Source organism: Gavia stellata, unplaced genomic scaffold (genome assembly GCF_030936135.1).
Source record: "Gavia stellata isolate bGavSte3 unplaced genomic scaffold, bGavSte3.hap2 HAP2_SCAFFOLD_174, whole genome shotgun sequence".
Lineage (NCBI taxonomy): Eukaryota > Metazoa > Chordata > Aves > Gaviiformes > Gaviidae > Gavia > Gavia stellata.
Genome location: NW_026776780.1, coordinates 1 through 126,893, shown reverse-complemented (window position 1 = coordinate 126,893; position 126,893 = coordinate 1). Strand labels below are relative to the sequence as shown.

At 66.6% G+C, this 126,893-nt stretch overlaps 13 protein-coding genes and 1 pseudogene across 15 annotated transcripts; 8 read left to right on the top strand and 6 right to left on the bottom strand.

Annotated features, from left to right (window-relative positions):
* Positions 1–2,666: 2,666 nt before the first annotated feature.
* HSD17B8 (hydroxysteroid 17-beta dehydrogenase 8) lies at positions 2,667–10,161 on the bottom strand. Its single transcript, XM_059834807.1, has 9 exons — positions 10,116–10,161; positions 8,934–9,163; positions 8,722–8,838; positions 7,204–7,299; positions 4,962–5,047; positions 4,757–4,841; positions 4,610–4,652; positions 4,419–4,493; positions 2,667–2,697 (listed from the first exon to the last, which is right to left on the bottom strand). Exons 1-9 carry the CDS (start codon positions 10,159–10,161, stop codon positions 2,681–2,683), a joined length of 795 nt encoding a protein of 264 aa, XP_059690790.1. The 3' UTR covers positions 2,667–2,680.
* A 570-nt stretch (positions 10,162–10,731) lies between these two features.
* On the bottom strand, positions 10,732–16,450 carry SLC39A7 (solute carrier family 39 member 7). Its single transcript, XM_059834801.1, has 8 exons — positions 16,192–16,450; positions 15,299–15,705; positions 15,036–15,204; positions 14,868–14,939; positions 14,654–14,788; positions 14,446–14,574; positions 13,393–13,589; positions 10,732–11,003 (listed from the first exon to the last, which is right to left on the bottom strand). Exons 1-8 carry the CDS (start codon positions 16,448–16,450, stop codon positions 10,752–10,754), a joined length of 1,620 nt encoding a protein of 539 aa, XP_059690784.1. The 3' UTR covers positions 10,732–10,751.
* A 1,966-nt stretch (positions 16,451–18,416) lies between these two features.
* RXRB (retinoid X receptor beta) lies at positions 18,417–25,260 on the top strand. The gene is given in 11 exon segments (XM_059834794.1): positions 18,417–18,595; positions 18,756–18,786; positions 18,789–18,908; positions 22,172–22,351; positions 22,430–22,516; positions 22,519–22,592; positions 22,721–22,850; positions 24,513–24,645; positions 24,736–24,827; positions 24,934–25,039; positions 25,113–25,260. Coding segments are annotated over 11 exon segments (1,245 nt in total). The 5' UTR covers positions 18,417–18,451.
* Positions 25,261–28,608: 3,348 nt separating this feature from the next.
* On the top strand, positions 28,609–51,988 carry COL11A2 (collagen type XI alpha 2 chain). Its single transcript, XM_059834800.1, has 67 exons — positions 28,609–28,693; positions 34,815–34,976; positions 35,073–35,283; positions 35,352–35,514; positions 35,613–35,747; positions 35,971–36,060; positions 36,970–37,086; positions 37,283–37,360; positions 38,024–38,083; positions 38,229–38,270; positions 38,390–38,452; positions 38,542–38,616; positions 38,727–38,813; positions 39,046–39,102; positions 39,255–39,308; positions 39,426–39,479; positions 39,563–39,616; positions 40,025–40,078; positions 40,516–40,569; positions 40,678–40,722; positions 40,925–40,978; positions 41,069–41,113; positions 41,315–41,368; positions 41,506–41,550; positions 41,685–41,738; positions 42,044–42,088; positions 42,267–42,320; positions 42,463–42,507; positions 42,633–42,686; positions 42,784–42,891; positions 43,014–43,067; positions 43,148–43,201; positions 43,317–43,361; positions 43,559–43,612; positions 43,775–43,819; positions 44,129–44,182; positions 44,262–44,315; positions 44,534–44,587; positions 44,681–44,788; positions 44,915–45,004; positions 45,097–45,150; positions 45,260–45,367; positions 45,478–45,585; positions 45,669–45,722; positions 45,828–45,881; positions 46,061–46,168; positions 46,494–46,547; positions 46,642–46,695; positions 46,793–46,846; positions 47,037–47,090; positions 47,174–47,281; positions 47,418–47,471; positions 47,581–47,634; positions 47,928–47,981; positions 48,078–48,131; positions 48,260–48,367; positions 48,603–48,656; positions 48,748–48,801; positions 49,027–49,134; positions 49,361–49,414; positions 49,603–49,638; positions 49,723–49,776; positions 49,991–50,270; positions 50,363–50,475; positions 50,612–50,680; positions 51,170–51,403; positions 51,842–51,988. Exons 1-67 carry the CDS (start codon positions 28,609–28,611, stop codon positions 51,986–51,988), a joined length of 5,247 nt encoding a protein of 1,748 aa, XP_059690783.1.
* A 12,092-nt stretch (positions 51,989–64,080) lies between these two features.
* LOC132321298 (HLA class II histocompatibility antigen, DR alpha chain-like) lies at positions 64,081–66,577 on the bottom strand. Its single transcript, XM_059834806.1, has 4 exons — positions 66,473–66,577; positions 65,448–65,705; positions 64,895–65,176; positions 64,081–64,788 (listed from the first exon to the last, which is right to left on the bottom strand). The coding sequence occupies exons 1-4, from the start codon at positions 66,543–66,545 to the stop codon at positions 64,634–64,636; spliced, it is 768 nt and encodes a 255-aa protein (XP_059690789.1). The 5' UTR covers positions 66,546–66,577; the 3' UTR covers positions 64,081–64,633.
* Positions 66,578–67,064: 487 nt separating this feature from the next.
* On the top strand, positions 67,065–69,219 carry LOC132321297 (class II histocompatibility antigen, B-L beta chain-like). The gene is made up of 6 exons (XM_059834805.1): positions 67,065–67,202; positions 67,794–68,063; positions 68,281–68,562; positions 68,675–68,781; positions 68,906–68,929; positions 69,101–69,219. Exons 1-6 carry the CDS (start codon positions 67,112–67,114, stop codon positions 69,107–69,109), a joined length of 783 nt encoding a protein of 260 aa, XP_059690788.1. The 5' UTR covers positions 67,065–67,111; the 3' UTR covers positions 69,110–69,219.
* A 1,047-nt stretch (positions 69,220–70,266) lies between these two features.
* LOC132321299 (HLA class II histocompatibility antigen, DP alpha 1 chain-like) lies at positions 70,267–72,062 on the bottom strand (annotated as a pseudogene).
* Positions 72,063–72,595: 533 nt separating this feature from the next.
* LOC104259360 (class II histocompatibility antigen, B-L beta chain-like) lies at positions 72,596–74,086 on the top strand. Its single transcript, XM_059834798.1, is given in 6 exon segments — positions 72,596–72,677; positions 72,944–73,071; positions 73,073–73,220; positions 73,422–73,703; positions 73,811–73,888; positions 74,073–74,086. Coding segments are annotated over 6 exon segments (732 nt in total).
* Positions 74,087–75,241: 1,155 nt separating this feature from the next.
* Positions 75,242–81,088, bottom strand: BRD2 (bromodomain containing 2). 3 transcript variants are annotated; one of them, XM_059834802.1, is made up of 12 exons: positions 81,039–81,088; positions 79,307–79,607; positions 78,127–78,264; positions 77,893–78,034; positions 77,558–77,766; positions 77,079–77,450; positions 76,847–76,975; positions 76,504–76,758; positions 76,217–76,425; positions 75,696–76,006; positions 75,462–75,584; positions 75,242–75,372 (listed from the first exon to the last, which is right to left on the bottom strand). In XM_059834802.1, the coding sequence occupies exons 1-12, from the start codon at positions 81,065–81,067 to the stop codon at positions 75,242–75,244; spliced, it is 2,349 nt and encodes a 782-aa protein (XP_059690785.1). In that variant the 5' UTR covers positions 81,068–81,088. The 3 variants fall into 3 exon arrangements, with proteins under 3 accessions (XP_059690785.1, XP_059690786.1, XP_059690787.1); XM_059834803.1 differs by having other exon boundaries at positions 75,702–76,006; XM_059834804.1 differs by having other exon boundaries at positions 76,217–76,386.
* A 6,558-nt stretch (positions 81,089–87,646) lies between these two features.
* On the top strand, positions 87,647–97,027 carry LOC132321293 (class II histocompatibility antigen, M alpha chain). Its single transcript, XM_059834797.1, has 5 exons — positions 87,647–87,722; positions 93,806–94,066; positions 96,437–96,718; positions 96,796–96,921; positions 97,023–97,027. Exons 1-5 carry the CDS (start codon positions 87,647–87,649, stop codon positions 97,025–97,027), a joined length of 750 nt encoding a protein of 249 aa, XP_059690780.1.
* Positions 97,028–99,179: 2,152 nt separating this feature from the next.
* LOC132321292 (HLA class II histocompatibility antigen, DM beta chain-like) lies at positions 99,180–101,428 on the top strand. Its single transcript, XM_059834796.1, has 5 exons — positions 99,180–99,222; positions 99,332–99,679; positions 100,568–100,846; positions 100,925–101,038; positions 101,340–101,428. The coding sequence occupies exons 1-5, from the start codon at positions 99,180–99,182 to the stop codon at positions 101,426–101,428; spliced, it is 873 nt and encodes a 290-aa protein (XP_059690779.1).
* Positions 101,429–102,122: 694 nt separating this feature from the next.
* On the top strand, positions 102,123–107,914 carry LOC132321291 (HLA class II histocompatibility antigen, DM beta chain). The gene is made up of 6 exons (XM_059834795.1): positions 102,123–102,165; positions 105,510–105,791; positions 107,088–107,372; positions 107,457–107,576; positions 107,683–107,718; positions 107,801–107,914. The coding sequence occupies exons 1-6, from the start codon at positions 102,123–102,125 to the stop codon at positions 107,809–107,811; spliced, it is 777 nt and encodes a 258-aa protein (XP_059690778.1). The 3' UTR covers positions 107,812–107,914.
* Positions 107,915–111,962: 4,048 nt separating this feature from the next.
* Positions 111,963–116,540, top strand: LOC132321301 (class I histocompatibility antigen, F10 alpha chain). Its single transcript, XM_059834808.1, has 7 exons — positions 111,963–112,038; positions 113,789–114,052; positions 114,797–115,072; positions 115,150–115,422; positions 115,505–115,603; positions 115,759–115,794; positions 116,057–116,540. Exons 1-7 carry the CDS (start codon positions 111,972–111,974, stop codon positions 116,068–116,070), a joined length of 1,029 nt encoding a protein of 342 aa, XP_059690791.1. The 5' UTR covers positions 111,963–111,971; the 3' UTR covers positions 116,071–116,540.
* Positions 116,541–116,739: 199 nt separating this feature from the next.
* Positions 116,740–125,089, bottom strand: TAP2 (transporter 2, ATP binding cassette subfamily B member). The gene is made up of 12 exons (XM_059834809.1): positions 124,590–125,089; positions 124,386–124,494; positions 124,161–124,291; positions 123,880–124,085; positions 121,497–121,694; positions 121,293–121,421; positions 121,022–121,210; positions 120,757–120,930; positions 120,521–120,680; positions 120,309–120,445; positions 119,962–120,226; positions 116,740–117,395 (listed from the first exon to the last, which is right to left on the bottom strand). Exons 1-12 carry the CDS (start codon positions 125,062–125,064, stop codon positions 116,740–116,742), a joined length of 2,829 nt encoding a protein of 942 aa, XP_059690792.1. The 5' UTR covers positions 125,065–125,089.
* Positions 125,090–126,893: the final 1,804 nt, after the last annotated feature.

The window sequence follows — 126,893 nt, the reverse complement described above, 5'->3', positions numbered from 1 at the left end:
TGGTGGGCGGGGCCGGGGCCGGGTGGGCGGGGCCGGGGCGGGGCCTCAGCGCCACCTGCCGCGGGGGGGGACAGCGGGGCTGTGCCCGGGGCCGGTGGAGCCCCCGGGGCCGTCCCCGCCGGGACCGGGGCTCGAGGGGAGCGCCGGGGGCCGATTTGCCGGTACGGGGGGTCGGGGGAGAGCCCCGGCCCGGTGCTGCGTCCCGGTGCCGTCCCGGTGTCGGTGGGAGCTCCGTCCCGGTGCCGTCCCGGTGCCCCCCGGTACCTGTGCCGGCGGGGAGCTCCGTCCCGGTGCCCCCCGGTGTCGGTGGGAGCCCCGTCCCGGTGCCCCCCGGTGCCCCCCGGTGCCCTGTGCCGGCGGGAGCTCCGTCCCGGTGCCCCCCGGTGCCGGTGGGAGCCCCATCCCGGTGTCCCCCGGTGCCCCCCGGTGCCCCCCGGTGCCCGGTGCCGGTGGGAGCCCCATCCCGGTGCCCCCCGGTGCCCTGTGCCGGCGGGAGCTCCGTCCCGGTGCCCCCGGTGTCGGTGGGAGCCCCGTCCCGGTGCCCCCTGGTGCCCCCCGGTGCCCCCTGGTGCCCGGTGCCGGTGGGAGCCCCATCCCGTTGCCCCCCGGTGCCCGGTGTCGGTGGGGAGCCCCGTCCCGGTGCCCCCCGGTGCCCGGTGCCGGTGGGAGCCCCGTCCCGGTACCCCCCTCCCAGTGCCCCCCGGTGCCCGGTGTCGGTCGGAGCCCCGTCCCGGTGCCGTCCCGGTGCCCCCCGGTGCCCGGTGTCGGTGGGAGCCCCGTCCCGGTGCCCCCCGGTGCCCCCCGGTGCCCCCCGGTGCCCGGTTGCCGGTGGGAGCCCCATCCCGGTGCCCCCCTCCCAGTGCCCCCCGGTGCCCGGTGTCTGTCAGAGCCCCGTCCCGGTGCCCCCCGGTGCCCCCCGGTGCCCGGTGCCGGTGGGAGCCCCATCCCGGTGCCCCCCGGTGCCCCCCGGTGCCCCCCGGTGCCCGGTGTCTGTCAGAGCCCCGTCCCGGTGCCCCCCGGTGCCCCCCGGTGCCCGGTGCCGGTGGGAGCCCCATCCCGGTGCCCCCCTCCCAGTGCCCCCCGGTGCCCGGTGTCTGTCAGAGCCCCGTCCCGGTGCCCCCCGGTGCCCCCCGGTGCCCCCCGGTGCCCGGTGCCGGTGGGGAGCACCGGCTCACGACGTCCACACCCAACTCTCGGCGCCCACACAAGAATTGCGTTTTGGACAATCACGAGCCGGTGCTCGGGGGGGGGGACGGGACCCACCGGGACCCACCGGGACCCACCGGGCCCGGGGCCGTCCCGTGCAACCGGAGCCCGAACCGTGGCGGGGCGGTCCCACCGGGATCGCTCCTTCCCCCTCGTGGCCGCCGGTGAGACACGCGTGGGGTGGTCCCGGGAGGTGCTCGGTACCGTCGGGGGTCCCCGGGGGGAGCAGCCGGTGGCGGCGGGGGCGGGGACGGACCGTGGGGGCGTCGGGGTCTACCGGGGACCGGGTCGGGATCTACCGGGAGTGCTCCGGGTCCACCGGGGACCGGGTCGGGATGTACCGGGAGTGCTCCGGGTCCACCGGGGACCGGGTCGGGATGTACCGGGAGTGTCCCGGGACCGTCGGGGGAGCGGCTCCGGGTCCACCGGGGACCGGGTCGGATCTACCGGGAGTGCTCCGGGTCCACCGGGGACCGGGTCGGGATCTACCGGGAGTGTCCCGGGACCGTCGGGGAGCGGCTCCGGGTCCACGGGGGACCGGGTCGGGATCTACCGGGAGTGCTCCGGGTCCACCGGGGACCGGGTCGGGATGTACCGGAGTGTCCCGGGACCGTCGGGGAGCGGCTCCGGGTCCACCGGGACCGGGGTCGGGATTGTACCGGGAGTGTCCCGGGACCGTCGGGGAGTGGGTTGGGGCATCCCGGGGGGGACCGGGGACCCCCGGGGGTTCCGGGTTTCACCGGATCCCGGTGCCGGGATCCGTCGGGACCGGCTCGGGGCACCCCGGGGACCACCGGGGACCACCGGGGAGTGGGTCACGGAATCCCGGGGGGGGGGTCCGGTATCCGTCGGGTGGTCGGAGGGTCCCGGGGGGTGTCGGGCTCCACCGGGAACCGGTGCCGGGATCCGTTAGGGACCGGACGGGATCCACCGGGAGCATCACCCCCGTCTCCACCCTCCCCCCGCGAACACCCGTGGGGTCCCCCCGCCCCCCCCCCCGGGGCCCGGTTCGCCCCTCTAACCCCGCTGTCCGCTGCGGTCCCTCCCGGTCCCGCCGTTCCCTCTCGCCCGGTGGCCGGTAATGGCGGGGGAGGGGCGGGGGAGGGTGAGGCCACCCCCCCCCCCACCCCCCCCCCTGGGTGGGGGCCACCCACCGCGGGGACCCCCCCCCCGCCCCCCCCCCCCCCCGCCGAGCCCCGGTTGCCCCGAGTGACGGGGACCTGAATGGGCGGCATCTCCCCGCCCCCACCGGGCACCGCCTTCAAACGGGGCCGCCGCCCCCTCCCCCCCCTCCGCCCCTCCCCCCCCCTCCGCCCCTCCCCGTCCCCGGGTCCCCCACCCCCCACCCGGGTCCCCACGCGGGACAGAGGACCCAGAGGCAGTTGGGGGAGGGGCTGCACCCCGTTTATTTGGGGGGGGGGGGAGGGGGGAGGGGTGACACGGGGGTGGGGGGGGAGGGGCAGGGCCGGATCCGTCACATGAAGAGACCCCCTGGAAGGAGAGAGAGATCGTGGGGACGGGGACATGGGGGGGACATGGGGGGACACATGGGGGGACACGGGGGGACAGGGACATGGGGGGACACAGGGACATGGGGGGACACATGGGGGACATGAGGACACGGGGGGACACATGAGGACGGGGACACAGGGACATGGGGGGACACATGGGGACCACGGGGGGACGGGGACACGGGGGACATGGGGGACACATGGGGGGACACGGGGGGGACAGGGACATGGGGGGACACAGGGACATGGGGGGACACACGGGGGACATGGGGGACAGGGACATGGGGGACACAGGGGGACATGAGGACACGGGGGGACACATGAGGACGGGGACACAGGGACATGGGGGGGACATGGGGACACACGGGGGGACGGGGACACGGGGGGACGGGACATGGGGGGACACAGGGACATGGGGCGACATGGGAACATGGGGGGACAGGGACATGGGGGGACATGGGGACACACGGGGGGACAGGGGGACATGGGGGGGACACAGGGACATGGGGGGACATGGGGGAACAGGGACATGGGGGGGACACAGGGACATGGGGGGACATGGGGACATGGGGGGGACAGGGACACAGGGGGACACAGGGGGGACACGAGGACACAGGGACACATGAGGACAGGGGGGACAGGGACATGGGACACATGGGGACACACGTGGGGACAGGGACACGGGGGGACACGGGGGGACACAGGAGGACGGGGGGACAGGGACACGGGGGGACATGGGGGACATGGGGGGTCAGGGACATGGGGGGGACATGGGGACACGGGGGGACATGGGGGGACACGGGGGGACAGGGACACGGGGGGACACAGGGACATGGGGGGGACATGCGGGGGACATGGGGGGACAGGGACATGGGGGGACACATGGGGACACACGGGGGGACAGGGACATGGGGGGACATGGGGGGACAGGAACATGGGGGGGACATGGGGAGGGACACAGGGACACGAGGGGACATGGGGACATGGGGGGACAGGGACACAGGGGGACACAGGAGGGACACAGGGACACGGAGGGGACACATGAGGATGGGGGGACAGGGACACGGAGGGACGTGGGGGGACATGGGGGGACATAAACACGGGGGGGGACACGGGGATGGGACATGGGGGGACACTGGGGGGGACATAGAGGGGATACAGGGACACTGGAGGGGGACACAAGGACATGGGGACAAGGACATGGGGGACACGGGGGGAGGCATGGGGGGACAGGGACACGGGGGGACATGGGGACACATGGGGGGGACATGGGGGGACAGGGACACAGGGGACACAGGGGGGACATGAGGACACGGGGGGACACATGAGGACAGGGGGGGACAGGGACACGGGGGGGACATGGGGGGACACGCGGGGACAGGGAGATGGGGACACAGGGGGACATGGGGACACAGGGGGGACAGGGACATGGGGGGGACACAGGGACACAGGAGGGACACAAGGACACGGGGGGACACATGAGGACACGGGGGGGACACAGGGACACCGGAGGGGGACACGAGGACACAGGGGACAGGGACAGAGGGGAGACATGGGTGGGGACATGAAGATACGGGGGGACACAAACATGGGGGGACACGGGGACATTGGGGGACACGAGGGGGACAGGGACACAGGGGGGTGACAGGGACACGGGGGGGGTGACAGGGACACGGGGGGGGGGTGACATCATGTCCCCACCTGTCACCTCCAGGCTGGCCCCGGTGACATAGCTGCTCTCCTCCGAGGCCAAGAAGGCGCAGACGTCCGCCACGTCTGGGGGGGGACACACGGTGACACGCGGGGGACCGTCCTGTCCCCTCGTGTCCCCTGTGTCCCCCCCCCCGTGTCCCCTCGTGTCCCCTCTGTCCCCCCCCGTGTCCCCCACTCACCCTGCGGGTCCCCGAGGCGGCCCAGCGGCACCATCCCTGCGAACTTGAACCGGGACAGCGTCACCCCACGGGTGTCCCCGAGTGCCACCCCACGAGTGTCCCCAAGTGCCACCTCCTGTGTCCCCACATGTCCCCCCCCCCCTTTACCTTCTCCAGCACTTTGGGGGGCACTTTGTCCGTCATGGGGGTGACAATAAAACCCGGCAGCACCGCGTTGCACCGGATCCCGTACCTGGGGGGGGGACACACGACACCCGTGGGGCTCAGGGGGACCCCCACTCGTGTCACACGCCCCACTCGTGTCCCCCCCCACTCGTGTCCCCCCCCCGTGTCCCCTCCCCGTGTCCCCTACCTGGCCAGCTCCTTGGCGCAGGCGCGGGTCAGCCCCTCCACCCCGGCCTTGGCCGCTGCGTAGTTGGCCTGGCCCAGGTTGCCCACCTGTGGGGGGGGGACACGAGTGGGGGGGACACGAGTGGGTGGGGGGGACACGAGTGGGGGGGTGACACGAGTGGGGGGGTGACATGAGTGGGGGATGTGACATGGATGGGGGTTGTGATGCGAGTAGGGGGTGTGACATGAGTTGGGGGTGTGTAAAATGAGGGGTGTGTGACACGAGTGGGGTGTGTGTGACACGAGTGGGGTGTGTGTGACACGAGTGGGGGGTGACACGAGTGGGGGGTGTGACACGAGTGGGGGATGTGACATGAATGGGGGTTGTGATGCGAGTAGGGGGTGTGACATGAGTTGGGGGTGTGTAAAATGAGGGGTGTGTGATACGAGTGGGGTGTGTGTGACACGAGTGGGGGGTGACACGCGTGGGGGGTGTGACACGAGTGGGGGATGTGACATGGATGGGGGTTCTGATGCGAGTAGGGGGTGTGACATGACGTGGAGGTGTGCAAAATGAGGGGTGGGGGACACGAGTGGGAGTGTGACACGAGTGGGTGGGGTGGGACACGAGTGGGGGGTGACACGAGTGGGGGGTGTGACATCAATGGGGGTTGTGATGCGAGTAGGGGGTGTGACATGAGTTGGGGGTGTGTAAAATGAGAGGTGGGGGGACACGAGTGGGGGTGTGACACGAGTGGGGGTTGTGTGACACGAGTGGGGGGTGTGACACGAGTGGGGGGTGACACGAGTGGGGGATGTGACATGAATGGGGGTTGTGATGCGAGTAGGGGGGTGTGACATGAGTTGGGGGTGTGTAAAATGAGAGGTGGGGGGACACGAGTGGGAGTGTGACACGAGTGGGTGGGGTGTGACACGAGTGGGGGTGTGACACGAGTGGGGGTGTGACACAAATGGGGGTTGTGATGCGAGTAGGGGGTGTGACATGAGTTGGGGGTGTGTAAAATGAGGGGTGGGGGGACACGAGTGGGGGTGTGACACGAGTGGGGGTTGTGTGACACGAGTGGGGGGTGTGACACGAGTGGGGGGGTGACACGAGTGGGGGATGTGACATGAATGGGGGTTGTGATGTGAGTAGGGGGTGTGACATGAGTTGGGGGTGTGTAAAATGAGAGGTGGGGGGACACGAGTGGGAGTGTGACACGAGTGGGTGGGGTGTGACACGAGTGGGGTGTGTGTGACACGAGTGGGGAGTGTGTGACACGAGTGCGGGGTGTGACATGAATGGGGGATGTGACACAAATGGGGGCGTGTGACGCGAGTCGGGGGGTGGGACATGACTTGGGGGTGTGTAAAATGAGGGGTGGGGGGACACGAGTGGGAGTGTGACACGAGTGGGTGGGGTGGGACACGAGTGGGGGGGTGACAAGAGTCGGGGGGTGACACAAATGGGGGCGTGTGACGCGAGTAGGGGGGTGTGACATGATTTGGGGGTGTGTAAAATGAGGGGTGGGGGGACACGAGTGGTGGGGACACGAGTGGGGGTGTGACACGAGTGGGGGGTGTGACACGAGTGGGGGGTGTGACATGAAGGGGGGTTGTGATGCGAGTAGGGGGTGTGACATGAGTTGGGGGTGTGCAAAATGAGGGGTGGGGGGACACGAGTGGGGGTGTGACACGAGTGGGTGGGGTGGGACACGAGTGGGGGGTGACACGAGTGGGGGTGTGTGACACGAGTGGGTGTGGGACACGAGTGGGGGTGTGTGACACGAGTGGAGAGTGCGTGACAAGAGTGGGGTTTGTGACAGGAGTGGGGGTGCGACACGAGTGGGAGTGACACGAGTGGGTGCGTGTGACACGAGTGGGGGTGTGTGTGACACGAGTGGGGGGTGACACAAGCGGTGTGTTCGTGACACGAGTGCGTGTGACCCGAGCGGAGGGTGTGTGACACGAGGGGGGGTGACACAAGTGTGTCTGTGTGGCAGGATCGGGGTGCGTGACACGAGTGGGAGGTGACACGAGTGGGTGTGACACGAGTGGGGGGTGACACAAGCGGTGTGTTCGTGACACGAGTGCGTGTGACCCGAGCGGAGGGTGTGTGACACGAGGGGGGGTGACACGAGTGTGTCTGTGTGGCAGGATCGGGGTGTGTGACACGAGTGGGAGGTGACACGAGTGGGGGGGTGACACGAGTGGGGGGTGACACGAGTGGGGGGTGGCACCCTGGTCCCCGTGGCACCGCCCACCTTGCCCACGATGCTGCCCACGTGGATGATGGAGCCGCCGGGAGCCCCCGCGGCCACCAGCGCCCGGGCCACCGCCTGCGTCACCAGGAAGGTCCCCTGGGGGGGACACGGGGCCGGGGGGGGGGTGGCACGTCCTTCCCCACGGCCCTCGAGGTCCCCATGGCCTGCCACGCCCCGTGTCCCCATGTCCCCCATCCCTCCATGTCCCCCCATGTCCCCATGTCCCCCCATGACCCCACGTCCCCTCGTGTCTCCCCATGTCCCATGTCCCCATGTCCCACTGTGTCCCCCATGTCCCCGCATCCCCTCGTGTCCCCCACGTCCTCATATCCCCCCATGTCCCCCCCGTGTTCCCCATGTCCCAGCGTGTCCCCCCATGACCCCACATCCCCCCGTCCCCAGCGTCATGTCCCCCCACGTCCCCATGTCCCCCCACGTCCCCATGTCCCCCCATGTCCCCCACGTCCCCATGTGTCCCCCACGTCCCCATGTCCCCCATGTCCCCCCGTGTATCCCCATGACCCCATGTCCCCCCATGTCCATGTCCCCATGTCCCCCCACGTCCCCATGTCCCGTGACCCCCATGTCCCCCCATGTCCCCCCATGTCCCCATCTCCCATGTCCCCCCCACATCCCCATATCCTGTGACCCCCATGTCCCCACGTCCCCCCATGTCCCCCCATGTCCCCCACGTCCCCATATCCCCCCGTGTCCCCATGTTCCTCCACGTCCCCCCATGTGCCCCCATGACCCCATGTCCCCCCATGTCCCCAAGTCCCCCCACATCCCCCCATCCCCATATCCCATGTCCCCCCCACGTCCCCATATCCTGTGACCCCCATGTCCCCACATCCCCCCATGTCCCCACGTCCCCATGTCCCCATATCCCATGTCCCCCCCCATGTCCCCATGTCCCGTGACCCCCACGCTCCCCCACGTCCCCCCATGTCCCCCCATGTCCCCATCTCCCATCTCCCCCCCACGTCCCCATATCCTGTGACCCCCATGTCCCCACGTCCCCATATCCCCCCGTGTCCCCACGTCCCCCCATGTCCCCCACGTCCCCCCATGTGACCCCATGTCCCCCCGTGTTCATGTCCCCACGTCCCCCCCACGTCCCCGTGTCCCCCCATGTCCCGCCATGTCCCCATGTCCCCCCATGTCCCCATATCCCACGTCCCCCTCACGTCCCCATGTCCCGTGACCCCCATGTCCCCATGTCCCCACATCCCATGTCCCCCCCACGTCCCATGACCTCCATGTCCCTCCATGTCCCCACGTCCCCCCATGTCCCCCCATGTCCCCCATGTCCCCATATCCCATGTCCCCCCACGTCCCCATGTCCCCACGTCCCCCCCATGTCCCCCCACGTCCCCATGTCCCCACGTCCCCCCCATGTCCCCCCATGTCCCCCATGTCCCCATATCCCATGTCCTCCCCATGTCCCCACGTCCCCCATGTCCCATATCCCCCCCACGTCCCCCATGTCCCCACATCCCCCCACGTCCCCCCCCATACCGTCAGGTTGACCCCCAGCACCTCCCGGAAGGCCCCCTCCCCCAGCCGCAGCAGGAACTCGTCACGGGTGACACCCGCGCACCCCACGCAGATACTGGGGGGGACCCCAAAATGCTCCTGTAAGGGGGGGGGGGGAGGGGCGTGGGCATGTGGGGGAGGGGCGTGGGGGTGGGGCCACCCCGTGTCCCCACTCGGGAGAAGGGAGCGGATACCTGGACGCGGGCCAGGAGCCGGGTGACGCTGGGGACCGAAGCCACGTCCACCCCGAAAGCGGCGTGGGGTTGGGGGGGTCCCCCACTTCCCGCGTGGGGGGTGTCCCCCCCCGAGTGGAGCCCCCCCACAGTGTCTCCCGCTCCCACTTCATCCCGGTCGGCCACCGCCAGGCGGGCGCCTTCCCGCGCCAAGCGGGCGCAGACGGCTCGGCCGATGCCGCTGGCACCTCCTGCGGGGTGGGGGGGGTGTCACGCGTGGGGGGGTCACGCGTGGGGGGTCACGCGTGGGGGGGTCCCCCCGTGGTATGTGTCACTCAACCCCATGTGGTGCAGGAGATTGTGTCGCCCATCCGAGTGTCACCCGGGGGGTGTGTCACCCCCCCAAAGTGCCACCCGTGGGGTCTGTCACACCCAAAGTGTCACCCGTGGGGTGTGTCACCCCCCCCAAAGTGCCACCTGTGGGGTCTGTCACCCCCCCAGTGTCACCTGTGGGTCCATCACCTCCCCCCAAAGTGTCACCCGTGGGGTCTGTCACACCCAAAGTGTCACCCGTGGGGTGTGTCACCCCCCCCCCCCAAAGTGTCACCCGTGGGGTCTGTCACCCCCCTCCAAAGTGTCACCCGTGGGGTCTGTCACACCCCCCCCAAAGTGTCACCCGTGGGGTGTGTCACCCCCCCAGTGTCACCCGTGGGGTGTGTCACCCCCCCCAAAGTGCCACCTGTGGGCTCTGTCACCCCCCCCAAGTGTCACCCGTGGGCTCTGTCACCCCCCCCAAAGTGTCACCCGTGGGCTCTGTCACCCCCCCAAAGTGTCACCCGTGGGCTCTGTCACCCCCCCAGTGTCACCCGTGGGCTCTGTCACCCCCCCTCAAAGTGCCACCCGTGGGGTCTGTCACCCCCCCAAAGTGCCACCCGTGGGCTCTGTCACCCCCCCCCAAAGTGCCACCCGTGGGCTCTGTCACCCCCCCCAAAGTGTCACCCATGGGGTCTGTCACCCCCCCCCAGTGCCACCCGTGGGCTCTGTCACCCCCCCAGTGCCACCCGTGGGCCCATCCCCCCCCCCCCCCGCGGGACCCCCTCCCCGCACATGTCCCGTCCCCCCCCCTCCCCCCCCCGTCACGCGAGACCCCGCCCCACGCGGGGGGCGTGTCCCCGCCCCCACGCGGGACCACGTCACGCTCACCTGTGACCAATGCCAACGCCCCACCGAGGCGCCCCGCCGACCCCATGGCGGCACCGGAAGTGCCCTCCGCGGGGGCGTTACCGGAAGTAACCACCGAGGGGGCGTTACCGGAAGTAACCAGCGAGAGGGCGGCGTGGAGGGCACCACGTGCGGCCGCTCTAGCGCCCCCCCGCGCCCCGCTCTATGGTAAGTCCTCCAAGCACCCTCTTCCCCCCCATTCCGGGGGTTTGGGTGCCACGCGCACCCCTGGGTCCCCCGTGGGAGCGAGATTCCTGCGTCCCCCGTGGGCTCGTGCCCACGCGAGTCCCCTCAAGGCCCGACCGGTTCATTTCAACCTTTACTTTTTAATTAATCAAAGCCACAATTCGCTCCGGTCATTAAAAAACCCCCCGAAATCCGCCCGGCAACAGAGCACCCACGTCTGGGTCCCACCCCACGTCACCCCTTTTGGTCCCCCACCAGGGATCCCCCCCCCACCCCACATCAGGGAGCCGTGGGACCCCCTCCCCGCTTCGCTCCGGCGCACGGCGGAGCCGTTGGGGGAGTCGGCGTCAAAGCGGTTCCCCATCCCCGAAGGGCCCAACCCCCCAAAAACGGGGCGCGGGAACCCCCCAAAACCCCCCTCTCCGCTGTCCCTCACTCGTAACGGGCGATGACCACCATCATGGCGACGCCGGCCAGCAATCCCAGGACCTGGAGGAAGGACTGGAGGGGTCCGGCGTCCCGCAGCAGCTCGGGGATGACGGAGACGGTGCCGACGTAGATGAAGCCGCCGGCGGTGAAGGGCAGGACCCCCAGCGTGGCCGCCTCGCCCGCTCCCTCCGCCAGCAGCGAACAGGCGGCTCCCGCCACCGCTCCCAGCGCCGTCACCAGCTGCAGACGCATGGCCTGGGGAGCGGGAGGGGGTCGGGGACGGTGGCACTCCCGGGAGAGCGCCGGGAAGGGACGCGGTTCCCTAGGGACACCGGGCACTGGGGGGACTGGGGGGACTGGGGGCACTGAGATGCCACCAGAAGAGACAGAAGGCCCTACAGACACTGGGCACGGAAGGTACTGGGAGTAATGGGGGCACTGGGAGCACTTGGGGCACTGGGATGCCACTGGAAGAGATGAAACTCCCTACAGACACTGGGCACTGGGTGTACTGGTGGTACTGGGGGGACTTGGGGCACTGGGATGCCACTGGAAGAGAGAGAACTCCCTACAGACACTGGGCACTGGGTGTACTGGGGGCACTGGGACCCCACTGGGCACAGACGGGGCTCCCTACGGACACTGGGTACTGGGGGTACTGGAGGTACTGGGATGCCACCGCTCCCAGCGCCGTCACCAGCTGCAGACGCATGGCCTGGGGAGCGGGAGGGGGTCGGGGACGGTGGCACTCCCGGGAGAGCGCCGGGAAGGGACGCGGTTCCCTAGGGACACCGGGCACTGGGGGGACTGGGGGCACTGGGGGCACTGGGATGCCACTGGAAGAGACGGAACTCCCTACAGACACTGGGCACTGGGGGTACTGGGGGCACCTGGGGCACTGGGATGCCACTGGAAGAGACGGAACTCCCTACAGACATTGGGCATGGAAGGTACTGGGGGCACTGGGGGCACTGGGACCCCACTGGGCAGAGACGGGGCTCCCTACAGACACTGGGCACCGGGGGTACTGGGGGTACTGGGATGCCCCCAGAAGAGATGGAACTCCCTACAGACACTGGGCATGGAAAGTACTGGGGGTACTGGGTGCACTGGGACCCCACTGGGCAGAAACAAGGCTCCCTATGGACACCGAGCACCAGGGGTACTGGGGGTACTGGGGGCACTGGGATGCCCCCAGAAGAGACAGAACTCCCTATAGACACTGGGCACGGAATGTACTGGGGGTACTGGGGGCACTGGGACTCCACTGGGCAGAGACAAGGCTCCCTGCGGACACTGGGCAGCAGGGGCACTGGGGGTACTGGGGACATCGGGGACACTGGGGGCACTGTGGACACCATGGTCACTCGGGGCACTGGAGACACTGGGGGTACCACAGACACCGGGGACACCTTGGTCACTGGGGTCACTGGGGAGTACTGGGGACACTGTGGTCACCGGGGGCACTGGAGGATACCGGGGACACCGTGGTCACCGTGGCCACTGGGGGTACTGGGGACACTGCGCTCACCAGGGACACTGGGGGTACTGGGGTCACCGTGGTCACCCGGGGCACTGGAAACAGTGGGGGCAGTGAGGACACTGTAGTCACCACGGGCGTTGGGGACATTGTAGTCACCACAGGCACTGGGGACACTGGGGGTACTGGGGACACCGTGGCCACTGGGGCCACTGTGGTCACCCGGGGCACTGAAAACACTGGGGGTACTGGGGACACTGTAGTCACCATGGGCGTTGGGGACACCGTAGTCACCGTGGGCACTGGGGACACGGCGGTCACCAGGGGCACTGGGGACACCGTGGTCACTGGGGGCACCAGGAGGCACTGGGGACACCATAGTCACCGTGGCCACTGGGGGCACTGGGACACCGTAGTCGCTGTGGCCACTGGGGGTACTGGGGACAACGTGGTCACCGGGGGCACTGGGGGTACTGGGGACACCGTGGTCACCACGGGCATTGGGGACACCGTAGTCACCATGGCCACTGGGGGTACTGCAACACCGTAGTCACTGTGGCCACTGGGGGTACTGGCGACACCATGGTCACCGAGGGCACTGGGGACACCGTGGTCACCAGGGACACTGGGGACACCGTGGTCACTGGGGACACCGTAGTCACCACGGGCACTGGGGCCATTGGGTGTACTGGGACACCGTGGTCACTGGGGGCACTGGGGGTACTGGCGACACCGTGGTCACCACGGGCATAGGGGACACCATAGTCACCGCAGCCACTGACACCATTGGGGGTACTGGCAACACCGTGGTCACCGGGGGCACTGGGGACACCGTGGTCACTGGGGACACTGTAGTCACCACAGGCACTGGGGACACCATAGTCACTACAGCCACTGGGGCCATTGGGTGTACTGGGGCACCGTGGTCACTGGGGGCACTGGGGACACCATGGTCACCATGGGCATTGGGGACACCATAGTCGCCGTGGCCACTGGGGGCACTGGGGACACCGTGGTCACCACGGGCACTGGGGACACCATAGTCACCGCAGCCACTGGCACCATTGGGTGTACCAGGACACCGTAGTCACCGGGGGCACTGGGGACACTGCGGTCACCGGGGGGGGTCCGGGGGCCGGCGGTGGCCCGGGGCCCGCTCCTCACCTTGCGCTTGCTGCAGCCGGACTGGACGAGGATGGCGAAGTCCCCCACCTCGTGGGGCAGCTCGTGCAGCAGCACCGTCACCGCCGTCACCGTCCCCAAGCCCGGCCCCGCCAGGAAGGAGGCGCCGATGGCCAACCCGTCCGTGAAGTTGTGCGCCACGTCCGCCGCCAGGTTCAGGTACCCCGACACCTCCATGGCTGCGGGGACGGCGGAGGCGGGGGGGGGCACGTCAGCGCCCCACCACGGTCCCCGCCATCCCCCTGATGTCCCTGTCCCCACGGGGTCCCAGTGTCCCCCCCTTGTCCTTGCCCCACGGGGTCCCTGTCCCCTATCAGTGTCTCAGTCCGCCCCCCCGCAGTGCCCCTGCGCCTGTGGGGGTCCCCATGTCCCCTCTGAGGTACCTGTCACCCCCCCAGTGCCCCTGTCCCCGTTGGGGTCCCCCCCCAGTCCTTGTCACCCCCCCTCAGGTCCCTGTCCCCACTGGGGGTCCCCCCAGTCCTTCTCACCCCCCCACAGCATCCCTGTCCCCACTGGTGTCCCCCACAGATCCCTGTCCCCACTGGGGTCCCCCCCAGTACTTGTCACCCCCCCCACAGCATCCCTGTCCCCACCGGGGTCCCCCTCAGGTCCCTGTCCCCACTGGGGTCCCCCCCAGTGTCCTTGTCCCCATTGGGGTCCCTGTGTCCCCCCCGAGTCCCCTCCAGCCCCTGTCCCCACTGGGGTCCCCCCCAGTACTTGTCACCCCTTCCTCAGGTCCCTGTCCCCATAGGGGTCCCCCCAGTCCCTGTCGCCCCCCCCCCCGTCAGCATCCCTGTCCCCATTGGGGTCCCTGTGTCACCCCCCTGAGTCCCCTCCAGCCCCTGTCCCCACTGGGGTCCCCCCCAGTACTTGTCACCCCCCCCACAGCATCCCTGTCCCCACCGGTGTCCCCCTCAGGTCCCTGTCCCCACTGGGGTCCCCCCCAGTGTCCTTGTCCCCACTGGGGTCCCTCTCCGGTCCTCCTCACCCTCCCACCAGTGTCCCCATGTCCCCCCCCCCCCCCCCTCCCCGTACCCGACTCCTCCGCCACCGTCTCCGCCGGCCGGTTCTTCCCGCGGTGGCCCTTGGTGGCCGTCCTCTCCCGCCGTCCCGCCGCCCCCGGCTCCTCCTCACCTTCGCTGGAGCTGCTCTTGGCCTTGACCCCTGGGGAGGGGGACAACGCCGGGGGGCTCAGTGTCCCCCCCAAACCCTCCCGTCACCCCCCCACGGGGACGTGACCTACCATGGCCGTGGCTGTGACCGTGACCGTGACCGTGGCCGCCCTTGGCGTGCCGGACGAAGGTCTCCACCACCAGGAAGGCCACGATGCCGGCCAGCACCCACATCCCCACCGTCAGCATGCGGGCGTGCTCCTGACCTAGCCGAGGGGGACACCGTCAGCGGTGACGCTGTCCCCAAAGCGTCCCCGTGGTCACCCCGCGGTGACAATATCCTACCGTGGTGCGAGTGGCCGTGGCCGACCGGTTCGGCGTGCGCGTGGCCTCCCTCGCCGTGGTGTGCGTGAGGCGCTGCGGGGAGGACAAGAAGAGAGAGCGGTGAGCGCCGTGACGTCCCCGTGATGTCCCCAAGGAGGGGACGGGGCGGAGGGGGGACACGACACTCACCGAGGGCGTGGGGGATGAGGTGGAGGAAGGCGTCCCCCAGCAGCCCCCCCGCCGCGAAGCTGAGGAGCAGCTTGAGCAGCGCCTGGTGCCGGGGGGCGTTGGACTCCACCGGGATGAGGAAGAGGACGAGGTACGGAGCGGCGCTGATCACCAGGGTGGCCGCCATCGTCTGCGGGGTGGGGGGGTGACACACGGCGTCACGGGGTGCCCCTCCCCTCCCCCGCTAACGTTCCCAGGGGGGCCTTGGGGGAGGGGACACTCACGTGCATCCACAGAGTCGCCGTGTCCGGCCGTGACGCCCGTTTGGAGGGATCCGGAGGGAAACGCTCGTGCGAGGGGCCGTGGTGCAGGTCCTCGTGCGAGGGGCCATGGCGTAGGTCCTCGTGCGAGGGGCTGTGCCCATGGTACATGCCCTCGTGCGAGTGGCCGTGGTGCAGGTCATCGTGCGAGTGAGCATGGCCATGGTGTAGGTCCTCGTGCGAGTGACCGTGCCCATGGTACATGCCCTCGTGTGAGTGGCCATGACCATGGTGTAGGTCGTTGTGCGAGTGGCCGTGGTACAAGTCTTCGTGCGAGTGGCCGTGGCCGTGGCCATGGTTTAGGTCCTCGTGCAAGTGGCCATGGCCATGGTGTAGGTCTTCGTGTGAGTGGCCATGGCCATGGCCATGGTCTAGGTTGTCGTGTGAGTGGCCATGGCCATGGTGTAGGTCTTCATGTGAGTGGCCATGGCCATGGTGTAGGTCTTCATGTGAGTGGCCATGGCCATGGCCATGGTCTAGGTTGTCATGCGAGTGGCCATGCCCATGGTTTAGGTCTTCGTGTGAGCGGCCGTGGCCATGGCCATGGTCTAGGTTGTCATGTGAGTGGCCATGCCTATGGTTTAGGTCTTCGTGCGAGTGGCCGTGGTCACGGCCATGGTCTAGGTTGTCGTGTGAGTGGCCACGGCCATGGTGTAGGTCTTCGTGTGAGTGACCATGGCCATGGCCATGGTGTAGGTCTTCATGCAAGTGACCATGGCCATGGTCTAGGTTGTCATGTGAGTGGCCAGGGCCATGGCCATGGTATAGGTCTTCGTGCGAGTGGCCATGGCCATGGTTTAGGTCTTCGTGTGAGTGGCCGTGGCCATGGCCATGGTCTAGGTCTTCGTGCGAGTGGCCATGCCCATGGTGTAGGTCTTCGTGTGAGTGGCCGTGGCCATGGCCATGGTGTAGGTCTTCGTGTGAGTGGCCATGGCCATGGTTTAGGTCTTCGTGCAAGAGGCCGTGGCCATGGTCTAGGTTGCCATGCGAGTGGCCATGCCCATGGTGTACGTCCTCATGCGAGCGACCACGGCCATGGCGCAGCCCCTCCTGCGCCCGGCCGCCCTCCTGCGCGGCGGCGGGCCCCGGCAGCAGGCCGCAGCCCGCCGTCGCCATGGGCCTCCTGCCGAGGGGAGGAGGCCTCAAAGCGCAGCTCCTACCACAGAGACGAAGGGGATGAGAGCGACCGCAGAGCGGCGCGCCCCCGGGGCACCATAGAGACGGGGAAGGGGCGGCCTGAGCGGTCCCACCGCCTCTCGGTGCTCCGGTTTAAGGGGGGGGGGGGGGGGTCGGTCTCACCGTCCGCGCGCTCCGTTACCTCCGGCTCCGGCCCGACGTGGCACCGCGGCCCCGCCCCTTTCCCGCGTGATCTCGCGAGATCCTGAAGGGCGGGACGGCCCGGATTGGGTGGGGAAGGCCCGGGGGGGCGGGGGAAGAGCGGGCGGAAGTCCCCTGAAGGCGCCGCCGCCATCTTAGCGACGGGCGCTTCCCAAAAGGAAGGCGGGCGCGCGGGGGTTGCTGGGAGAGGCGCGGGGCATTGTGGGGATAGGGGGGGGGGGACCGCAGGCGGCGGCGCCCGGAGTAGGCCGAGCCCGGGGGGGGGGGGGCCGAGGCCGGAGCCCCCCCCGGCACCGCGGGATGGGCGACAGCGACCGCGGTCAGCGGCACCGGGGGGGCCGGGGGGGTCCCTCTGGGGGGAGGGGGGGGGCTCACGGGGTTGGGGGGGGGGCGGTGGAGAGGCCCTGAGGTGGGGGGGGGCCATGCAAAGGGGGGCTGGGGGGGGGGAGGGGTGCAGGGGGGGGCGTGGGGGGGGCTTATGGGGTGGGGGGGGCTCTGGGGTGATGTTGGGGGGCTGCAGGTGCACAATGAGGTGGGGGGGGTGCTTATGGGTTTGGGGGGGCTCTGAGGTGTAAAGGGGGGGGCTGTGGGGGGTGCTTGTGGGTTTGGGGGCCCTGAGGTGTAAAGGGGGGGGCTGTGGGGGGTGCTTGTGGGTTTGGGGGGGTCCTGGGGTGTAAAGGGGGGGCTGTGGGGGGGGTGCTTGTGGGTCTGGGGGGGTCCTGAGGTGTAAAGGGGGGGGCTGTGGGGGGTGCTTGTGGGTCTGGGGGGGTCCTGAGGTGTAAAGGGGGGGCTGTGGGGGGTGCTTGTGGGTCTGGGGTGGGTCCTGAGGTGTAAAGGGGGGGCTGTGGTGGGTGCTTGTGGGTTTTGGGGGGTCCTGAGGTGTAAAGGGGGGCTGTGGGGGGGTGCTTGTGGGTCTGGGGGGGTCCTGGGGTGATGTTGGGGGGCTGCAGGTACAAAATGAGGCGGGGGGGCGGCTTATGGGTTTGGGGGGGCCCTGAGGTGTAAAGAGGGGGGGCAGTGGGGGGTGCTTGTGAGTCTGGGGGGGCTCTGGGGTGATGTTGGGGGGCTGCAGGTGCAGAGGGGGGGTGTGGGGGGGGAGCTCAGGGGGTTGGAGAGGCCCTGAGGGGATGTTGGGGGGCTGTGGGGGGGGTGCTTATGGATTGGGGGGGGGGGGCTGAGGTGAGGGGGGGTTGTAGGTGCAAAGCGACGTTCTGGGGGGGGCCTTGGTCTGATGTTGGGGGTCTACAAATGCAAAGGGGGGCTGGGGGGGGCAGCTTATTGATTTGGGGGGGCCCTGAGGTGCAAAGTGGGGTTCGGGAGAGCACTTATGGGTCTGGGGGGGCCTTGAGGGGATGTTTTGGGGGTGCAAAGGGGGGGGCTGGGATGATTTTGGGGGGCTGCTGGTGTAAAATAAGGCTGAGGGGGGGCAATTTATGGATCTGGGCTGATGTTGGGGGGGCTGTAGGTACAAAGTGGGGCTGTGGGGAGAAGCCCATGGACTTGGGGGGCCCGGAGATGGGGCGGGGGGGGGGGGGGGGGAGCAGAGAACACCATGTGGGGTCGAGGTTTGGGGGGACACACACGGGGGTGTCCCTTCGAGACCTCCCCAGCGCACACGAGGGGAGCAAGGAGCTATCGGGGATGGCGTTGGGGGGGGTCCCCTCACCCCCCTCCCCATGCCCCCCACCCCCCCCCCAGACTGCCGGAGCCCCGACAGCTCATCCCTGAGCGCCTCCCCCCCCCCCTCCGGAGCCGTCGGCCCCCCTCCACCACCCCTCCATGATCGGCTCGGCCATGACCTCCTCCCTCAACTCCCCCGTCGCCAGTCTGGGCTCCCCCTTCCCCGTCATCAGCTCCTCCATGGGCTCCCCGGGGCTCCCCGCCACCCCCGCCATCGCTTACGGCCCCGTCAGCAGCCCCCAGGTAAGGGGGGCAGCCCCCCAAAAAAACATTATCGCTTACGGCCCCGTCAGCAGCCCCAGGTAAGGGGGCAGCCCCCCAAAAAAACATTTCGGGTGTGGGGAGAAAGCTATGGGGCAGGCTCCTGCCGGCTCTGCCCGCCTCCCCCTCTTTTTTTCCGCAGATCAACTCCACCGTCAACCTCTCGGGGTTGCACCCGTCAGCAGTTCGGACGACGTCAAACCGCCTTTGGGGATCCGGGCCGTCCCTTGTCACCCCCACGGCCCCGGCGTCGCCGGCAAACGCCTCTGCGCCATCTGCGGTGACCGCTCCTCAGGTACCCCGTCAGCCCCGGGGGCCTCCCGGGGGTCCCTGTGGGGCACCCAGGGCCTCCCCGGGGGTCCCTGTGGGGCACCCAGGGCCTCCCCGGGGGTCCCTGTGGGGCACCCAGGGCCTCCCCGGGGGTCCCTGTGGGGCGCCGGGGTCCTCCCTGGGGGTCCCTGTGGGGCGCCAGGACACCCGGGTCCTCCCTGGGGGTCCCTGTAGGGTGCTGGGATCCTCCCCGGGGGTCCCCGTGGGGCGCCAGGACACCCAGGTCCTTCCCGGGGGTCCCTATAGGGTGCCGGGGTCCTCCCTGGGGGTCCCTGTGGGGCGCCAGGACACCCAGGTCCTCCCCAGGGGTCCCCATAGGGTGTCGGGGTCCTCCCCGGGGGTCCCTGTGGGGCGCCGGGACACCCAGGTCCTCCCCGGGGGTCCCTATAGGGTGTCGGGGTCCTCCCCGGGGGTCCCCGTGGGGTGCCAGGACACCCAGGTCCTCCCCGGGGGTCCCTGTGGGGCGCCGGGGTCCTCCTGGGGGTCCCTGTGGGGCGCCAGGACACCCAGGTCCTCCCCGGGGGTCCCTATAGGGTGCTGGGGTCCTCCCCGGGGGTCCCCGTGGGGCGCCAGGACACCCAGGTCCTCCCCGGGGGTCCCCGTGGGGTGCCGGGGTCCTCCCTGGGGGTCCCGTGGGGCGCCGGGACACCCAGGTCCTCCCCGGAGGTCCCCATAGGGTGTCAGGGTCCTCCCTGGGGGTCCCTGTGGGGCACCGGGACGGTTGGGTCCTTGTGGGGTCCCTATGGGGCACCGGGACACATGGGAGCTTTGTGGGGTCTCTGTGGGGATGTGTAGATCTTCTGTGGGGTTCCTGTGGGGCACGAGGACATGGGGGTCCCTATGGGGCACCGTGGCGCCTCAGTTCCTCCCCATAGTTTCTATAGGGCGCACCTGGGTGCTTTATGGGGCCCCAGAATGCCTGAGTCGTCCCCAGGGCACCCTATGGGGCACCAGGACGCCTGGGTGCTCTGTGGGGTCCCTGTGGGGACACCCGGGTCCTCTGTGGGGTTCCTGTGGGGCACAGCAATGCCTGAGGTCTCCCTGGGGGACCCTATGGGGCACTGGGACACCCGGGTCCTTTGTAGGGTCCCTTGGGTGACACCCGGGTCCTTTGTGGGGTCTCTTGGGGGACGCCTGGGTGCTCTGTGGGGTCCCTGTGGGGACATCCGGGTCCTCTGTGGGGTTCCTGTGGGGCACAGCAATGCCTGAGGTCTCCCTGGGGGACCCTATGGGGCACTGGGACACCCGGGTCCTTTGTAGGGTCCCTTGGGTGACACCCGGGTCCGTTGTGGGGTCTCTTGGGGGACGCCTGGGTGCTCTGTGGGGTCCCTGTGGGGACATCCGGGTCCTCTGTGGGGTTCCTGTGGGGCACAGCAATGCCTGAGGTCTCCCTGGGGGACCCTATGGGGCACTGGGACACCCGGGTCCTTTGTAGGGTCCCTTGGGTGACACCCGGGTCCTTTGTAGGGTCCCTTGGGTGACACCCGGGTCCTTTGTAGGGTCCCTTGGGTGACACCCGGGTCCGTTGTTGGGTCTCTTGGGGGACGCCTGGGTGCTCTGTGGGGTCCCTGTGGGGACACCCGGGTCCTCTGTGGGGTTCCTGTGGGGCACTGCAACGCCTGAGTCCTCCCTGGGGGACCCTATGGGGTCCGTTGGGTGACACCCGGGTCCTCTGTGGGGTCCCTGTGGGGCACTGTGATGCCTGAGTCCTCCCTGGGGGTCCCTTGGGGGACACCCGGGTCCTCTGTGGGGTCCCTTGGGGGACACCCGGGTCCTCTGTGGGGTCCCTTGGGGGACCCCTGGGTGCTTTGTGGGGTTCCTATGGGGCACGAGGACACGTGGGTCCTCCCTGGGCTCCCTGTGGGGACACTTTGTGACATCCCTACGGGCCACCGGGGTTCTTTGCGGGGTCCCTGCGGGGACCCCCAGGTCTTTCGCGGGGTCCCCGTGTGACACCGGGACGTCTGGGTCCTCCCTGGGGTTCCTTTGGGGGACGTCTGGGTCCTCGGGGGGGGTCCCTGCGTGGCACCGGGGTTGTCCCTGGGGGGGGACGCGGGGGACGGGGACGTCGTGGTCCTCCCTGGGGTGGGATGTGTGAGATGGGGACACCTCGGGATGGGGCATGGGGACACCCGGGTCCCCCCTGGGGTGAGATATGGGGTACGGGGACATCTCGGTCCCCTCCCCGTGGTGGGACACAGGGGATGGGGACATCTTGGTCACCTCTGGGGTGGGATATGGGGACACGTGGGTCCCCCTGGGGTGGGATATGGGGTACGGGGACATCTCGGTCCCCTCCCCGTGGTGGGACACATTGGATGGGGACACCTTGGTCACCTCTGGGGTGGGATATGGGGACACCTGGTCCCCCTGGGGTGAGATACGGGGTACGGGGACATCTCGGTCCCCTTCCTGTGGTGGGACACAGGGGACGGTGACACATCGGTCATCTCTGGGGTGGGATATGGGGACACCCGGGTCCTTCTGGGGTGGGATACGGGGTATGGGGATGTCTTGATCCTCCTTGGGATGGGGTATGGGGACACCTGGGTCCCCCTGGGGTGGGATATGGGGTACGGGGACATCTCGGTCCCCTCCCTGTGGTGGGACATGGGGACGGTGACACCTCGGTCATCTCTGGGTGGGATATGGGGACACGTGGGTCCCCCTGGGGTGAGATATGGGGTACGGGGACATCTCGGTCCCCTCCCCGTGGTGGGACACAGGGGATGGGGACATCTTGGTCACCTCTGGGGTGGGATATGGGGACACGTGGGTCCCCCTGGGGTGGGATATGGGGTACGGGGACATCTCGGTCCCCTCCCTGTGGTGGGACATGGGGACGGTGACACATCGGTCATCTCTGGGGTGGGATATGGGGACACCCGGGTCCTTCTGGGGTGGGATATGGGGTACGGGGACATCTTGATCCTCCTTGGGATGGGGTATGGGGACATCTGGGTCCCCTGTGGGGTGGGACATGGGGTACGGGGCCACCTCGGTCCCCTCCCCATGGTGGGACATGGGGACGGGGACACCTCGGTCACCTCTGGGGTGGGATGTGGGGACATTTGGGTTCTCCTGAGGTGGGATATGGGGTACGGGGCCACCTCACTCCTCCCCAAGATGTCCCAAAGTGAACGATTCCCCCCCCCACTTCCTTTCCCCGCCGTGGGGCACCGTGTGGGGAGAAGTTGGGGGTCCCACCGCCGCCCCCCTTTTCCTTAGGAAAGCATTATGGGGTGTACAGCTGCGAAGGCTGCAAAGGTTTCTTCAAACGTACCATCCGCAAAGACCTGACCTACACCTGCCGCGACAACAAGGACTGCGTGGTGGACAAACGCCAACGCAACCGGTGCCAGTACTGCCGTTACCAGAAGTGCCTGGCCACCGGCATGAAACGGGAAGGTAACCGGGAACGCCGGGATGGGAACCCCCTTGCTTCCATCCCCTCCCTTCCCTCACCCTCGCGTCCCCCGTCCTCAGCCGTGCAGGAGGAACGCCAACGGGGGAAGGAGAAGGAAGGCGACGGCGATTTGGGCGCCAACGCCAACGAGGAGATGCCGGTGGAGAAAATTTGGAAGCCGAATTGGCGGTGGAGCAAAAATCGGACCAAAATGTGGACGGCGCCGGTACCGGGGGTAGTTCGGTGAGTTAAAAAAGAAGGGGATGAGGCACAAGGAGTTCTCAGGGTTTGGGGGGGTGGTGGTGGGGGGACTCCGGGCCACCCCGCTGACCCCTTTACGTGTGTCCCCCCCCACCCACCCTACTCATCAGCCCAATGACCCGGTGACCAACATCTGCCAGGCCGCCGACAAGCAGCTCTTCACGCTGGTGGAGTGGGCCAAGAGGATCCCCCATTTTTCCGAGCTGCCCCTGGACGACCAAGTCATCCTGCTGCGGGCGGGTGAGGATAGGAGACAGGGGGGCTGCCCCACGGCGAAGGTTGGAGGAGGAAAAAGGGGAATGTTTCGGGGTCTTCTGCCCCACGGCGGGGATATCCGGGGTCTCTTGGAGGCGGGGGGGTGGATGCCCTGTGGGTCTGCCCCGCGGAGAGGGGTTTTTTGGGGTGTCTCGGGGGGGGATGTGTCCTGCAGAGGGGGTGTCTGCCCCACGGAAGGGGTCTTCTGGGGGCTGCGGGAGCTCTGCCCCATGGAGGGGGTGTCTAGGGGTCTGTAGTAAGGGATCTGCCCCCCGAGGGGAATATTCGCCCCATGGAGGGGGTTTTTCGGGGTCTACAGGAGGGGGATCTGCCCCACGGGGCGGAGTATTTGCCCCATGGAGGGAGTTTCTTGAGGGCTGCAGGAGGGCGTCTGCCCCACGGAAGGCCTATCTGGGGGTCTCTGCCCCACGGAGGGGCCTTTTGGGGGGCTTCAGGAAGGCATTTGCCCCACGGAAGGGGCTTCTAGGGGGTTGCAGAAAAGGATCTGCCCCATGGAGGGGGTGTCCAGGGAGTGTCTGCCCCATGGAGGGGCCTTTTGGGGGTCTGCAGGAGGGGATCTGCCCCACGGGGGGAACATTTGCCCCATGGAGGGGACTTTTGGGGGTCCACAGGAGGGGATCTGCCCCATGGGGGAACATTTGCCCCATGGAGGAGACTTTTGGGGTCAACAGGAGGGGATCTGCCCCACGGAGAGAGCATTTGCCCCATGGAGGGAGCTTCTGGGGGGGCCACAGAGGGTGATTTGCCCCACAGAGGGGGCACTGGGGGGCTGCAGGAAAGGATCTGCCCCATGGAGGGGGTGTCCAGGGGGTATCTGCCCCACGGAGGGATTTTTTTGGGGGTCCACAGGAGAGGATCTGCCCCACAGCGGGAGCATTTGCCCCACGGAAGGGGCTTCTGGAGGCTGCAGGAAGGGGTCTGCCCATGGAGTGGGGTTTTGGGGAGCCTCAGGGGGATGTGTCCTGTGGAGGGGCTGTCTGCCCCACGGAGAGGGTTTTTGGGGGTCCGCAGGAGAAGATCTGCCCCACGGGGGGACTCTTTGCCCCATGGAGGGGGCTTCTGGGGGGCTGCAGGACATCCGCCCCATAGAGGGGGTTTTTGAGGAGCCTCAGGGAGATATGTCCTTTGGAGGGGGCGTCTGCCCCATGGAGGGGATTTTTGGGGGTCCAGGAGGTGATTTGCCCCACTCAGGGGGGGTCTTGGGGGTGCCTGGGGGGCTGCAGGGGGGCACCTGCCCCACGGAAGGGACACTGGGAGCTTAGATGGGGCAGCAGAGATGGGAAGGGGGGGGGGGGGGTGTCTGCCCCATGGGGTGCTGGAGAGGGTCCGGAAAGGTGCCGTTGGGGTCTGGGGTGGGGGGATCTGCCCATGGGGGGTGTTGGGGTCCCTGAGGGTATTTGGGGGACACCCCCCCGTGGGTGGGGACACGGGGACGTTTGGGTTTGGGACGGGACATCCGCAGCCCGGGATGGGGGGAAGCGGCGTGCGTCAGCCCCACGGCGCAACGGGTGGGGGGGAGAACGTGTGGGGCTGAGGGTGGGGGGCTCAGGGCCCACCCACCCCCCCCCGGGGATTATTTTTTTTGGGGGGGGGGTGTGTCTGATGCCGCATCCCCTCCCGCCGCAGGCTGGAACGAGCTGCTCATCGCCTCCTTCTCCCACCGCTCCATCTCGGTCAAGGACGGGATCCTGTTGGCCACCGGCCTCCACGTCCACCGCAACAGCGCCCACAGCGCCGGCGTGGGGGCCATCTTCGATAGGTGGGGGGCGTTTGTGTTTTGGGGGGGTCCCCCTCCCCAAATCGCGCTCACGCACCCCTCTTTTTCCCCCCCCCCACCCCCCCCCCGCAGGGTGCTGACCGAGCTGGTCTCCAAGATGCGGGATATGCGTATGGATAAGACGGAGCTGGGCTGTCTCCGCGCCATCATCCTCTTCAACCCGGGTACGGCGCCGCCGCATTGGGGGTTATGGGGGGGTCCCCCAATATTGGGGACCTCCCCCCTTCACCCCGTTTTGTCTCTGGGTCCCCCCCACACACCCCTCTCCAGATGCCAAAGGGCTTTCCAACCCCGGCGAGGTGGAGCTGCTCCGGGAGAAGGTCTACGCCTCCCTCGAGTCCTACTGCAAGCAGAAGTACCCGGAGCAACAGGGCAGGTAGAGAAAGGGTTTTAGGGGGGTTTTGGGGGGGCTCGTGGCCCCCCCACACCCCTAAACCGCCCCCCCCCAGGTTCGCCAAGCTGCTCCTTCGCCTCCCGGCTCTACGTTCCATCGGCCTCAAATGCCTCGAGCACCTCTTCTTCTTCAAGCTCATCGGGGACACCCCCATCGACACCTTCCTCATGGAGATGCTCGAAGCCCCCCACCAGCTCTCCTGAGCCCCCCCACCCCCCAAAATTGAGGCGGGGGGGGCACAGCAGGGGTTCCCCCCCCCCTGCCGCCGAGGGTTTTTTGGGGGTCCCTTGTGCCCCACACACCCCTCTCGGGCCCTTGTAAAATAAACCCCCCGTCCCGGGGCGCCGGTGCCCCCGGGGCGGCCCCCCCGGGGGTGGGTGGGTGTGTGTGGGGGGGGCAGCCCCCCGATACCCCCCTAACAGTGTCCTGGGGCTGGGGGGGGTCCCCGTTTTCCCCCCGTGACCCCCCCCCCCCCTCACCACTCAGGCACCCGATAGCACTTTGAATCGCCTCCCACCCCCCCGACTATGCAGCAGGTACCCGGGGGGGGGGGGTGGGGGGGATCCCCGGGGCCGCTGTGTGTGTGGGGGGGGGGCAGGGGGGGCTTTGTTTTTATTGTAGGTCCTACAGCCCCCCCCACCCCGCCCCTCCCCGTGGTTTTATTCAGCTTTGGCATTTCCAACCCCCCCCCCCAAAACCCGCCCCTGATTAAAGTTGCTGCTTCTCAGGTCAGCGTGAGGGGGGGAGGGTTTTGGGGGCTTTTTTTGGGGGGGGGGGGCACCCCAGGACCCCCCCGTCCCCCCACACCCCGCGGGGGGGTCCCTTATGCCCCCTCCCTCCCCCCCCCACCCCAGCTATTTTTGGGTCAAATCTCCGACTCCCAAAAATAGCCGCCGGGGCGGAGGTGGGGGACACACACACACATACGGACCTGGAAAGGGGGGGGGCCCCCCCCTTGTCCTGTCCCCCCCCCCCGGTGTGGCGGTGGCCGCCGGCGCACAGTGGCGGCTCTGTGCCGGCGGTGAAGGGCCGAGTGTCTGTGCCTGGGCCGGGGGCCAGCGCTGCACCGCAGCGGGGAGGGGGGGGGCACCCGCTGCCACGTCCTGCCGGGACCCCCCCGAATCCCTTCTCCTGCCTTGTCCCGGCCTCCTGCCCGGGGGGGGGGGGGGGGGGGGGGACAGGAGGGGAGGGGGGACAGGGGACAAGGGAGGGGGACAGGGACAGGGGACAAGGGAGGGGGACAGGGGACAAGGGAGGGGGACAGGGATTGGGGACAGGGATTGGGGACAGGGAAGGGGATGGGGGACAGGGAGTGGGGACAAGAGAGGGGGATGGGACAACAGAGGGGGGACAGGGGACAATGGAGAGGGGACAGGGATTGGGGACAAGGGATGGGGACAGGGGACAAGGGAGGGGGACAGGGGAGGGGAGGGGGGACAGGGATTGGGGACAAGGGATGGGGACAGGGGACAAGGGAGGGGGACAGGGGAGGGGATGGGGGACAGGGCTTGGGGACGAGGGAGGGGGACATGGGACAAGGGAGGGGGGACAAGGGACAAGGGAGGGGGGACAGGGATTGGGGACAAGGGATGGGGACAAGGGACAAGGGATGGGGACAGGGAAGAGGGGTTGGGACCAGGCTTTGGGCTGGGGACAGGACGGGGGTGGCTGTGCTGGGGACACGGGGGGGGGGACAAGGTTGTGGGGTGGGGACGGGACTGGGGCCACTGCGATGGGGACAGGGTTGTGGGGTGGGGACACGAGATGGGGACAGGGACACAGGATAGGGACAGGGATGGGGACAGGGGATGGGGGACATGGACCCAGAATGGGGACACAGGATGGGGATGTGGGACAGGGACACAGGATGGGGACAGGGATGGGGACATGGGGTGGGGACATGGGACATGGGTTAGGAGACAGGGCATGGGAATGGGGACAGGGACGTGGGATGGGGACAGGGACATGGGGACAGGGACACGGGGACAGGGATGTGGGGTAGGGGACATGGGATGGGGACGTGGGTTGGGGACAGGGACGTGGGATGGGGACAGGGATGGGGACACGGGATGGAGACGGGGACACGGGATGGGGACAGGGACATGGGATGGGGACACGGGACAGGGATGGGGACATGGGATGGGGACAGGGACGGGGACACGGGACAGGGATGGGGACACAGGATGGGGATGGGGACATGGACAGGTTTGGGGACACGGGATGGGAACGGGGACATGGGACAGGGATGGGGACACGGGATGGAGACAGGGACGAGGACATGGGACAGGGATGGGGACATAGGGCAGGGACATGGACAGGGGCAGGGACACGGGATGGGGACACGGGACAGGGATGGGGACATGGGATGGAGATGGGGACAGGGATGGGGACACGGGATAGGGACAGGGATGGGGACATGGGATGGGGACAGGGATGGAGACACGGGATGGGGACAGGGACAGGGATGGGGACACGGACAGGGACAGGGATGGGGACAGGGACAGGGATGGGGACATGGACATGGGACGGGGACATGGGACAGGGACAGGGATGGAGACACGGGATGGGGACAGGGACAGGGATGGGGACACGGGACAGGGACGGGGACAGGGATGGGGACATGGACATGGGACAGGGACATGGGACAGGGACAGGGATGGAGACACGGGATGGGGACACAGGGACACGGGATGGGGACACGGGACGGAGACGGGGACACGGGACAGGGATGGGGACACGGGATGGGGACAGGGACAGGGGTGGGGACACGGGAGGGGACAGGGACATGGGACGGAGACAGGGACATGGGACAGGGACAGGGGTGGGGACACGGGATGGGGACAGGGACAGGGATGGGGACACAGGGACATGGGATGGGGACATGGGACAGGGATGGGGACACGGGAAGGAGACGGGGACACGGGACAGGGATGGAGACACGGGATGGGGACAGGGACAGGGATGGGGACACAGGGACACGGGATGGGGACAGGGACAGGGATGGGGACAGGGATGGGGACACGGACAGGGATGGGGACACGGACAGGGATGGAGACACGGGATGGGGACAGGGACAGGGATGGGGACACAGGGACACGGGATGGGGACAGGGACAGGGACGGGGACAGGGATGGGGACACGGACAGGGATGGGGACACGGGACGGAGACGGGGACACGGGACAGGGGTGGGGACAGGGACAGGGATGGGGACACGGGATGGGGACACGGGACGGAGACGGGGACACGGGACAGGGATGGGGACACGGGAGGGGACAGGGACAGGGACGGGGACAGGCCCGGGCCCCGAGCTGGGCTCTGGGGGGGGCGGAGAAGGGGGGCCCGGGGGGGGGTGTGTGTGGGGGGGGGGCCCCGGGGGGCGGACCGGGGCGGGGGCCGGGGCGGGGGGGGGGGGGGGGGCGGACCGGGGCTGGAGCGGGGCGGGCGGCGGGGCCGGAGGCACTCGGGACGGGACCCGACCGGCCCGGAGCAGCCCCGGAGCCGCCCCCACCCCGCGCCGCCACCGCCCCGACGCCCCGACCCCGACCCCGCCATGGCCCGGCGCTGCCCGGTGCTGCCCCTCGCCCTGCTGGGGCTCGGCATCGCCCTGGCCCGGCCCGCGGCGGCGGCGGCCCCAGGTGGGAGCGGGACTGGGAGCACTGGGAGGGACTGGAGGGACTGGAGCACTGGGGGGATGAGGCTCGGAGCAGCCGGATGATACTGGGAGCACTGGGAGGGACTGGGAGGGACTGGGAGCACTGGGGGGATGAGGCTCGGAGCAGCCGGGATGATACTGGGAGCACTGGGAGGGACTGGGAGGGACTGGAGCACTGGGGGGATGAGGCTCGGAGCAGCCGGGATGATACTGGGAGCACTGGAGGGACTGGGAGGGACTGGAGCACTGGGGGGATGAGGCTCGGAGCAGCCGGGATGATACTGGGAGCACTGGGAGGGACTGGGAGGGACTGGGAGCACTGGGGGGATGAGGCTCGGAGCAGCCGGGATGATACTGGGAGCACTGGGAGGGACTGGGAGGGACTGGGAGCACTGGGGGATGAGGCTCGGAGCAGCCGGGATGATACTGGGAGCACTGGAGGACTGGGAGGGACTGGAGCACTGGGGGGATGAGGCTCGGAGCAGCCGGGATGATACTGGGAGCACTGGGAGGGACTGGGAGGGACTGGGAGCACTGGGGGATGAGGCTCGGAGCAGCCGGGATGATACTGGGAGCGGGGACTGGGAGCACTGGGAGGGACTGGGAGGGATCGAGGAGGAGCGGCTCGCAGCGCCCCGGGGTGCTGCTGGGCTCCAACTGGGAGCGGGGACTGGGAGCACTGGGAGGGACTGGGAGCACTGGGGGGACTGGGAAGGAGCAGCTCGCAGCGCCCCGGGATGCTGCTGGGCTCCAACTGGGAGCGGGGACTGGGAGCACTGGGAGGGACTGGGGAGATGCAGAACAGAGCGCCGGGGGATGCTACTGGGAACTGGTACTGGGAGCACTGGGAGGATGAGGCTCGGAGCGCCCCGGGGATGCTACTGGGAGCTGGGACTGGGAGCACTGGGAGGGACTGGGGAGGAGCGGCTCGGAGCACCCTGGGATGCTGCCGGGCGCTGGTACTGGGAGCACTGGGAGGACTGGGAGCACTGGGAGGGAGTGGGGAGATGCAGTGCGGAGCATTGGGGAATGCTACTGGGAGCACTGGGGGGACTGGGAAGATGCGGCTTGGATGCACCCGGGGGTGCTGCCGGGAGCTGATACTGGGAGCTGGTACTGGGAGCACTGGGAGAACTGGGGAGATGCAGTGCAGAGTGCCAGGAGATGCTGCCGGGCTCTAACTGGGAGCCAGTACTGGGAGCACTGGGGGGGGACTGGGGAGATGCAGTACCGGAGCACCAGGGGATGCTGCCGGGCTCTGACTGGGAGGCACCGCAGAGCCCATACTGGGAGCACTGGGGGATCCCAGTGGTGGTAACTGGGAGGTGCAGCGGGGACGATACCTGGGAGCTGCAACTGGGAGAACTGGAAGGTCCTGGGAGATGCGAACTGGGAACTGCGTGAAGGTTTTAAGTGGGAGATACTGGGAGATACTGGGAGGTACTGTGGGACTGTAACTGGGAGACGCAGGGAGGTGGTAACTGGGGCAACTGGGAGATGGAAACTGCGCAGGTACTGTAACTGGGATTTGCTGGGAATTGGTGACTGGCAGCACTGGGGATGCTGGAACTGGGAACCGTGTGGAGGCTGGAACTGGGAGATACTGGGAGATACTGTGGGGCTGGAACTGGGAGATACTGGGAGATACCGTGGGGCTGGAACTGGGAGATACTGGGGGATACCGTGGGGCTGGAACTGGGAGATACTGGGAGATATTGTGCGGCTGGAACTGGGAGACACTGGGGGATACCGTGCGGCTGGAACTGGGAGATACTGGGAGATACCGTGGGGCTGGAACTGGGAGATACTGGGAGATACCGTGGGGCTGGAACTGGGAGATACTGGGGGATACCGTGGGGCTGGAACTGGGAGATACTGGGAGATACTGTGCGGCTGGAACTGGGAGACACTGGGGGATACCATGGGGCTGGAACTGGGAGATACTGGGAGATACCGTGGGGCTGGAACTGGGAGATACTGGGAGATACCATGGGACTGGAACTGGGAGACACTGGGAGATACTGTGGGGCTGGAACTGGGAGATACTGGGAGATACTGTGCGGCTGGAACTGGGAGACACTGGGAGATACCGTGCGGCTGGAACTGGGAGATACTGGGAGAAGCCCTGGGACTGTAACTGGGGGCTACTGGGGGCTGTGACTGGGCGATCCGACAGGACTGGCACTGGGACTGGGGGGGATGCAGCACCGGGAGCTGCTGGGCCCCCCTAACTGGCTGTACTGGGTGTAACTGGGTGTACTGGGCCATACTGGGCCAACCCTGGCACACCCCAGCCGCCACGCTCCCACCCGGCTTATTTTTAGCCCCGTGGCCACCGCGGGCGGCTCCGGGGCTATTTATAGCCCGGGGGGGGGACGGACGGATGGGGGACAGTGACAGTGCCAGCGGTGCCACCCGTCCCCGAGGGGTCCGGGGTGGGGTTGGGGGGTGTCCCCTCGCTCCCCCCACCCCGAGCACCCACCTCCTCAGGGTGACGGGGTGTCCGTCCATCCGCTCCCGCTGCCTCCCCCAGCCCCACCGCAATGGGGGGACCCCCTTTGTGTCCCCCCCCTTTGTCCCCCCCCACTTTGTCCCCCCCACCCGCCGATGGCTTTGCCAGCCGGTGCCGCGATCCCGGCCAGATTCCGGCTCTTTTTCCACTCGCTCCCGGCCTGGCAGCAGCCGCTGGAAATTCCTTGGGCCGGGATCAGTCGGAGACGGCTGCCCCCACCCCCCAACACCCCCCCACATCCCCCCCCCACAGCACCCCCCAACCCCCTGCACCCCATAGCCGAGCCTCACTTGCCCCCCCCCCCCCAAAAAAAAATCCCTGGGGGTCTGGAAGGGGACCCCGGAATCCGGAGGTCTTGGGGGAGCACCCAGAGGGTCTGGGGAGCACCCAGGAGGGTCTCAGGGGAGCACCCAAAAATTTGGGGAGCACCCAGGAATTTGGGGAGCGCCCGGGGGGCTCTGGGGAGCACCCAGGAATTTGGGGAGCATCCAGGGGGGCTCTGGGGAGCATCCAGGGGGTCTCAGGGGAGCACCCACGAATTTGGGGAGCACCCAGGGGGTCTCTGGGGAGCACCCAGGAGTCTGGGGAGCACCCAGGAATTTGGGGAGCAGCCGGGGATCTCTGGGGAGGACCTGGAAGTTTGGGGAGCACCCAGAAATTTGGGGAGCACGTAGGGGTCTCTGGGGAGGACCTGGAAATTTGGGGAGCACCCAGAGGGTCTGGGGAGCACCCAGGGGGTCTCAGGGGAGCACCCAAAAATTTGGGGAGCACCCGGAGGGCTCTGGGGCAGACCTGGAAATTTGGGGAGCACCCAGAGGGTCTGGAGAGCACCCAGGGGGTCTCAGGGGAGCACCCAAAAATTTGGGGAGCACCCAGGGGGTCTCTGGGGAGCACCCAGGAGTCTGGGGAGCACCCAGAAATTTGGGGAGCACGTAGGGGTCTCTGGGGAGGACCTGGAAATTTGGGGAGCACCCAGAGGGTCTGGGGAGCACCCAGAAATTTGGGGAGCACCCAGGGGGTCTCTGGGGAGCACCCAAGGGTCTCCAGGGAGGACCCAGGAGTCCAGGGAGGAGCTGGGGGGGGGTCTCGGGGGAGGACCCAGGAATTCGGGGAGCACCCAAGAGTTCGGGAAGCACTTGGGGGGGGTCTCAGGGACCCAAAAATTTGGGGAGAACATGGGGGGGTGTCACGGGAGAGGACCCAGGATTCTGAGAGACCCCCCCTGGGAGACGGCAGCACCCAACCCCGGGGTGCCGGGACCCCATCCTGGGGGAAAACAGGCAGCACCCCCCAACCTGCCCCCCCCTCCCCGGGGTGGGGGCCCATGACTGGGGCCGACGGCCTCGACGCCACCGTACGGGTGACATGGGGTGGGGGTACGCGGGATGGAAGAAAGTGGGGGGGGGGGCCCCCCCCATTCCGGCCCCCCGGGAGTTGAGCTATGCGCCCGTAATGGCTTTTCCTCTCGCCCGGCGTCGCCGGCAGAAGAAAGGTGCCTCTGTGCCGGCCGGGCTGGGTGGGGGCCAGCACCGCGGGCGGCGAGGAAGAGGAGGGGACGCGGCGTCGGCTGCTCCCCCCGTTTCCCGCCTTGAGCATCTCTCGAGGCCGGAGAATTGGGGGGGTGCGCGGGGGGCGTTATTTTGGGGGGGTGGGGAACATGGCACCGCGACCTTCCCCCTGCCGGAGCACCCCGATACGGCCCAACCGTCCCGGCCGAGGGCGGTGGGGTGAGGGTGGGGGGACGCGAGCCGCGTGCCACGGCGATGGGGCTGATGAGAAACGCAGGCCGGGGATGGGGGGAGGCGAAGGGGGCTGGGAGACGGACGGATGGACGGACGGACGGACGGAGGCACATGGTGTGGGCCCCACGGCCACGCGCCCCACCAGGAATGGGGGTGGTGGTGGTGGTGGTGGGGTGGGGGGAGCGCCAGCGCTCGCCAAGGTTGTGCTGGTTGGCTTCGCCCGGTTGCGCCGGCATGGCGGCAGCGCCGTCTGTCCGTCTGTCCGTCCTCCCCGCTGGGCCCCGGCGCTTGGCCGCTACCGCTGATGGGTTCTGCAGATGCTGGGGCTGCCGTGGGGAAACTGGGGCGGCCGGGCCAGGGTGGGGGGGGACAAGGCGGGGGGACACGTGCGCCATTTGGGGGTCCGGCGGTGGAGGGGGACACACACACCGGTGTCGGTGAGAGCTGTCCCCCCCCAGCCCCGGCCGCCGTCCCGGTGCCGCCGGCGGCCGAACAAAGCCGCCCTTCATGGGCGTCCCGAGAGGGAGATCGGAATTCGGATAGCGGTGGGAAGGGGTGGGACGGGCACGGCTGCGGTGCCCCACGGTGCCCCACGGCGCCCCACGGCACCTGGCAGTGCCCAGGGCAGCCCGTGGCACCCCACGGCACCCAGTAGCGCTCAGGGTAGCCCGTGGTGCCCCATAGCACCCCGTGGCACCCCATGGCATCCAGCAATGCCTGGGGCAGCCCATGGCACCCCACAGCACCCTGTGGCACCCCATGGCATCCCATGGCACCCTATGGCACCCAGCAATGGCTGGGGCAGCCTGCGATGCCCCATAGCATCCCATGGTACCCTATGGCACCCTGCAGTGCCTGGGGCACCCCAAGGTGCTCCATGGCAGCCCACAGCACCCTAGGGCACCCTGCAGCACCTGGGACACCCCACAGCACCCCGGGGCACCCCATAGCATCCCACGGTCCCCTATGGCACCCTATAATGCTCAGGGCATCCCATAGCATCCCATGGCCTGGGGCACCCCGTGGCACCCTACAGCACCCTGTAGTGCCCAGGGCAACCCACAGTACCCCATGGCACCCTATGGCACCCAGCAGTGCCCAGGGCATCCCACAGCACCCCACGGCACCCTGGGGCACCCCATAGCATCCCATGGCACCCTATGGCACCCTATGGTACCGAGTAGTGCCCGGGGCATCCCATAGCACCCCATGGCAGTTTGCAGTGCCTGGGGCACCCTACGGCACCCTGGGGCACCCTATGGCACCCTGCCGTACCCAGAGCAGCCCACAGCACCCCATGGCACCCTGTTGCACCCAAGGCATTGCATGGCACCCTATGGCACCCTGCAGTGCCCAGGGCATCCCATAGCACCCTATGGCACTTTGCAGTGCCTGGGGCACCCTACAGCACCCTGGGGCACCCTATGGCACCCTGCCGTACCCGGAGCAGCCCACAGCACCCCATGGCACCCTGTTGCACCCAAGGCATCGCATGGCACCCTATGGCACCCTGCAGTGCCCAGGGCATCCCATAGCACCCTATGGCACTTTGCAGTGCCTGGGGCACCCTACGGCACCCTGGGGCACCCTATGGCACCCTGCCGTACCCGGAGCAGCCCACAGCACCCCATGGCACCCTGTTGCACCCCAAGGCATCCCACAGCACCCTATGGCACCCTGCAGTGCCCAGGGCATCCCATAGCACCCTATGGCACCTCACAGAGCCCCACGGCACCCAACAGCACCCTCGGCACCGCTCCCAGCACCGGTGGCGGTGCCGGGAGCATGGCGGGCAGCGGCGGGTCCACCAAGGGGACCCTGCACCCTACCGTGTCCCCTCCCGTCCCCAGGAGAGCCCGTGGATGTGCTGAAGATCCTCCAGCTCCAGTCCCTGCCCGAAGGCGTCAAGAAGGTGCCGGGTTTCTGCTCCCAACGCGGCGCCGGCTCCGACGTCGCCTACCGGATAACGCGGCAGGCGCAGCTCAGCGCGCCCACCCGGCAGCTCTTCACCGGTAAGCGGGCGAAGCCGATGATGGGTGGTGGGGGGACACCCAAGGACCACCCTAACCCCCTCCCGCTGGGCTCAACTGCCTCTTGCCCACTCCCAGGTAAATTCCCGGAGGATTTCTCCATCATGGCGTTGGTGAAAGCCAAACCCGGCGTCCAGGCGTTCCTCCTCTCCATCTACAACCAGGACGGCGTCCAGCAGCTGGGCGTGGAGCTCGGCCGCTCGCCCGTCTTCCTCTACGAGGACCAACACGGCCGCCCGCCCCCCGAGGATTATCCCCTTTTCCGGGGCATCGATTTGGCCGACGGCAAGTGGGTACCCGCCAGCCGGCATCCTCCGACGCCGACGGTCCCGTACCCACCTCCCCGTCTCCCCGCAGGTGGCACCGGGTGGCCCTGAGCGTCAACCGACGGTCGGTGACGCTGTTGGTGGATTGTCGGCAGCGGGAGACGCGACCCCTTCCCCGCAGCGCCCGACCCCTCCTCGACACCCGCGGCATCACCGTGTTCGGCACCCGTATCCTCGACGAGGAGGTTTTTCAGGTGCGGCGGTGGCGGTGGTGGGAGTTTGGAGGGTGCGGAGGGTCTTGGGTGGGGGGGGGGGTGTCACCCCATCTCACCCCTCCAACGTGTCCCCATAGGGTGACATCCAGCAGCTGCTCATCGCCGCTGACCCGCAAGCGGCGTACGACTACTGCGAGCACTACGGGCCCGGCTGCGTCGCGGCGGCGGCCGGTGGCCCCCAGGCGCAGGAACCCCCCCGGCAGCGGCAGGAGGTGTGTGTGTGGGGGGACGACACCCCCTTTTCCCTGGGGGGGGGTGGTGTGTTTGCTCCAGGGTGGGTCTACCCCCCCCATAGGCGATGGGTTGGAGGGGGGGGGATGCGTCCCCGGTGTGTGTCCCCCCCCCATGGCTGCGTTTCGGTGACATTTGCTTCTTCTCACCCCCCCCCATCATCATGTCCCCCCCCCCCGTCCATCCGTCCGTCCCCCCCCCAAGTACTCCGAGGAGGCTGTGGAGTACTACGAGTACCCCTACTACTACACTAATAGCGAGGACGGGCCCCCCCCGGGGGGGGTCCCCGAAAAGGTAACGGCGGGCAGGATCCCGTCTGTCCGTCCGTCTGTCCGTCCGTCCGCTTGTCTGTCCGTCCCGGTTGTGTCGCAGCGCCCCCCCCCCCCCCCCAAACAGGGCCATGGAAGGCAATGGGGAATGGGGGGGGGGTGGTGTTTGATGGGGATGCTGCACCCCAGGGGGGGGACCTGGGGTCCCCCCACCCCCTGGGGACCTCACGCTGGGTGCTTTGTGTTTTGTCTCCCCTCCCCCCCCCCAAATTCTGCCCCCCACCCCCCCCCCCCCCGGGGTGGGTTTGTGCGTGCGTGTGTGTCGCTGCTGCCGCCTCTTCATCGCCGCCGCTGCCATCCTCTTCCTCGCCCCCACCCCAAGGGCCCCCCCAGGGCCGGCACCCCGAAAAAACAGCGGATGATGAACACGGCACCCGCCTACGGGAAATCCCCCGGGAATGGGAAATCCCTCGGGAAGCATCCCGGGAAGGGGGGGCTCCCCGAAAACAGCAAGATGGGGCTGAGCCCCCCCCCCGGGAACGGGGCCAGGAGCCAAGGCAACAGCTACCAGCAGGTAGAGAACGATCCCGGGCCGGGATCCCGAGTCCGTCTGTCCGTCCATCCGTCCATCCGTCCCGCCACGGTCATCCGGCGACGCAGATAAAGCGGGGGGAGCGCTGGAAAGATGGGGGGGGAGCCCCTTTCCAGCGAGTCGCCTCCCGTCTTTATGTCTCTCCCCGCCCCCCCAGTTTCACCCACCGCCCCCCGTGAGCGCTTTGTCCCCCCCAAACGATCCGGGTGCGTTTTTGGGGAGCCACCAACTAACCCCCCTGCTCTGGCTGTGTGTCTCCATCATCCATCGCTTCGCTTGTCCGTCTGTCCGTCCCTCTCGCCCGCTCTCCCGTGACCTCTCCCCCTCCCCGCCCCACCCCAGGATGGGGGGCTACACCCCACGGAGGAGCCCTGGGGGGCCACCCCCTACCCGGATTACGCCCCGGGACCCCCCCAGGACCCCGACGGTGCCTCCTGGGAGGAGACGGGGCCGACGCAGGTAACACCCGGGGTGGGGGGGACACCCACCCCACCCTGGACCCTGGGGTCCCCTCCCCGCTACGGGACGGGGTGGGGGGGTGTAGTGGGTGAGATGGGGGGGGTGGGTAGCCCAGCACCCCCCACCCCGTCCTGCCGTGCACCCGTTAACGCCGTCTCTCCTTGGGGTGCCCGTCACCCCGCCGTCGGGGCGGCAGGAGGAGGAGGAGGAGGAGGATGGGGGGCCCGGCCGGGCGTATGAGTATGTCTATACGGACCACCCCGAGGAGCTGGGCGTAAGTTGGAGGGGGGGGTGTATGTGTTGGGGGGGTCCTGAGTGTCCGTCCGTCCAATCTCCACGTCCGTCCGTCCTGTCTCCTCGGCCGTCTGTCCGTCCGTCCCGTCTCCTCGGCCGTCCGTCTCGTCCCATCGCCTCCGTTGGCTTCGCGCGACCCCCTCTGCGTGTGTGCGTGTGCCCCCCCCGCCCCAATTTGCCGTGTCCCCGCAGCATGTCCTCACCCTTGCCTAGGGCGTGATGTCACTTGGGCCGCGCGTGACATCATCACCCCCCTCTTCTTCCCTGTCTGCTCCCCCCACCCCCAATTAATGGCTGCGCTGGCGTTAATTACCGCTGCGGGACGCGGTAATTCCCACCCCACGCTGCCATCTCGGGGCGGGGGGGGCTGTGATTTGAACTGGGGGTCCATCACCCCCCCCAGTACCAAATTCCACCCCCGACCCTCCCTTTGGGGGTGTGTGTGTGTATTTTTTTTTTGGGGGGGTTAACCTCAGCCCTTACGCTCAGCCCTGATTAAGGCTGCGTTAACGGGGATGTCGGTGGGACCCCCGCCCCATGGCGGGGTGGGCTGTGGGGTGGGGGACACCCACACGCGGGGTCCCCGGGGTGCCCTGCACTGACGGGTCCCTCTTGGGGGGGGTTACATGTCTGCCACCCCCAGGCTGTGCGCGGCGTCAGGGGCTACAAGGGCGAGAAGGGCGAACCCGCCGTCCTCGAACCGGTATGTGTGTCACCTCCCTGTCCCCCCCCCCCCCAAATTTGTGGGGCCACCGCTGTGTCGTGTCCCCCCCCACCCACCCTGGCCGGTGACGGCACCCCAGGGCCGGACGCTGCCCCCCCATAACACCCCCCATCTCCTCCCACAGGGCATGTTGGTGGAGGGTCCCCCCGGCCCCGAGGGACCTGCGGTAAGACCCCCCCCGTTGGGTGCTGGTATGGGTGTGGGGGGGTAGCACCCCGTTGTCACCCCCCCACCCACGCCAATGCCACCGTCACCCCATGTCTCTGCTCTCCCCCCCCCACCCAGGGCATGTCGGGACCACCGGGCACCCAGGGACCCCCGGGAGCCCCGGGAGAGCCCGGCGAGAGGGTGAGTATGGGTTCGGGGTGGGGGGGGGGGTGGGGGGTCTCTCCATCATGGTGTTGACCCCCCCACACTTGTGCCATTGTCCCCATCAGGGCCCCCCCGGCCGTGCCGGCCTCCCCGGCTCCGACGGGACCCCCGGACCCCCCGGCACCTCCATGATGCTGCCGGTGAGTGAAGTGAGGGGTGATGGGGTGCTCCCCTCCAAAATAAAGTGTGTGTCCCCCCATTTTTTTTTTTGGGGGGGGGGGCACCCATCCCCACCCTCTCCTGTCCCCAGTTCCGCTTCGGGAGCGGCGGCGGTGACAAGGGTCCGGTGGTGGCGGCACAGGAGGCGCAGGCTCAGGCCATCCTGCAGCAAGCCCGGGTGAGTCGGGGGGGGGCATCATCTTTGGGGGGGGGCCTCATGAGGACCCCCCCCCCACCACCAAGACCCTCCAATGGGTTCCCCAAAGCTGCTCGCACCCCGTGGGTGCCAGACCTGGCAGTGCTGGGGAAGGGGTCGCATCCTGCACCCGGTGCCCCCCTGGTTTTGCCCCTGTACCCCCCCCCCCCCATGAGGAATAACCCCCCCTCTCTGCTTCTCCCCCCCACCCCAGCTGGCCCTGCGGGGCCCCCCCGGACCCATGGGGTACACCGGCCGCCCCGGACCCATGGTGGGTATCGGCGTCTCGGTGGAGTTTGGGGTTTGGGGTGGGCACCAGATTGTGGGGTTGGGGAGGGGGTGAGGGCTATGGCATGGGGGGGTTTGGGGGGGTATGTTGGAGGGGGACCCCCTGCAATTGCCCCCCCCGACTCTCGCTCACAGGGGCAGCCCGGCAGCACCGGTATGAAGGGGGAATCCGGAGACTTCGGCCCCCAGGTGAGCCCCAAGGATGGGGGGGGGGCAAGTGGACCCCATTAACCCCCCCCCTCCGATGCCGCCTCGTGCACCTCATTATCCGGGACCTCGTTAACGCTCTGCGCTCCCTCTCTCCAGGGTCCCCGAGGTCCTCAGGGCCTGACCGGACCCCCGGGAAAGCCTGGCCGGAGGGTGAGTTGGGGGGGCCGGGAGCGGGTGGTATTGGGTGGGGGGCGGTGTCTGCACCCCGACCTCACCCATACTGTGTCCGACAGGGCCGACCGGGAGCTGACGGTGCACGGGGAATGCCCGGCGATCCCGGGGTTAAGGTAATGGTTGGGATGCTCCAGAGCCAGCGTTGGGGTATCCCTTCGGATCGCGCTCCCCCCAACGCAGTCACCGGGACCCGGAGCACCCTTGGGTGCCCACCCGTGTCCCGGGAGAGCTCTGCCATGGACCACCACGCTGGGCTGGCAGCCAGTGGCCCCACGGCGGACTGGGATGCAGGAATCCCGTGGGATCAGAGCACGGATCCTGGATTGAACAAATCGATTCCTTGGGGTGGGGAGGGATGGGGTGGGGGGGGGGGGCAGTGCCAGACCCCCGGCTGCTCCGGGGGTCCCTTTGCAGGGCTGATCCCGGGGAGCATCCCGGAGATCCCCGTGCTCCGAAGGGTGTCCTCGGTGGCACCTCGGTGACATCTCCGTGTTGTCTGTCCCCCCCACCCACCCACCCAGGGTGACCGCGGCTTCGACGGGCTGCCAGGGCTGCCGGGTGACAAAGGCCACCGGGTGAGTCGCCGCGGTCGGGGTGACGGCACCCCCAGAGCCCCCCCACCGCCTCTTCCCTGCGCACCCCACTGCCTTCACCCCCGGCGTGCTTGGCTTGGGGGTACCCACATCCCACCCCCCCCGCCTTCTTCCCCGGGACCCCGCCGCCGGCTGCACCCATAAACCGCGGCCTGAGCAAACACCGGCGCCCGCCGTCACCGCCAGCCGCCTTCCCACCCCTCCGGCCGGCACAGAGCCCCCATTCACGGCCGGCTGCCCGCGCACACTGAACGCATTCAGGTCGCCCCGCCATCGCTCAACGCCCCCTTTACCTGCTGCCCCCCGCGCCCCCCTGCCGCCCCGAACCCCCCCCCTCACCGCCACCACCTCACACCCCGCCTTGGCACCCTCGCGGTGTGGCCGTACCCGCCGGCTGACCCGGATTTTTTGCCCCGTAGGGTGAAACTGGTTCGCAGGGGATGCCGGGACCCCCCGGCGAGGATGGCGAGAGGGTGAGTGGCTCTGGGTTGGGGGGGGACACCCACCGGGGTGGGACAGCCTGGACCCCCCCCTCCACTGCACCCAGTCCCCGCTCACCGCCCCCCTTTATCCCTCCGCAGGGTGACGACGGAGAGGTGGGACCCCGAGGACTCCCCGGAGAAGCGGTAATGGGGTCTTGTGCCTACGGAGGGGGGGGTCTGGCGCCGGTCGAGGGTGGGGGGGACATGAAGCAGCCCCTGCCACGTCCCGGCAGGGGTGGCACCGTGATACTGGGGACACACACACACACACATCACCCTCCTACCACCTTTGGGAGCAAAGCCCCCCCCCGGGTGCCCCCCCTTAACACCCCGTCTGCCCTCGCAGGGACCCAGAGGTCTGCTCGGCCCCAAAGGCCCCCCAGGAATCCCCGGCCCCCCGGTAAGTGCCGTGGTAAGACCCCCATCCCAATTCCCCCCCCCCAAACCTGCTGTGCCCCCCTCCCCTCCTCAGCACCCATCTCCTCCGCAGGGCGTGCGTGGCATGGACGGTCCCGTCGGTCCCAAGGGGAACCTGGTGAGTGGAAGGTGGGGGACACCCAGTCCGTCCCCCCCTGGGTGCTGCGAGCTTCCCCGCAGCGGTGTCCCTCGGCACTGTCCCTCCATGGGGTGTCCGCCCCCCCCACCCCACTGGGGACAGGCGATGCCCCACTGGAGGCACCCGGTGTGTCCCCAGTGGGGTCCTCGAGCGCTGACCCACCGTCTCTGACCCTCACAGGGGCCCCAAGGGGAGCCCGGACCCCCCGGTCAACAGGGGACCCCAGGAACCCAGGTGAGCCCCCCAATTCCAGTGGGGAGCTGGACCCCCCCCCAACCTCCCCCTTACCCCCGGAGCAAGGTGGGGGACCCATAGCTGGGAGCTGGGGGGGCACAAGGACATAACTCCCCCCACCCATGTCTGCGTTTTAGGGTCTCCCGGGACCACAAGGCGCCACGGGACCTCCTGGAGAGAAGGTGGGTGCCGGGTCCCGAACCTGGGGGGGTGCGTGGGGGTGCGTGGGGAATTGGGGTGTGTGTGGGGGGCACACACGAGGCTGCTCCCCTCCCTCCCTCGCTGCCGGCACTCACCCCGGCTCCTCTCTCCGCAGGGTCCCCAAGGGAAACCCGGCTTACCCGGCATGCCCGGCTCCGATGGACCCCCCGTGAGTACCCCCCCATCACCCCTGGGCAGTGTCACCCCACTCCCAGGCACTGTCCCCCCCCCTCCAGCCCCCTGCCATGGGGCAGGGAGGCATCCAGCATCCGAAAGACGCTCCGGCCACGCGCCAGCCCCGTCTGACCCCGCTGTCCCCGTGGCCCCCACTGTCCCCGTGGCCCCCCCAGGCTGGGACAGAGCCACTGAGGGGGGCTGGTTGTGGGTCTGGGGAAGGGGGGGGGGGGGATGTGTGTCCGCGTGCCCCATCTCAAGGTCTCTCCTGGTCCCCGTCGTCCCCTCTTCTGTCCCCAGGGCCACCCCGGGAAGGAGGGACCCCCCGGCACCAAGGGCAACCAGGTAAAGCACCACGTCACCGGACGCGTCCCCCTCCCCGGGCTCTGCCCCTCTTTTGTGGCCCCCCCCCCCCGGGGGGGGGTCAACGGGCAGCCCCAGCCCCACATCTGGGGGGGTGTCCCATGGTGGCCACCCCGAATGTCCCCTGGCACCCGGTGCTAACGTCCCCCTCCCTCCGCAGGGCCCCTCGGGTCCCCAGGGACCCATCGGCTACCCAGGCCCACGCGGTGTCAAGGTCAGTGCCGGATTTTTTTTTGGGGGGGGTGGGAGGCAGCGGGTATCGGCCGACGCCTCCTTTTTTTGGGGGGGAACCCAGGAGAAACCGGGAGCAGTGACGTTTCCTCACGCCGTGGGTCACCCCACTCCTCTCTCCCTAGGGAGTGGACGGCATCCGGGGGCTGAAAGGTCACAAGGGTGAGAAGGTGGGTGTCTGTCCCCGTGCCCCCCCACCCCGCCGGAGGTGTGGGGGTCCCCGGCCGGCAGCCGGGCTGCGTCACCCTCTCCTGCGCCTCGACGCCAGCACCTCCATCCTCATCCTCTTCCGTAGGGCGAGGAAGGCTTCCCCGGCTTCAAGGGGGACATGGGTGTGAAAGGAGACCGGGTAGGTGCTGGGGGGGGTCCCTGATGTCCCCCCGGGGACGCTGCCCCAGCCGGACCGCCCTGACGCCCCCCCCACCCCACCCCGGTGTCTCCCACAGGGCGAAGTCGGCGTTCCGGGCTCCCGGGGTGAAGACGGACCCGAAGGTCCCAAGGGGCGGACGGGACCCACCGGTGACCCCGGACCCATCGGGCTGGTCGGAGAGAAGGTGAGGGGACACAGCCATTGGGCGGTGTGAGGGGGTGCAGCGTGGCGGTGCCATGGGGCCAGCGAAGACCCCCGTGAGCACCCCATGACGTGTCCCCCCACCATGACATCTCTCTCCCACAGGGGAAGCTGGGAGTGCCAGGCCTGCCCGGCTACCCGGGACGTCAGGGTCCCAAGGTGAGCGTGGCGGCCGTGGGGCTGCCCCACATACCCCCCCCTCCTCAGCACCGCTCACCCTAACTCCTCTCCATCCCCAGGGATCGCAGGGTTTCCCCGGATTCCCGGGCAGCAACGGCGAGAAGGGCGCGCGGGTGAGTGACCCCCGCCCCCAGCTCGTGTCCCCCCTCGGGGACCAGCCACGAAGCACCGGGGGTCCCCCCCTGCCCTGTCCCCCCCCACATGTCTCTGAAGAACTCTCTCTTATAGGGTCTGTCCGGCAAATCGGGGCCCAGGGGCGAGCGTGGCCCCACGGTGAGTATGGGGCAGGGTTAATTGTGGGGTTGGGGGGGGGTTGTGCTCTCCCCCCTCCCCACACCCCTCTCCTGGGGTGCCCTACACCCAGCCAGGCTGGGAATGGGGGGCTGGTGCCCCCCCAATCTGTGGGGTGGGGGGCTCCCTGGGTGGGTGGGTGGGCTTACGGACCATCCGTCACCCCCCTTCTCCCGCAGGGTCCCAGGGGCCAGCGGGGACCACGAGGAGCCACCGGAAAATCAGGGGCGAAGGTCAGTCTTGGGGGGCTGGGGAGGGTGGGTGGGGGGGTGGGGGGGCTCACCCCCACCCTCACGCGTGTGCGATTGCACACACACGTGGCAGCTCCGGTACCGACATGCGCCGGAGCTGGTCACGCACTGGGCACCCAAAACCTTCCTTGCCCCCCCACCCAGGGCACATCTGGCAGCGACGGTCCCCACGGCCCCCCAGGCGAACGGGTAAGTGGGGGTCCCAGCCTGGATTTGGGGCTGGGGTGGGGTGTCCCAGCTTGTGTCCCCTCGTGCCGTCACCACCGCTCACCCACCCTGTGGCCACCGCGCCTGTGGCGGGCTCTGTCACCCCCACCCAGTGCCCCGCCATCACCCAGACCCCCAGCTCAGCCCCCCCGCCGGCGCACACAGCTCAGCCCTGGCGCTGGGTGGGGGGGGGGGACGCGGAAGGTTTGGTGATGCTCTGCTAACGAGCTCTGTGTTAATTAGCACCGGCCCCGGCGTGTGCCGTAACCACCCCGCTCTTCTCCCTCCTAGGGCCTGCCAGGACCGCAGGGACCCAACGGCTTCCCAGGACCCAAAGGACCCCCCGTAAGTAACGGGGTCCCCCCACCCGCCACGCACGTCAGGTGCCCCCGGCGCCGCTCACCCCCTGCTCCTCTCCCCGCAGGGCCCCCCCGGCAAGGACGGGCTCCCTGGGCACCCCGGACAACGAGGAGAAGTCGTAAGTGTGCCCTGTGTCCCCCTCCGTCCTGCTGACACCCATGCTGCCCCTCCAGCCGCTCTCTTGTCCCCGCTACTCATCCCAAACCCCCCCCCGGCCTCTCCTCGCCCCCCCCACTGTCCCTCCTCAGGGACACGCTGCTACTCCCAGGTTACTCTTGGCTTACTCAGGAGTTACTCCTGGTGCTGAACCCACTCCCCTTCTCCTCTCTCCCCCAGGGCTTCCAAGGCAAGACCGGCCCCCCCGGCCCCCCAGGGGTGGTGGGACCTCAGGTGAGCTCACGGGGGGGTTTGTGTAGGTGGGTAGGGGGGTCCCCAATTCCCCCCGGAGCTGCACTGACTCTTGCTCCCCCCACCACGTGCCAGGGAGCTGCTGGCGAGTCCGGCCCCATGGGGGAGAGAGGCCACCCGGGCCCCCCCGGCCCCCCGGGAGAACAAGGGCTACCGGGACCATCCGGCAAAGAGGGCACCAAGGTGAGACGGTGGGTGGGCGGTGGGTCGGGGTGGGAAGGTGCTGTGGGCACGGCGATGGTCCCCAAGGAGTGGGATGGGGTACCGGGGCGTGGAGCCCCCCCCATCTCACCCCCCTCCTCACCCTAGGGAGACCCCGGCCCCATTGGCTCCCCTGGGAAGGACGGTCCCGCCGGCTTGCGGGGTTTCCCCGGTGAGCGGGGTCTGCCCGGCACCCCGGTGAGTAAATCCCTTCCTCGGCTCAGCCGGGAGACCCCCCCCAGCCCACCCCCTCCCAGCAGCATCGCACTGACCCCCCCCTCATCTCGCAGGGTGGCCCAGGGCTGAAGGGCAACGAGGGACCGGCGGGACCCCCAGGACCCGCAGTGAGTGTGTCCCCCCACCACCACCACCACGAGCCCTGGTGCCCCGCTCGCCGCGGCCCCACGGCTCCCCTCGGGCTGACGCCCCCCCCTCCCCTCCATCTTCCCCCAGGGCTCCCCTGGGGAGAGAGGTGGCCCGGGGCAAGGTGGTCCCGTTGGCCCCCCAGGACGACCGGGACCTCAGGGACCACCGGGCCCCGCCGGAGAGAAAGGAGTTCCCGTGAGTGCTCGGGGACATCCCGCTGGGAGAGGTGGTGGGTCCAGGAGGGGTGCAAGGGGGTGGGTGCCTGCACCCCTCACACCCCCCCCCGCCTTTTCCCATCCCTCTAGGGTGAGAAGGGCCCCATGGGTCCCGCTGGCCGGGATGGCGTTCAGGGTCCGGTGGGTTTGCCTGGCCCAGCTGGCCCCCCCGGCGGCCCTGGGGAGGACGGTGACAAGGTGAGGTCCGACCCTGCCCCGGTGTCCCCATGTCCCCCCTCCCCGCGCTGGGGCTGAGCACCCTCCTTTCCCCCCCCACCCAGGGCGAGGTGGGCGAACCAGGACAGAAGGGCAGCAAAGGCAACAAGGGCGAGCACGTGAGTGTGACCGGTGTCCCCCCCCCGGCCCCCACCACCCCAGACCTTGTCCCCGCTGTCCCCCGGGGCTGTCCCAGCCTCACTGACCCCTTCCTTCCCTCGCAGGGTCCTCCTGGTCCCCCCGGGCCCATCGGGTCCGTCGGGCAGCCCGGAGCTGCCGTGAGTATCCCGGAGGCAGGGCAACGCCGTTGGTTGGGGGCACGACGTGTGCCTGGGGGGGTCCTGTGCCACCCCTGGGGCCACACCGAGGAGGGGATGGTCTCGGGGAGGAGATGTCCCTGTCCTCGGGTCTGGTCCCCGGGGGTGAGCGGCGGCCGACCCTCCTTCCCGCCTTGCAGGGTGCCGACGGGGAACCGGGTGCCAGAGGTCCCCAGGGACACTTCGGGGCCAAGGGCGACGAGGGGACGCGGGGCTTCAACGGACCCCCCGGCCCCATTGGGCTCCAGGTGAGCAGGTGTCCCCCCCCAGCACCCCACAGCCACCCCCTCGCTCTGGGCCAGTGCCACTGCACCCATCCTGCCTGTCCCCAAAATGGAGGGGGGGACACATCCGGGAGGGGCTGGGGGTTTGGGTGCCCCGCCGGGGAGCATCCCCTGCTGCCCCCATCCCACTGTGCCCCCCCCCCATCCAGCTGTGCCCCGGCTGTCTGCACCTCCTGCCCATTGCCTCCAGATGTGTCCAGCCCCCCCCCCCCCCCTCCAGTGCCCCACATCTGCCCCCCCACACGCACACCCACTGTGCCCCACTCCTTAACGCTCTCTCTCGCCCCAGGGTTTGCCGGGTCCAGCCGGTGAGAAGGGTGAAACGGGTGACGTGGGCCCCATGGTAAGTGACCTTACCCCCCCCCGGCCCCATGTCGCTCTGGGTGGGTGTACCCCAGGAGTATCCTCACTCTGTGCTTTGTCCCCCCCCCCTCCAGGGTCCGCCCGGCCCCCCAGGGCCCCGTGGCCCAGCTGGACCCTCTGGAGCTGACGTAAGTGACCCCGCTTTACCCCACCCCCCCGTTGCCCCATTGCCCTTCCCCATGTGGGGTGCTGGGCTTATCGTCTCTGCTCTCCCCCCCTCCGCAGGGACCCCAGGGACCCCCTGGAGGCGTTGGGAACCTGGGCCCTCCTGGTGAGAAGGTACGTCCCTGGGCACGGGGGTTCGCTCCCCAGGGGGGCTTGGGAGCCGCGCTAGGGGGGCGCGGTGGTGGGACGAGGCCGTGGGGCCACAGCGGGTCTATGGGACAAGGGACCGATCTGGAGGGCTTGGTTCCAGCGTGGGGACGGGGTGGCACGGGTGGGGGGGTTGACTTCTCTGTTTCTGTTTCAGGGGGACCCCGGTGAATCGGGGGCCCCGGGAATCCAAGGGGAGCCAGGAGTCAAGGTAAGTGACGGCAGGGACACCCCCGTACCTGTCCCCGTCCCCCAGCTGCCCCTGCCGACTCCTGACCCCATCTTGCGCCGCAGGGCCCGCGAGGAGAGCGAGGGGAGAAGGGAGAAGCCGGAGCTGCCGGCGCTGCTGGGCCGCCTGGAGGGAAAGGGCCCCCGGGCGACGACGGGCCCAAGGGCAACCCCGTGAGTGCCGTGTCCCCCCCCGGGATGCGGGGGACACGGGGAGGGAGCGGTGGGGGGCTTGCTCCGGGAAGGCGTTGGGGTCCCTTGTGGGGGGAGGTTGGGGGTCCCCTCAGGCTAGCAGCTCTCTCTGTTTCAGGGTCCCGTTGGCTTTCCAGGCGATCCCGGACCCCCAGGTGAAATGGGCCCCAGGGTGAGTGTCGCGTCCCACCCCCTCCGGGCTTCCCCGGGAATGGGGTTGGGATTCGGAGGGGTGGGTGTGCCGGGCCTCGTGTTGACTCCAGGTTTTCCCTTCCCGACAGGGCCAGGATGGCGCCAAGGGCGAGCGTGGGGAGGACGGCGAGCCTGGGGAGCCGGTGAGTGCCCCGTTCCGGTGTGTCCCTCTGCCTCGTCATCGCTCTGGGCAGGGACGTCCCAATCGGATCCCCCCACGAGGTGTGGGACGGGATCGACCCCACTGCTTCGGGAACGCCGGGGTGTGGGGACCCCAGCCTGTCCTCCCTTCCGCGGCCGTCGGATCTGGTCCCCCTGCTCCTGGGATTCTGCCATGCTCCTCACGTGGCACGGGATCCTCCTCCCCGCCTTCCTCTCCATCCCGTTTCTGGGACAAGGCCAGCTCGCTCGACTCCTTTCTCTTCTCCTTCCTCAGGGCTCACCGGGTCCGACAGGCGAGAACGGTCCTCCCGGTCCCCTGGGGAAGAGGGTAAGTGCCGGCTGAGCCCGGCTCTGGCTGTGACACATCCCGTGCCACCCACTTGGATGTCCCTGTCCCTCACCGCCCTGTTTCTCCTCTCCGCAGGGCCCAGCCGGCTCCCCCGGCCCCGAGGGGCGCCAGGGCGAGAAGGGTGCGAAGGTGAGTGATTCAGTGACCCCCACTATGCTGGGGTCCAGCGGTGCCCCGTGGGGAGACCCCAGTGGTGCTGCCGAGCTCCATGCGCCCACGTACGGGATGGGCCTCACCCGGCTCCTCTGTCCTTGCAGGGAGAACCGGGCGCAGTGGGTGCTCCTGGCAAGACGGGTCCCGTGGGTCCCCAGGGCCTTGCTGGGAAGCAGGGCCCCGACGGTCTCAGAGGTCTGCCCGGCTCGGTGGTAAGTGCCAAGGTCCTGGTGACAGGGCACCGGCATCCCGTGCCCGGGGTGAAAGCGCAGGGAGGGTCTGCTGGCACCGGTCAGAGGAGGGGTGAGGGTCTGACCATCACCCTGGGAGGGGACTGGGACCTGTCACCGTGCCCATGATTCACGGGGAGCTGCCCGGGGTGTGCGCTGCCACTGGCGGCACCGACTCCGAACCGGTAGGACTCACCTTGTCCTCTTGCCCGCGCAGGGAGAACAAGGCAAACCGGGGACCACAGGCCAGGCTGGGCCGCCAGGACCAGTGGTGAGTGTGGCGCCCCCTCTCCCGCACCATGGCCCCCTGAGGGGGGGGTCCCCCACTTTATGCTCCCCACATCTCACGTGTACCTCTGCAGGGTCCCCCGGGTCTCCCCGGCCTCAAAGGTGACACTGGTGCCAAAGGAGAGAAGGTGAGCGAGGTGCTCTGGGTCACCACTGCGCCCAACACGAGTCGGGGCCCGCACCACCCCAGTGTGGGACACGCCCCACGCTCGGGGGCCGAGACCCTAAACCCCGCCGGGCGGCCAGCACCGGGTGGGCTGGTTCCTACGTGTCCCCCGAGTGCTGTCCCCTGACGGACACCCACCACGTCCCCCTTTGCGGCCCCGTCTTCATCTCTGCTTGTGTCTCCGCAGGGCCACCCCGGTCTCATCGGCCTGATCGGACCCCCAGGGGAGCAGGGGGAGAAGGGAGACCGAGGTCTCCCCGGCCCCCAGGGCTCCACGGGGCAGAAAGGAGAAACCGTGAGTGCAGGGCCTGGGGAATGGGGGGAGCCTGGGGGGAATGAGGACAGGGTTGTGGTTGGGGGGGGGCGATCCATGCAGGTGGGGACCATAAAAACGGGGGGCAGGGGATGACTTGAGGGGGGGCGGGTCTGGGAGTGGGGAGCCCTACAGGGTACTGGGGGAGGTGGGAATAGGGCTGTCCTGGTTTCCTCACGCCGGTTTCTGCTCTCCTTCCATCGTGCAGGGGATCCCTGGTGCTACTGGACCCATCGGCCCCGCTGGCCCCCCCGGACTTCCCGTGAGTGTCCCCCACGTGCTGCCGGTCCGACGCCCCTCCCTCTCCAAGCCCCGCTGCTCGTTCCCCCTCTCTCGTCCTTGCACCTGGGCTCCCAGTTTCCCTCCCTGTGTTTGCGGGGCGGGGGGCTGCTGTCCCCCCACCCCACCATGCCAGCCCCGCTCACTGACAGACCTGGTCTTGCTTTGCAGGGCCCAGCTGGTCCCAAAGGTGCCAAGGGAGCCATGGTAAGCGCCGAGCCGGTGCCCCCACCCCGCCACCACCTTCAGTCCCGCCCGAGGCTGACGTCTGCGAGTGTCTCTTTCCTCTAGGGCCAAGCAGGACCCAAAGGTGAACGTGGACCCCCGGGACCCCCCGGACACCCGGTGAGTGGCTCAGGCGTCGGCGCCAGGGAAGGGATGACGTGGGGCGGGGGGGATGTAGGAACAGCTCCTCGGTGGGTAAAATGACACCCAGGAATGGATGCAGAGGGATGTCTCCTATCTCAAAGCCTGAGCAACAGGGTGCTTAGGGGCCCTGGGGGCTGGGGGCTTCGCAGCCCCCTGTGCTTGGGTGCTGACAGTGCTGTGCCCGCCGCAGGGCCCCCCTGGGGAGGTGATCCAGCCCCTGCCGATCCAGCTGCCTAAGAAAAGCAAGCGCTCCATCGATGCCAGCAAGCTGGTGGAGGAGGGCGAGGACGGAGAGAAAGTGGCCGCCGACCAAGCGGCTCGTGACTACGCTGACGGCATGGAGGAGATCTTCGGCTCCCTCAACTCCCTCAAGCAGGAGATCGAGGGGCTGCGGCGCCCGATGGGCACCCGGGACAACCCTGCCCGCACCTGCCAGGACCTGCAGCTCAGCCACCCGGGCCTGCCTGACGGTGAGCCACGCCGGCGTCGGGGTGTCGGGGAAAGGATGGCGGTTAGCGCAGCAGTACCGCCCTGTGTGCTGACCCCTCTCCTCCCTGCGCAGGCGAGTACTGGATTGACCCCAACCAGGGCTGCGCCCGAGACTCTTTCAAGGTTTACTGCAACTTCACGGCAGGCGGGGAGACCTGCGTCTTTCCCAGCAAGGACGTACAGGAGGTGAGCGAAGCGGGGGGCAGCTCAACCTGCGGGGTCCCAGCGCAGCCTCGGGAGACAGGGTGGCGGGGATTGGCCACGAGAAAAAAGCGGCGTGGGATGCTCCCCGCCTCACTTGTGGCTGCCTCTCCTCTTCCAGGTGAAGATGTCGGCGTGGGAGGAGGAGGTGCCCCAACGGTGGTTCAGTCAGTTCCAGGAGGGCAGCAGGGTAAGGGTGCTGCTGGCTCGCGGGGGTGGGCCGAGTCCCCTGCGGCTCTGACGGGTGAGACCCCGCAGACTCGTTCCCTGCGGGTGGTCTCCCTCCTCTTCCAGGAGGGACTTGGGCTGAGAACACTTGCCCGCGTGTCGCTCCCACGCGCCCTCCCGCGCGGGCCCCTGGCAAGCCCCTGTGCCTTTCCCAGGCGCCCTGCCTGTGCTCCGACTTACACCCTTGTTGCCCTCTCCTGTAACGCCCTCAGTGTGTCCCCAGCCACTTACCTTGGTGCTGTCCCAGGCGCGGCTGGATGCCTCTCTTCCTGTAAGGAGAAAGAGAAATGTCCCCCACCTGACCTTGAACCTGTGTCAGCCCTTCTGTCCGTCTCCCCTTCCCCAGCTGCCCCCTCTGCGGGGGGTCTAGATCCCACCAGACCCCCTCCAGCCCCACTTTTCACGCGCCTCTGGCCGGCGGCCCCCGTTAACTCATCTCCTGCTCCCGCAGTTCTCCTACACGGATTCGGAGAGCCAGCCCCTCGGCGTGGTGCAGCTGACCTTCTTACGGCTCCTCAGCATCTCTGCCCGCCAGAACTTCACCTACCACTGCCACCGCTCGGTGGCCTGGCACAGCACCATCTCCGGGGACCACCAGCGTGCCCTCCGCTTCTTGGCTGCCAACGAGGACGAACTCAGCTACGACACCAGCCCCTACGTCAAAGCTGTGACGGACGGCTGCGCGGTGAGCGCGGGAGGGGAGCAGGCAGGGGCGGACGGTGGGGAGAGGGACCTAAGCGGAAGCAAGATACACGGGGCTGGAGGGGATGTGGGGAGGGAAAGTGGAAGAAAAAGGGATGGGTGAAGGCTCAAACGGGTAACGAGGAGAGAGGAAGGCACCAAGGTGGAGGGATGGAAGAACTGAGAGAAGGCAGGCTCTTTCCTTCGGGGGTGCCATGAGTGTAAGCGGGGTGCCCAGACAGGGGTGATCCAGCGAAATGCCAGGGTCCAGGGAGAAGGGGAGGCTGGACAGAGATGCTCCAGGGTTAAGCCCGGGTAATACCGGAGCAGCAGAGACCGCTGGATAAAAGAGAAGGGTTCGCTCTGCGTCAGCCTGCCCCGGGCGAGTGCTCCCGGTGCCCCCCAGCCCCTGACCCCTCCACCTACCTCCCCTCCCCTGCAGACACGAAAGGGCTCCAGCCGGACGGTGCTAGAGGTGAGCACGCCCCGCCTGGAGCAGCTCCCGCTGCTGGACGTGCGCGTTGTGGACTTCGGCGAACCCGGCCAGAGGTTCGGGTTCGAGGTGGGCCCAGTCTGTTTCCTCGGCTAGGACCAAACCGTCACCCTCCCTGCCACACCCTGGCCTCCAGTGGGGCAAACGGGGCCTCCTCGCACCCCCCCCCCCACCGCCTCCGAGCGGCGAAGCAGCAAGACCCATCTCTCCCTCACATCGGGTCACCCACCTGCTGCTGCGAGGAGCCGAGGTGCCAGCCCTGTCCACACGCACCGAGACCGACATGCCGCCGCTGCCGCCCCCACGGGGGCCAGGGTCTGGAGAGATGCCAAAGAGACTTTAACGCTTAGAATAAATCTATATTTTAATATGTAGAGAGACAGAGAGGAAAATTTTTAAACAGATCCACTGGCTACCTCCCTCGGCACCCAGCAGTGCTCCCTTCCTCCCAGTATCTCCCTCCGAATCCCAGCGCTCTTTCCCAGCACTCCCAGGGTTTATTTTCCATGCTCCCCGCCCCTCTGGCACCACCGCCCCAGGGGGAACCCCTCGAGGAGCGCACCTGCCAAGCGGAGGGAACAGTACAGGGTTTTAAAGCCTCACGGGGCGAGCAAGCCCAGGACGACGCTGGTCAAGCACTGCTAGCACGTGTTTGGGATTAGCGCCAAGAGAGCTCTCGTACATCTTTCCCCACGTGGATTCGCACCACGGCAACCCTCGTGCTTCAAAGCCGGTCTCTCTCGGGGTCAGGAGGGAACGGACCCAGGGACGCCATCTGTCCCCAGGAGCGTTACCTGCTTTGTGCGCAACCCCACAGCAACGGTCGCTGTCCGCCTCCAACAACGCGCAGACCTACCTGGGCTCCAAAGTCTGGCCCAGCCTGACTCACACAGGTGCAGCGGCCACTTGACTTCGCTACTCTGCTAATCAAGGCTAATTAATTTGCAAAAAGCTTCCCTGTCCCATCAGGGTGCTACTTCTCTTCACCGCTGCACCCGTTAGCTCAAAGGGGTTCCAGTCCCTGTCCTCAGTCCTACCTCCAGTCATTGCAAATCACCCCTCTTACAATGGGCGTGTTTAAAATCCTCCGACAAAACCTATCCCTAGCCCCTGAAGGAAGTGAGGAAGAAGGACGTTGTGTTTTTACTGTGTTTTTTATTTTTTAAATTAATTATATTATTTAAAGGAGTGGATACAACCATCAATACTGGTCCCTGCGGTGTAATTTTGGATCCCCCCCCAAAAAGAAACCCACCCAAGAAGTGAATTTCTGCATGGAGATTAACCCAGCCCAGTGCCTGGGGGAGGAGGGAGGGGAGGAAAAAAAGAAAAAAAAAGAAAAAAAATATTTTCTTGGTGCCGTCCAATAAAAAGAAGTTTAAAGGGGCACCGGTCTTTGCTTTTTAGTTTTCTTAAAAAGCAGAGGTGTGCCCCCTGGTGCTGAGCCGGCGGCCTGTGTAATGTTTTGTAAGTAATTTTTTAAGTTGTATTGTAATATATCATCTATAATTTTGCTGCTTTTGGGGGGTCGTTTTTTTTTTTTTTTTTGTTTCCTTTCTCTCACTTTCCCCTACCTTATCTACGTGATTGCCTCCATCCCAAAATTCACCCCATACAGAGAAGAGTTCCCATCCCAGGGAAAAAGTGGCAAATAAACACGCACGCACAGAAATCCACCATTAGCAAACGCACCTGCAAATGGGCTGCTCGGTCCGGAAGGAGCTGCAGAATGTCCGAGCCCCAAAACGCTTCTCAACGGCTCCTGACAGAAGTCTTGCAAACTAAAAAGAAAAGCTGTGACAAAAAAAAAAAAAAAAAAGGCAACAAAAAAAAGAGCTTTAGGAAAGCACAGGAGTCTCTTGGCCACCTGAAACAGCAGCTCTGCAGGGATTTCAGCTCAAGTAGGAGCTGTCTGAGAGGGAGGCTGCTGGTCTTCTCCGTGCATGGGGATGGGATACGGCGGGATCCCTCCGTGGTGGACGAGGTAACCCCACACCCAAGAGGAATGGGGGGCCAAGGCAGTGCAAACCCTCTGGAGGGTGAGCAACCTTCTGGTCTGGGTTTGCTAAGGTGACGGTGGTGTCTTTTCCAGCCGACAGACACCGCTGCGACTGAATGCTGCGTTAACACCGCCCAAGTTTCCAGCAGTGCCATGGGATGGCTGCGAATCTGGCTCTTCTCAGAGAAAAGCACCCACAACCCCCTCGCGCTTGCTTTTTCCCCCTCCTCACGCCGGCGCCTCTTGTTCTTCTCAGCTCTTGCCCGCCGATCTGCCTGTGCTTGGTCACGGCTGGCTGCCACAGCACCATTCCCACCCGTCGCACCCCGCGGCCTCCCCAAACCCCCACGTCCCCCTCCCTGCTCCGTTTTACCCTCAGAGACTCTGCTCCCACCATGCCCAAACCCTCTGCTCACCGTCAGCAACCTGCCAGCGACCCACAAACCCTCCGCTCCTCCTTCCGCGCCACGGTGTTACCACCAGCCGCGGCTGTTTCCACCATACCACCCCTCAGTGCACACCCCTCAGATGCCCTGGCACGTCCCTCTTTTCCTCAGAGACCCGTTACCCCCTCACACCACTTCGACGCCCGCCTCTGCCCTCAACTTGCCCAACTCCGGCGGCGCGGCCAAACCGCTGGCGGGGAGCCTGTGCCGTCACCCGGTGCCAGGCTGAACAGGGGGGTGGGAGGTGGCCGAAGGGTGGGAAGTGGCAGCAACAGGAAGGGGAAGAAGAGCGAGAAGCAGCAGCAGCGCGAGGGGGGAAAGGGTGGGAAGCGGCAGAGGAGTGAAGGGAGAAAAGGACGTGTAACAGCAGCAGCACGAGGGAGGAAATGGAGGGAAGCAACAGTGCGGCGAGGGGAGAAAAGGGCGGGAAGGGGCAGTGGTGTCAGGATGGGAGAAAAGGGCGGGAAGCGGTAGCGGCGCGAGGGAAAAAAAGGGCGGGAAGCGGCAGAGGTGTGAGGGGAGAAAAGGGCGGGAAGGGGCAGCGCCGTGAGGGGAGAAAAGGGCGGGAAGGGGCAGCGGTGTGAGGGGAGAAAAGGGCGGGAAGGGGCAGTGCCGTGAGGGGAGAAAAGGGCGGAAAGAGGCAGCGGTGTGAGGGAGAAAAGGGCGGGAAGAGGCAATGCTGTGAGGGGAGAAAAGGGCGGGAAGGGGCAGTACCGTGAGGGGAGAAAAGGGCGGAAAGAGGCAGCGGTGTGAGGGGAGAAAAGGGCGGGAAGAGGCAATGCTGTGAGGGGAGAAAAGGGCGGGAAGGGGCAGTGCCGTGAGGGGAGAAAAGGGCGGGAAGAGGCAATGCTGTGAGGGGAGAAAAGGGCGGGAAGGGGCAGTGCCGTGAGGGGAGAAAAGGGCGGGAAGAGGCAATGCTGTGAGGGGAGAAAAGGGCGGGAAAGGGGCAGCGCCGTGAGGGGAGAAAAGGGCGGGAAGGGGCAGCGGTGTGAGGGGAGAAAAGGGCAGGAAGGGGCAGTGCCGTGAGGGGAGAAAAGGGCGGAAAGAGGCAGCGGTGTGAGGGGAGAAAAGGGCGGGAAGAGGCAATGCTGTGAGGGGAGAAAAGGGCGGGAAGGGGCAGTGCCGTGAGGGGAGAAAAGGGCGGGAAGAGGCAATGCTGTGAGGGGAGAAAAGGGCGGGAAGGGGCAGTGCCGTGAGGGGAGAAAAGGGCGGGAAGAGGCAATGCTGTGAGGGGAGAAAAGGGCGGGAAAGGGGCCGCGCCGTGAGGGGAGAAAAGGGCGGGAAGGGGCAGCGGTGTGAGGGGAGAAAAGGGCGGGAAGGGGCAGTGCTGTGAGGGGAGAAAAGGGCGGGAAGGGGCAGCGGTGTGAGGGGAGAAAAGGGCGGAAAGGGGCAGCGCCGTGAGGGGAGAAAAGGGCGGGAAGGGGCAGCGCCGTGAGGGGAGAAAAGGGCGGGAAGGGGCAGTGCCGTGAGGGGAGAAAAGGGCGGGAAGGGGCAGTGCCCTGAGGGGAGAAAAGGGCGGGAAGAGGCAATGCTGTGAGGGGAGAAAAGGGCGGGAAGGGGCAGAGTGTGAGGGGAGAAAAGGGCGGGAAGGGGCAGAGTGTGAGGGGAGAAAAGGGCGGGAAGGGGCAGTGCCCTGAGGGGAGAAAAGGGCGGGAAGGGGCAGCGGTGTGAGGGGAGAAAAGGGCGGGAAGGGGCAGCGCCGTGATGGGAGAAAAGGGCGGGAAGAGGCAGCGGTGTGAGGGGAGAAAAGGGCGGGAAGGGGCAGTGCTGTGATGGGAGAAAAGGGCGGGAAGGGGCAGTGCCGTGAGGGGAGAAAAGGGCGGGAAGGGGCAGTGGTGTGAGGGGAGAAAAGGGCGGGAAGGGGCAGTGCCGTGAGGGGAGAAAAGGGCGGGAAGGGGCAGCGGTGTGAGGGGAGAAAAGGGCGGGAAGGGGCAGTGCCGTGAGGGGAGAAAAGGGCGGGAAGGGGCAGCGGTGTGAGGGGAGAAAAGGGTGGGAAGAGGCAATGCTGTGAGGGGAGAAAAGGGCGGGAAGGGGCAGCGCCGTGAGGGGAGAAAAGGGCGGGAAGGGGCAGTGCCGTGAGGGGAGAAAAGGGCGGGAAGGGGCAGAGTGTGAGGGGAGAAAAGGGCGGGAAGGGGCAGCGGTGTGAGGGGAGAAAAGGGCGGGAAGGGGCAGTGCCCTGAGGGGAGAAAAGGGCGGGAAGAGGCAATGCTGTGAGGGGAGAAAAGGGCGGGAAGGGGCAGCGGTGTGAGGGGAGAAAAGGGCGGGAGAGGGGCAGTGGTGTGAGGGGAGAAAAGGGCGGGAAGGGGCAGTGCTGTGAGGGGAGAAAAGGGCGGGAAGGGGCAGCGGTGTGAGGGGAGAAAAGGGCGGGAAAGGGGCAGTGCCGTGAGGGGAGAAAAGGGTGGGAAGGGGCAGCGCGGTGAGGGGAGAAAAGGGCGGGAAGGGGCAGCGCCGTGAGGGGAGAAAAGGGCGGGAAGGGGCAGCGCCGTGAGGGGAGAAAAGGGCGGGAAGGGGCAGCGATGTGAGGGGAGAAAAGGGCGGGAAGGGGCAGCGGTGTGAGGGGAGAAAAGGGCGGGAAGGGGCAGCGGTGTGAGGGGAGAAAAGGGCGGGAAGGGGCAGTGCCGTGAGGGGAGAAAAGGGCGGGAAGGGGCAGAGTGTGAGGGGAGAAAAGGGCGGGAAGGGGCAGAGTGTGAGGGGAGAAAAGGGCGGGAAGGGGCAGTGCCCTGAGGGGAGAAAAGGGCGGGAAGGGGCAGCGGTGTGAGGGGAGAAAAGGGCGGGAAGGGGCAGTGCCGTGAGGGGAGAAAAGGGCGGGAAGGGGCAGTGCCCTGAGGGGAGAAAAGGGCGGGAAGAGGCAATGCTGTGAGGGGAGAAAAGGGCGGGAAGAGGCAGTGGTGTGAGGGGAGAAAAGGGCGGGAAGGGGCAGCGCCGTGAGGGGAGAAAAGGGCGGGAAAGGGGCAGAGTGTGAGGGGAGAAAAGGGCGGGAAGGGGCAGCGGTGTGAGGGGAGAAAAGGGCGGGAAGGGGCAGAGTGTGAGGGCAGAAAAGGGCGGGAAGGGGCAGCGGTGTGAGGGGAGAAAAGGGCGGGAAGGGGCAGAGTGTGAGGGGAGAAAAGGGCGGGAAGGGGCAGTGCCCTGAGGGGAGAAAAGGGCGGGAAGAGGCAATGCTGTGAGGGGAGAAAAGGGCGGGAAGGGGCAGTGCCGTGAGGGGAGAAAAGGGCGGGAAGGGGCAGAGTGTGAGGGGAGAAAAGGGCGGGAAGGGGCAATGCTGTGAGGGGAGAAAAGGGCGGGAAGGGGCAGCGCCGTGAGGGGAGAAAAGGGCGGGAAGGGGCAGTGCCGTGAGGGGAGAAAAGGGCGGGAAGGGGCAGCGGTGTGAGGGGAGAAAAGGGCGGGAAGGGGCAGTGGTGTGATGGGAGAAAAGGGCGGGAAGGGGCAGCGGTGTGAGGGGAGAAAAGGGCGGGAAGGGGCAGCGGTGTGAGGGGAGAAAAGGGCGGGAAGGGGCAATGCTGTGAGGGGAGAAAAGGGCGGGAAGGGGCAGCGCCGTGAGGGGAGAAAAGGGCGGGAAGGGGCAGCGCCGTGAGGGGAGAAAAGGGCGGGAAGGGGCAGCGATGTGAGGGGAGAAAAGGGCGGGAAGGGGCAGCGGTGTGAGGGGAGAAAAGGGCGGGAAGGGGCAGCGGTGTGAGGGGAGAAAAGGGCGGGAAGGGGCAGTGCCGTGAGGGGAGAAAAGGGCGGGAAGGGGCAGAGTGTGAGGGGAGAAAAGGGCGGGAAGGGGCAGAGTGTGAGGGGAGAAAAGGGCGGGAAGGGGCAGTGCCCTGAGGGGAGAAAAGGGCGGGAAGGGGCAGCGGTGTGAGGGGAGAAAAGGGCGGGAAGGGGCAGTGCCGTGAGGGGAGAAAAGGGCGGGAAGGGGCAGTGCCCTGAGGGGAGAAAAGGGCGGGAAGAGGCAATGCTGTGAGGGGAGAAAAGGGCGGGAAGAGGCAGTGGTGTGAGGGGAGAAAAGGGCGGGAAGGGGCAGCGCCGTGAGGGGAGAAAAGGGCGGGAAAGGGGCAGAGTGTGAGGGGAGAAAAGGGCGGGAAGGGGCAGCGGTGTGAGGGGAGAAAAGGGCGGGAAGGGGCAGAGTGTGAGGGGAGAAAAGGGCGGGAAGGGGCAGTGCCCTGAGGGGAGAAAAGGGCGGGAAGAGGCAGTGCCGTGAGGGGAGAAAAGGGCGGGAAGGGGCAGTGCCGTGAGGGGAGAAAAGGGCGGGAAGGGGCAGAGTGTGAGGGGAGAAAAGGGCGGGAAGGGGCAGAGTGTGAGGGGAGAAAAGGGCGGGAAGGGGCAATGCTGTGAGGGGAGAAAAGGGCGGGAAGGGGCAGCGCCGTGAGGGGAGAAAAGGGCGGGAAGGGGCAGTGCCGTGAGGGGAGAAAAGGGCGGGAAGGGGCAGCGGTGTGAGGGGAGAAAAGGGCGGGAAGGGGCAGCGGTGTGAGGGGAGAAAAGGGCGGGAAGGGGCAGTGCCGTGAGGGGAGAAAAGGGCGGGAAGGGGCAGCGGTGTGAGGGGAGAAAAGGGCGGGAAGGGGCAGCGGTGTGAGGGGAGAAAAGGGCGGGAAGGGGCAATGCTGTGAGGGGAGAAAAGGGCGGGAAGGGGCAGCGGTGTGAGGGGAGAAAAGGGCGGGAAGCGGCAGCGCCGTGAGGCGCGATGGCCCCAACCGCCGCTTGGGGGCGCCGGCCCGTCGCAGCGCCGCCCGTGCCGCTCCCTCTCCCCGGGGGCAGCGGCGCTCGGGCTCCCGGCGGAGCGAGGGCGGCGCCGGCTGAGGCGAGGCGAGTCGTGCGCGTTGGCCCCTTCCCCCGAGGCCGAGGCGGGAGAGCCGCTGGTGCTCCGTCCGTCTGCAGCAGCCGGGCTTCTGTGATAAAAAACGTCCCCCCCCAAAGCGCCCTTTTAGGGTGGAACGACCATTTGCGCAGCTGTGAAACCCGCCAGGGCCGGGGCCGGCCACAGTCAAAGCGTTCTTTGTGGAGGCAAGCGCCTGGCAGGCAGAGCTTGAGGGCTGGCGGCTGGGTTGGCAAGGTGCGATGGTTGTGGCCGCTGCTGGAGGCTGCGCCGCGGCTGCACGAGAGGACGCGGGGACAAAGGCAGGGCTGTTTGGGGCAGGGCAGCGACGCTTCGCCGATGGAGGAGGCGAGGAGGGTGGGTCTGCGCCTCGCTCGTCTTGTAGTGATAGGACAAGGCGTAATGGTTTTAAGCTAAAAGAGGGTAGATTCCAGCTAGGTGTAAGGTAGACATTTCATACTCTGAGGGTGGTGAAAGACTGGACCAGGTTGCCCAGAGAGGCTGGAGATGCCCCATCCCTGGAGACATTCAAGGTCAGGTTGGACGGGACTCTGAGCTCTAGCTGAAGATGTCCCTGCTCATGGCAGGGGGGATTGGACTAGCTGACCTTTAAAGGTCCCTTCCAACCCTAAACCATTCTATCTTCCCCGAGCTGCTGCATTCCAAACGCGGTTACAGGTGCTTAAAAACTGAGCAGGGAAGATGACACTCGGCCAGGCTGGTGTTCGAGCGTTGTGAAAAACACTGACCCAAGGAGACAGCGCTGTCCCTCTGGGCATCACCTGACTGTTCTGCCTTCTCTCGGAGGCACCATGGTTTCCCACCAGCCGCCTGCCTTTTGGCAGGCAAAAAGCAAGTCACTGGCTGGCGTTGCATAGGCAGGGAGATGCTGAATGTGGCTGCTGTTGGAGGGATCCCTCAGCATCTCTGAAAAGCTCTTCTGCTGCAGCAGGTGTGGTCTCAAGGCGTTTGCCGTTCTGCGTAGCTCCATGGGCAGCTCAGCGAGGCAAGTGGAGGTCTCCCTGTTGAAGCTTAGGAAGTCCTGGCCCAGGAGGGACCTGACACATGGAAACTGTAAGTGAGGAGCAAGACCTTGCGTGCATGGGACAGGCTGGGCTGGAGCGTGGCAGCGTGACAGGGAGGTGGCCAGTGGGTCTGGGTGGAAGTGAGTTTTCAGGGAGCGTTCAAGAGCCACATGTACCGTCGGGTTGCCTCGAAACGAAGGGAGCTCTGCTAGGTGCTGTGACAGAGGATATGTGCAAATTGAAGCCACTGGGACCCCGTGACTCCTGCCCTGCTGCCTTGCCTGCGGTCCCCACGCACGGGCTTGCCAGAGACTGCTCCAGCGCTACACTTTGGGGCAGACTCGGACCTGTCCTTGGGTGGGTGTGGTACTGCCCTGGGCAGGGCCCGAGGAAGGAGAAGGTGCCTGGAGCTGCTTTATGCTCCTTGCAGTCAGGGCAAAGTGCTGCTGAGTCCAAAGGGTCTGGACTGAACTGGGCCTGGTGAATGCCAGGGCTGCCGCACTGCCGCCCCGCTTCCCAGCATGGCGTTCCTGCCCCCGGCACCGTGGTGTCAGTGGCACGGGGTGGGCTTTTGGCGGGGGGGGACACCAGGGCCAGGACCCCTGAAAGGTGCTTCCCCTGTGTGAGGTAAATCCGCTGCTTGCAGCTCTCCTGTGCAGCGGTCTGTGGGGCTGGGGACAGCTCCCACCTCAGCGTCGTGCTTGTCCTGCTCCGCTCTTGGGTGGGAGCCCAGACCCAGCTCTGAGGCGCTGGGTGGATCAGGGTTGGGGGGAGACATGTCTCTTCTCTTGCCCACCCTACTCTCATGTACCAGTCGCCCTCCTGCCTCCTGCAGCTGCAGCTGTTCTGACGGTAGTAAAAAGGGGTGTTTGAGTCTTTTGGGGATGTTTTAGTCTCTCTCCCGCTCTAAAGCATTGGCATTGTCATACTATCCCTGGGCGGGGGGTCATTCCAGTGGAGTGCTGCCTGCTGGGAAGCCACTCTCCGGAGGAATACGCAGGGAGGGCGAGGGCACTATCCTGCTCGCTCGGCTCTGCCACTGTCTGGGCTCGGGTCTTTCCTCACAATTTTTCCCCTGGTAACTGGTGACGTGGCAGCCCTGGGGGAGTGGGGAACCTTCTCTTGGAAATCCCCTGGCACCATTCGCACCCATTTCCCCCTTCCCATGACATCCCTGAGCTCTCAGAAAAGCCAAGGGGAGCCCTGGTGTGGGGCTGGGGGCAGGAGGGGTGACCCAAGCACAGATCACCTCAGCCGTGAGGGCTGCATGTCTGCAGCACAGGGGACGGGAGCACCAGCTCCCGCCTGGCTGGTAACGGTGTCCTGAGGCTTCCGTTCGGACATCTCCAGCACAGCTGGAGGGGATGGCTGGAGTTGGCGCAGGTCTGGAGGGAGCTGACTCCCCACGGGCCGCTGCCCGATGAAAGGGGACACCCCTGTGTGCAAGCCGGTGTTGCGGCCGCTCGGCTTGATGCGCCAGTGATCCCTTCCTGGCCTCAGACCCCTGACGCCACGGGGCTTGGCGTCCTCAGGAGGAGGCGAGAGCTGCCCGGCAGCCCAGCGCTCCGTCTGTCCATCCTGCCGGCTTGCCCCCGCCGACTCCCCCCTCCCTCACCCACAGAGACAGGGGATTTCCACCAAAGCCAGTGTCCCCCCCATGGGGCACGGCAGCATTTCGGGGAAAGGGCCCTGCCTGCTCTCCTTGCCCTCCAGTAACCCCAGCTCAACCAGTCAGCAGGCAGCGCTGGGCTGCGTCACCAGTCTCCGGCAGACTCCAGGCAGCTGAGGTCCTGGTCCCAGCGTGCAGGGCTGGCAGCGGGTGCCGTTGGGTCAGGACGCCTGGGTTCTTCTGGGAGCTGGGAAGTGGGGCTCAGCCAGCCCCCCCCTCCGCCAGCTCCATGCTGGCTACAGTCCCTGCACGTGTCCAAGCCTGGAGGCAGCGAGCAGCGGCCGGTTTTGGCAACGGCCGGTTTTGGCACCTGCCTCTTAGGCTGTGCCCCTATTGGGCTCTGGGTCTGCGTGGCCGAGGCGGGAGCCCCTGGACACCTCCAGCCAGCCCTGCGGCCCCAGTGCTGCTTGCAACCTGTGCGGGACTGCATCTGCTTTCCAAACCGATTCCCTTTCTCCCTCCCCGCTGGCATCTCATGTCAGGACGACGAGTGTCCTCCTGAGGTTGAGGGCGCTTGTTGTGCCTTTGCCGGAGGGGAGGACAAGCCTTGCGTCCCCAGCTGCAACTGATCCCCTGTGCTCCGGCCGTGTCCCCAAGGCATGCCGGTGCTCCCTAGGGCTGAGCTCAGGGCTGAGTCCCCTCAGCTCGTGGGGAGATGCATCCACAGTGGGGGCCAGCCCCGGATCTAGCCTGGAGGGACAGCGGCTCCTGTCTGATCACCACCCTGTGATGCTGGGAGTGGGGGCTCAGCTGTTGCTGCTATTTATTGGTTATCTCCAGGTAGTTTTTATTCAGGCCCCGGAGCGAGAGCGCTGCTTCGCACCAGACCCCATGCTGGACCGACTCCTTCCAGCGCTTCCCACCCGGGGCTCAGAGTGACACCTCTGGTATCCCCACGCGACCCCCGCATGCCACCCATGTGCAAAGTAGCCGGGTTTCACATCCTCCCCGCCGCACGTCATCCGCTTTCTGTTCCAGCCGCATCTTCCCCTTCTGCTCCCAGTGAGGAGGGAAGCAGGCCCCAAGCTGCCGTGCTGCCTTGTCTACATTGCCGCTCCAGGGAGGGATTTGCTCCTTGTTTGGGGGTTTCCTCAGTGCCTCCTTCTCCTCTACAGCCCCATGGCAACGGCGGTTTTGCCAGTTTGTGACTGTCTCAATCCCTGAGCGTGAGAGACTCGCGCGCGTGGGGCTCAGCGCTACCCTGTCCTGTGTGTTCGGACCCCGTCGTGGGCACAACCTGGAGCTCCAGTGCCAAAGGCCTCCAGCCCAGCCTCTGCACGGAGGCTGTGCCGGGCCTTGCGGAGCCTGTGGAGCACCCTGCCGCCCCCGCCCCACATGCACAAGCCTCGTGCACAGACCCCCCGCGCCCGGGCGGTGACGGGGAGGGAAAGGGGAACCAGGACACAGGCACTGCCAGAGACTTCCTGAGCAGGGCTGTGGTGTCACCAGTTACTAGGCAAAGCTGCTGCTGAGAGAACTGGTCTGACTGAGGGCGAGATCCAGCTTTGCTCCCCCACCCAGCCCCAGCTAATGGCTCTCGGGGGTGGCTGCAGGGTTCCCCTCCACCTCCCAGGGTACACACACGTGTGCATGCACGACGGGGAACAATGGCTGCCAGAACGTGGCTGCCGGATGAACTGGTATCATCACCTGTAGTTCACCTGTTCCCCCACTGTGTCATCCCTTGGCCAGCTCCTAGCCCTGCAAGGGGTCAGCCACGCGCCCTTGCACCCATGGGGCGAACACCGGCGGCGTGGAGCCCAGCCACCCCCGGGGCCTCCCTGGGCACCGGTGGACCCAGCGAGGAATCCCCTACGCAGGGTGTGGGCCCCAGCTGGCATTGGCTCTACCCACACCCAGTTAACCAGAGAGCCACATGCCCCAGGGACGCTGCTGGTGTCTGTGGCGCAGCAGGATGGGTCGGGCTGTCCTGGAGCCCCTTCCTGGCTTTGTCGTGAGTGTGGCTATGGGCCAATGGGCTCTGTGATCCCCCCCAGGAGCACTAAATGGGCGCCTCCCCCATGGGACTGTTCTTTAGAGGTGCTAAAATCCCACCTATATCAGCTGGGAGGACCCAAGAGTCCTGGGGTCACCCTACCCCTTCCCTCTGCCCAAGAGCTGGGGCTAGATCCCTGGAGCCCTGCCCCACACCCATGACCCACCACCCCATAGATCACCCAGACATCAAAGGGGCTTGCAGAGCTGCAGTCACTCCCTAGCACGGTGCAGAGAATGGACTCACAGTGAGGGTCACACGGCAGGATCAACCCCAACCCACTTTATTGTGGTGACAAAGCAGCAGAGCAGGAGCGCAGGGTGCAGGACTGTGCGCAGAGGGGGAGCTGTGGGGCGGGGCACACCTCCCCTCCCTTCAGGGGTCTGCAGTGGAGACCCCGCATCTGGACTGGGAGGAGGTGCCGCGTCCCCAGCTGGAGATGGCCGTGTGGTCAGGGGCTGTGGGCAGGGCAGCCCCAGCGTGGCGGCGGTGTGGGCTGGGTACCGGGACCAGTGTAGGTCCCCGGGCTCTGCAGCAATTTCCCCTGGCAATGGGTGAGCCGGAGTGGCCCCAGGTGCCACCCAGGCTCGCCCCAGCCACGGGAAGCAGCCCAGCCCCCTGTGGGGACGGGCCACTGCCGGGTCTGGCTCTGGAGCTGTCTCTAGCATGTCTGTGTGTGGTGCGCACGGGAGAAGGGGGTGCTGATGAGGTGGGGCAGGGATATGGGGCAGCTCCCACCAGGCTGAGGCGAGGGCTGGATGAAGGTGCAGAGGGTCTGGCTGGGGGGAGGCAGGGAGCCCTGGGCTCTGCCCCCTCACAAGGGGTCCCGCTGGTTGCGGGCGCTGTTCATCTTCATGGCCTTGATGATGAGGATGGTGCCCACGATGATACCGACGATGCCCACGGCCAGGCCCAGGGCGCACACCAGGGTCTCGGTGCTCTCGGAGGCGGGGAGGGGCACCTGGGGCTCTGCAGAAGGGTGAGGGTGGGTGAGGATGGGGCGCTGAGCCCCCTTCGCCACCTGCAAGGGGAGGGGACCCAGGTGTCCGGGCCCCGGCCCAGCCCCGCTCCTCACCCCAGTGCTTCAGGAGGGCGGTGGACAGCCCCTCATGCTCCACGCGGCAGTCGTAGTAGTCCCCCCGGGTGGGGATGAAGGGCAAGTAGGAGAACTTGCGGAAGGTGAAGTCCTGCCCTCGGTAGAAAATAGTCTCGAGGACACCGTCTGTCACCTGCTGCCCGTTCTTCAGCCACCTGATGGAGATCACGGATGGCCAGAACTTGTCCACGTAACAGATCAGGACGTTGGGGTCCCCCAGCTCCACAGGGTCCTCGGAGAACACCGTTGCCTCGGGTGGCACTGGGGGGAGACAGAGAAGGGGTTAGTGCAGTCTGGGGTCGGCCAGGCTTCACTGCTTTGGGCTGGGCTGAGGCTTCCTGCCCCATAGACCTGGGCTCATTGTGCTCCACTGCCCACCCAGGGAGACCCCCCGCCCCCCAGCCTGGGGCTGTGCCTGGGGTCTCCACATGCTCCAGGGGAGCACCTGGCTGGGCCGCAGGGTGTGGGAGCGACGGCCCTGGCAGGGTCCCCAGGGGTGAAGGCACTGGCCGTGCCGTGGCCGGGTTGTTACCGGTGGTTGCCTGTGAGCGGTTGGACCTTTTCATCGTGACTGCCAAGTTCTGTTTGAGTACAGCCATGTTCTGCAGCGCTCTCTGCGCCTCGAAGGTGGCGAAGTTCCCGAACTCGGGCAGGCGCCAGACGGTCTCTGTCTTCTGCAGATCCACGTGGAAGAGCTCGTCCCCGTCAAAATCAAACATGAACTGGCCGCCCTCCTGCTGCAGCCTCTCATCCCGCTGGTAGAAATCAGCCTGGATCAGCACGTTGCCCACTGGGAAGGGACAGGCATTAGAGTGAGTGCCCTTCCCACTGCCACAGCGCTGACCCCATCTTCCCACGCGCTCACTGTGGGGACACTACATGGGTACAGAGAGGCGCTCATGGTGAGCACAGCCCACCCTGAGCCTCTCCCTTCCCTCAGGGGTGCCCCAGGGCTGGGCAGATGCTGACACCCCCCTCCCCAGCAAAGGGAGTGCTCGGCCACCCGCTCTAACCCCCAACTCCAGCACCTCCATGCCGTCAGGTTTCCCTTCCTCATCTCCTGAGGCTGGGGCGAGTGATAGGCTGTGGGGACCACAGAGGCCTGTCCCCAGACATGCTGTGGGGTGCGGTGACGGTCCCAGGGCCTGAAGGACTTGGGCATTGGCTGTTCTGCCCCACACAATAACCCTGCCTGGGCCAGGCCATCAGGCACAACCACTGCGAAGGGACACCCAGGAGCAGCGGGTGCTGCAGGGACCTGACACATGGACCCAGGGCCCTGGGGGGGGTAGGAGAACAGGGAGACCTGGGACAGGGGAGGGCAGGGAATGAGTGTCCTGGCCCCCCCCCTCCTCCGCAGCCTGCCCTGCCCTCCTGGGGTGCACCTGGGGCCCATCCCCACCCAGGGGTTACTTGCAGTTGGAAGGACGGAGCTCCCGGTGCCCCGGGCCCTGCCCCAACCCTACACCACCCCCACAACCCCCACCCCATGGGTCAAGGGCACCCTTCCCCACCTCTGCCCCCAGACCCACCACCAGCCCCATTGCCCTCACACACCTTTCACAGCCCCCACGCCCTGCAGGGTCAGCACAGCCAGCAGCGCCAGCAGGACACCCTGTCCTCCAGCCATCGCCTCTCCTGGCACCGGGCAGCGAGAGTGGGACCAGGCAAGGGACAGGCGTTGCTCTTGGGCTGGGGAACTGTGTGCTGAGGGCCCTGTGCCTGGGGGACAGGGCCCCCCCCAGGTGCTCAGCCAATAGGAGGGAGCCCTGGTGCTGATTCAGCTGTTCCCAGGCAGAGCAGCAGCACAGAGCACCCTGCAGAGCAGACAGACAGATGGATGCCCAGACAGGGTCCCGTGGGGTGCATTGTTGAACCTGGGCCACGCACAGCCCTGGAGAGGGCTCTGGGGAGAGTGGAGGTGGCGGCCACTGAGGCCGGGGAGCCCCAGCGCTGGCATGGGCCGGCAGCCTCCTCCCTGGGGTCACTGCTCCAGCGTGGGACAAGTGTCAGAGGGAGCCCTGTGGGGCCCGGTTCTGCCTGGTGACGGGTGATGCTGCCCAGCCTCGCCGCTCACTGGTCCTCTCTGGGCCTCCCAGTCCCAGCACTGGGCAGGACCGGGGTGATACCTCGGTCTGGCAGAGTCCGGCTTGCTTGGGGGTCCCAGCACCTTTCTAGCCTCTGCTGTGAGCAGCGATGGAGACTGGTTGTGTCCTGGGAGCTGGGGCCATGCTGGTGGCACTGGTGGTGCTGGGAGCCCAGCCGGCTCACGGCAGGGAGACCTCAGGTGAGCTCAGACCCACGGCACGGGGAGGGTGTTGGTGGGGTTGGATCCCACACGTGTCCTGGGAGGTGCTGGGTGGCGGTGGGGGAGGACCCCCACCGCCCCTGGGACCACCCTGCAGGTGTGTGAAGGCTGTCCCCACCGAACCCTTTGTCTTGCCATCTGTCCTCTGCAGGGCCAGGGAGCAGTGGGCTCCAGGTGAGACCCAGTTCCCAGTTTGGGGGAGATGCCCCCCCCCATCTTGCTGAACCCCAGGAACAGCCTCTTGGCTCCCTTCCCTTGGGCTCCATCCCTGCATCCACTCCTTCTCATGTCCCCTCCAGCCCCCCACTTTCTGGGTGACAGTCTCCCCTACCCCCTGCCTCCCCTCAGGTCCTTTCCCAGTCCCCAGCCTGAGAAACGGAGTCCTCACGGGGTCAGGATCACACCACCAGTCCTATTGCAGCGGTGTGGCTGGGGGGGTGGCTGGGAGGAGAGTGGTGACGGGGAGGGGGCTCCACGGTGCCTCCCTGCCCTCCCCTCCCCTGCCTGGGGTGCTGAGAGCACCTGGGGAGGGGGAGGCGGCCACCCTGACCTGCCTCCCTGCACAAACAGGGGTTTTCCAGGAGTTGTTTGAGGCTGAGTGTCAGTACACCAACGGCACCGAGCGGGTGAGGCTTCTGGAAAGGTACATCTACAACCGGCAGCAGTTTGTGCACTTCGACAGCGATGTGGGGTACCATGTGGCCGACAGCCCCCTGGGCGAGCCTGATGCCAAGTACTGGAACAGCCAGCCGGAGCTACTGGAGCAGAGACGGGCTGCTGTGGACACGTTCTGCCGGCACAACTACGGGGTGGTGACCCCTTTCACCGTGGACAGGAGAGGTGAGTGCGTGGCAGAACATCTCTGTGGGGGAAGGGGCTGGCAGGAGGGGAGAGCGTGTCCGTGCAGGGCTCGGGCACAGCCCCGGCGCCCTTCCAACGAGGACGCGAGTCCCTTGCGGCCTCCCTGGGCGTGTCCTGCGTGGGGCCCCCGGGGACGGCCCTGGGTGGTCCCTGGGCTCTCCCAGCCCCTTCCCAGCTCTCTCTCCCTTTCCCCCAGTTCAGCCCAAGGTGAGGGTCTCCCCTGTGCAGTCGAGCTCGCTGCCCCAGACCGACCGGCTGGTTTGCTACGTGACGGGGTTCTACCCTGCGGAAATTGAGGTGAAGTGGTTCAAGAACGGGCAGGAGGAGACGGAGCGCGTGGTGTCCACGGATGTGATCCAGAACGGAGACTGGACCTACCAGGTGCTGGTGATGCTGGAAACAACCCCGCAGCGTGGGGAGACCTACATGTGCCAGGTGGAGCACGTCAGCCTGCAGCACCCCGTCACCCAGCACTGGGGTAAGGTCCTGTCCGGTCCGGCACCCTGGGGCGGGTGCCCAAGGCCCTGGTCCAGGTGGGGAGGGGGACGGGGACCCCCCCCAGCCCTGACCCCCTGCTCTTGTCCCCGCAGAGGTGCAGTCGGACGCTGCCAGGAGCAAGATGCTCACGGGGGTGGGAGGCTTTGTGCTGGGGCTCATCTTCCTGGCACTGGGGCTCTTCCTCTACATGCGCAAGAAGGTGAGTTGGTCAGGACAGTGGGTCCGTGGGGTTTGGGGTGTCCTGCGCGTGGAGCAGGGGCTGCGGTTCTGCCCCATGGGAGCTGCCCCTGCTCCGACGCTGACCTTGTCTCTCCGTGTTTCAGGGCGCCCCGTTCCCCAGGCTGCAGGTAACGTTTCTCACCCCCCACCCTGCTCCACCCTCCCCGTCTGGGCTTGTCCCCACCTGCTCCCAGGGGCAGCGCGTCCGTATGGAGCGTGTCCCCTGATAGCGCCGGGACAGAGCCCTGGGAACACGCTGCCCCCTATGCTGGTGGTCACCTCCTCTTGTCTCCCCACAGGGCTCCTGAGCGAACTCCTGCCCCTGCGGATCTGCTCCGCCGCTGACCGTCCTCTGCCCCCACAGCGTCCCCTCTGCCTCGCCCTGCCCCATCCCCGAGCCCCACATCCCCGCACTGATCCCCGGGGTCACCCCCTCCCTCCCGCCCCAGCTCAGCTTTGCTGTCGCTGCTCTGCAGCCCCGGCGTCCCCAGGGCCCTGCGACGGTGGCCCTCGGCTGCCCCGGCTCTGCCAAATAAAGTGTCCTGGTACCCTCCGGCCCTGGTTGGTTGGGGACAGCGGGGCAGGGGTGGGTCACTCCCTTTCCCCGTGGCTGTGGGTCCCTGACAGGGCTCTGAGTCTGCAGTGGGGACCAGACATGCTTGGTGGCCTGGAGCTGCCGACTGGGGTGGGGGGGACACTGTGAAAGGAGGGCCAACACCCCATCCAGTGGGAGGATGGAGTGGGGGGTGTGGGTGGCAAAGCCTCCAGCTGCCTCCAGGATGGATCAGGGATGGGGACGAGGGGTCATGGCTCCCCTCACCTGCTCCGATCGGTGGCTCCGTGTCCCCCTCCCGGTGCCTGACTCCGCTGTGGTGGGCGGGGTGCAGGGCCCTGAGGTGGGGCACCCCGTCGCTGCTCCCGTCCCTCCTGCAGTGCCCCCTGACGGGACGTTGCCCTGCACCCCAACGCGGCACCCACCACACCCCGCAAGGACCCAGGCGTCCTGCCCCTCCCCTCCGCTGCCGCTGCTCCCTCCCAAACCCCTCCCACAGCCCCGCCAGCCCCACGGGGGCCCCCCCAATTCACCTTGTTCCCCACTACACTGTCTCACCAGGGCGAGCAGAGTGCAGATGAACCGGTGACAGACAGATTCAGTGGTGCCAAGCTGTCCCCAACCACCTTTACTGCCGCTCGGAAACACCCCAGAGCCCGGGAAGTCAGTGGGGTGTCCATGGGGCACGGCAAGGGGGCACCGGTGGGGTGGAGCGGGGCTGGGGGGTTCGGGGCAGGGATGTGCGGTGCAGGGCTGGGATGTGGGGCACGGGATGGGGCTTGTGCTTGGGTTGTAGGCACTGAGCTGGTTGGCAGTGGGGCACAGGGCTTGGCCGTGGGGAGGGAGTTGGACGTGGGGGCGAGGGCTGGTGGGGGGGCGCAGGGCTGCGAGGGCACCCTGGGCTCTGCCCCCTCACAAGGGGTCCCGCTGGTTGCGGGTGCTGTTCATCTTCATGGACTAGATGATGATGAGGATGGCGCCCACAATGATGCCGACGATGCCCACGGCCAGGCCCAGGGCGCACACCGGGGTCTGGGTGCTCTCGGAGGCGGGGAGGGGCACCTGGGGCTCTGCAGAGGGGTGAGGGTGGGTGAGGACGGGGCGCTGAGCCCCCATTGCCGCCTGCGAGGGGAGGGGACCCAGGTGTCCGGGCCCCGGCCCAGCCCCGCTCCTCACCCCAGCGCTTCAGGAGGGCTGTGATCCCTCGTGGGTAGAAAACGGTCCCAAGGACACCGTCCGTCACCTCCCGCCCGTTCCTCAGCCACGTGATGGAGATCACGGGCGGCCAGAACTCATCCACGTTACAGATCAGGACGTTGGGGTCCCCCAGCTCCACTCAGCGTTTGGGGAACACCGTCACCTCGGGTGGCACTGGGGACAATGGGGAGGAGGGAGGAGTTAGTGCTGCCCTAGAGCCTGGACTGGGCCAGGCCCCACGGTGCCCAGGGCTGGTTGGAAAAGGCCTCGTTGTGCCTCATTGTCCACCCAGGGAGACCCCCGCCCCCCAGCTTGGGGCTGTGCCCGGGGTCTCCACGTGCTCCAGGGGAGCAGAGCGCTGTGCACCCCGCTGCCGGCTGGGTCACAGGGTGTGGGAGCGACGGCCCTGGCAGAGTCCCCAGGGGTGAAGGCACTGGCCGTGCCGTGGCCGGGTTGTTACTGGTGGTTGCCTGTGAGCGGTTGGACCTTTCCCTCGAGACCGCCAAGTTCTCTTTGGGTACAGCCATGTTCTGCAGCGCTCCCTGTGCCTCGAAGGTGGCGAAGTTCCCGAACGGGGGCAGGTGCCAGACTGTCTCCTGCAGATCCACGTGGAAGAGCTCGTCAGCGTCGGACACCTCCTGGAACTCCCCGTCCTCCTGCTGCAACGGCTCGACCCGCTGCTGGAACTCAAGAGTGGCAGATCGTGTTCCCAACTGCCACGAGACGGGCAAGAGGGGCAGCAATGCCCACTGCCGTGGGGCTGCCCCACCGTGTTCACATTACCCTCCCGGGCTCCCACCAGGGACACCACAAGCGGTCAGGGAGGCACCGATGGGGACAAGAGCCCACCCTGAGCCTCTCCCCACCGCCGCAGGCTCATGGGGCTGGGAGACACGGAGCCCCTGTGGAAGGGAGCCCGCGGCCCCCCCCATCTCCAGCAGTGTCCTCTCCGGGACGGTTTGTCATCCTGAGGCTGGGGCCAGTGCCGGTCTAGGCAGGCTGTGGGCCCCTGGCCTGCTCCCAGACACGCTGTGGGGTGGGGTGGGAGGTCCCAGGGCCCCGGGGGGCGTCAGCGCGCTCCTGCCCCAGACCTCAACATCCCCTCCGGCCACACCACCGGAGCTCTTGCAGAGTGACACTCCTCATCGCTGGCTGCTGCAGGGACCTGACCCACAGAGCCAAGGCACTGGGTGGGTGGGAGGGGGGCGCGGGGAGACCTGGGGAGGGGTCCCCCCCCTTCCTTCAGCCTGCCCTCCTGGGGTGTGCCTGCGGCCCCTCCCCACACAGGGCTTGTCCATGGCCAGGGAGGGACGGAGCTCCCCATGTCCCGGGCAGTGCCCCATCCTGCCCTGCTACCAGTCACCAGGGGTCCAGGGCACCCCACGCCCCACCTCTGCCCCCAGACCCATCACCCCACGGCCCCAGCGCCCTGACGCACCATTCACGGCCCCCGCGCCCTGTAAGGTCAGCGCAGCCGGCAGCGCCAGCGGGACGCCTGGTCCTCCGGCCATCGCCTCTCCCGGCACCCGGCAGTGAGAGCGGGCGAGGGACAGGCGTTGCTCTTGGGCTGGGGAACTGTGTGCTGGGGACCCTGTGCCGATGCACAGCCTCTAGGAGAGCGCCCCGACACTGCCTCAGCTGTTCCCAGGCAGAGCAGCGGCACAGAGCACCCTGCAGCGCAAACAGACGGACGGACGCCCAGACAGGGCCCCACTACCAGGCCACGGTTTGTGGGGCCCCACATCAGGCTTCTCCTCGGGGCCCGGCTCCCCCCAGTCTCTGTGAGCGCTGGGGTCACTCTCCCATTCCTACCGGCATGGGCCGGATCCTGTTCCCTGCCCCGGGGTGCAGCAGGGCCCAGCCGCAGCCGGGGGACAAGTGTCAGAGGGAGCTCAGTGGGGCCCGGATCCGCCTGGTGACGGGTGATGCTGCCCAGCCCCACCACTCACTGGTCCTCCCAGTCCCGGCACTGGGCAGGACTGGGGTGATACCCGGATCTGGCAGAGTGTGGCTCGCTCGGGGGTCCCAGCACCTGTGAGCAGCGATGGAGACTGGTCGTGTCCTGGGAGCTGGGGCCATGCTGGTGGCACTGGGAGCCCAGTCGACTCCCGGCAGGGAGACCTCAGGTGAGCTCGGCCCCACGGCATGGGGAGGTGCTGGGAGAGGGCTTAGACCCTAAACAAGAGATTGGGGTGGAGCCGGGTGCCAGAGGATGCTGTGAAGGGAGGAGATGAGTGGAAAAGCGGGAGCAGGAAGGTGTGGGGTGGCCCCACGGCATCCTCCCCACCTGCCCCAGCCCTTGGGCACTGGTGCAGCTCCCCGGGGCCCTGGGAGCCGCTGGGGACAGGGGGTCACGGCAGGAGCCCTGACCTCCCCGCGGCTGCACGAGCAGGGTATTTCCAGCACCAGCTTAAGGGCCAACCTTACTTCACCAGCGACACCGAGCGGGTGAGGCTCGTGGTGAGGCACATCTACAACCGGCAGCAGTTCGCGTGCTTCGACAGCGATGCGGGGCACTACGCGCTACGCGGCCGACAGCCCCCTGGGCGTGTTTGCCACCAAGTACTGGAACAGCCAGCCGGAGCTACTGGAGCAGTGTCAGGATGAGGTGGACACGTTCTGCCGGCACAACTACGGCGTGGTGACCCCTTTTGCCGTGGACAGGAGAGGTGAGTGCGTGGCAGAACGGGCTGGCAGGAGGGGAGAGCGTGTCCGTGCAGGGCTTGGGCACAGCCCCGGCGCCCTTCCAACGAGGACGCGAGTCCCTTGCGGCCTCCCTGGGCGCGTCCTGCGTGGGGCCCCCGGGGATGGCCCTGGGTGGCCCCTGGGCTCTCCCAGCCCCTTCCCAGCCCTCTCTCCCTTTCCCCCAGTTCAGCCTAAGGTGAGGGTCTCCCCCGTGCAGTCGAGCTCGCTGCCCCAGACCGACCGGCTGGTTTGCTCCGTGACGGGGTTCTACCCTGCGGAAATGGAGGTGAAGTGGTTCAAGAACGGGCAGGAGGAGACGGAGCGCGTGGTGTCCACGGACGTGATCCAGAACGGAGACTGGACCTACCAGGTGCTGGTGACGCTGGAAACAACCCCGCAGCGTGGGGAGACCTACATGTGCCAGGTGGAGCACGTCAGCCTGCAGCACCCCGTCACCCAGCACTGGGGTAAGGTCCGGTCCGGCACCCTGGGGCGGGTGCCCAAGGCCCTGGTCCAGGTGGGGAGGGGGACGGGGACCCCCCCCAGCCCTGACCCCCTGCTCTTGTCCCCGCAGAGGTGCAGTCGGACGCTGCCAGGAGCAAGATGCTCACGGGGGTGGGAAGCTTCGTGCTGGGGCTCTTCCTCTACAGGGGCAAGCAGGGGAGCTGTGGGGGCCATGGGGGGGTGTCCCCAAAAAGTGGGGCGGGGGGACACTTTGACACTCACTTTGGCACTGTTTCAGAGCACCCCCATCCCCAGGTAACATTTCTCACCCCCCACCCCAAGCCCCCCCAGCCCCACACCGGCCGCCTATTTCTCCCCCTTTCCCCCCGCAGGGCTCCTAAAATAACTCCGGACCCCCCCAGATCCGCTCCGTCACCCCTCCGTGTCCCCCCCGCAGCAGGGCAGGCCCCCCCCTCAACTCCAATAATATTTTCTTTATTTACATGTTAAAGAATCGAAAGGTTTGAAACGTACAGTAAGATGAAAACACGGCTCTAAGGAAGGGGGGGGAGGGGGGAGCTGGGGGGGGTGGGGGGGGTGGGGCAGGGAAAACAAACCCCAAAATAAAACGAGTAGAAAAAAAAAAAAAATTATACAGTCAACGTAAAAAACAACCAAAACCAGGCGGCCCCCCCCCTCCCCCGCGCGGGAACATGCTGCCCTGACCGGCTGCGGGGGGGGGGGAATGGGGTGGGGGGGACACGGTGGGGGAGGGGGGGGTATGTACAAGGCGCGTCCCGGGGCCCCCCCCCAGCACGAGGCGGCGCAAATAAATTAAAAATCCTCCGGCGGCGAGGGGTGGGGGGAGGGGGGGAAGGTCCCCCCCCCACCCCCCAGGGCAAACCCAAACGCGGGACTCAACCCCCTTCCCCTCCCCCCCCGGGGCTTTTTTTTTCTCTTTCTAAAAGCTTTTTTAATTTTTTTTTTCTCCTTTTTTTCTTTTTTTTTTTTTTTGATAAAAACCCCAAACTTTCCCCCCCCTTTGGAAAAAATCCCACAAATCAGAAAAAAAACCAAAAAAAACCCCCAAAAAACCCCTAAAACAACAACCAGTAAAACCTGCTGGGGGGGGAGGGGGGGGGGAAGGGGTGGGGGAGGGGAGGGGACTCCCCCCCCCGCCCCGCGACGCCTCCGGCCTGTAAACACTGGGGTGTCTGTCGCCGTCGTCCCGTGCCCCCCCCAAGAGTCCGTGGGGCCCGTGGCTCAAATTGTGGGGGGACACACACACAGTCCCCCGCAGCCCCCCCACCCCATCCTGGGGTGTGTGGGGTGGGGGGGTGATGGGGGGCAGAGGGTGGGGGGTGTGGGGGGGGGGGGGCTCTGCCTGGCGGGTGGAGCCCCTCAGCGCGGTTCAACCTGGGGTCCGGTCCCGCAGAGCCTCTTCCGAACCTGGCCGCGGCTCCACGCCAGCCGGCGAACGAGGGAGCGCGCCGTGGGGCAAGCGCCGTGGGGCTCCCCCCCCTCCTTCCCCTGCCCCATCCCACCACCCCTTTTTCCCCCCCTAACCCGAATCCGAGTCGCTGGTATCCGAGGAAGAGGAACTGGAACTGGAACTACTGGAATCCGAACTGGAACTGGAGGCGCTGAGGCGGGATACGGCCACTTGCTGAGCCGATTCCGGTTTCTCGCTGGCTGCAGGAGGTAAAAATAAAAAAGACGCGAGGGTTCAGGCGCGGCGGAGGGTGGAGAGCGCGGCGAACGCCGCGTCATCCGGCACTCACCCTTTTTCGGGGGCTTTTTGGCGGAGTTGAGCTGGCCGCTGACGTCCTGCAGCCGTTTCTCCAGCTCCCGCTTCTTTTCCAGCGCCAGCTCCTCTTTCGTTTTCCCCACCGGCTTCTTCAGGGCTGGCGGGGAGAAGGGGGAGGCTGGGTTGAGGTTTGGCTCTCCCCTCTGCCCTGCCCCATAACCACCCCGCCCCATAATCGCCCCCCAACAACCCTCCCGGCGAAGCTTACTTTCGCTGTAGGGCTTACGGGGCTTCTTCCGCAGACAGGAGAGGACGTAACGCTCCAGCTCCCGCAGCGTGGAGGGTTTGAGGGTCTCGAAATCGATCTCGATCTCCTCGGGGTTGGAGTCGCGCAGGGAGGGCTCCCGCGACTGGATGATGTGAACCACCCGGCCCAGTTTTTCCCCCGGCAGCTTGTTGATGTCCAAACTGAGCTGACGTTTCTCGTCGTAAGTCATGGGTTTGCTTTCCTCCTCCTCCTCCGAATCGTAAAGCGCCGGCGGCGGCGGCAAGGCCGCTTTCGCCGCCTTCTTCGAGTTCCTACCGGGAAAGACGCCGCGGCGGTGTCAGCCGCAAAAATCCACCCCCCCTGCCCCAAAACCCACCCTCTCCCCCTTCCCCGGGGCTGGCGGCGCTCAGACGGGGTTTGGCTTGTTCCGATCGGTTCCTCGCCACGGTCGTTCCGCCGGGGAAAGAGTCATCACAGCCGCTGCCTGCGCCCCCAACACCCCGCCGGGCACCCGCACTCACTTGGAGCTGCCGCCGCTCCCGCCGCCGCCGCCGCTCCCGCCGGCTTTCTTGGCTTTACGGAGCTGGGCCTGGCGCGCCCGGGCCTCCTCGTCGCCTCCCCGAGCTTTGTGCTTCTCCGATTTCTTCTTTTTTTTCTTTTCCCGCTTCTTTTTGGGTTTGGAAACGGGGCCCTGTGAGAGGGCAGCCAGCTGCTCGTGCACGGCCCGCAGCTGTGGGGGGAGACAGGGGGTGAGGCGGGCGTGGGGAGCGGGCCCGGGAGGTGGCACGGACCCTTCTCCGGCCCTCACCTGCTCCTGCAGCTCGGCCAGGCGGTTGGCGCGTTCCTCCTCCGAGTCGGAGCTCTCCTCGCTCTCCGACGAGCTCTCGCTGCTGCTCTCGTCCTCGTCGTCGTCTTCGTCGTCCTCATCGTCCTCATCCTCGTCGCTGGAGGATTCCTCGGAGGAGGATTTGGAGAGGGCGCCGGTAAGCGGGGCCGACACCGAGGGCGGGCTGGCGTCCTGCGGCTCGTCCGGCATCTTGGCGTAGCTGAACTCGAAGACGTCCTGCGAGGGGAGCGGAGTCAGTGCGGCGGCGGCGGCTCTCGGGGTGCGGCGGCTCTCGGGGTGCGGGACACCCTCCCACCCCGCTCACCTGCAGCTTGCGGGCCATGGCCACCACGTCGTGATCGGGCGGGTTGTACTTGTAGCAGTTGGAGAACATTAACCGGACGTCGGCGGCAAATTCCTGGGCGTCGTGGTAGTCCCGGTTCTCCATCTTCCGCTGCGGGGAGAGGAAACGGTGAGCAGGAGCCCCCGTGGGGGACAGGAAAGCCACAATCCCTCCCAAAAAAAGGCTCCTTCACCCCCTTCTTCCCCAGCCCCACCTTGATGGTGCTGAGGTCCATGGGGTGCTTGATGATCTCGTGGTAATCGTGCAGCCCCAGGGCCGAGGCGTCGACGGGCTTGTAGAAGGGCCAGGCGTAGGCCGCGTGCTTCTTGGAGAGCAGTTCCTTGAGGATCCCGTTGCAGTACTTGAGCTGCTCCGACAGTTTGCCTTTCTTGGATGTCTGGTGCTGCTGCGAATCCGGCAAGTCCTTTTTGGGGGGCTTGATGGGGCGACCGCTCTCCCGGCGGGCGGGGATTTTGGCCGCCTTGGCCTCCAGCAGCGTGGCGGAGGGCGAGGACTCCCCGCTGGTGGCGATGATGGCCGTGGTGGTGGGGGTGGTGGTGTCCGCTTTCCGCTTCACGCCCTTCTTCTAGCAAAAGGGAGAACCACCACGCGGTCAGGTTGTGGGGCAGGGGCTGAGCCCCACGGAACCTGCCCCACGGCCAGGGCCTGCCCCGAAGTCGGCCCTCCTCCTACCTTGGCCACGGGCTGGGTGGGAGCGGGCGCAGCCAGGACGGCCGGGGCGGCGGAGTGCAGCGACTTGAGGAGCGGAGCGGAGATCACGGATGGGTGGGGAATGTTGACTATGGTGGTGGGGATGTCGGGGCTCGGGGTGTAGACCGCGGTGTGGGACACCGAGGAGACAGCCGGCACTTGCTGAGCAGCCGTGAGTCCCGCCAGGAGCGCTGGGCCGAGACAAGAAGCGCCCCCCACCCACGCCGTTAGCGCTGCTGCCGCCTCGGGGAACCCCCACCCAACCCCGCCAGCCCCCCACCCGAACAGCCGTCCCGCCCCGCGTGGCGTGACCGTACCCGCTGCCCGGGACGCTCCCTTCTTATGGCTGTTCTTGGCCACCGGCACCACGATCTCCTGCTCTTCCGGTGGCATCTGGGCCACCTTCTGCAGGAAGATCTTCTCCAGGGTTTGGGCCATCAGCACTATGTCATCCGTGGGCTGCGGGGAGAACCGGAAGCAGCGTCACAGCCCGCCGGGAAGGTGCCGCGGGACTCGCCGGCGGCGTGGGGCAGCGCCGGCGCGGTTCTCACCTTGTTGTAGATGTAGCAGTTGGTGAACATGGTGTTGAAGTCCTGCATGCACTCCGCCGCCCCCCAGTAGTAGTTGTTCTCCAAGCGTCGCTTGATTGTCCCCATATCCATGGGCTGCTTGATGATCTTGTGGTAATCCTGCCGGTAAAGACGACGGAACCGACGGTCAGGGGCGCAACCGGTGACGGCGCCGCGTCCCCCGCGCCCAGCCTCCCACCGGCGCAAAGGCACCCGCTCACACACCAGCTCTCACTCGTCGCCCAAGCGCAGGCAGGGGGTGGGGTTCAAGAAACGTCTCCGGACCCGGTCCCCACCCCGAGAGTGCCACCGTCCCCTCTGCCCACGGGGGCGAGAGGGTCCCTAGGTGCCTGGGGCGCAGCCAGCTCTGCCGGGGAGGGGTGGGGGAGCCTACGCTATGGGGCGGGGGGGGACACACGGCCGGCCCGGACCCCGGCATCCGGAGGGCGCGCGCGTCCCGCACGAGAGGTGGGACGGGACTCGGGGAAGCTAACGCTAAATTTAAGAGCAAAACCTAGGTGGAAAAATTACCTCCGGGCTTTAACTCCTTGGGCGCCACAGATGCACGGGGGGGCTGGCGTTTAATATTGGGGTCACAGGATGTCTTCTACAAATTCATGGATGGGAATCTGCAAAACGCATTCAGGGCACAAGAGATTAGGCGGGGAAGCGTCCGGGTTACCTCTAGAGCGGCTGCGTCACCTCATCCATACCTTTGGAGGGGACATGGGGGACAAAAGGGGGGGGTGGCAGCTGCTCTGAGGACGGCCCCAGGACCAGCCCGGACGCCTACGAGGGGCTCGGGGTGTGGGGGGGTGACCGGTACGGGTTACACCCCCGGGAAAGGACGGCACAGCCCAGGCACCTGCGGCTGCATCTCTGTGGCGGAGCCCCCGGGAGGGGGACGGCGCCGGCCCTGGCACTCTCAGGCTGGGGAGTTGGGGGGGGACGACACACAACACACACCCCACATCCGGGGTCCGGCAGCGCAGAATTTAGCGATACGTCTGCCTAAAACCCCCTGCCTGCACGCATCGGCGTGGCGGTGGCGGCGAGGGCCGGGAAGGGAAGCGAGGGGCTGGGGGGACACACACACACAGGCACACTCGCGCACGTCCCGGGCGCCCTAACTTCTCCCGCACCCGCCCGCAGGGCTGGTTACCGGCAGGCCCAGCTTGACGGCGTCGACGGGTTGGCGAAAGGGCCAAGCAAATTGATGTTTCCAGAGAGCCTTCATCACCACTTTGTGCAGATACTGCAGCTGGTTGGTGACCCGACCCGGTTTCTTGGGGTTGGAAACCTCCGGCGGAGGTGGGTTCACCTGGGGGGATTGCAGGGCCGGCACCGACGCCATGGTGGGGCTCTCGAAGCCCTCGTAGAGGAGCGAGGGTTTGCGGATCCGCTTGCCGGGGGTCGACTCCGTCGCCAGGCCCATGAGCCCGGCATTGCCCTCCCCCAGGATCCTGAAAGGGGAGCAGAGACAGGGTTAGCGGGGCAGCTCCGCGTCGGGGTGCCGCACCACCGCCTTGGCCAAAAACAACAAAAAAAAAAACCCCGGGGCTAGGCCGCAGGGTTCCCAGGAGAAACCCCCGGAAGGAGCCGACCGCTTCTGAAGCCGCAATTAAGGGCGGAAACGTCGCCGCGCTCGGCTGCGGCGCGGCATAGGGAAGCGACGCCATTCTCCGGGGACGCGGCTGAGCTCCCCTCGCGCGTCTCCCAGGAGGAATTTGGCCGTGAACTCCGGCTGCGCCCGTTAATTGCTGCCAGGCGGGTGTCCGGTTCCCCGGCGGTGCCGGGAGAGCCGTCTGCGCCGGCGCGAGAGGTTGGCACGGGTCCAGGCTCGCCCTCGAACAAAGAGCCGGCGCGCGGGGCCGCGCGCGGAGGTGACGGTGACGGTGCGGCGACGGTGCCGCTGCGCGTCGAGGCGATGGTGACGCTACCGGTGTCACCCGCTCTCCAAGGCCACGGCCGGGAACTCCGGAGGGGTTTGAGGATATGGCAAAGCCCCACGGCGCGGTTGTACCGTTACGTCAACGCCGAGGCCAAGATCGTGGGGGGCTCAACGCTGTCCTGGGCCCACAAGGACCCGACACGATCCGTGGGGACGGGCCAGGACCCACAGCCCCAGGGAGGCGGCGCGGCCGTGACCGCGCCACGCTCGCAACCGACCCTTGCGCTGATTTAAGGGCAAAAATCGGCGTTTTATGGCAACGCCTGGTGTTTTATGTCAACAACCGCTAGCCGAGAAGTGGTGCGAGGGCAGGGAAATATCCACAGGGAAGGGAAGACTTGTCGCAAGGCAAACCAGAAACCGCCACGGCGGCACCGGGGACCCCCGGGACACCGACCTGAAGGCTCGGGAGGTTTCCAGAGCGCGCGGGCAGAGGCTAAAACCAACTCCTGCTCCTTCTCCAGGCAGCTCCTGCCCAAACCCCTGCACCTCTCACGCACCTAAACCCCCTCCTCGCCCTGAGCTGACCCACGGGTGACTGTCACCCACGGGCCTGTGTGACTGCCACCCACAGGCCCCCCGTGACTGTCACCCAGCACCCGCCAGCCTCGCCTGGCTGTCAGCGCTTGGCCCAGCGGGACCTTTCCCCAGGGCCCAAGGGCACGGCTCGGGTGCCAAGGACGGCGCTGGGAGCGGGACGTGGTGACCCACCCGTGACAGGGGTGCGGGGTGGGGCAGGGCGAGACCCCCAGCCCCACATGCGCGGGGTGGGAAGCGGCTGCTCCCACCGCCCATCCCAAATCACCGGGGAAAAGACGGAGCCTGACCCCACGGCAGCGGGTAACACCAACTTCCCCCCTCCCCGCCCCACGGTGCGTGTCACCACCGCAAACCCACGCGTGACACCACCAACCCCCCCCAGCCCCACGGCGCCGGTACCTACTTGCTCTGGGGATTCACATTCTGCAACATGCCGGCGGCTGCGTGCGTGGCCCGCGGTCCCGGCCGTCCTCCTCCTTCTTCTCCTCCTCCTCCTCCTCCTCCCGCCGCCGCCGTCTCCTCCGACGACCCCCCCACTTTGCCCGGCGAACGGTTCGGCGGTACCGGCCCGGTGGGGCCCCCCCCCGTCAGCGCATCACCGTGTAACGGGGAGGGGGGACGAGCCAGACGCCCCCTCCCCTCCCCCGGGCAGGGCGCGGCCGGGCGGGGCGGGCCTCAGGCGGCGGCGGCGGCTCCTCCGGCCGGGCGCGGCGGCGAGCGGCGGCGGAGCGGGACCATCCACCGGCCTTCACATGAACGGGCGCGGAGAAAATGGCGGCGGGGAGTTGGAGGGCTGGGGGGGGGGTGGGGGTGGGAAGCGGGGGGGGGGGGGGGTGTCCCCCTCTTCGGAGCCCCCACCGGGTCCCAAATCCTGCGCGATCCGGTCAATACAGGCCTCGGCGCGTCGCTAGGAGCCGCTTGCGTCCGCGGAGGCCTGGGATGAGGCGGGCCGCGGCGGTCCGGGAGGCGGATGACAGCGGATTGCACCGGGGATCACCGGCCGGGCTCCATCTTGGCTCCCTGAGGGGAGGAGGGCGGGAGCGGGGCGGGGGGGAGGAGGGCCCCCTCACCGCTGGCCGCAGGCAGGGGTCGCTACGGAGGCCGGGGAGGGTCCGGCGAGCCCTCCGGGAGCGCGGAGGCGGGGGCTGGGCCGCCCGGCGGAGGATGGATCCGGTTTGGGGCCGCCCCCCGCGCGCACCGGGCCCGACCCGCTCCGTCCTTCGTCCCAGCGAAATGGCGCCTCTCGGCCTGCCCCCGGCCGCCCTTATATAGACACCAGCCGGCCTCTCATTGGGCGGCGGCGGCGCTTACATCACCCACCCGCCCCCCCCCGCCCCGCCGCGGCCTCATTGGGCGGAGGCACTGGCGGCGCGCCTCTCCCATTGGCCGCGCGCCGCGCCACTCACCCCCACCGCCCCCCCCCTCCCCTCCCGCCCTTCCGCCCGGCGCCTCACCCGACGGAGCCGGCGGCGTCAGCGCCCATTGGCCAGCGCTGCCATTCGTTGCGAGGCGATTGGCCGGCGGGTCATGTGGGGGGCGGGACCGGCGGGCGGAACCGGCCGTTGGCGGTTGTTGTCGCGCTCCCCGCGGCGCGGACAGGGGGAAGACGGAGCCGCCCGGCGCCATCTTGGGCGGCCGCAGCAGCCGCCACCGGACAATGAACCCGGCGCTCCCGGGCGGCCCCGCCGCCTCCCCGCCACCCCCGGCGGCGCCGGGCCCCGGGGGGGGACCCCCCCGCCCGCCCTCACCCCCCTCGCGGGGGTCCCACGGGCCTCAGGGCCCGGTAACACACCGCGCCGCGCCTCGCTCCCCCCCCCCCCGGCCGCCGCCGCTCCCCACGGGGCGCCCCGGGCCCCCCCTCACGACACGGCGGAGGCGCCGACCCCCCCGGACACACCGCCAGCCGCGGGTGGGAGCGGATGGGCGGCTGCGCACCGCTCCCACGCACCGCAGCGGGGCCCTACGGCGGCTCCGGGACCCCCGCGCCGACCGTTGAGGGGGTGCGGGGGGGGTTCTCCCCCCTCGACCACACCCGCGGTCGCCCCACGGGGACACACCAACCCCCTTCGCCCCCCCACTTGGGGGGGGGGGGGTTCGCCGCCCTCCCGCTCCCTCCCCACGTTTCCACGGGCCCGCAGGACACGGGTGGGTCCCCCGCCACGCCGGGACACGGCACTCGGGGCTCTGCCCGCCGCCGCCCCCGCGCGAAGCCCCCAACATGGCGCTTCTCGCCCCCCAAACCGCCGCGCACAAAGCCGCCCCGCCCCACCTGTCCGTCACCGCCGTCCTCGCCTCCCTATTGGCCCGCCGCGCTGCTGAGGGGGGCGGGATGACGCTTGACTGACAGCGCGCCACCACCACGTGACCTCCCCTCACCCCACCCCGCTCCTCTATATGGGGGGGGGGGGGAAGGGCGAGGTCCCCCCCCCCACACCCCGTCACTCACCTGAGCCGCCCCTACGCGGGGCCGCGACCCCCGTCCCCGGTCCCGCTTCATCCGCCCCCTCTCCGCGCCCCCGCCCGCCCCCAAAAACCCCCGTTTTGGGGGCAAAAAAGATTAAAAAAACCCCCATCCCGGGGCAGAAAAGGGAGCCACGCGCTACGTCACCCGCGCCCCGATTGGCTCCCCGCCGTCACGTGCCCCCCCCCCCCCCCCCGCGGCTCCCACGGTCCCATTCATCCCCCCCCCCCGCCAGGCGGCGCCCGCGCGGCTCCGCGGGGTCCTAGTGCCGCCCCCGCGGGAGGGAAAGGGTGGGGGGGCGCATGCGCGCTGCGGGGCTGCTGCAGCGGTGCGGCGGGTGCGCTGCGGGGGGGGGGGGGGTGCACCCACGGGGGGGGGTGTGGGTGCACCCACGGGGGTCCGTGGGGGGGCAGTGGGTGGGCCCGCGGGGGTGCGGGGGGTTGGGAAATGGCACCCACGGGGGTCCGTGGCGTTGCGGGGGGGGGGGTGGGGCAGCGCTTGCATGCGGGGGGAGGGGTGGGGGGGGGTGAGGTGCGGGGGGGGGAGGGGAGGGGGCACCCAGGTGGGAGCCCCGCGGTTGTAGCAGCGCCCTGCACCCACTCGGGGGGAGGGGGGGTGCACTGGGTGCAGTGCATGAGGGGATGGGGTGCGATGGGTGTCACAATGGGCGCAGCGCACACGGGAATGGGGGTGCGATGGGTGCATGGCATGCAGGGATGGGGTGCGGGGTGTTGCACTGGGTGCAGTGCATGCAGGGATGGGGTGCAGGGTGTTGCACTGGGTGCAGTGCATGCAGGGATGGGGTGCAGGGTGTTGCACTGGGTGCAGTGCATGCAGCACTGGGGTGCAGGGTGTTGCACTGGGTGCAGCGCACAGAGGAATGGGGGTGCGATGGGTGCATGGCATGCAGTGATGCGGTGCACCAGGTGCATTTCTTGCAGTGATGGGGTGCGCGGTGTTGCACTGGGTGCAGCGCACAAGAATCGGGGTGCACTGGGTGCAACACATGCAGGGATGGGGTGCAGGGTGTTGCACAGGGTGCATTGCATGCGGAGATGGGGTGCAGGGTGTTGCACTGGGTGCAGTGCACAGGAATGGGGGTGCATGGCATGCAGGGATGGGGTGCACTGGGTGCATTGCACGCAGCGAAGGGGTGCACAGTGTTGCACCCAGCGCAGCACACACAGGAACGGGGGTGCACAGGGTGCAGTGCATGCAGAGGTGGGGTGCATGGTGCTACACTGGGTGCAGTGCACACAGGAACAGGGGGTGCACAGGGTGCATGGCATGCAGCGATGGGGTGCAGTGTTGCACTGGGTGCAGCACACACAGAAATGGGGGTGCGCTGGGTGCAGCACATGCAGCGATGGGGTGCACTGGGTGCATTGCATGCGGGGATGGGGTGCAGGGTGTTGCACTGGGTGCAGCACATGCAGAGATGGGGTGCAGGGTGTTACACTGGGTGCAGCACACAGAGGAATGGGGGTGCGATGGGTGCAGTGCATGCAGTGATGCGGTGCACCAGGTGCATTTCTCGCAGGGATGGGGTGCACAGTGTTGCACTGGGTGCAGCGCACAAGAATCGGGGTGCAGTGGGTGCAACACATGCAGGGATGGGGTGCTCTGGGTGTTGCACTGGGTGCAGTGCACAGGAATGGGGGTGCATGGCATGCAGGGATGGGGTGCACTGGGTGCATTGCACGCAGCGAAGGGGTGCACAGTGTTGCACCCAGCGCAGCACACACAGGAACAGGGGTGCACAGGGTGCAGTCCATGCAGAGGTGGTGTGCATGGTGTTGCACTGGGTGCAGTGCACACAGGAACAGGGGGTGCACAGGGTGCATGGCATGCAGCGATGGGGTGCAGTGTTGCACTGGGTGCAGCGCACACAGGAATGGGGGTGTGCTGGGTGCAGCACATGCAGCAATGGGGTGCAGGGTGTTGCACTGGGTGCAGTGCATGCGGAGATGGGGTGCAGGGTGTTGCACTGGGTGCAGCACACAGAGGAATGGGGGTGCGATGGGTGCAGTGCATGCAGTGATGCGGTGCACCAGGTGCATTTCTCGCAGCGATGGGGTGCACAGTGTTGCATTGGGTGCAGCGCACAAGAATCGGGGTGCACTGGGTGCAACACATGCAGGGATGGGGTGCACCAGGTGCATTGCTCGCAGCGATGGGGTGCATGGCGTTGCATTGGGTGCAGCGCACACAGCAATGGGGGTGCAGAGGGTGTAGCACATGCAGCGATGGGGTGCACTGGGTGCATTGCACGCAGTGATGGGGTGCACTGTGTTGCACTGGGTGCAGCGCACACAGAAATGGGGGTGCGCTGGGTGCAACACATGCAGCGATGGGGTGCAGAGTGTTGCAGGCGGTGCCTTGCATGCGGGGATGGGGTGCACGGTGTTGCAGAGGGCGCAGCGCACAGGAATGGGGGTGCACTGGGTGCAGTGCACGCAGGGATGGGGTGCACAGTGTTGCACTGGGTGCCTTGCATGCGGGGATGGGGTGCATGGCGTTGCATTGGGTGCAGCACACACAGGAATGGGGGTGCACTGGGTGCAGTGCATGCAGTGATGGGGTGCATGGCGTTGCACTGGGTGCAGCGCACACAGGAATTGGGGTGCACTGGGTGCAACACATGCAGCAATGGGGTCCACAGTGTTACACTGGGTGCGGAGCACACAGGAATAGGGGTGCAGAGGGTGCAACACATGCAGCGATGGGGTGCACCGGGTGCATTGCACACAGGAATGGGGGTTCACTGGGTGCACAGGGTGCAGTGCATGCAGTGATGGGGTGCACGGTGTTGCATTGGGGTCAGCGCACAGGAATGGGGGGTGCTGGGTGCAATGCATGCAGGGATGGTGTGCACGGTGTTGCACTGGATGCATTGCACGTGAGCATGGGGTGCAGGGTGTTGCACCAGGTGCAGCGCACACAGGAATGGGGGTGCACCGGGTGCAGCGGATGCATCCCTGGGGTTCACCAGGTGCATTGCTCGTAGTGATGGGGTGCAGGGTGTTGCACTGGGTGCAGCGCACAGGAATGGGGGTGCAGAGGGTGCAACACATGCAGTGATGGGGTGCACTGGGTGCGTTGCACGAAGCAATGAGGTGCACAGTGTTGGACTGTGCGCAGCGCACAGAAATGAGGGCGCAGAGGGTGCAGTGCATGCAGAGATGGGGTGCAGGGTGTTGCACTGGGTGCAGTGCATGCAGCACTGGGGTGCAGGGTGTTGCACTGGGTGCGTTGCACGTGGGGATGGGGTGCAGGGTGTTGCACAGGGTGCAGTGCATGCGGAGATGGGGTGCAGGGTGTTGCACTGGGTGCAGTGCATGCAGAGATGGGGTGCAGGGTGTTGCACTGGGTGCAGTGCATGCAGCACTGGGGTGCAGGGTGTTGCACTGGGTGCAGCACACAGAGGAATGGGGGTGCGATGGGTGCATGGCATGCAGCGATGCGGTGCACCAGGTGCATTGCTCGCAGCGATGGGGTGCGCGGTGTTGCACTGGGTGCAGTGCACACAGGGATGGGGTGCACGGTGTTGCACCCAGTGCAGCACACAGGAATTGGGGTGCACGGGGTGCATGGCATGCAGCGATGGGGTGCGCGGTGTTGCACTGGGTGAAGAGCACACAGCAGTGGGGGTGCAGAGGGTGCAACACATGCAGCGCTGGGGTGCACGGGGTGCATTGCAAGCAGTGGTGGGGTGCACAGTGTTGCGCTGTGCACAGCGCACAGAAATGGGGGTGCGCTGGGTGCAACAAATTCAGCGCTGGGGTGCAGTGTTGCACTGGGTGCGGAGCACGCAGCAATGGGCATGCAGAGGTGCAGCGCATGCAGCGATGGGACGCACTGGGTGCATTACACGCAGCGATGGGGTGCACGGTGTTGCACTGGGTGCAGCGCACAGGAATGGGGGCGCAGAGGGTGCAATACATGCAGCACTGGGGTGCACTGGGTGCATTGCACGCAGCGATGGGGTGCACGGGGTTGCGCCGGGCGCAGCACACAGGAATGGGGGTGCTGGGTGCAACACCTGCAGCGACGGGGTGCACCGGCTCTGCCGCACGCACCGGCGGGCCGCTGCACCCTATGCAGTGGGTGCAGCGGGGGGGTTGCGGCGCGGGGGGCGCACCCTCTGCCCGCACCGCCGGCCCCACGCCCACCCCTGTGCCCCCCGCACCACCCAGCACCCCCCGGCGCGGGGGACGGGGTGGGGGGTCCCCGAACTCACCGAAGCCACTTACTGCACCGCGGCGGCGTCACGCCAACGCGCGCCAGCAACCGCCGCGCCGTGAAGGCTCGGAGCTGCGAGTGGGGGTCCCTGGCGGGTGGGGTCCCATCGCCATGGCGTGGGTGGGGGACACGGGGGAGCACCCTGACCCGCACCCGGCCGCTCGGGTCCACTCTGTCACCGCACCCGGGCGCCACGCGAGGTTCCTCTCCCCAGCAACGGGTGACGGGAGGCAGCGGGGCCCGGCCATTGGCGCCAGGGTCAGGCCAAGGGTGCCGGCACCCGGTGGGTGCCGCCGGGTGCCGGAGCGATGGGTGCTACAGGCGGGAGCGGGGTGCTGGCGGCCGGGCTGCTCTGGGTGGCCCTGGTGGCCGCTGTCACCGAGGGTAGGAGGTCGCGGGGCGGTGGCACACGCGTGGGGTGGGGGGCACACGCGTGGCGGGGGGGCGGTGGGTGCAAGGGGGTGCGCGCTAGCGGAGAGCGTGTGCGTGTGCACGCAGAGCACGCGTGTCCTGGCAGTGAGTGTGTGTGTGCAAGGCGTGTGCCCACGCAGAGTGCACGTGTGCACGGGAGCGGGTGCGCACTTGCAGTGCCTGTGCAAGCACCATGTGTGCATATGCGTAATGAGGGTGTACGTGTGTGTGCAACCATCATGTGTGTGCACGTGCAATGCATGTGCACGCAGAGCACGCGTGTCCTTGCAGTTTGTGTGCACGCAGAGCGTGTGCCCAGGCAGAGTGTACGTGTGCACGGGAGCGTTTGTGCACTTGGAGTGCGTGTGCATGTGCAGCGTGTGCAAGCCCCGCCTGTGCAGACGTGCAATGAGCGTGCACGCATGCGTGCAAGCACCATGTGTGTGCACACAATGAGTGTGCACACAGAGCACGCGTGTCCTGGCAGTGTGTGTGCATGGAGAGCGTGTGCCCGTGCAGAGTGCGCCTGTGCATGGGAGCGTGTGCGCGCTTGCAGTGCGTGTGCAAGCGCCGTGTGTGCATACATGCAATGAGCGTGTACGTGCGTGTGCAAGCACCATGTGTGCGTACATGCAATGACCGTGGACACGTGTGCAAGCAGCGTGTGTGTGCATGTGCAATGCGTCTGCACAGAGTGTGTGTGTACATGCAGAGTGTGTCCTTGCATATCGTGTGCGCACACGCAATGCGTGCGCACGCAGAGCACGCGTGTCCTGGCAGTGAGTGTGTGTGTGCAAGGCGTGTGCCCACGCAGAGTGCACGTGTGCACGGGAGCGGGTGCGCACTTGCAGTGCGTATGCAAGTGCCGTGTGTGCGTACATGCAATGAGCGTGTACGTGTGTGTGCAAGCCCCGTGTGTGCGTACATGCAATGACCGTAGACATGTGTGCAAGCAGCGCGTGTGTGCACATGCAGAGCGTGTCATTGCATATCGTGTGTGCACACGCAATGCATGTGCACACACAGAGCACGCGTGTCCTGGCAGTGAGCATGTGTGTGCAAGGCGTGTGCCCGTGCAGAGTGCACGTGTGCACGGGAGCGGGTGCGCACTTGCAGTGCGTGTGCAAGCGCCGTGTGTGCGTACATGCAATGAGCGTGTACGTGCGTGTGCAAGCGCCATGTGTGCGTACATGCAATGACTGTGGACACGTGTGCAAGCAGCGTGTGTGTGCATGTGCAATGCGTCTGCACAGAGTGTGTGTGCACATGCAGAGTGTGTCCTTGCATATCGTGTGCGCACACGCAATGCGTGTGCACACACAGAGCACGCGTGTCCTGGCAGTGAGTGTGTGTGTGCAAGGCGTGTGCCCGTGCAGAGTGCACGTGTGCACGGGAGCGTGTGCGCACTTGCAGTGCCTGTGCAAGCACCATGTGTGCATATGCGTAATGAGGGTGTACGTGTGTGTGCAACCATCATGTGTGTGCACGTGCAATGCATGTGCACGCAGAGCACGCGTGTCCTTGCAGTTTGTGTGCACGCAGAGCGTGTGCCCAGGCAGAGTGTACGTGTGCACGGGAGCGTTTGTGCACTTGGAGTGCGTGTGCATGTGCAGCGTGTGCAAGCCCCGCCTGTGCAGACGTGCAATGAGCGTGCACGCATGCGTGCAAGCACCATGTGTGTGCACACAATGAGTGTGCACACAGAGCACGCGTGTCCTAGCAGTGTGTGTGCATGGAGAGCGTGTGCCCGTGCAGAGTGCGCCTGTACATGGGAGCGTGTGCGCGCTTGCAGTGCGTGTGCAAGCGCCGTGTGTGCATACATGCAATGAGCGTGTACGTGTGTGTGCAAGCGCCGTGTGTGCATACATGCAATGACCGTGGGCACGTGTGCAAGCAGCGTGTGTGTGCATGTGCAATGAGTGTGCACAGAGTGCGTGTGCACATACAGAGTGGGTCCTTGCGCATCGTGTGCGCAAACGCAATGCGTGCGCACGCAGAGCACGCGTGTCCTGGCAGTGAGTGTGTGCATGCAAGGCGTGTGATCACGCAGAGTGCACGTGTGCACGGGAGCGGGTGCGCACTTGCAGTGCGTGTGCAAGCCCCGTGTGTCCGTACATGCAATGACCGTGGACATGTGTGCAAGCAGCGTGTGTGTGCACATGCAGAGCGTGTCATTGCATATCGTGTGTGCACACGCAATGCATGTGCACACACAGAGCACGCGTGTCCTGGCAGTGAGCATGTGTGTGCAAGGCGTGTGCCCGTGCAGAGTGCACGTGTGCATGGGAGCGTGTGCGCACTTGCAGTGCCTGTGCAAGCACCATGTGTGCATATGCGTAATGAGGGTGTACGTGTGTGTGCAACCATCATGTGTGTGCACGTGCAATGCATGTGCACGCAGAGCACGCGTGTCCTTGCAGTTTGTGTGCACGCAGAGCGTGTGCCCAGGCAGAGTGTACGTGTGCACGGGAGCATTTGTGCACTTGGAGTGCGTGTGCATGTGCAGCGTGTGCAAGCCCCGCCTGTGCAGACGTGCAATGAGCGTGCACGCATGCGTGCAAGCACCATGTGTGTGCACACAATGAGTGTGCACACAGAGCACGCGTGTCCTGGCAGTGTGTGTGCATGGAGAGCGTGTGCCCGTGCAGAGTGTGCCTGTGCACGGGAGCGTGTGCGCGCTTGCAGTGCGTGTGCAAGCGCCGTGTGTGCGTACATGCAATGAGCGTGTACGTGCGTGTGCAAGCGCCGTGTGTGCATACATGCAATGACCGTGGGCACGTGTGCAAGCAGCGTGTGTGTGCATGTGCAATGAGTGTGCACAGAGTGCATGTGCACATACAGAGTGTGTCCTTGCATATCGTGTGCGCACACGCAATGCGTGTGCACGCAGAGCACGCGTGTCCTGGCAGTGAGTGTGTGCGTGCAAGGCGTGTGATCACGCAGAGTGCACGTGTGCACGGGAGCATGTGCGCACCTGCAGTGCGTGTGCAAACATGCCATGAGCATGCACGTGTGTGTGCAAGCACCGTATGTGTGCACACACAGTGTGCATGCAGAGCACGCGTGTCCTTGCGGTGCGTGTGCTTGCAGACCGTGTGTCTATGTAGAGTGCATGTGTGCATGGGAGCGTGTGCGCACTTGCAGTGTGTGTGCACGTGCAGCGTGTGCAAGCACCCTGTGTACATACATGCTATGAACATGTACGCATGGGTGCAAGCAGCACGTGTATGCGCATGCGATGTGCGTGTATGCAAAGCACGCGTGTCCTTGCAGCGAGCATGTGCGCACGGAGCATTTGCCCATGCAGAGCGCACATGTGCATGGGAGCGTGTGTGCACATGCAATGCGTGTGCAAGCACCGTGTGTGCATACATGCAATGAGCGTGTACGTGTGTGTGCAAGCACGGTGTGTGTGCACAGAGTGTGTGTGCACATGCAGAGTGTGTTCTTGCACAGTGCGTGTGCACACGCAATGCGTGTGAACGCAGAGCACGCGTGTCCTTGCAGTGGGCATGTGTGTGCAAGGCGTGTGCCCACGCAGAGTGCACGTGTGCACGGGAGCGTGTGCGCACTTGCAGTGCGTATGCAAGCGCCGTGTGTGCGTACATGCGATGAGCGTGTACGTGTGTGTGCAAGCACTGTGTGTGCGTACATGCAATGACCGTGGACACGTGTGCAAGCAGCGTGTGTGTGCATGTGCAATGCGTCTGCACAGAGTGTGTGTGCACATGCAGAGTGTGTCCTTGCATATCGTGTGCGCACACGCAATGCGTGTGCACACACAGAGCACGCGTGTCCTGGCAGTGAGTGTGTGTGTGCAAGGCGTGTGCCCACGCAGAGTGCATGTGTGTACGGGAGCGGGTGTGCACTTGCAGTGCGTGTGCAAGCGCCGTGTGTGCGTACATGCAATGAGCGTGTACGTGCGTGTGCAAGCGCCATGTGTGCGTACATGCAATGACCGTGGACACGTGTGCAAGCAGCGTGTGTGTGCATGTGCAATGCGTCTGCACAGAGTGTGTGTGCACATGCAGAGTGTGTCCTTGCATATCGTGTGCGCACACGCAATGCGTGCGCACGCAGAGCACGCGTGTCCTGGCAGTGAGTGTGTGCATGCAAGGCGTGTGATCACGCAGAGTGCACGTGTGCACGGGAGCATGTGCGCACTTGCAGTGCGTGTGCAAACATGCCATGAGCATGCACGTGTGTGTGCAAGCACCGTATGTGTGCACACACAGTGTGCATGCAGAGCACGCGTGTCCTTGCGGTGTGTGTGCCTGCAGAGCGTGTGTCTATGTAGAGTGCATGTGTGCATGGGAGCGTGTGCGCACTTGCAGTGTGTGTGCACGTGCAGCGTGTGCAAGCACCCTGTGTACATACATGCTATGAACATGTACGCATGGGTGCAAGCAGCACGTGTATGCGCATGCGATGTGCGTGTATGCAAAGCACGCGTGTCCTCGCAGCGAGCATGTGCGCACGGAGCATTTGCCCATGCAGAGCGCACATGTGCATGGGAGCGTGTGTGCACATGCAATGCGTGTGCAAGCACCGTGTGTGCATACATGCAATGAGCGTGCACGTGTGTGTGCAAGCACAGTGTGTGTGCACAGAGTGTGTGTGCACATGCAGAGTGTGTTCTTGCACAGTGTGTGTGCACACGCAATGCGTGTGAACGCAGAGCACGCGTGTCCTTGCAGTGGGCATGTGTGTGCAAGGCGTGTGCCCACGCAGAGTGCACGTGTGCAGTTGCGGTGCGCGTGCACACGCAGCGTGTGCAAGCGCCGCGTGTGTACACGCAACACGTGTGCACAGAGCGTGTGTGCACGCGCAGAGCGCATGTCCTCGCGCCGTAAGCGTGTGCAGAGCGTGTGCCCTCGTGCCTACGCCCGCGCAGGCCTCCCCCCCCGCCTGCCCTGCAGGTGGGTGCCCCTGCCCGCACCCTGCCCGCATGTGGGGGTGCTGAGCACCCGTCTGCCTGCGCCCCAGCTGTCTGCAACCCTGCCCGCACCCCCACCTGCACCCGCACCCCCACCCGCACCCCGCCCTTACCGCTCCCTGCCCGCACCCCTGCCTGCACCCCAGCTGCCTGCACCCCTGCCCGCACCCCACCTGCACCCTGCCCTTACCCCCACCCGCACCCCACCCACACCCCGCCCTTACCCCCACCCGCACCCCACCCACACCCCACCCACACCCCACTCGCACCCTGCCCTTACCCCCACCCGCACCCCACCCACACCCCACCCACACCCCGCCCTTACCCCCACCCCACCCGCACCCCACCCACACCCCACCCACACCCCACTCGCACCCTGCCCTTACCCCCACCCGCACCCCACCCACACCCCACCCACACCCCGCCCTTACCCCCACCCCACCCGCACCCCACCCACACCCCACCCACACCCCACTCGCACCCTGCCCTTACCCCCACCCGCACCCCACCCACACCCCGCCCTTACCCCCACCCCACCCACAACCCACCCGCACCCCACCCGCACCCTGCCCTTACCCCCGCCTGCACCCCACCCGCACCCCGCCCTTACCCCACCCGCACCCCACCTGCGCCCTGCCCTTACCCCCACCTGCACCCCACCTGCACCCTGCCCGCACCCCCACCCCACCCACAACCCACCCACACCCCACCCACAACCCACCCGCACCCCACCCACACCCTGCCCGCACCCTGCCCTTACCCCCACCCCCACCCCACCCGCACCCCACCCGCACCCCGCCCTTACCCCCACCCACACCCCACCTGCACCCTGCCCGCACCCCCACTTGCACCCACACCCCCACCCGCACCCCGCCTGCACCCCGCCCTTACCCCACCCACACCCCGCCCTTACCCCACCCGCACCCCGCCCACACCCCACCCGCACCCCGCCCGCACCCCCACCCGCACCCCACCCACACCCCACCCACACCCCGCCCTTACCCCCACCCGCACCCCACCTGCACCCCCGCCCGCACCCCACCCACACCCCACCCGCACCCCGCCCGCACCCCCACCCACACCCCGCCCGCACCCCGCCCTTACGGCTCCCTTGCCGCAGAGCCGCCGGCGCACGCCCTGGCCGAGGTGCTCTTCTGCCAGCCGGCCATGCCCTCGCTGGGGCTGGCGCTGACCTTCGACGCCGACCAACTCTTCTGGTTCGACTTCCCCGGCTCCCGCTGGACCCCCCGTCTGCCCGACCTCCCCCCGTGGCCCCCCGCCCTGGAGCCCCCCACCCAGCTCCTCCGCGACGCCACGCTCTGCCAGGACCTGCGTCGGGCCCTCACCGCTCTGGCCGCCGGCATGCTGCCGGAGTCGAAGGGTAGGTGCCCCACCCGCCACATGCCACCACCCGCCACGTGTCACCACCCACCACGTCCCACCACCCACCATATACCACCACCCGCCACGTGTCACCACCCGCCACGTGCCACGACCCACCATATACCACCACCCGCCACGTCCCACCACCCACCATATACCACCACCCGCCACGTCCCACCACCCGCCACGTCCCACCATATACCACCACCCACCACGTCCCACCACCCGCCACGTGTCACCACCTGCCACGTGTCACGACCCACCATATACCACCACCCGCCACGTCCCACCACCCGCCACGTCCCACCACCCACCATATACCATCACCCGCCACGTCCCACCACCCACCACATGCCACCACGTGCCATATACCACCACCCGCCACATGCCACCACCTGCCATATACCACCATGTGCCACCACCCACCATGTCCCATCACCCACCACATGCCCTCACCTGCCACGTCCCACCACCTGCCACGTGCCACCACCCACCACATCCCACAACCTGCCACATCCCACCACCCACCGTATACCACCACCCGCCACGTGCCACCACCCACCATGTCCCATCACCCACCACATGCCCTCACCCGCCACATCCCACCAACCGCCACGTCCCACCACCTGCCACCACCTGCCATATACCACCATGTGCCACCACCCACCACGTCCCACCACCCGCCACATGCCACCACCTGCCATATACCACCACGTGCCACCACCCACCATGTCCCATCACCCACCACATGCCCTCACCCACCACGTCCCACCACCCGCCACATGCCACCACCCACCATGTGCTCCCACCCACCATGTCCCACCACCCGCCACGTGCCAGCACCCTCCATATACCACCACCCACCACCACCCACCATGTGCCACATGCCCCCACCCACTATGTCCCATCACCCACCACATGCCCTCACCCACCGTGTCCTACCACCCACCACCCGCCCCCACCCGCCATGTGCCACCACCCACCACGTCCCACCACCCGCCACATGCCACCACCTGCCATATACCACCGCCCGCCATGTGCCACCACCCACCACCTGCCACCACCTGCCATATACCACCATGTGTCACCACCCACCATGTCCCATCACCCACCACATGCCCTCACCCACCACATCCCACCACCCGCCACGTGCCAGCACCACCATGTGACACCATGTGCCACATGCCACCACCCGCCATGTCCCATCGCCCACCACATGCCCTCACCCACCGTGTCCTACCACCCACCACCCACCCCCACCCGCCACGTGCCCCCACCCACCACATGCCACCACCTGCCATATACCACCACCCGCCACGTGCCACCACCTGCCATATACCACCATGTGCCCCCACCCACCACGTCCCACCACCTGCCACATGCCACCACCCACCATGTGCCCCCACTCACCATGTGCCCCCACCCACCATGTGCCACCACCTGCCATATGCCACCACCTACCACGTCCCACCACCCACCACATGCCACCACCTGCCATATACCACCACGTGCCACCACCCGCCACGTGCCACCACCATCCCTTTGACGTGGTCCTCCCCAACGTCCTCGTGGTTGGACGGAGCTGATGGCTGGATCATCAGACGGCCGAGGGATTGGGTGGGTGGCGCCATCCAGAGAGTCGCGGTCAACAATTCCATGTCCGGCTGGAAGTCGGCGAGGAGCAGTGTCCCTCAGGGAGCCGTGCCGGCACCGGTGCTGTTCCGTGTCCTCACCGACCGCGGGGATGGGGGCACCCAGGGCGCCCTCAGCACGTTTGGGGGTGACCCCGAGCTCGAGGGGGGCGGTTGATACCCGAGGAGGGCCGGGATCCACCCGGGGCTGGGTCGGAAGAAGCGTGGCAAGGGGGATGAGAGTGGGATTCCTCCAGCCGAGAAGGACGCGGAGCCGCTGGAGCGGGTTCCGAGGAGGCCCCGGGGATGATGTGAGGGCTGGGCCACCTCCGCTGCCGGGCCGGGAGAGGAGGAGGCTCGTGGTGGCCCTCGCGGTGGCCCTCGTGGTGGTCCTCGTGGTGGCCCTCGCGGTGGTCCTCGTGGTGGCCCTCGCGGCGTCATGGGGACGGAGGTTTTGGTGGGAATGGTTTTAAGGTAAAAAAGGGCGGATTCCGACTAGATCCAGGGAAGAAATTCTTCCCGCTGAGGGTGGCGGGACACGGGAAGCGGTGGCCCCAAGAGCTCGGAGGTGGCCCATCCCTGGAGCTGGTCAAGGTCAGGTTGGCCGCGGCTCCGAGCACCCGGAGCGGGGAGAAGACGTCCCCACCCGGGAGGTGGGTGACCTCCAAAGGTCCCTTCCCATCAGAACCACCCCGGGATCGAGTCCACCCCACCCTGTCCCTTCTCAACCGCCACAGGCATCCCGGTGGCCGACGTCTTCCCGGTGCAACCGCCGGCGTTGGGCGAAGCCACCACGTTGGTGTGTATGGTGGCGAACATCTTCCCGCCGGCGGTGGAGATCAGCTGGCAGCTGGACGGGGTCCCCGTCACCCAGGGGGTCACCCACACCCACTACACCCCCACGGCCGACTTGACCTTCATCCGCTTCTCCTACCTGTCGGTGACACCCGCCGCCGGCGACATCTACACCTGCATCGTCACCCACGAAGGGGACAACGCCTCCGTCGTCGCCTACTGGGGTGAGCGCGGGGACGCGGGGGGGGGGACACACACCGGGGCTGGCCCTGACCCCCCGCCCTGTGTGTGTCCCCCGTAGTGCCCCCAAACCCTGTCACCTCCGAGGTGCTGGAGACGGCGCTGTGCGGCGCCGCCATGGCTCTGGGCATCCTCCTGGCGCTACTGGGCATCGCCATGGTCCTGGCGGCACGGCGGAGCGCCCACGGTACGGCCCGGACACCGGGGTGTCCCCCCCACTGGGGTGGCGGGTGAGGAGGTGACTGTCACCAACGCCCCTCTTGTGTCATGTGTGTGTCCCCCCTCCAGGTTGAGCACGGGACGGGGCAGAGGCCGGCGCAGCTCGGTGCAGGAGTGGAGGTGGCAGCGGTGGCGGGGGGGCGGAGTGGGGGAATAACACCCCCCCAGCGCCCCCCGCAGCGATTAAAGCCCTCGTCTGTGGCTGCGCCCCGTGTCATCGGCTGTCCCCCGCCCCACGGTGGCTTCTCCGCTGGCTGATATTGGGGTTCAGCAGGATCGCACCCCTCAAAGAGCCTTTCCCGAGAGGCGTGCCTCAGTTTCCCCACTGCCGAAGGGTGGGAGGGCGGGAGGTGGCCGTGGTGGTGGCTTCTCCACTGTCTGATATTGGGGTTGGGCTGGATTGCCCCCCCCAAAGAGCCATCCCAGACAGCTGTGCCTCAGTTTCCCCACTGCCAAAGGGTGGGAGGTGGCCATGGGGAGGACATGGTGGTGGCTTCTCCGCTGTCTGATACTGGGGTTCAGCTGGGTCGCACCCCCCAAAGAGCCATCCCCAAGAGGCGTGCCTCAGTTTCCCCAGTATGAAAGGGTGGGTGGTGACTGCAGTGGTGGCTTCTCTGCTGTCTGATATTGGGGTTCAGCAGGATTACATCCCCCAAAGAGCCTTTCCTGAGAGGCGTGCCTCAGTTTCCCCACTGCCAAAGGGTGGGAGGGCGGGAGATGGCCGTGGGGAGGACATGGTGGTGGCTTCTCCACTGTCTGATATTGGGGTTGGGCTGGATTGCCCCCCCCAAAGAGCCATCCCAGACAGCTGTGCCTCAGTTTCCCCACTGCTGAAGGGCCGGAGGTGGCCATGGGGAGGACATGGTGGTGGCTTCTCCACTGTCTGATATTGGGGTTGGGCTGGGTCGCCCCCTCCAAAGAGCCATCCCAGACAGGTGTGCCTCAGTTTCCCCACTGCCGAAGGGTGGGAGGGCGGGAGGTGGCCATGGTGGTGGCTTCTCCACTGCCTGATATTGGGGTTCAGCAGGATTGCACCCCTCAAAGAGCCTTTCCCGAGAGGCGTGCCTCAGTTTCCCCACTGCCAAAGGGTGGGAGGGCAGGAGATGGCCGTGGGGAGGACATGGTGGTGGCTTCTCCACTGTCTGATATTGGGGTTGGGCTGGATTGCCCCCCCCAAAGAGCCATCCCAGACAGCCGTGCCTCAGTTTCCCCACTGCTGAAGGGCGGGAGGTGGCCATGGGGAGGACATGGTGGTGGCTTCTCCGCTGTCTGATACTGGGGTTCAGCTGGGTCGCCCCCCCCAAAGAGCCGTCCCCTGAGGCATGCCTCAGTTTCCCCAGTAGGAAAGGGTGGGTGGTGACTGCAGTGGTGGCTTCTCTGCTGTCTGATATTGGGGTTCAGCAGGATTGCACCCCCCAAAGAGCCACCCCTGAGAGGCGTGCCTCAGTTTCCCCACTGCCGAAGGGTGGGAGGTAACCACAGTGGTGGCTTCTCCGCTGTCTGATACTGGGGTTGGGCTGGATCGCACCCCCCAAAGAGCCATCCCAGACAGCCGTGCCTCAGTTTCCCCACTGCTGAAGGGCGGGAGGTGGCCATAGTGGTGGCTTCTCCACTGTCTGATATTGGGGTTCAGCAGGATCGCACCCCTCAAAGAGCCTTCCACGAGAGGCGTGCCTCAGTTTCCCCACTGCCAAAGGGTGGGATGTAACCGTAGCAGTGGCTTCTCCGCTGTCTGATACTGGGGTTGAGCTGGATCGCCCCCCCCAAAGAGCCATCCCAGACTGGCATGCCTCAGTTTCCCCAGTATGAAAGGGCGGGAGGTGACTGCAGTGGTGGCTTCTCCATTGTCTGATACTGGGGTTCAGCAGGATCACACCCCCCAAAGAGCCATCCCCTCAGGCGTGCCTCAGTTTCCCCACTGCCAAAGGTGGAAAAGCAGAAGCTGGCCACAGGGAGGACACGGTGGTGGCTTCTCTGCTGTCTGATATTGGGGTTGAGCAGGATTGCGCCCCCCAAAGAGCCGTATCAACAGGTGTGCCTCAGTTTCCCCATTGGAAAGGGGCACTGGGGATTCCTACGGTGCCAAGCCCAGCCCCGGGCACAGTCCGCTCGGGGCCAAGCCCTGCGCCACCCATTGCCGGTGACGCAGGGTGCCAGGGCCAAATCCCTGGGGACAAGCCCTGAGGAGGAGGAGGAGGAGGAGGAAGGAGCTGGCTGGTGGTGGGGATGAAGGCAGGGCGGTGCAAGGAGAGGCCAGAGCTCGCCCGCTGTACCGGATACACCAGCACCCACCACCGGCCATGTGGGTGCTGGGGGTGCTGGGGCTGGCGCTGACCTACTGGGGAGCAGGTAGGATGTGGGGGGACATGGGGGTGCAGTGGGGCGGGGGGTGGGGGGGTGTCCAACCCCTGGGGACCGTGGCCACCCCCGTGTCCCCCTCGTAGGCGCCTTCCTGGTGCACGTGGCCAGCTCCTGCCCGTTGGCAGCCAACGGTTCCGCCGTGGCCTTCGACTTCACCCTCATCTTCAACAAGAACCCGCTGGTCTGCTATCACCCCGACGCCCGGCGCTTCCTCCCCTGCGACTGGGGGCTGCTCCACGGCTTCGCCACCTTGGTGGCCGCCATCCTCAACAACGGCACCGCCTGGGCGCAGCGTGCCGAAGCCTGGCGATGGGCTTGCCGCGACCTGGCCACCCACTTCTGGGCCTCCACGGCGCTGCGGCGGAGTGAGCCCTGCGGCGCGTTGCACGGGCGCGTTGCACGGGCGCGTTGCGTGGTTGTTGCATGGGGGCGTTGCATGGGCGTTGCATGGGATTTCACACCTGACCTTGCACGGGGCGTTGCATGGGGCATTGGATGGGGAATACACGGGGACGTTGCAGGGGGCGTTGCACGGGGATGTTGCACGGGGCGTTGCATGAGGCGTTGAACGGGGACGTCGGAAGGGGGACGTTGCACGGGGTGTCGCATAAGGCATCACATGAGGCGTTGAATGGGGACGTCGGAAGGGGACGTTGCACGGGGCATTGCATGAGGCGTTGCATGGGGACGTCGAATGGGGACGTTGCACGGGGATGTTGCACGGGGACGTTGCATGGAGCATTAGACGGGATGTTGCATGGGGACGTTGCACGGGGTGATGCGTCAGAACGTTGCACGGGGAGGGCACAGGGCATTGCACGAGGGCATTGCACGGAGCATTGCACGGGGACGTTGCACGGGGACGTTGCACGGAGCGTTGGACGGGATGTTGTATGGGGACATTGCATGGGGTGATGTGTGGGGATGTTGCACGGGGAGGGCATGGGGCATTGCACGGGGCGTTGTATGGGGACATTGCACGGGAAACGCACGGGAACATTGCATGGGGCATCGAACGGGATGTTGCACGGGGACGTTACGTGGGACAACGCGTGGGGACGTTGCACAGGGAGTGCACGGGGACGTTGCACGGGGACATTTGCACGGGGCATTGTATGGGACATGCACGGGCACACGCACGGGGACGTTGCACGGGGACGTTGCATGGGCCATCACACCAGCCACCGCCCGGGCCACCACGCGGGGTGGGGAGGGGACCGTCCCCAGCGCTCACTGTCCCCTCCCTGCCCCAGCGCCACCCCAAGTCCGCATCGTCCCCGTCCCCCTCGCCAACGCCCCCGACTCCGTCCTCCTCACCTGCCACGTCTGGGGCTTCTACCCCCCCGAGGTGACCGTCATCTGGCTGCACAACGGGGACATCGTGGCCACTGGTGACACGGCCAAGATCCTGCCCAACGGTGACTGGACCTACCAGACGCAGGTGACCCTGAGGGTCACCGCCAAGGTTGGGGACACCTTCACGTGCTCGGTGCAGCACGCCAGTCTGGACCGGCACCTCCGGAAGAACTGGGGTGAGAGCGGGTGACGGGGACGTGGTGCCCGGACGCCTGGGTCCTCGGTGGCTCAGGGCGACCGCTCTGTCCCCGCAGGTCCCGGCTTGTCCCCGGGGTTGACGGCGAAGGTGGTGGCGGCGGCGGTGATAATGACGCTGGGGCTGGTGGTCTTTGCCGCTGGCACCTTCTGCTACTTCCACCAGGCTCCCGGTGAGGGACACGCATGGGGACACATGTGCGTGTGGCACGTGGGGGACACTCTGGGGGACACGAATTAGGGGTGTCCTTAATTTGTCTTCTTACATCTGTCAGGTCTTCGTCCTGGTCCTGGTTCTGGTCCTGGTTCTGGTCCCAAACCTGGTCCTGGTGCTGGTCCTGGTCCCAGTCCTGGTCCTGGTTCTGGTCCTGGTTCTGGTCCCAAACCTGGTCCTGGTCCCGGTCCTGGTCCCGGTACTGGTCCTGGTTCATGTCATGGTCCCGGTCCCAATCCCGGTCCTGGTCCTGGTCCCAGATTTGGTCACAGTACTGATCGTGGTCCTGGTCCCGGATCTGGTCCCTGTCCCCGTCCTGGTCCCTCTGTGGCCACGTGTGACCACGTAGTGACCAAACTCTGAGTTCCCACCCCGGGACAGAGCCCCCCCACCCCACCCCGGCCATGACACCCCCCCACCCACCCCGGCAGATGTGGGGCTCAGGGTGCTGGGACCCCCATGGGACCCAGTCTGGGGGTGTCCCATTAGGGGGGGACCCCTCAGCTCCCCCCCCCCAAATAAAACTATTTGTGATCCCCATCCCTCAGCGGCTGTGTCCACGGTGACCCCTCATGGGTGGGCTGTAGTGACCCCTCACTGGTGGGGCACCCAGTGCTCCCAGTTTGGAGGCAGAGGTGTTACTGGGAGGGGGAAGGGCTTAGCGCCACATGCGGAAGCGGTGTTGAGGGGGGGACGTGGACCCCCGGCGTAGAGCCAGCCCGCACGCCGGGGTCCCCAGCCCTGGTTGGGGGTGTGTGTGTCACAGCAGTGTCCCCATGGGCCGGTGACCCCCGCCATGGGGGTGGCGGCGTGGGGACAAACCGGGGTGACACGCGGCCGCCACGCTATGTCTCGGCCGTGGCAGCCATGCGGGCGTCCTGCTCCGGCAACCGGTGACGCCTGTCCGGTGGCGGCCCGCATTGGGTGCTCGAGGGCCCCCCCCCGACTCTTCCCAGGGTGGGGTGCTGAGGCCGGGCCGTGGGGTGCAGGCGGGTGACCGGGGGGGGCAGAGAGCGGCTGGACACCCCCAGGCCCACCCCGCCATGCTGGTGCTGCTGGGCCTGGCCATGGGTGCCCGGGGGGCAGGTGGGGCCGCGGATGGTGGGGGGGGGGGGATATGGGGATATTGGGGACCCTGGGGGTGATGGGGGGGGGTGGTTTGTTCTGTGGGACCCTGGGGGTGGGTTGGGGGGGGGGGTCTGCCTTGTGGGACCCCAGGGATGGTTTGGGGGGGCTCTGGGGGGGGCTCAGCTCTGTGGGACCGTGGGGACAGTCTGGGGGGGCTCAGCCCTGTGGGACCCCAGGGATGGTTTTGGGGGGGCTCTGCCCTGTGGGACTTTGGGGACAGTCTGGGGGGGCTCAGCCCTGTGGGACCCTGAGGACAGTTTGGGGGTCTCTGCCCCATGGGACCCCGGGGATGGTTTTGGGGGGGGTCTGCCCTGTGGGACCTTGAGGACGGTCTGGGGCTGCTCCCCCCCCTGGATGGTTTGGGGGGGCTCAGCCCTGTGGGACCCCAGGGATGGTTTGGGGGGGGCTCTGCCCTGTGGGACTTTGGGGACAGTCTGGGGGGGCTCAGCCCTGTGGGACCCCAGGGATGGTTTTGGGGGGCAGCTCAGCACTGTGGGACCCTGGGGACAGTCTGGGGGGGCTCGGCCCCATGGGACCCCAGGGACATTTTGGGGGTCTCTGCTCCATGGGACCCCAGGGATGGTTTTGGGGGGCTCTGCCCTGTGGGACCCCAGGGATGATTTGGGGGGGGTCTCAGCCCTGTAGGACCTTAAGGACGGTCTTGGGGGGTCAGCCCACTGGGACTGGTTTGGGGGGGCTCAGCCCTGTAGGACCCCAGGATGGGTTTGGGGGGGCTCTGTCCCATGGGACCCTGGGGACAGTTTGGGGGTCTCTGTCCATGGGACCCCAGGGATGGTTTGGGGGTCTCTGCCCCACAGGACCCTGGGGACAGTCTGGGGGGGCTCAGCCCACCGGGGCTGGTTTGGGGGGGCTCAGACCTATGGGATATTGGGGATCGTTTGGGGGGACCCTCAACCCTGAGGGACTCGAGGGACAGTTTGGGGGGGCTCTGCCCTATGGAACCCCATGGACAGTCTGGGGGGGGTCTCATCCCTGTTGGATGCTGGGGATGGTTTGGGGGGGCTCAGCCCTGTAGGACCCCAGGATGGGCTTGGGGGGGCTCTGCCCCACGGGACCATGGGGACAGTTTGGGGGTCTCTGCCCCATGGGACCCCGGGGATGGTTTTTTGGGGGGGGGCTCAGCCCTGTGGGACGTTGAAGATGGTCGGGGGGGGCTCAGCCCCCCGTGGATGGTTTGGGGGGGCTCAGCCCTGTAGGACCCCAAGATGGGTTTGGGGGGGCTCTGCCCCATGGGACCCCAGGGACGGTTTGGGGGTTTCTGCCCCATGGGACCATGGGGATGGTTTGGGGGGGGCCTCAGCCCTGTGGGACATTGGGGACAGTCTGGGGGGGTCTCTGCCCCACAGGACCCTGGGGACAGTCTGGGGGGGCTCAGACCCCTGGGGATGGTTTGGGGGGGCTCAGACCTGCAGGACCCCAGGATGGGTTTGGGGGGGCTCTGCCTTGTGGGACCCTGGGGACATTTTGGGGGTCTCTGCCCCATGGGAGCCCAGGGATGGTTTTGGGGGGGCTCAGCCCTGTGGGACTCCGGGGATGGTTTTTTGGGGGGCTCAGCCCTGTGGGACTGTGGGGACAGTCTGGGGGGGCTCAGCCCTGTGGGACCCCAGGGACATTTTGGGGGGCTCAGCTCCATGGGACCCCAGGGATGGTTTGGGGGGGGGGGGTCAGCCCTGTGGGACCCCGGGGATGGTTTTTGGGGGCGATCAGCCCGTTGGGGACAGTCTGGGGGGGTCTCTGCCCCACAGGACCCTGGGGACAGTCTGGGGGGGCTCAGCCCCCTGCGGATGGTTTTGGAGGGCTCTGCCTTGTGGGACCCCAGGATGGGTTTGGGGGGGCTCAGCCCTGTAGGACCCCAGGATGGGTTTTGGGGGGCTCTGCCTTCTGGGACCCTGGGGACATTTTGGGGGTCTCTGCCCCATAGGACCCCAGAGATGGTTTGGGGGGGCTCAGACCTATGGGATGTTGGGGATCGTTTGGGGGGACCTTCAACCCTCAGGGAGTCGAGGGACAGTTTGGGGGGGCTCTGCCCTATGGGACCCCAGGGATGGTCTGGGGGGGTCTCACCCCTGTTGGATGCTGGGGATGGTTTTGGGGGGGGGTCAGCATTGCAGGACCCCCAGAATAGTTTGGGGGGGCTCTGCAGGACCCCAGGGACAGTCTTGGGGTTCTCAGCCCCATAGGACCCCAGGGACGGTTTGGGGGGGCTCTGCCCCTGAAGATGGTTTGGGGGGTGGTCTCTGTCTCCATCCCAAGGCTGCTGGGTGACCCCGTGGGGATGGCTTTGGGGGGGGGAGGTCATGTCATGGTTGAGGGGTGACCCCGTGGGGACCCCAGGACACTTTGGGGGGGTGTTGGGGATTGATCCAAGTGGGGGTCAAGTGGGGGGGGGGGGACAGTTGGGGACAAGGGGATGGATGGGGGCGGAGAGGGGTGGATGGGGATGGATGGGGTGGATGGAGGGATGGGGATGGATGGAGGGATGGGGATGGTTGGAGGGATGGGGAGATGGAGAAGGATGGAGGGATGGGGATGGATGGAGGGATGGGGATGGTTGGAGGGATGGGGAGATGGAGAAGGATGGAGGGATGGGGTGGATGGAGGGATGGAGATGGATGGAGGGATGGGGAGATGGAGACAGGTGAAGGGATGAGGATGGATGGAGGGATGGGGAGATGGAGACGGGTGGAGGGATGAGGATGGATGGAGGGATGGGGAGATGGAGAAGGATGGAGGGATGGGGATGGATGGAGGGATGAGGATGGATGGAGGGATGGGGAGATGGAGAAGGATGGAGGGATGGGGATAGATGGAGGGATGGGGAGATGGAGACGGGTGGAGGGATGAGGATGGATGGAGGGATGGGGAGATGGAGAAGGATGGAGGGATGGGGATAGATGGAGGGATGGGGAGATGGAGATAGGTGGAGGGATGGGGTGGATGGAGGGATGGGGATGGATGGAGGGATGGGGAGATGGAGACGGGTGGAGGGATGAGAATGGATGGAGGGATGGGGAGATGGAGAAGGATGGAGGGATGGAGATGGATGGAGGGATGGGGATGGATGGAAGGATGGGGAGATGGAGACGGGTGGAGGGATGAGAATGGATGGAGGGATGGGGATCACTTGGGATGAAGGGATGGGGATGGATGGGGATGGACGGACATGGACAGAGATGGATGGGGCTGGATGGAGGGATGGGGACAGACGGACGTAGATGGAGACACGGGGACGGACAGAGGCACCCCAGGAGATGCCACTTACCCCCGCGTCCCCCTCGTAGGCGCCTTCCTGGTGCACCTGGCCAGCTCCTGCCCCTTGGCGGCCAACGGCTCCGTGCTGGATTTCGACTTCGCCCTCGTCTTCAACAAGAACCCGCTGGTCTGCTACGACCCCGACGCCCGGCGCTTCGTCCCCTGCGACTGGGGGCTGCTCCGGCCCCACGCCACCCGCCTCGCCACCTTCCTCAACAATGGCACCGACTGGGTGCAGCGCGCTGAAGCCCGGCGGCAGGCTTGCCGCGACCTGGCCACCCACTTCTGGGCCTCCACCGTGCTGCGGCGGAGTGAGCCCTGCGGCGCACGGGGGCTTTGCATGGAGGGGGACATCGCGCCCGGGGGCTTCGCAGGGGGCCGTGGTGTAGGGTGTTGTGTTGAGGGTGTTGCACAGGGGTGTTGCATGAGAAGGTTGCATGGGGCGGTGCATGGGGGCGGTGCATTGCACGGGGATGTTGCATGGGGATGTTGCGTGGAGCGTTGCACGGGGCATTGCACAGGGTCGTTGCGCTGCACGTTGCAGGGGGATGTTGCATGGGGCATTGCGCAGGGGCGTTGAATGGGGATGTTGCATGGGGCATTGTGCAGGGATGTTGAATGGGGATGTTGCATGGGGCATTGCGCAGGGACATTGCATTGCACGTTGCATGGGGATGTTGCATGGGGATGTTGCACGGGGCATTGCACAGGGTCGTTGCGCTGCACGTTGCAGGGGGATGTTGCATGGGGCATTGCGCAGGGACGTTGCATTGCACGTTGCAGGGGGGTGTTGCATGGGGCATCGCGCAGGGACGTTGCATTGCACGTTGCATGGGGATGTTGCATGGGGATGTTGCACGGGGCATTGCACAGGGACGTTGCACTGCACGTTGCAGGGGGATGTTGCATGGAGCATTGCACGGGGACGTTGCATTGCACGTTGCAGGGGGATGTTGCATGGAGCATTGCACGGGGACGTTGCATTGCACGTTGCAGGGGGATGTTGCACGGAGCATTGCACGGCGACACTGCAGAGCACATCGCACAGGGACGTTGCACGGAGCATCGCACAGGGCTTTGCATGGGAGTGTTGCATTGCACGTTGCACTGGGATGTTGCACGGAGTGTTGCATGGAGCATTGCACAGGGCTTTGCACGGGGACATTGCATTGCATGTTGCATGGAGCATTGCACAGGGCTTTGCAGGGGGCGTTGCAGAGTGCATTACATGGGAATGTTGCCCAGAGCATTGCATGGGGCGTTGCAAAGGGGCGTTGCAGAGCATTTTGCATGGGGACATTGCATGGGGCGTTGCACGGGGGCATTGCATTGCACGTTGCACAGGGCTATTGCACAGGGCTTTGCACGGGGGCGTTGCAGAGCGCATTACACCGGGACATTGCATGGGGACGTTGCACGGAGCATCGCACAGGGCATTGCACGGTGGTGTCGCCCGGGGACATTGCACGGCGCAACGCCCAGAGCTTGCACAGCGCGTCGCACGGAGCATTGCATGGGGACGGCGCGTGGGGACGTGACAAGGGGACGTCCCCCAGGGTGGGGAGGGGGATCACCCCGGCACTGACCGTCCCCGCTCCCCGCTCCAGCGCCACCCCAAGCCCGCATCATCCCCTCCAAGACGGGCAACGCCCGGGCGCCCGTCCTCCTCACCTGCCACGTCTGGGGCTTCTACCCCCCCGAGGTGACCGTCATCTGGCTGCACAACGGGGACATCGTGGGCCCCGGTGAGCACCCCCCCATCTCCGCCATCCCCAACGGCGACTGGACCTACCAGACGCAGGTGACCTTGATGGTGGCCCCGACGGCCGGGGACACCTTCACCTGCTCGGTGCAACACGCCAGCCTGGACCAGCCCCTCCTGGAGGACTGGGGTGAGGCGGGGGTGCGGGGAGGACACCCACCCGGACGCCTAGGTCCTCGTCACGTCAGCGCTCAACCCCGCCGGGTCCCCACAGGTCCCGGCTTGTCCCTGGGGTTGACGTTGAAGGTGGCCGCGGCCACTGTGGTGATGGCGTTGGGGCTTGGCTTCTTCGTCACCGGTGTCTACCACTACCGGGCCAGGCCACCGGCACCGGGTGAGCAGTTGAGAAGGGACAGGGAGGGGGACAGTGGCCTGTGGGGGACAGGGACAGCGGCCCGGGGTGACACGGACCCTCCTCAACCCTCTGCTCCCTCTTGCAGGTTACACTCCCCTCCCCGGAGACAACTACCCCGCAGGTAAGGGCACATCCAGCGCGTCCCTGTCCCCTGTCCCCAAGGGGGGCACGTCGCCCCTTCTGCCCCCCTATGTTCCCCCCAGGCAGCATCTGAGGACCCCCAGGACGGTGACCTCCGGGCCCCGATGGCCCCCCTGCGTCCCCATCACCCCGGGGGGAGACGCCGCGGTGCCGACAATAAAGATGCGCCGTGGTGATGGGGTGGTGTTGTACTGGGAGCCCCCGCGTCGTCCCACCGAGGGGAAGGGCCGTGGGGACACACACGCACGACGTGGCATGAGTGGGGCCGGGCACAAGCGATGACGTGCGCGCCGGGCACCAGAGAGGCCGGGCACGAGCGATGCCGGGCAGGGGCAATGTCATGCACTGGGCACAAGAGAAGCCAGGTGTGAGTGATGCCGGGCACAAGGGACGTTGGGCACAATCGATGGCGGGCAAAAGTGATGCCGGGCACGAGGGACATTGTGCACGGGGCATGAGTGATCTCTAGGCACGAGTGACGTTGTGCACCGGGCACGAGAGATGCCGGGCAGGAGTGATGCCGGGCATGAGGGACACCGGGCACAAGCACTGCCAGTCACAAGAGCTGCCGGACACGAGCGATGCCGGGCACGAGGGACACCGGGCACAAGTGGTACCAGGCACGAGGGACACCGGGCACAGTCAGTGCCAGGCACGAGGGACACCGGGCACAAGTGGTACCAGGCACGAGGGACACCGGGCACAGTCAGTGCCAGGCACGAGGGACACCGGGCACAAGTGGTACCAGGCACGAGGGACACCGGGCACAGTCAGTGCCAGGCACGAGGGACATTGGGCAAAAGTGGTACTGGGCACAAGCAATTCCGGGCACGAGGGACACCGGGCACAGGAGCTGCTGGGCATGAGTGACATTGGGCACAAAGGACGCTGGGTGCAATCAATGCCGGGCAGACGTGATGCCAGGGATGGGGGACGTTGTGCACAGGGCACAAGGGGTATTTGGGCACGAGTGACATTGTGCACCAAGCACGAGAGATACTGGGCAGAAGCGATGCCGGGCACGAGAGCTGCCAGGCATGAGCGATGCCAGGAAGAAGCGATACCAGGCACAAGCAATACCGGGAACAAATGATACCAGGCATGAGGGACAGCGGGCACAAGCAATGCCAGGCACAAGGGACGTTGGGCACAATCGATGGCGGGCAAAAGTGATGCTGGGCACGAGGGACATTGTGCACGGGGCATGAGTGATCTCTAGGCACGAGTGATGTTGTGCACCGGGCACGAGAGATGCCGGGCAGGAGTGATGCCGGGCATGAGGGACACCGGGCACAAGCACTGCCAGTCACAAGAGCTGCCGGACACGAGCGATTCCGGGCACGAGGGACACCGGGCACAGGAGCTGCTGGGCATGAGTGACGTTGGGCACAAAGGACGCTGGGTGCAATCAATGCCAGGCAGACGTGATGCCAGGGATGGGGGATGTTGTGCGCAGGGCAAAAGGAGTAACTGGGCACGAGTGATGTTGTGCTCCGGGTACGAGAGATACTGGGCAGGAGCGATGCCGGGCATGAGAGCTGCCAGGCATGAGCGATGCCAGGAAGAAGCAATACCCGGCACAAGCAATACTGGACACAAATGATACCAGGCATGAGGGACAGCGGGCACAAGCAATTCTGGGCACAAGGGACGTTGGGCACAATCGATGGCGGGCAAAAGTAATTCCAGGCACAAGGGACATTGTGCACGGGGCATGAGTGATCTCTAGGCACGAGTGACGTTGTGCACCGGGCACGAGAGATGCCGGGCAGGAGTGATGCCGGGCATGAGGGACACCGGGCACAGGCAGTGCCATGCACAAGGGACACTGGGCACAGGCACTGCTGGGCACAAGCAATTACGGGCACGAGGGACACTGGGCAGAGGCACTGCTCGTCACAAGCAGTGCCAGGCACAAGGGACACTGGGCACAGGCAGTGCTGGGCACAAGCGATGTTGGGCACGAAGGACACTGGGTGCATTCGATGCCGGGCAGAAGTGATGCCAGGCATGGGGGACGTTGTGCACAGGGCACAAGGGGTATCTGGGCACGAGTGACGTTGTGCTCTGAGTACGAGAGCTTCCAGGCATGAGCGATGCCAGGCACAAGTGACAAAGGGCACAAGCGATACCAGGCACAAACGATACCAGGCATGAAGGACACCGGGCACGGGCAGGGCCTGGCACGAGCGACACCAGGCACAAGATCTGCCAGACATGAGCGATGCCGGGCACAAGGGGCACTGGGCACAAGTGACACCAGGCATGAGGGACACTGGGCACAGTCAGTGCCATGCACAAGGGACACTGGGCAGAGGCACCGCTGGGCATAAGTGATGTTGGGCACAAAGAACACTGGGTGCAATCAATGCCGGGCAGACGTGATGCCAGGGATGGGGGACGTTGTGCACAGGGCACAAGGGGTATTTGGGCACGAGTGACGTTGTGCTCCGGGCACGAGAGATGCCAGGCAGGAGCAATGCCGGGCATGAGGGTCACCAGGCATGAGCGATGCCGGGCACAAGGGACACCGGGGACAAGGGACACCCGGCACAAGAGCTGCCAGACACAAGTGATACCGGGCATGAGGGTCACTGGGCACAGTCAGTGCCGGGCCCAAGGGACACGGGGCACAAGGGACACCCGGCACAAGAGCTGCCAGACACAAGTGATACTGGGCACGAGGGACACCCGGCACAAGAGCTGCCAGACACAAGCGATGCCGGGCACAAGTGATACTGGGCACGAGGGACACCCGGCACAAGAGCTGCCAGACACAAGTGATACCGGGCACGAGGGACACTGGGCATGGTCAGTGCCGGGCCCAAGGGACACGGGGCACAAGGGACACCCGGCACAAGAGCTGCCAGACACAAGAGCTGCCGGGCACAAGTGATACCGGGCACGAGGGACACTGGGCACCCGCAGTGCCGGGCTCAAGGGACACGGGGCACAAGGGACACCCGGCACAAGAGCTGCCAGGCACAAGTGATACCGGGCACGAGGGACACCCGGCACAAGAGCTGCCAGGCACAAGTGATACCGGGCACGAGGGACACTGGGCACCTGCAGTGCCGGGCCCAAGGGACACGGGGCACAAGGGACACCCGGCACAAGAGCTGCCGGGCACAAGTGATACCGGGCACGAGGGACACTGGGCATGGTCAGTGCCGGGCCCAAGGGACACGGGGCACAAGGGACACCCGGCACAAGAGCTGCCGGGCACAAGTGATACCGGGCACAAGGGACACTGGGCACCCGCAGTGCCGGGCTCAAGGGACACGGGGCACAAGGGACACCCGGCACAAGAGCTGCCAGGCACAAGTGATACCGGGCACGAGGGACACCCGGCACAAGAGCTGCCAGGCACAAGTGATACCGGGCACGAGGGACACTGGGCACCCGCAGTGCCGGGCTCAAGGGACACGGGGCACAAGGGACACCCGGCACAAGAGCTGCCAGACACAAGTGATACCGGGCACGAGGGACACTGGGCACGGTCAGTGCCGGGCCCAAGGGACACGGGGCACAAGGGACACCCGGCACAAGAGCTGCTGGGCACAAGTGATACCGGGCACGAGGGACACTGGGCACGGTCAGTGCCGGACCCAAGGGACACGGGGCACAAGAGACACTTCCCACAAGCCCCGGGGGGTGCCCACGCTCCCCAGCATTATTTTACCGTTTTCCCAGCTTTTTCACCCAAAAAAGGGTGGCAGTGCCAGTGTGGGGAGAGCCGTGGGGTGCCGGACACCTGGGTCCTCCCCTGGGTGGGGGGGACAGGAGGTGCCCCGGGGAGAGGGGACAAGGCCGGGGCTGGGGGGTTTGGGGGGGCCCTGGGGTGACCCCGCGCCGGGGGGACACAGGCAGAGCGGGGGGTGCGGGGGGGGCTCAGGCCCTGAGGAGGGGTCCGGGGGGGGGCTGAGGGCTGAGCTGCCCCGTGGGGGTCCCGGGCCGAGGGCACCGGGGGGGTTCGTGGTCGCGGGGGGGTGTCCCGGGGATCCCCTTTCCCTGCCCCCGTCCTCCGCTTTCGCTTTCGCTTTTTCCAACCTGCGGAGCCGGAATCTACCCGGCGCCCGGTGACGTCAGAAAGCAACTCGGGCTGCCATTGGCGAGCGGGCGGCGGCGGCACCAATGGCGAGGAGAGCCGGGGTTTGGGGCGGGGCGAGGAGCGGAGGGGCGCAGCGGAGCGGGAGCGGAGCGGAGCAGAACGGAACGGAGCGACGAAGCGCGATGGGGTCGGGGCTTCTCCCGGGGCTTCTCCTGGGGGTCCTCGGCGTCCTCGGCGGGGCCGCGAGCGGTGAGCACCGGCGGAGACCCGGGAGACCCTCCACCCCCTTTCCCGGGCACCGGTGTCCCATTCCCTGGGTGCTGGGACCCCCCACCCTGACCCCCCTCTGTCCCTGGGTGCTGGGACCCCCCACCCTGACCCCCCACCCTGACCCCCCTCTGTCCCTGGGTGCTGGGACCCCCCACCCTGACCCCCCACCCTGACCCCCCTCTGTCCCTGGGTGCTGGGACCCCCCATCCTGACCCCCCACCCTGACCCCCCTCTGTCCCTGGGTGCTGGGACCCCCCACCCTGACCCCCCTCCATCTCTGGGTGCCGGGACCCGCCTGGACTCCCCTTCCCCGGGGAACAGAGACCCACCCCCGGGCACCGAGACCCCCTTGCACCCCCTTTCCCGGGCACCGCTGCCCCATTCCCTGGGTGCTGGGACCCCCCACCCTGACCCCCCCTCCATCTCTGGGTGCCGGGACCCACCTGGACTCCCCTTCCCCGGGGAACAGAGACTCCCCTGGGCACCGAGACCCCCTTGCACCCCCTTTCCCGGGCACCGGTGTCCCATTCCCTGGGTGCTGGGACCCCCCACCCTGACCCCCCACCCTGACCCCCCTCCATCCCTGGGTGCTGGGACCCCCCTGGATTCCCCTTCCCCGGGCACAGGGACCCCCACCCCGGGCACCGAGACCCCACCCCGGGCACCGAGACCCCCTTGCACCCCCTTTCCCGGGTACTGCTGCCCCATTCGCTGGGTGCTGGGACCCCCCACCCTGACCCCCCTCCATCTCTGGGTGCCGGGACCCGCCTGGACTCCCCTTCCCCGGGCACAGAGACACCCCCCCCGGGCAGCAAGACCCCCTTGCACCCCCTTTCCCGGGCACCGCTGCCCCATTCCCTGGGTGCCGGGACCCCCCACCCTGACCCCCCTCCATCCCTGGGTGCCGGGACCCCCCACCCTGACCCCCCTCCATCCCTGGGTGCCGGGACCCCCCTGGATTCCCCTTCCCCGGGCACAGGGACCCCCCCCCCCCCCCGGGCACCGAGACCCCCTTGCACCCCCTTTCCCGGGTACCGCTGCCCCATTTGCTGGGTGCTGGGACCCCCCACCCTGACCCCCCTCTGTCCCTGGGTGCCGGGACCCCCCTGGACTCCCTTTCCCCGGGGAACAGAGACCCCCCTGGGCACCGAGACCCCCTTGCACCCCCTTTCCCGGGTACCGGTGCCCCATTCCCTGCATGCTGGGACCCCCCCACCCTGACCCCCCTCTGTCCCTCGGCACTGGGACCCCCCCGCACCTCCCTCTCCAACCACCCCGGCCCCTCTCTCCGCGTACCAGCACCCCCCCTTCAGCACCCCCACCCCCCAATTCCCAGGACCCCACTGGACACTGACCCCCCTTTCACCGGAACCGGGACAACCACCCCGCTGTCCCGGACCCTCTTCCCGGTCCCCCGGACCCTCCTTCCTTAACACCGGCACCCCCCTGAACCCCCCTTTCCAGCCATCCAGGGTCTCCCACCCCCCGGACCCCCCCTTTGCTTGACACCGGCACCCCCCCAAGGTCCCCTTCCTGGGAACAAGGATCCCCATCCCAGACACGATTCGCTCCCCCCCCCAGTCACATCTCCCCTGAACCCGCCCTGATCTGCTCCCCTGGGACCCCCACCCAGCCTCGCTGCCCACCCCTGCACTCGGGGCACCCTCACCCCTGTCTTCCCCCAAATCCTCCTGCCCCCCAACTCTCATTGCCCCCCGTGTCTCTGCAGGGCCCCACTCCTTGCGCTACTTTGATGTTGCGGTGTCGGAGCCCAGCCCGGGGGTTCCCCCGTTCGTGCAAGTGGGGTACGTGGATGGGAACGTCATTTCGCGCTACGACAGTGGGACGGGGAGGGCAGTGTCCCAGGTGGACTGGATGGCGGCCAATGTGGATCAGCAGTACTGGGACAGCCTGACCCAGATTGGACAGAGCAATCAGGGCTTCTACCGCGTGGGCCTGGACACACTGCAGCGCCGCTACAACCAGAGCGGGGGTGAGTGCGGGCTGGGCTGGGGCTCCGTGGGGCTGGAACGGGACTCCGTGGGACAGGAGAGTGCCTCCCCCCACCTCCGAGATCCTGCCCTGCCCCACGCTACTGCCTTGTGCCGGCCCGTCTGCGTGTCATTGTCACAGGGCTCCCAGCCCAAGGGGGTCACGGCTGCCCTGTCCCAGCCCCACAGTGCTTGGGACCCCCTGTCCCAGAGCCAGGGGGGGCTTCTGGCCACCCCAGCCCAGCACATCACCCCTCCGGCCCCCCCAGTGCCCAGGACCCCATTCCAGGACTGGCCACCACGTCCCAGCTCCTCACCAGCCCCACAGCAGTCGAGACCCCCAGAACCAGAGGGTCTCTCACCCCCAGTGTCCCCGCCCCTTGCCCTCCCCATGGTGCTCAGGCCCCCCATCCCAGAGCCAGAGGAGCTTCCCCCACCCCATCCCATCTCCTCATCTGCCCCCCCCCCCAGTATTTGGGACCCGTGTCAGCCCCTCGCTGTCCCAGGGTGCCATGGGGCTGGGTGCCAGCCCAGCCACGCCCTGGGTGCAGGGGATCCGCATCATGGCCTTACATGACCCCCCCAAGTGCTGCAGGTCCCGGGCAGGATGGGGGGTGGCCCTCGTGCTGGTGCCCAGTTGCCCTGACTCCCACATGGGGCTGGGGGCGCTGCCGGGGGGTCCGTGCCCCACTGAAGGCCCAGGGCTGCAGCAGCCCCTCAGCCCCGTCTCCCCGGTCGTGTTTCAGGGGCTCACACGGTGCAGCGCATGTACGGCTGTGACCTCCTGGAGGACGGTAGCACCAGGGGGTATATGCAGGATGCCTACGACGGGAAGGACTTCATCGCCTTCGACATGGACACGATGACGTTCACCGCGGCGGACGTGGGGGCACAGGTCACCAAGAGGAAGTGGGAGGCGGACGGGACTGAAGCAGAGCAGTGGAAGCACTACCTGACGAGCACCTGCGTCGAGTGGCTGAAGAAATACGTGAGCTACGGGCAGGCCATGCTGGAGAGGAAAGGTGAGGGCGAGACAGGGACCCTGGGGACCGGCTGGCGTGGGTGCGCGTGCCGGCTCTCACCGCCACCTCCTCCCCAGAGCGCCCCACAGTCCGAGTGTCGGGGAGGGAGGCCCACGGGATCCTGACCTTGCACTGCCGCGCTTACGGCTTCTACCCGCGGCCCATCACCGTCAGCTGGCTGAAGGACGGCGAGGTCAGGGACCAGGACACCGAGTGGGGCAGCATCGCGCCCAACAGCGACGGCACCTACTACGCCTGGGCCTCCATCGATGCCCACCCAGAGGAGAAGGACAAGTACCAGTGCCGCGTGGAGCATGCCAGCCTGCCCGAGCCCGGCCTCTTCGTGTGGGGTGAGCCCCGTGGCCTTGGGCACGTGGAGCGGTGGGCTGGGGTGGTTGTCCTTCCCCTCCTCACGGCCCTGCTTTCCCCCAGAGCCGGAGTCCAACCTGTTCACCATCATGCTGGCGGTGGCTGTTGCCATGCTGGTTGTCATTGCCATCATCGGATTCATCTTCTTGAAGCGCAAATTGGGTAAAGCACCGGGGCCGCTGAGGCAGAGGGGTGTGGGAGGAAGGCAGGGCTTGGGGGGCTGGGAGGGGCTGCAGGCATGAGCCGCTGCCCTCTGGGGAGCCCCCCGAGCCTGGTGGCGAAGCGCGGTGGATGCTGATGCTTCTTTCTCTCTGCAGCGAAGAAGAAGAAGAAGGGCTACAGCACAGCACCATGTGAGTACCGGCGGCAGGTCCAGCTCCAGCCACTGCCCCATGCTGGGACGGTCTTGTGACTCCGGTTTCTGGCTGCTGCCGGCATTTCCCGATCCCCCAGTGGGGATAGACGGAGCAGCCCCAGCTCTCCGTACTCCCCTGTGGGACCTGCAGCCGGAGCAACACCGGGCTGCAGGAGGGGGACACGGAGACCCCCAGAGCAGAGGGTTGGGGACAGGGACGTGGCCCTGGGTGACACTGTCTCTTTCTCTTGTCCCTGCAGTGACCACTGCCTAACCGCTTGACGAGGGGCTGGCACATGGCTGGATGCGGCCCCGTGCCCTCTCACCAGCTGGATGAAGAGAGGTGCTGGAGGCAGCCGGGAGCTGTCTGCGGAGGGAGCTTGTCACGCTGCGCCTGCCTACCCCCGGCTACGGTGGTGGCTCTTCTGATTGTGTGAACTTGCTGTTTTCTGCTGATTTTAAAATTGGACACTGCAATTATTACCGATATTTTGAGATTGTAACTGATTTCTTCTGCATGTGTACATTTTCTGGCACGCACAATAAATGCTGGTCCCCGCCCTCCGGCGGGCTGTGCCTCCTCTCCCGGTACCGGGACTGCTCTCGCAGCCTCGGGTCGAGGGCTGTACTGGTTTTGGCTGGGATAGAGTTGATTTTTCTTCATAGCAGCACAGCGTGGTGCGGTGTTTAGGATTTGTGACCGAAACAGCGTTGGTAACACAGCGATGGATTTGAACAGCGTTGGCACAGGGTCAAAGCCTTCTCTGTTTCTCACTCAGCTCTCCCGGTGAATAGATGGGGGTTGCACAAGATGTTGGGAGGGGACACAACCAGGCAGATGACCCAAACTAACGAGAGAGATTCCAGGCTGTATCGTGTCGTGGTCAACGATAAAAAGGGAAAAGAGAGGGTTGAGGGGGACTGGCCAGCTCTTCCTTGGGAACTAGCTGGGTATCCATGTCCCTGTAGTGGAGGTGATGAGCAATGAGGCCACGCAGACGGGTGCTGAGAAGACGATCTTCTGGTATGAGGCTACATAAACAGGCACTGAGAAGAAGGTCTCGTGGTCTGAGGCCATGCAGGTGGGCAGTGAGAAGAAGATCTCCTGGTATGAGGCCATGCAAACGGTCGCTGAGAAGAAGGTCTCCTGGTCTGAGGCCATGCAGATGGGCACTGAGAAGGTCTCCTGGTCTGAGGCCACGTGGACGGGTGCTGAGGGGAAGGTCTCCTGGTCTGAGTTGTTGTAGGTGAGCACTGAGAAGAAGGTCTCTTGCTCTGAGGCCATGCAAACAGGCACTGAGAAGAAGGTCTCCTGGTCTGAGGCCACGCAGACGGGTGCTGAGAAGATGGTCTTCTGGTATGAGGCTACATAAACAGGCACTGAGAAGAAGATCTTCTGGTCTGAGGCCACGCAAACAGTCACTGAGAATAAGGTCTCCTGGTCTGAGGCCACGCAGACGGTCACTGTGACTAGACCAGGGACTCGAGTCTGAACTATAATAGTTGCTCTTGTAGTCAAGGAGACATAGTGGAAGTCCACACAGTGGACTCTTCCCCTGAGAGCGGGCAGAAACGACCTGGTCCCTATCCCCGACCAGCCTGCGAGACACAGGGAACGATTTCGTCCATCAGCCAGGTGAAGACATTTGCTCCCTGGTTGCTCTGATGCAGCCAGGATCCATTGCTAGGGATTGATGGATCGGAAGAGGGGCAGCCACCCGCAGCCTCTGGAGGTGGCCCTTGCTGAGCACGAAGGCAAGGTGTCCTCTCAAGGAAGATCTTATAACCCAGCGAGGTAAGTGGTCTACCAGAGAGGAAGGTATCCGGTATCTGAGGGCATTCACGGGGCTCTGTAGTGACCCGGACAATAATCAGGCCCTCAAAGATCTGGATGGCATCCAGCGCACACGGTCTGTATGGTGGATGTTTGTACGGAGCACACCAACGTGCACCAGCAACCCGGTCATGGTGGACTGAGACGTTGAGGCACCAACTGTCCAGGGACTGGTCTGCCAGCTCCAGCGATTCAAGGAGAACCTCTGTTCCCCCTTCCCACCATGGGTCTTTGTCTCAGCTGTGGACACTCTTCCTCAAGGTCCAGCCACTTGAAGAGAACATGGTGAGTCTCCCTCCTTGCGCCTACAGGCCAGCATCTCAGCTACCAGGAGCCTGCTCAACGGAACGGGGACTTTGGGCGCACACCACGTGCCACCTAGTAGGGTTCTCTCTGCATGACCATGGGGAGGACACAAGGATGTGGGACGGCGCACCTACCTCAGTCCTGGAAGCCCATGTGCAAGAATTGTGGGGACAAAGTGGCTAAAAAGGGACCACCCAGGAAGGTTCCTGTTCTGGTTGCCGTCAAGCAATTCCCCAGGCGCAGCAGATGGGCTGAGGACACGTCGCCTCCTTCTGATCCTGATCCAGTGGACGTAAGTCCACGTGGGGTCGAACCTCGCAGCCAGCACCACGGAAAGACCATGCTGGACCGCAGTAGGATCATAGCCACGACTAGTCCTTGCGAGGTAGCCTGGGCAAGAGAGACGCGGGCTCTTCCGAGGGTGAAAAGGCTTCTGGTTTGCAATTATAGGAGTCAGGTAACGAATGCTCTGCTCAGGACTGAGGGTCCTGCCCCCGGCTGCGCAGAGGAAAGGGACAAAGGGGTTTGATGGCCTGGCACATCAGACCCATGGAAATATGAGGCCCTGGTGGAAACCGGTGCAGGATGACCCCTAAGGGCATTGGGGTACAAGGGGATAAGACACATCTGGATTTCTGGAGTGACGGGGGGATCCCAATTGTTGTGTTGGGAGCTGAGGGAGCCCAACAGGAAACGAGTGGGAGAAGCCACAGGGCCAGAGGCTCCGTGTATCCTTGGCGTTGACTTGAAAGTAAGATACTTCAAGGAAGTAAAGATACTTCAAGGATCTGAAGGGGCACTGGCAGGCTGCTATAGATACAGAGATGTATCACACAGCAGCCAAGAAGGCCAACGGCATCCTGGCTTGTATCAGAAACAGTGTGGCCAGTAGGACTAGGGGAGCGATCGTCCCCCTGTACTCGGCGCTTCAAGGCCACACCTCGAATACTGTGTTCGGTTTTGGGCCCCTCACTACAACACAGACACTGAGGTGCTGGTTGGTGACTCAACCGCTTCCCTGGGCAGCCTGTTCCAGTGCTTGACAACCCTTTCCGTGAAGAACTTTTTCCTAATATCCAATCTAAACCTCCCCTGGTGCAATTTGAGGCTGTTTCCTCTCATCCTGTCTCACCCTGAACGCTTCCAATGGTGGAGCATCCAAAACGTCTCTGGGCAACCGGTTCCAGCCTCTCACCACCCTCCTCATAAAACATTTCCTATGTCCAATCTCGATCTCCCCTCTTTCAGTTTCAAACCACGGCCCTTGTCTTGTCACTACAGACTTTGGTTAAAAAAAAGTCTCTTGCCATCTTTCCTCCTTCGAGGAAAGTTGCAGAAGTCAAAGCCACCCAGCTCGCCCTAGAGATTGCTTCCTGACCAACGTGGCCGGTACTCCATCCCTGTACCGACTCGCTGAGGGTGCCCAACGCCTGTGGGGGTGGCTACAGCGATGATCGTGGAGGTAAACCCCTCTGGGCGGCTGGGTTATGGCAGCAGGACCTTGCTGCCTGGGTAGAGCCCCTGGGTGTAAAGGTCCATCATGTCGATGTCCAAGAGCCATGTCCCTGGAGAACATCAACGCAAGGGGCAAGTAGACCAGGCGGCAAAAAGCAGAGTGGTTCAGGTAGACCTGGACTGGGAACGTCATCGTGAGCTGTTCACAGCTCCGTGGTCCCGTGTAACGTCACAGGAGACATAACGTATGGGTAGGCTCACTATGGAGGGGTGGACCTGACCACTACAGCCATCGCACAGATCATCCATTGATGTGAAAAATGCACCGGAATCAAGCGAGTGAAGCTTCTTGGGTATAAAGGATGGTGGCTGTGGTATCATGGAAGGAAGCCGGCAGATTAATTATATCACACTGATGCCAGCACCATGCACTTGCCGTGGTGGCGGTGACAACCGGAGAGCAAGCGCATGGCTTTGGTGCCCGAGACCCTGCAGCCGGGCTGGGCGGCTCCCTGCAGCCCCTGTGACCCAGCCCGCTCCTCTCCAAAGCAATTCTGCTTTATTTCGTACAAATCTCCTGCCCAGCTGCTCGGGCAGGAGCCGTCTGCTGCTCCCCACAGCCCATCCCCAGGGTCTCTGGCCGCCCTGCGCCGGGGGAGCACTGCAGCAGGCGACTGTAGGGCCCACAGCGGCTCCGCAGCTCGGCAGGCGTCCCCGTCTCTACAACGGTGCCATGCTCCAGCACCACGATGCGATCGGCCGCCTCCAGCATCCGCGGGCAGTGGGTGATGAGCAGCACCGTCCGGGCTCCCCCGCTCCGCATCCACTGCTGCAGCTGTGGGAGATGCCGGCACCCATCAGCACCCGCTGTGGGGCCGGGACCCCCTCACTCTACCCTGGCACCTCCTGCCACTCACCGTAACCTCACCCTCCCTGCCCAGGGCGCTGGTGGCTTCATCGAGGATGAGGACGGTGGGTTGCCGCACCAGGGCCCGAGCAATGGCAATGCGCTGCTTCTCCCCTGCCGACAGCTGCCCCCCTTTCTCCCCCACGTCTGTGGGACGAAAGGCCAGGGGGTGAGAGCGGCATGCGGCCATCTGGGTCCCCCCATCAGACCCCCAGCACTCACCGGTGTCGAAGCCCCGGTCCAGCGCCGAGATGAAGCCCAGGGCGCCGGCGGCGGCAGCGGCCGCCCTCACCGCCTCCTCCCCGCAGTCCTCCAGCCCGAAGGTGATGTTGTCTCGGATGGTGCCGGAGAAAAGCACGGGCTCCTGCCCCACCAACACCACCTGCCCCCAGGCGCAGGCTGAGCCCGAGCACTACTTGGTGCAGTTGTGCTGCCCGCCTGCCCGCTGCTGCCCTCACCTGGCGGTGCAGGTACCGGTGCTCGTAGTCCCGCAGCGGCACCCCATCCAGCAGCACCTCCCCGGCCCCGGGCTCGTAGAATCGCTCCAGCAGCCCCGCGCAGGTGCTCTTCCCGCTGCCGTTGAGCCCCGCCAACGCCGTCACCTCACCAGGGCGCAGCTCGAAGGAGACATCCTGGGGGGGCGGAAGGGGATGCGGCGGTGGCGGTGGGTGCTCAGGGACACCCCGTCCCCTCCTTGGGGACCCCTGAGACCCCCAGCTCTACCTGCAGAACGAGGTGCTCAGGGCGCGCAGGGTAGGCAAAGGAGACGCATTGGAAGGTGACGTGGCCCCGCAGCCTGGTGGGTGCCCGGGTGCCCCCGGTGTCCCCGGTGGGTTCCCGGTCCAGGTACTCCAAGGTCTTGTGTCCGGCCGCTGCTTTGCTCAGCAAGTCACCGTGGCCGAACACCAGCGCCTGCGTGGGGCAGAGCCGCTGGCACCGGGGATGGGGACAGACGGACACGGGGAGGTGGGGGGCACGTGTCGCATGGTCTCACCTGCACGTGGCGGCCGACTTTAGCCTGGTAGAGAAGGAAGGTAACGAGGCTGCCAGTGGTGATGGTCCCCTCACGGAGCTGCTGGTGCCCATGGCAGAGCACCAGCACCTGCATGGCCAGCTGCAGCGCCTGCAGGGAACAGGGGTCAGTGGGTGGGGGGACAGGGGTGTCCAGATGCCAGGGTCTCTCCTGCGCCCACCTCACCCGCTGGACAAGGGTGAAGAATGCCCATTCCACATCTATCTGGTCCTTCAGCCCCAGCATCTTGGCCAGTGCTTGGCTGTGGCAGCGCTCCTCCTCCTCCTCCCCGGCGAAGGTCTGCACTGTCTCAATGGAGGAGACGGCCTCCTGCACCACCGCGGTGGTGTTGGCCTTGGCATCCAGCATGGCTCGCTGCAGCACCTGGGTGGGGACGGCCGGATTCAGTGCCCGCAGGGCGGCAACAGGACATCCCCACCGGCCTGGCCCTGCCAGCCCAGCCCCACCATCCCATTCCCACCAGCCCCAAAGCTCTGTCCCCACCCCAGGGTCCCTGCTCCACTGTCCCCAACCCTGCCAACCCCACCCCATGCACAGTACCTACCCTCCTCACTGCTCCCACCACCCCCATCCCATCCCGTTCCCACCGCCCCCATCCCACCATCCCATCTCCCTCTCCTCATCCCACCATCCCATTCCCACTGTCCCATCCTGTCCCTACCATCCCGCCCCATCCCCACCATCCCATCCCCATTTCATCCCATCCCCACCATCCCATTCCCACTGTCCCATCCTGTCCCTACCATCCCACCCCATCCCCACCGTCCCATCCTGTCCCACCATTCCCATTGCCACCATCTCGTCCCCCTGGTCCCCATCCCACCATCCCATCCTCACCTGTTCCCACCATTCCCATCCCCTCCGTCCCATCCCCACCATCCCATCCCATCCCCATTCCCTCTCCCTGGTCCCCATCCCACCATCCCATTCCCACTGTCCCATCCCGTCCCCACCATCCTGTCCAATCCCCACCATCCCATCCCCATTTCATCCCATCCCCACCATTCCCTCCTGTCCCACCATTCCCGTTACCACCACCTGTCCCCCTGGTCCCCATCCCACCATCCCATCCTCACCATCCCCTCCTGTTCCCACCATCCCCATCCTATCCCTACTGTCCCATCTCATCCCCACCATCCCCATTCCCACTATCCCCATTCCCTCTTCCTGGTCCCCATCCCACCATCCCATTCCCACTGTCCCATCCCATCCCCACCATCCCCATTCCATCTTCCTGGTCCCCATCCCACCATCCCATTCCCACTGTCCCATCCCATCCCCACCATCTCCATTCCCTCTTCCTGGTCCCCATCCCACCATCCCATTCCCACTGTCCCATCCCCACCACCTCCATCCCATCCCCACCATCCCCATTCCATCTTGCTGATCCCCATCCCACCATCCCATTCCCACTGTCCCATCCCATCCCCACCATCCCCATTCCCTCTCCCTGGTCCCCATCCCACCATCCCATTCCCACTGTCCCATCCCATCCCCACCATCCCCATTCCCTCTCCCTGGTCCCCATCCCACCATCCCATTCCCACTGTCCCCATCCCATCCCCCCCATCCCCATTCCCTCTCCCTGGTCCCCATCCTACCATCTCATTCCCACTGTCCCGTCCCATCCCATCCCCACCATCTCCATCCCATCCCCACCATCCCCATTGCCACCATCCCCATTCCCTCTCCCTGGTCCCCATCCCACCATCCCATTCCCACTGTCCCATCCCATCCCCACCATCCCCATTCCCTCTCCCTGGTCCCCATCCCACCATCCCATTCACACTGTCCCATCCCATCCCCACCATCCCCATTCCCTCTCCCTGGTCCCCATCCCACCATTCCCATTCCCACTGTCCCATCCCATCCCCACCATCCCCATTGCCACCATCTGTCCCCCTGGTCCCCATCCCACCAACCCATCCTCACCATCCCCTCCTGTTCCCACCGTCCCCATTCCCACCATCCCCTCCCATTCCCACCATCCCCATTCCATCTCCCTGGTCCCCATCCCACCATCCCATTCACACTGTCCCATCCCATCCCCACCATCCCCATTGCCACCATCTTGTCCCCCTGATCCCCATCCCACCAACCCATCCTCACCGTCCCCTCCCGTTCCCACCATCCCCATTCCCACCATCCCCATTCCCTCTCCATGGTCCCCATCCCACCATCCCATCCCATCTCCCTCTCCCCCTCCCACCATCCCATTCCCACTGTCCCATCCCATCCCCACCATCTCCATCCCATTCCCACCATCCCCGTCCCATCCCCACCATCCCCATTGCCACCATCTTGTCCCCCTGATCCCCATCCCACCAACCCATCCTCACCGTCCCCTCCCGTTCCCACCATCCCCATTCCATCTCCCTGGTCCCCATCCCACCATCCCATCCCATCTCCCTCTCCCCCTCCCACCATCCCATTCCCACTGTCCCATCCCCTCCCCACCATCCTGCCCCATCCCCACCAACCCATCCCCAATCCCCACCATTCCCGTTCCCACCATCCCGTCCCCACCTCGTCCCGTCCCCACCGGCACCTGGTACCGGGCGTCGTAGACCTTGCGCGCGGTGATGGTGAGGGGAACCTCCAGCAGCGCCAGCAGCGCCAGCCGGGGCGAGAGCCCCACCATGAAGCCACCCAACCCCAACGCCGTCACCAAGCTCCGCAACGCCACGTTGACGCTGCTCGGCACCGCCCCGCACAGCAAGGGCACGTCGTTGGCCAACCGGGCGGACAATTCGGCTGCGGGGATGGTGAGGGGTCAGCGGTGGGGTGGGGGGCCCTGGGGTGGGTGGAGGGGGCTGGGGACCCCCCTACCTGCCGGTGTCCCCTGGAAGAAGGCCAGATCCTGGCGCACCAGGCAGGAGAAGAGCCGGTGGCAGGTGCTCCGTTCGAGCCGGGCTTTTGCCAGGACGAAGAGACCCCCGCGGCAGCCGGCAAACAGCGATCTGGGGAGGGGGACACACGGACGGACACAGGGACCCCCATCAGCCCGGCCGCGGAGGACGGACGGACGGACAAGCGGGACACAGGGACCCCCACCTGCCCAAATCGGCGGCGACGACCAGGCCGACGGTGAAGGCGGTGAGTCCGTTGCCGCTTCGGATGGCGTCCAGGGCTTTGCCGGTGCAATACGGCCCCGCGGTCTCACCTGGATGGGCACCGGTGCGGGGTGGGGGGGGGTCAGTGCGGGGGGCGGCGGCAACGCCAGGACACCCCCCGTCCCCCACATCCGCCGTCACTCACCCAGAACGGCCAACACCAGGAAGAAGAAGGCGCCGGTGAGGACGGGCCACTCGGCCCACGCCAGCGCCAGCAGCTGCCGCACGGCCACCGGCGACTCGGTGCCCACGGCCTCACCGGGCGCCGGCGTGGCCCAAGCCAGCAGCGCCGCAGCGGCCGCACCGTGGGTCAAGGCCAACCATGCCGGCGCGGCCGTGGCCAGCAGTACCGGCGCGGCACTGTACGGCACCAGGAGGCTCCGGAGGGTGAGGAAGGTGGCGGGGGTGAGGCTGAGCACGACGGCGGCTCCCCGGGGACCCCCCGGCGCCAGCAGCCGCTCGGCCGCGGTAAACGCCGGCAGCCGCAGTCCGGCTTCCAGCCAGGTGGCTGCCAGGCCCAACTGGGCCAGCGCCGGGGCCAGCCGGGCCAGTGCCGCCAGCACCACCAGGTCGACCAGGAGCAGGAGGCAGGCCAGGCGGACGGCGGGGAGCAGCGCCATGGCGGGGGGCGCTCACCAGTAAAGACCAGTGCTCCCAGTGCAGCTCCCCGTCACTGTGCTCGGCAACCTAGGGAACTCACCAGTCAACACCAGTGCTCCCAGTCCAGCTCCCCCAGTCCCAGCCTGGATCCACAAGACCCCACCCAGCACCTTGGGGTGCTCACCAGTCAACACCAGTGCTCCCAGTCCAGCTCCCCCAGTCCCAGCCTGGATCTACAAGACCCTGCCAGCACCCTGGGGTGCTCACCAGTCAACACCAGTGCTCCCAGTCCAGCTCCCTCAGCCCCCTGAGACCTCCCTGACACCCTGGGGTGCTTACCAGTCAACACCAGTGCTCCCAGTCCAGACCCCCAGTCCCAGCCTGGATCCACAACACCACACCCAGCACCTTGGGGTGCTCACCAGTCAACACCAGTGCTCCCAGTCCAGCTCCCTCAGACCCCGAGACCCTGCCTGGCACCCTGGGGTGCTCACCAGTCAACACCAGTGCTCCCAGTCCAGACCCCCAGTCCCGGCCTGGATCCACAAGACCCCACCCAGCACCCTGGGGTGCTCACCAGTCAACACCAGTGCTCCCAGTCCAGCCCCCCAGTCCCAGCCTGGATCCACAAGACCCCACCCAGCACCCTGGGGTGCTCACCAGTCAACACCAGTGCTCCCAGTCCAGCCCCCCAGTCCCAGCCTGGATCCACAAGACCCCACCCAGCACCCTGGGGTGTTCACCAGTCAACACCAGTGCTCCCAGTCCAGACCCCCAGTCCCAGCCTGGATCCACAACACCACACCCAGCACCTTGGGGTGCTCACCAGTCAACACCAGTGCTCCCAGTCCAGCTCCCTCAGACCCCGAGACCCTGCCTGGCACCCTGGGGTGCTCACCAGTCAACACCAGTGCTCCCAGTCCAGACCCCCCAGTCCCGGCCTGGATCCACAAGACCCCACCCAGCACCCTGGGGTGCTCACCAGTCAACACCAGTGCTCCCAGTCCAGCCCCCCAGTCCCAGCCTGGATCCACAAGACCCCACCCAGCACCCTGGGGTGCTCACCAGTCAACACCAGTGCTCCCAGTCCAGCCCCCAGTCCCAGCCTGGATCCACAAGACCCCACCCAGCACCTTGGGGTGCTCACCAGTCAACACCAGTGCTCCCAGTCCAGCCCCCCAGTCCCAGCCTGGATCCACAAGACCCTGCCCAGCACCCTGGGGTGCTCACCAGTCAACACCAGTGCTCCCAGTCCAGCCCCCCAGTCCCAGCCTGGATCCACAAGACCCCACCCAGTACCCTGGGGTGCTCACCAGTCAACACCAGTGCTCCCAGTCCAGCCCCCCAGTCCCAGCCTGGATCCACAAGACCCCACCCAGCACCCTGGGGTGTTCACCAGTCAACACCAGTGCTCCCAGTCCAGACCCCCCAGTCCCAGCCTGGATCCACAAGACCCCACCCAGCACCCTGGGGTGCTCACCAGTCAACACCAGTGCTCCCAGTCCAGACCCCCAGTCCCAGCCTGGATCCACAAGACCCCACCCAGCACCCTGGGGTGCTCACCAGTCAACACCAGTGCTCCCAGTCCAGCTCCCTCGGCTCCCCAGACCCTGCCGGCACCCTAGAGCAGACACCAGTGCTCCCAGTACACCCCCCCCAGCAGCCCCAGTCCCACCCAGTACCTCCAGCCCGGTCCCCGCCAGACGCCTTTGCTTTCACTTTCGCGGCCCCGCCCCCTCCGCCCCTCGCCCCGCCCCCTCCGCCCCTCGCCCCGCCCATCTCCACCCAATCTACCCTCGCCCCGCCCATTCCCCCGCCCCAGCCCCGCCCCTCTGCCTCGCCCCGCCCA

Coding starts and splice junctions, on each gene's coding strand:
- SLC39A7 (XM_059834801.1), bottom strand. CDS start 16,450: ATGGCGACGGCGGGCTGCGGCCTGCTGCCGGGGCCCGCCGCCGCGCAG. Junction 14,575..14,653: donor CGGTCACAGCCACGGCCATG/GTAGGTCACGTC, acceptor CCCCCTCCCCAG/GGGTCAAGGCCAAGAGCAGC. Junction 13,590..14,445: donor GACGGTGGCGGAGGAGTCGG/GTACGGGGAGGG, acceptor CCGTCCCCGCAG/CCATGGAGGTGTCGGGGTAC.
- LOC132321301 (XM_059834808.1), top strand. CDS start 111,972: ATGGGGTCGGGGCTTCTCCCGGGGCTTCTCCTGGGGGTCCTCGGCGTC. Junction 114,053..114,796: donor CCGCTACAACCAGAGCGGGG/GTGAGTGCGGGC, acceptor GTCGTGTTTCAG/GGGCTCACACGGTGCAGCGC. Junction 115,073..115,149: donor GGCCATGCTGGAGAGGAAAG/GTGAGGGCGAGA, acceptor CCTCCTCCCCAG/AGCGCCCCACAGTCCGAGTG.
- LOC132321293 (XM_059834797.1), top strand. CDS start 87,647: ATGGGTGCTACAGGCGGGAGCGGGGTGCTGGCGGCCGGGCTGCTCTGG. Junction 87,723..93,805: donor GGTGGCCGCTGTCACCGAGG/GTAGGAGGTCGC, acceptor CCCTTGCCGCAG/AGCCGCCGGCGCACGCCCTG. Junction 94,067..96,436: donor CATGCTGCCGGAGTCGAAGG/GTAGGTGCCCCA, acceptor CAACCGCCACAG/GCATCCCGGTGGCCGACGTC.
- LOC132321298 (XM_059834806.1), bottom strand. CDS start 66,545: ATGGCTGGAGGACAGGGTGTCCTGCTGGCGCTGCTGGCTGTGCTGACC. Junction 65,706..66,472: donor GGGCGTGGGGGCTGTGAAAG/GTGTGTGAGGGC, acceptor GTCCCTTCCCAG/TGGGCAACGTGCTGATCCAG. Junction 65,177..65,447: donor CCGCTCACAGGCAACCACCG/GTAACAACCCGG, acceptor GTCTCCCCCCAG/TGCCACCCGAGGCAACGGTG.
- LOC132321297 (XM_059834805.1), top strand. CDS start 67,112: ATGGAGACTGGTTGTGTCCTGGGAGCTGGGGCCATGCTGGTGGCACTG. Junction 67,203..67,793: donor TCACGGCAGGGAGACCTCAG/GTGAGCTCAGAC, acceptor CTGCACAAACAG/GGGTTTTCCAGGAGTTGTTT. Junction 68,064..68,280: donor TTTCACCGTGGACAGGAGAG/GTGAGTGCGTGG, acceptor CCTTTCCCCCAG/TTCAGCCCAAGGTGAGGGTC.
- TAP2 (XM_059834809.1), bottom strand. CDS start 125,064: ATGGCGCTGCTCCCCGCCGTCCGCCTGGCCTGCCTCCTGCTCCTGGTC. Junction 121,695..123,879: donor TCTACGACGCCCGGTACCAG/GTGCCGGTGGGG, acceptor GTCCCCACCCAG/GTGCTGCAGCGAGCCATGCT. Junction 117,396..119,961: donor AGCAGCTGGGCAGGAGATTT/GTACGAAATAAA, acceptor TGTGTCTCGCAG/GCTGGTCGGGGATAGGGACC.
- COL11A2 (XM_059834800.1), top strand. CDS start 28,609: ATGGCCCGGCGCTGCCCGGTGCTGCCCCTCGCCCTGCTGGGGCTCGGC. Junction 44,183..44,261: donor CAGGACCCAAAGGACCCCCC/GTAAGTAACGGG, acceptor CTCTCCCCGCAG/GGCCCCCCCGGCAAGGACGG. Junction 47,982..48,077: donor CCGGTCCCCTGGGGAAGAGG/GTAAGTGCCGGC, acceptor TCCTCTCCGCAG/GGCCCAGCCGGCTCCCCCGG.
- HSD17B8 (XM_059834807.1), bottom strand. CDS start 10,161: ATGGGGTCGGCGGGGCGCCTCGGTGGGGCGTTGGCATTGGTCACAG. Junction 9,164..10,115: donor GGCGTTGGCATTGGTCACAG/GTGAGCGTGACG, acceptor CCCACCCCGCAG/GAGGTGCCAGCGGCATCGGC. Junction 4,842..4,961: donor TGCGCCAAGGAGCTGGCCAG/GTAGGGGACACG, acceptor TCCCCCCCCCAG/GTACGGGATCCGGTGCAACG.
- BRD2 (XM_059834802.1), bottom strand. CDS start 81,067: ATGTTGCAGAATGTGAATCCCCAGAGCAA. Junction 76,976..77,078: donor TGGACCTCAGCACCATCAAG/GTGGGGCTGGGG, acceptor CTCTCCCCGCAG/CGGAAGATGGAGAACCGGGA. Junction 76,007..76,216: donor GGGAGCGGCGGCAGCTCCAA/GTGAGTGCGGGT, acceptor CTTTCCCGGTAG/GAACTCGAAGAAGGCGGCGA.
- LOC132321291 (XM_059834795.1), top strand. CDS start 102,123: ATGCTGGTGCTGCTGGGCCTGGCCATGGGTGCCCGGGGGGCAG. Junction 107,373..107,456: donor GCCCCTCCTGGAGGACTGGG/GTGAGGCGGGGG, acceptor GGGTCCCCACAG/GTCCCGGCTTGTCCCTGGGG. Junction 107,577..107,682: donor GGCCAGGCCACCGGCACCGG/GTGAGCAGTTGA, acceptor TCCCTCTTGCAG/GTTACACTCCCCTCCCCGGA.
- LOC132321292 (XM_059834796.1), top strand. CDS start 99,180: ATGAAGGCAGGGCGGTGCAAGGAGAGGCCAGAGCTCGCCCGCT. Junction 99,223..99,331: donor GAGGCCAGAGCTCGCCCGCT/GTACCGGATACA, acceptor ATGGGGGTGCAG/TGGGGCGGGGGGTGGGGGGG. Junction 100,847..100,924: donor GCACCTCCGGAAGAACTGGG/GTGAGAGCGGGT, acceptor CTGTCCCCGCAG/GTCCCGGCTTGTCCCCGGGG.